At 51.6% G+C, this 141,643-nt stretch overlaps 3 protein-coding genes across 3 annotated transcripts; 1 reads left to right on the top strand and 2 right to left on the bottom strand.

Annotated features, from left to right (window-relative positions):
- Positions 1-1,061: 1,061 nt before the first annotated feature.
- On the top strand, positions 1,062-21,435 carry HPS4 (HPS4 biogenesis of lysosomal organelles complex 3 subunit 2). Its single transcript, XM_008142491.3, has 13 exons — positions 1,062-1,152; positions 3,021-3,111; positions 4,580-4,723; positions 7,642-7,749; positions 8,373-8,489; positions 9,583-9,677; positions 11,082-11,154; positions 12,594-12,630; positions 13,381-13,477; positions 14,059-14,977; positions 18,463-18,595; positions 19,080-19,188; positions 20,202-21,435. The coding sequence occupies exons 1-13, from the start codon at positions 1,118-1,120 to the stop codon at positions 20,371-20,373; spliced, it is 2,130 nt and encodes a 709-aa protein (XP_008140713.2). The 5' UTR covers positions 1,062-1,117; the 3' UTR covers positions 20,374-21,435.
- An 11,065-nt stretch (positions 21,436-32,500) lies between these two features.
- ASPHD2 (aspartate beta-hydroxylase domain containing 2) lies at positions 32,501-43,367 on the bottom strand. Its single transcript, XM_008142492.3, has 3 exons — positions 42,334-43,367; positions 37,069-37,182; positions 32,501-34,239 (listed from the first exon to the last, which is right to left on the bottom strand). Exons 1-3 carry the CDS (start codon positions 43,139-43,141, stop codon positions 34,130-34,132), a joined length of 1,032 nt encoding a protein of 343 aa, XP_008140714.1. The 5' UTR covers positions 43,142-43,367; the 3' UTR covers positions 32,501-34,129.
- Positions 43,368-67,941: 24,574 nt separating this feature from the next.
- Positions 67,942-127,562, bottom strand: SEZ6L (seizure related 6 homolog like). The gene is made up of 17 exons (XM_054712854.1): positions 127,496-127,562; positions 112,620-113,381; positions 111,724-111,857; positions 110,956-111,148; positions 108,843-109,028; positions 104,460-104,625; positions 101,358-101,524; positions 100,351-100,545; positions 97,687-97,825; positions 85,707-85,903; positions 81,107-81,301; positions 80,087-80,278; positions 74,518-74,712; positions 73,756-73,788; positions 71,869-71,980; positions 70,394-70,496; positions 67,942-68,223 (listed from the first exon to the last, which is right to left on the bottom strand). Exons 1-17 carry the CDS (start codon positions 127,560-127,562, stop codon positions 68,194-68,196), a joined length of 3,066 nt encoding a protein of 1,021 aa, XP_054568829.1. The 3' UTR covers positions 67,942-68,193.
- Positions 127,563-141,643: the final 14,081 nt, after the last annotated feature.

Raw genomic sequence — 141,643 nt, 5'->3', positions numbered from 1 at the left:
CGGTTGCTCCACCCACTCATGCATTCATTGGTTGCCTCTGGTATGTGCCCCTGACTGGAGATGGAATCCAAAACCTTGGTGTATCAGGGTGACGTTGTAACCAAATGAGCTACCTGGTTAGGGCCCGTGGAGGTGATTTTTCCTGCCCCGCTGACCCACTGAACAGAGATAAGGGTTAGAGTAAATGATGCCAGGGTCCCACCGTTCAGACCCTGCAATCCCCTGGGGGTCTGAGTTGTCTCCTCTTGTGGGAGGAGCTTGAAAGCCACTTGTTAATCTTTTGGAAAGTTGCCCAGCTCTGGACTTCCACATGTTCGGGTTACTTTTGAGCTGTCACGGGGACAATTCCTTAATTTGAGTCCCATTATTACTACAAGCAACTGCCTCATCTGTACACTCCCCTTGACACCAGAGCTTCTTCACCCTAGTTACTTAACTGTTTCTTCCATGAGACGACACGGTTCAAGAACTAAAGGATTTGAAGTCCTGCTACCCTCTCTCTCTTTTTTCTTTTTTTTGAAACTGTTTTCGACTTTCTAGAAAGCTCTTTTGAAGTCTACCATTTGCTTAACCACGCTGGGTCACATGCTCTTTTTGTGGGTTTCAGAGATAATCTATTCCTTGTGTTTATTTTAGGGCTAAGGCACTGATGTTTGAACAGGAAGCTTCAAAAAGTTTAAAAGAGTCTTCAGAATGGCTTTGAAGCACACAAGCTAGAAATCGCCCCAGAACAGCGCCTTCAGCAATGCATCTCCCCTGTTGCGCTTTCCTGGCGAGCTCTTTGGAGGGGTCATTCTGCAGAGAGCCAGGGAGCTGATGCTCACGGGGCCAGATTAGTGGCGCTGGCTTTTCTGGCAGAATTCTCTGGCTCTATTATAATTCTCTCCCAGGGTTCTCAGAGGCATCCATGGAACGGAAGGGCTTGCCAGGAGGGAAGTGGCACTTTCATGTTGAAGGAAAACAAAGCAAGTGACAGTTGTGGCTGAAAACACTTCAGACCTCCCACGTCTGGACTCACTGGATCGGGGACACGGAGGAAGAGTCACTGCTGGGGAGGAAGAAGCCATAACTGGAAAAGAAAATCCAAATAGAGAGAATGCGAGCGAGCTGAAAGTAAATGGCCACCTCAACAGAGAGGAAGTCAGCCTCCTGGTGAGTAGCAAGGCCTGCTGTGGTTTAAGTTCCTGCCAGGCTGCTGAACTGGTATGTTGGGTTAACTGAACATCCCCAGCCAGATTGTCTTGATTTTATTAAGAAGAAAAAAAAAAAGGCCATTTTCTTCAGAGCAGCTGAGTCCCACATGTGAGCCCTTTCTCACCAAAGCTGGTGTTGTAACTTTGCAAGCTTCTTGCAGTGTTCCGAGGAGGCGAGCGTTGCTGGTAGATTGCACAGAAGATAATCGTGGCCGATCATGCCTCTGGCTATGATGATAATGTGGGCGTTGGAGCCCTCACTTTTGAAAGATAAGAAATGGTTTCGCTGCAGGATTACCCCATGAGAAGGGGCTTGGCCAGTCTTCAGTTTGGCTGTTGCAGGGTATTGCACAATGTCTGCCTGCCGCTCCGGTCCTTTCGCATCCCCAAATGGGTTAAGCCTCTCTCGTCATTTGGCTCAGCAAACATGATGGAGGAGATGAAAGCGAAAGGCCTGGTTTAAATAGACTGAGCAGGGTTAGTGCCTGATAATATCCGTGCGGAAGTCAAACAGATGGAGCAGTTCAAAATGACACCCAGGGTCTCTTATGTGCACTTGGAAGAGGGGGGGTGCTTTTACCCCAAGAACATAAGCAAGGGTAGACTGGGGCCCAGCAGTGGGGTTTCTGAGTTGAGTCTGAAACACTTTGGGGGCTTTCTGATCTGGACCTGCCCTGACGCCAGTAGCACATCTGGAACTCAGGAAGGCGGGCGGGACTAGAAACTGAGTCAGTGCTTGTGATCAGAAAGATAAGGTGGGAGCCAGAGAGGGGGATAGGGAGAGGGTCCAGGGGGAAGAGCACAGGTGACAGAGCGTCACAGCTCCTCCTTCTTAGGCTCTAACCGATAGGTGTGCTCGCAGAGGTTTGGAAGTAAAACTCAGGCAAGCCTTTGTGGGGTTTGCCTTGGGATCTTAAAGAGGTTGTTATAATTATACTAGAGGCCTGGTGCACGAATTCGTGCATGGATGGGGTCCAGCCAGCCCACCCCGATCAGAGGGCTGACCAGGGGTGAGGCTAGCTCGGGGGGGAGGGGGCCACAGGTGGTTGGCTGGCTGGCCCCGCCCACTGGTCGAACTCCCGGTTGAACTCCTGGTCGAGGGGACAATTTGCATATTAGTCTTTTATTATATAGGATGGCAGAGCAGACTATAAGACTAGGGAGAACAGCGGGTTATGGAAATTGAGAAGAGGGATTCCTCTGGGCATCCGCAGTTTGATGAGGGATCGTGTCTGAGTTAATCCTCATCAGGTTTTGTAGGCAGAGAGGGGTCCGGTGCTTCTCTGTGACCTTTAATGGGCCCCAGTTTTCCCTGCATTGAAACATGCAGTTTATTTTCTCCCTTTTATCGCCGGGGCCCCAGCGCACACTTAGGCCCTCAGTGATATTTGTTAAACGAATTCTAGGAATCTGTGGATTCATTTAGAAGGGCTGTTTCGGGAGATCGTTGTGCCCGGCAGTTGTGCGGAGTGCTTCTGAGACGTTCTGCCTTTCTTGGCTGTCAGGACCTTGACAGGCAGTTTACCAAACCATGTGGTTACGTAGTTCAAGTTCCACGTCTCCAGTAAGAGGCGTCGCTGTGGGCACTCGTCTTTCCTGTCTTTCTCACAGATGGTCTGACTGCTGGGTAGAGGCATATTTTTAGTTCGACTCAACTGCACTGAAGACATGGTTTTATCTGTTTGTAGCCGCTGGGTTCTTCTTCCTCGGGGCCACCAGAGGCTTTGCAAACACCGAGTAATGAGCTCTCTCGGCTGGGAAATAGGGGGCCGTGCCTTCGGCTGATCCCGGATGAAAGGCAGCAGCTCTGCTCTGTTCTCTCGCCAGGTGGAATTATTTTTTCCTTTACGACGGTTCTAAGGTAAAGGAAGAAGGCGATCCAACAAGAGCTGGCATTTGTTACTTCTATCCTTCTCAGGTGAGCCACACAGCGTGCCACTGTGTCGTGGGCATCCACAGAACAGAACTTATGCCTCAACGTGGTGACTTTTCAGAAGTATAGGGTTTACATTGGGACAGTCTTCTGTGGATAACCCAGGCACTCGACGCTTCTACTCTCTGATACTTAGTCGTAGTAGTTTTGTTCCGGTCTTTAAACTCCCAGGCAGCTCAGTCTTCCATCTTACCTGGCTGGCTGTTACCATAATGATTCTCTCTGCCCCATTGCTCCCAATTTTTGATCAGCTTGTTAAAAAAAAACACACGACTTTTATTCAAACATACACAAAAGTATCATGAACCCTTACATGCCTGTCACCCGCTTTAACAGTTATCAACACTTTGCCAATTCTTATGACCCAACCTAAACTCTGCCCTTTTATTCTTGGGGTATTTTGCAGCAAATCCTAAACATTGTGTTATCTCATCAGTATCAAATAACCTCTCTAACCGAAAAGGACTTTTTTTATTTAAAATCACACCTAACAACAGTTACAATAATTAGTAACAATAATTCCTTAATACCATCGGATAGGGTCTATATTCAAATTTTGCCCGATTACTTAGATGGGGCCTAGACCTAGTTTCCTTCTCTCCTTCCTTCCCCCTTTCTCGCTTTTTCCTGATCAGGACCCAATCAAGGTTCGCTGTTCCATTTGGTTATTTTGTGTGTTGAGTCCCTTTTACCGTGTAGCAGTCCTCACCCACCCATCCCCCTTCCCGCTCTATGCATTGAGTTACAAAGAAACCAGGCCATTTGTGCAATAGAACGTGAGCATGTCCCCGCTCTGGGTTTGCTGATGACTCCCTCCTGGTGGTGTCATTTAATGTCCTCTATCCACTGGGTTTCCTTTAAACCGGGGGTAAGGCCTAGAGCCTTCGTGAGGTTCAAGTTCATTTCTTTTAGGCAAGAATTCTTCATAGGTGGTGTGTACATTTTCTGCTCATCACATAATGTTTGGCTGCCCCGAAGCTGAGTTAATGCTAAGATCCATTAGGAGGTCTGTAAGTTCACTCATGTGATTACCCTCTGACTTGGATAATTGGGATTAATCTCGGCTGCTCTGGCCACTCTGCAGGGGATTTGAATAGGGATGAAAGGCTCATGCTTCTATCCATGCCGAGGGTTAAATTATAGGGAACAATCCTAGGAAGAAAAATGCAGTTCTGTGGATCATCTGATGTGTTCCCTGTGGGTGTTCAGGCAGGGGTCCACAGACTTTGTCTGAAAACAGCTAAGTATTTTAGGCTTTGTAGGAAGCCACAGATGGTCCTCATCACATATTCTTTGTTGTTGTTTTGACAACCCTTAAAAAATTCTTAGTTCACAGGCCATATAAAAATAGGCCGCCAACTGGATCTGGCCTGCAGACTATGTCTGCTCTAAGGCATGACACGAGAGTCCAGCAATTTCAACTTCCTGTCTGGAATTTGCTGCTTTCCCATAGACCCTGCTTGACCAACAGGAGTTGCTCTGTGGCCAGATTGCTGGAGTGGTCCGCTGTATCTCTGACATCTCTGGCACTCCTCCCACTGTCATTCGTCTGCGGAAACTGAAGTTCGCCATCAAGGTGGATGGAGATTACCTTTGGGTGAGTTTAACAGGCAGAACCAGTGCCTCTACCATGAATCATTGTCTGGGTGATAAGTATCGTGACAATAAGGTTTAGAAAGTCTGTGTTGTTCGAGGGTCAACTGTATGAATCCTATATAATAAAACCCTAATATGCAAATCGACGGAATGGCAGAAAGACCAGAGGAACGACAGGTCGCTATGACGTGTACTGACCACCAAGGGGCAGACGCTCAATGCAGGAGCTGCCCCCAGCCCACAGGCCCCGACCAGCGGTGGCAGGAGGGGGCAGGGTTGGCGAGCAGGCGGCACCAGGCCAGCCAAGGGGGGTTCCAGCAGGGGCCCCCAATTGCCCCACAGGTCGCCCCACAGATCATCCCAATCACCTGCCAGGCCTAGGGACCCTACCCATGCACGAATTTGTGCACCGGGCCTCTAGTATTTACTATAAAACTCTTTCAACTGTTTGGTATGTCAGAAAAAATTCATAATGAAATGTTGGAAATAATACCAACAAAGATGAATATCCTTCCTTACATTTGAACACCCCTTCTGCTCAGGAATACTTTAAGTGTAGGCGTTGGAAAAGGGCACTTTAGAGTATACGGTACTACTATATGTAAAGAAATGGTTGTTCTTTTTAACGGTTCTTTGAAACCTGACATACATGCATCAATGCCTTAGAGTTTCCGGGTCATTTATGAAATAATACATATAACGTTCCTCTCTGCAGGCTCTGTCATGCTTACATTTGTAAGATTCATCTATGTTGCATGTACGGGCAGTGCCTTCCCTTTCATTGTTGAACCTCATTCCGTTGTCTGAAGACATCACAGTCTGCTTATTCATTCTCCTTTATTTAAAAAAAATTTTTTTTTTATTTGATTTTAGAGAAAGGGGAAGGGAGAAGAGAGAGAGGAGCATTGAGCCCACAACCCAGGCATGTGCCCTGACCTGAAATTGAACAGGCTACCTCTCGGTACATGGGACGATGCTCAACCAACTGAGCCACACTGGCCAGGGCTCATTCTCCTTTTTCCGAACACATGAACTGTGTCCAGTTTGGGGCATTTAAGAACAAAGCTCCTAAGAACATTCCTATATGAGTCTTTTTCATAGACGTAAGTTTTCATTTCTCATGAGTAAATATCTCCGTGTGGAATTGCTAGGTCTTGGGGTAGGTATATGTTAATTTTCTAAGAAACCACCAGCCCTTTCCCCAAAGTGATTGTAGCATTTTACATTCCCTCCAACAACATGTGAGAATTCCGGTTATTTTACATCCTCGTCAGCACCGATGCTGGCAGATGTTTAATTTTAGCCATTCTGCCGGATGTGCCGTGGTAACTCATTGTAGTTCCATTTGCATTTCCCTAATGACTAATGGTATTAAGGCTTTTTCACGGGCTTAAGGCCATTTGTACATCTTCCTTTGCGAAGTTTCTACCCAAAGCTTTTGTCCATTTTGTAAATTGTTTTTTTTCTTGAGTTGTAGGGGTTTTTTATATATATCCTGGATACAAGTTCTTTGTCAGATACCTATTTTAAAGATCTCTTCTCCCACTTTGCAGTACTCCTATTAGTTTTCCTAATGATGTCTTCTGATGAGCAGATGGTTTTCATTTCAATGAGGACGAATTTATCAATCTTATGGTTATTGCTTTCTGTATCCTGTCTAAAACCGTTGCCTACCTCATTGGAGAAGATGTTCGCAATTTGGGGGGAAGTTTATAGTGTTCGCTTTTAAATGTGAGTCTGCAGTCCGTCTCGGATCACTGTTTGTGTTTGGATGTGAAGTAGAGGTCAAGGGCCCTTTGGTTCCATACAGATACTCAGTGGTTCCAGCACCATTGTTGCAAAACTCCCCATTCCTATTGGATCCTTCCCTGTTCGGTTCCTCTGTCAAAGGTCAGGGACCACTTAAGCGAGGCTCTATTTCTGGGATGCCTGTCCTTCCATTGGTCTCTTTGAAGATCTCAGAGGGGTAGCACACCCTCTTAAAATCAGGTAGGGTAAGTCGTCCTACCTTTTTCTGTTGCAAGTTAGCTTTGGCCATTGCCGGTCCTTTGTGTTCCTGTAGAATCAGTTTGTCATTTTCTAAAGCAAAGCTGGTGGGGTTATGATCAGAATCGCATCCGATCTATAGCTCAGCTGGGGAAGCAGCAGGCTCTTAATCCGGGCCAGTTGGGTCACATCGGTGAAGATCTAACTCTTGGGTTCCATCAGGAAGAAAACAAAGGTCCTTGCCTCCGAGGAGCGTACGTTCAGAGGGAGTTTTTAAATTTTCCTTCCTGCCAGGGTTCGTTTGCTCCTTTGAGTGTCTGATGATTCCCTTAGGAAAGATTCCTCGAGGTAGAATTGCTGAGTCAAAGAACATGAACTTCTTTCAGGCTCTTGGAACATATGGCGAGATGCTTTCTAGCGGAGCCAGTGTTTATCTTCGTGGAATGACGCTGCACCCAGCATCCGGGAGCTCTGGGACGCGCGGGGATTTAGTCAGTTTCTGTTCTCAGAGCCCTTGGTCCAGCTCGGGAGAGGCGGGGCTCTTCGGGAAACAGTTTCAGCCCAGGGTTTGCCGCGAACCCGGATTAGACATTCAGTGTCCAAATAACAGGCCTAAGACTGCGCCGGGTCCGAAAAGAGGTCAGCATTGGCTCGGTGGTCAGGGCAAGCTTCATGGAGGTGCTGGCATCTATGACGGGCACTGAAGGGATGGGAGGGCCCTGGGCAAATGAACAGGAAGGAGGGCATTTCAGGTTGGGCGATGTGTCCATTGTTCTCTGCGGAGACCAGCTTGGCTGGAGTGGAGGGGGTGGGGCTGGGCAGTAGGTCAGTTTCAATGGGCTACGGAGTCTGGCTGTAGCGAGCCCTGGATGCAGGGATTCGGGGCCTGGACTCAATACAGGAAAATGCCTGTGTCCGTTTCCGTCGTTACAGGTGCTGGGCTGTGCAGTGGATCTCTCCGATATCAGCTGCCAGCAGTTTCTGCATCAGCTCATTGGATTTTTTAACTTTTACAATGGACCTGTTTCTCTGGCTTACAAGGTATTAAGGAGCCTTCACGTGGCATCTCTTGTGCAAAACCGGTATTGCCGGAACACAGCACTTACTCTAGGGCAGTGGTTCTCAACCTTCCTAATGCCGCGACCCTTTAATACAGTTCCTCACGTTGTGGTGACCCCCAGCCATAAAATTATTTTCGGTGCTACTTCATAACTGTAATTTTTCTATTGTTATGAATCGTAATGTAAATGTCTGATGTGCAGGATGTCTTAGGCGACCCTTGTGAAAGGGTCGTTCGACCCCCAAAGGGATCGCGACCCACAGGTTGAGAACCGCTGCTCTAGGGTCTGTTCCACTCTACACAAACACAGTGTCCAGCCACCAGGTCAGGGACTCGGGGAGCCCCTCTCAGATGACTCTGTTCCCCAGCGGCGCGGGTCACATTCATTCCAAGGGTTTACCTCCATCTCCTGCCCCCTGGGGTAGGTGGAAAGAGCAGGGCCCTGAGTCTGTGGTGGGGAGGTTGTCAAGGTAGGAAGTTCATAGGAAGTTCCCCTCCCTCTGCCCGTTTCCGTGTGAGGAGTAAGTTGGCGGTAGTTGGGATCCTTACCGAAGAGGTGTCTCTCAGCACCTCAGCTCCTGAGCTCAGGCTGTTTCTGTTTCAGAATTGTTCTCAGGAGGAACTGAGCGCCGACTGGGACACCTTCATTGAACAGATTCTGAAAAACACCAGCGATCTGCATAAGATCTTCACTTCCCTCTGGAACTTGGACCGGACTAAAGTAACTCTCCTCCCCCTCCTCCTGTCACGTATGGGAATCGAGCTGGACACCTTTGTCTTTTCCGCTTGAAATGAACTATACAGGGAGAGAGGTGATAGATGTGTCATTTCTCAGTCCAAGTGGTTAAGACCTGCACTAAATTCCAGGATGCTGCTCACCGGCTATGTGAGCCTGGACAAATCAAGGCGCCTCTCGGAACCTCACTCTTCTTATCCATAAAATGGGTCATAGTACCCGCCTCCCAGAACTGTTTTGATGATGAAACGAGACAATACCTAAATGACACAAAGTAAATACTCAGTAACGGTGTTACTGTTATTTTGCTAAAGTCCCAGCAATGTTGAACTAAGTCATCTGAAAGTCCCCTTCTCCCTTGATAATAATATATGGTGTAATTATTCTCACCATTAGAAGTGCCCAGTGCTAACTCTGTACAGACAAGGTCGCCATGCCTGGGAGGGAGTGGCTGAGAAGTGTTTCGCCTCTGAGCCACTCCGTTCGCCACTGGCATTCAGTGACACGTAGGCTGCCTGTGCAGCTGGCCTGGCCGCCTGCGCTGTCTGCAGCTCTATGGCCTTGATCTTGGTGAAGGTCACATCCTCATTATGCAGTGTTTTCAGGGACTTTCGGCAACTGACTCCTTACAAGGAAGGTGGAACTGAGGCGTATCCTGGGTGAAAGCCATGATGTTTTCACTTCATGTCATGGAAGAACGTTCTGGGCCCCTCAGACATCCAGTCAGCTGGTCCCGGGGGGCACGTGCTTCAGAGGGAGGGTGGGGGTGCGGCGGGTGGGCGTCACCTGGCACCATGACCTGCACTTGAACCTGCAGGCCTCCTGCCTGCTGCCTGCTGGTGTCAGCATGGATAGGCAGGGCCTCCTGGTCAGTCTGTGTCCCCTGGGAACCGCCACATGCCCTATTCACTGTGCCCTCCAGGAACTTGGCATTTGGTGGTGAAGGGATCTTACCAGGTGACACGGTCTCCTTTTTCCAGGCTTTGGGTTAGGACCTGCCCACATTCTACAACCCCCTTCCCTTCCCGGCCCTGACTGGAAGCTTGCTAACTCATGGGCATGCTTCTTGCCCTGCCAGGTGGAGCCCCTGCTCCTGCTGAAGGCGGCCCTCATCCTGCAGACCTGCCAGCGCTGCCCTCACGTGCTAGCCGGCTGCATCCTCTACAAAGGCCTGTGAGTACCGCCAGAGCCTCGCCCCGCCCCGTCCCCTGCTGCAGCCCCTGCGGCCAGATCATGCCACCCCAGGTCGTAGGCGGGAGCTCCGTCTCGGGCCAGCTCCCAGTGGGCTGGGCTGGCAAGTATCAGGTAGGTCAGACTTGACTGCGGCTACGTACCTGTCTTTGAGCAAAGCTGGGACAATGGACATTGTTGTGTCCAGAAAACAGTCAGGAATAGAAAAGCCAGGCATTTATTTATGTATTGAATTTATTGGGGTGACATTGGTTCCCAAAACCACACAGGTTTCAAGTGTACAACTCAATAACCCATCATGCGCCCATCGCCCCAAGCAAAGTCTCTTTCCGTCCCCTTTCCCCCCTTTGCCCACCTCCACCTACTCCCCACCCCCTCCCCCTCAGGCTATCACTACACTGTTGTCCGTGTCTAGGTGATATGTGTATGTTTTCTGGCTAATCCCTGCATCTTCTCTCATCCAGCCCCCCCTCCCCTCTGACAGCTGTCAGCCTGTTCCATGCATCCATGAGCAAAGGCAGTTTCAAGAGATCATATAATTCTCAGGACGGGGCATGCGTTTCTAGTTGTTAGTCTCTAGGTGGTGGTAGTGCAAAGCCCCCAAGGTCACCAGCAGCAGCATGTCAGTGAGGGGGCGGGGCCTGCGGCATCCTCAGGGAGGGGGCGGGGCCTGTGGCATCCTCAGGGAGGGGGCGGGGCCTGTGGCATCCTCCTGCGGCTGCAGCTCCGCTCTGCAAAGCGGTGGTAGTGCTTCTTCTCCTGGGACTCCTGCAGCCTCTTGGCTGGCCCGTCCCGTGCTTGGCTCCGAGATCTCTATACTCTCACGCACTCGGAGGGCCTCTTCATGAGCCTGAGTGCCTAAGAGCCCTCCACGCATCTTCCAGGGCCTCTCCTCGTGGAGGGCTGGGCACTGTGCCCAGAGCTTTCTGATGGCCGAGGGATGTGTGGCTGGAGTAACTCTCCACGCCTCCTGGGGGACTCGGGTCCTCTAGGCTGTGTTCCCAGCCATGAGATTTTCTCAGTCCATATTGGTCTACCTCATAGTAGCTGCACATTTATTAGTTACTTTAAATATTAATTTAACTGTTCTCTTTTTGATGGAAATTTAAATTGTTTACCCCCCTTTTTTTAAAAACGATTTTACCTTTTTTTCTCTGTGATGAAAATTCTTCTGCATATTTCTTGGTACAAGCCAGTCAAAGGGTTGGGACATTTAAAATTTTAATGGAAATCGCCAGAGTGCCCTCCACGAGGGCTTTACCAGCTGACACTTTCACCAGCTGTGTCCCCAAGATCCGGGCCAACGTGGGGTGTGAGGAATCTTTTCAGTTCAGAGTCCTGCAGTGTTTCTTCTCACGCTGTCCTTGTTCCTGTCTGACCTCCCAGGATCGTGAGCACCCAGCTCCCACCCTCCCTCACGGCCAAGGTCCTGCTTCATCGAGCTGCGCCTCGGGACCAGGTATGGTCAGCCACCGCCTGGCTGGGAGCTTCCGCACCAGGCAGCCCTGGCAGACTGGTCCGCCCCGGAGGGACAGGGGCGGCTGTGGGCGCGGTCACCTCCCTCCATCTTGCCAGGACCCCAGGCCTGTCGGTGTGGTTTCCTCGAGAGTGACTTCTCCAGAAAAGAGCTTGCTTTCCGCGTGGTGGGCTTGGAGAGTTGGTGTTTCTTCAATCCAAGTGCAACTATGAGAACTTGACTTCCCTCAACGCTGGACTTTGTGTCAAAGAGATGGATTTTTTTTTTTAATACATTTTTATTGAATTCAGAGAGGGAGAGATAGAAACATCAATGATGAGAGAGAATCACTGATCGGCTGCCTCCTGCATGCCCCCCACTAAGGATCGAGCTCGCAACCCGGGCATTTGCCCTGACCGGGAATTGAACCGTGACCTCCTGGTTCATAGGTTGACGCTCAACCACTGAGCAACACCGGCCAGGCAAGATGTTGGATTTTGATAGATGCTAAAGGATGACTTAGGAAATCAGAAACTCTTTTAAAATACTTCCATTGTATATTTATTTAATTGCTTTTATAATGAGAAAAACACTTGGATGCTCGTTGAGAATCAAATTGCCCACAGTTGCACTTGTGCGTTGGTGATCACTTCTTTCTTTTGTTTTACCTGATTCGTCTTAACATAGGAGGTCACAGGTTTAATGTATCGCAGGGCTGGCTCTTTGCACTTATTACATCAGTAGCCATTTAGAACGATGGCAGGGCTCCCGTCTGGCTCCTCCCCCTCCGTCGGTGGAGGTGTCATTAGAACAGTCTTTCTGGTGAACTATTTATCATGAGGGTCACAGGACCTCATGTTTTTGTTATCCTGGAATCTGTGTGAGGACTGGGCCAGGGCTATGGCAAAGGAGGCCGTATTCTAGAAGGGTTCTCTGAACGCACGAAAGAAAACACGAAGCCCCACTTTACCCCCAGAGGAGACACTGAGAAATCAGAACGCAAAGCCTGATGTGAGTGTGGGTGGAGGCGGATTCCACCTGCCCCCAGGGTGGTGAGCAGGCAGCTAGGGCAGCCTCCCTTCCATCCGCTCCGCTGCTGGCACGTGCTGGGGACAGGCGTCTGGGACAAACTTACTTTGTGAGCAGATGGCCTAGTCCCGTGGTCGGCAAACTGCGGCTCGCGAGCCACATGCGGCTCTTTGGCCCCTTGAGTGTGGCTCTTCCACAAAATACCACGGCCTGGGCGAGTCTATTTTGAAGAAGTGGCGTTAGAAGAAGTTTAAGTTTAAAAAATTTGGCTCAAAAGAAATTTCAATCGTTGTACTGTTGATATTGGGCTCTGTTGACTAATGAGTTTGCCGACCACTGGCCTAGTCAGTCCCGATGGTTAGCGAGGAGGAGAGTGGTACCCAGCGCCAACTTGTGTGTGTGTTTATTTTCAGAGAATACCTACAGGAGGGGATGCCCTGCAGGAGCGTGGTAAGTCGTGAGGCGCATTGAGGATGCAGTCCTTTATGCTGCCTGTCCCTATACAGTCCTGTGAACGTGTCCCAAACGGTATTTCATCTGCTCGGAAGATTAGGGAAATGGATGAAACAGAGCTTCAAGTACAAAGTTAGCCATGGAAATCCTAATTGCAAATAAGGCTCGTGATCTTAGGCGCACCTTCTTTAAAAATTAACTTATTGGGTGACATCGGTTAGTAACGTTAACCATTGGTTAGTAAGTTACAGCTCTGTAATAGGTTTTCTGTGTACTGCATTGTGTAGGCGCACCTTTTAGCTGCCCGCTTCCAATTCCTCCTTAACTCACTGTAGCGAGCCGGCTCAGACAGGTTCCGGGGGACCCTGACTGGGAGAGGGACACATGGCCAGTGCCCGGAGGACCTTGCAGGACTGGACGCGTGCCCAGGAGGGTGGTTTGTGTTGTTTTGAAGCATACGTTGGGGCACATTCCTATGGTCAGCGGAACTGCTTTTCCCGTGTGTGCCACTGAATTTTCCTCCACCCGTGCACCTCTCCACAGCTGGAGCAAAGGCGTCCCCGTGGGCTCTTCCTTGCCGACCCCAGAAATCGTGGCTGCAGTTTTGTGCTTCTGTCTGGGCTGAGGAGTGTGTCACAGCTCTGCTCTCTGACCCGGCATGTTGGGGTACATGTGTCACCCCAAGGACAGTCACTCCCCCTCTCCTCTGGTCCAGGGGGGCCTGTCCATGTTGCTTTGTGATTCCAGGAGCCGCCCTGCCCCCGCACGTCCACATCATGCCTGTTTTCGTGACGGAAGAGGAAGCCGCCAGCCTCCATGAGTTCCCAGGGGAGCCAGTGGCCAGGTAGGGGAGCCCCGGGTTTCTCCTTAAGCCACGCTTTAGGGGCCCCTTTCATGGGTTTATGCACGCAAGCCCCTGGGGCGTCCCATCCTTCCTTTACTCCGTCTTCTCCGTGCTCTGCCCTGGAAGGGGCTCCTGGGACGTCAGCAGAGAGATACGAGGCAGCCGGTATGGCGACAGGAGTGTGGGTTTCAAGACCCCGATCTGTTGCTTATCTGCTATGTGACCTTGGGCAAGTGCATTCACTACCTGAGCCTTAATTTTTACAAAATGGACCCAGTAAGACCTACTTCCTGGGCTCCTGGTGAAAGCTGAAGTATTAGTATAATGCGCGGTGCAGGGTGACTTATACTAGACCCCGAATGTGGCTGACTCCGCGGGGCCTGCTGTTTTCAGTCGATGATCCTGGCATCACTGGTGAAGCCCCGAGGGCCAGGCAGCGCCTCATTTTTACGCCTGTGGTTTGGCCTCAGGCTCTGTGGCCCCAGGCACCCCGGTCACCCCGGTCACCGATGCGGTGCGGTAGTCTCCCCGGGGAAGGGCCCTGTCTGTCGCTTTGTCCTCATATCTTCCCTGTTCGCCAGCCCTCCCGCGTCTCCAGCCGGACTCCAGGGGCGCTCTGCTCGGCACCCTCAGAGGGGTGGCCGCCCCTCTGCCCTGAAAGAAGACGGGCACGAGGAAGCCGTGGCCTGGCCGTGGGCAGCCACCCCTGAGCCCAGGCCCGCTGACGCCGCTTGGCCAAATGGCGGTGGGGAGCGTGGACACCTCTCCGACCGTGACCTGGAGAGCACCCAGCCCGCAGAACCGCAGGCCACTGCCGGGGACCAGAGTCCTGGCCTCCGCCGCTCCCGGGTGATGGGGCGGGAACCCGGTCGGCCCAGGGGGAACGAGGAGCTGGACTTGTCTGACATCCACATTCCAGAAGCTCGGGAAACGCAAACAGCCTCCGGTTCTCCTGCCTTCTCCAATGGGTGTGTCCCAGATGGCGGTGGTCCTTGTCCCAAGGAATCTGTCAGCACCCCGGAACCCAAGAAGGCCCTGCCTGGGGGCACAGCCATCGCCGGCCTCCTCTCTCCCTCCGCTCCCGACACGCTCACCCAGAATGGAGCCCTAGAGCAGCAAGAAGACCTCTCGGGGGACAGTAGCCATGCCCCCGTTCTTAGGGGAGACCCCCTCCCCAGAAGTACAAGCAGGCCATCGTCGTGGCCTCGCCCAGATTCAAGGCAGAGAGGAACTAAGCTTCCGGAGCGGGGAGAAGGCTCAGAGCCGTGTGTGGATGGGGTTCGGGAGAGCCGCTCAGCCCCCCGCCTGGGATGCCACTCGGGCTGTGCAGACCTTCCAGACCACAGCCCCCCCACAGACAGCGCTGACCCCAGGGCGACCCCAGCTCGCCAGGGAGAACTCGTGCGCATGAACCTCTACACTCACAGTGTCAAAGGCCTGGTGCTGTGCCTGCTGGCCGAGGAGCCCCTGCTGGGAGACGGCGCCGCCATCGAGGAGGTGGTGAGTGCTCCGCCCCGCCGCAGCCTCTAGGAACGCGGGCAGGGAGGTGCTGCGCGCCCTGGTGCAAAGGCCCTTGCTGATTGGGGCGGGGGGCGGGGGGGAGGATGGCGCACACCTGCCTCCCTGGGTTTGTGGGGGTGAGAGCAAGCCCAGGCACAGCTTGTTCTGCGTGTTCCTGCTTCTTCCAGTGTCTTGGACGCGGAAGACCAAGTTGGAGTCTTGATTCTGGCTGTGGGACCAGGCACACAGGCCTTTGCACCCCCGAGCCTCGCTGTTTTAGACAGTGTGGTCATGCGCACACGGCGTTGTTGTGCCATCGCCACCACTGTTGGCCTCACTTCTGAACCTCGGCAGCTGCATGGTCACTTCAGAAGCTCCCCTTCCCCGCTTAGCACCCACCCCCGCCCCTCACCCCTCACCACTGTACCAGTGAGCTGGAGGCTCCTTCCCAGAGGGCCTGGGACATCCGAAAGCCTAACTGGCTCCAGAAGCTCCTCCTAACTAACCCGTCCCAGCCCTGCCCCACTTCCAGCAGTACCTTCTCTGGGGCCTGCCCTGGAGATGCAGTTGCTATAGTAACAGCCTTACTGGAGTTGGCAGGGAAGTGGTAGCAATAGGAACAGGAGGTTGAAATTGCTGCAGGGTGAATGGTGTCCTGGGGCTTGCCTTGTTTTTGTTCTTAAATCTATATTATTCTAAGCCGGTCTCATTAGCATGCAGGGCTGTGACCCCCATAAAGGAGCAAGTCACCTTGCAGCTCAGAGGCAGAGGGAAGGCAGCTTCCGTGCTCAGAGCCCCAGGCGAGACCGCTCCTCTGCAGACCGGCCTGCTTCTCTCTCCCCTTTCCTCAGACTCTGTCACCAGTGGTGGCTCCTCTGCTTCCAACCCTCCTTCACGCGGCTCTCAGTGCCGCCGCCACCTCCTCTAACAGCACAGGGACCACGGACTATACACCTGCCAGGCTTTGGTTTTCATGGTCTTTCTGCTCAGTCTCGAGCTGTAGACAAATTATTTTGAAGGTCCAGTGTTTGGATGCAATAAGGTAGATATGATAGCTCTTACCTTCCCCCGCAAAAAAGAAAAGGAAAAACCAGTTCAGGCTGCACTTGAAGAAGGAAGTAAGATGTATCCTGTAGACTCAGTGTGTGCTAACCACTTGACATCTATCCTTTAGCCAGGCTGTGGGATGGTTCTGGGGCAGGCACTATAGCTCCCATTTTACCAGCAAGAAAACAGGCCTCGTTGAGATAAAGACCTAATGCAAGTAGCGGGCCCAGAATTCTTGTTTCTCCTCCCCCGCCCCAGCCACTCTGTCCCCTACTGACCTGACCTTGGAGTGGTCGGTGGGAAGGGGAGGAAAAGGGAGGTGCCCGCCCTCTGTGGCTCTGGACAGGTGGACACGCCCTTGGTGTGTCACAGCCCATCCATGTTGTTCGGACAACTGCCTCCAGGGCTTTCATGTAAAGTCAGGTGCAGTTAGGGGGCCTCGGGAAGAGAATGCAGCTTACTGAAGAAGACACGTCTCTTCTGAAGAGAGTAGGGTGTGATAACTGATGAGCTTGCTGGTGTGAGACTGGGGTGAAGGACCAGACCCGAAGGCTGCCTACCTCATCATTTTGGGAGAGGGCCTTTATTGCCTTTTTTCCCCAGACCCAATTTCCGCTCGCTGCTGTCTAGAAAAGCAAGGCCCTGCAGAAGGGTAAGCTGCAGCTCAGATGTGACAGCGAGCACACCCCACTCCTTGGTTCTGTCACTCACTGGCAAGGCAGCCTGGTGTCATTATGCCATCTTGTCTTTCAGTGGATCAACTGCCAATCTCTCTATGTTGGCCCAGGGTGGGCGGCTGGGAGGTGGGTGGGAGGGGATGAGCGGGGAGCAGCCAGGAGAGATGGGATCAGTTCAGAGGGAACAGACTAGACTCCCACCAGGGGGACTAGACTCCCACCAGGGGGCAGCATAGAGCTCCTGAGAGTTCCTGCTCAAAACCCAAAGGACTCTCACTGACCTTCACATACAGGGATCACACCAGTTCATGACTGCATGGGACACTGAGCTGTCTGTGTGCTGGGGGTGAGCTTGGGGGTTAGGGCAAGAGTGAGATATGGAGGTGCACCCCTCCCCGTGAAACCGGTGCTTCTGAGGGAATGGGTGTCAGGGCATCATGGGTTCTGCACCTGATGGCACTCTCCCATTGAGCCCCTTGCTTTGCGGTGAACTAAAAGTGGGAGGAGCCAGGAGTTAGGCCCAGCTCCGTGTCTCCAGGGCTGTGGTGAGGACTGCGTATGTGTAGCATGTATCAGGGGTGGGCAGACTTGTAATGCGAGGAACACACAGCATATTTTTTCCACTTTGCACAACTATTGAACTCTGCTGTGACGGTTCACAACCTTAGACACTATGTAAATAACTGTGTCCCAATAATACTTTATTTATAGACACGGAAGTTGGAAACTCAATAATTTTCATGTGTCACGATATTCATCTTTTGATTTTTCCTCCTAACCATGTACAAATATAAAAACCCAGCTATTCTTAGCTCTCGGGCTACACAAAAACAGAATGGGCAGGCCATGGTCTGTAGGCCCCGGCACATATGGAAGCACTGGGTTACTAGTAAATAATGTGCACATCATTGGATGATTTTCACTTTCTTGCCTCTATAAAAATGCCTTCTCTCAGGGTCGCGCCTTAGCATTTACAAGGGACGTTTTAAAATGTATTTTTATTGATTTCAGAGAGAGAGGGAGAGATAAAAACACCAATGATGAGAGAGAATCATGATGGGCTGCCTCCTGCACGCCCCACACTGGGGATTGAGCCCACAACCTGGGCATGTGCCCTGACGGGGAATCGAACCGTGACCTCTGGGTCATAGGTCGACGCTCAACCACTGAGCCACACCAGCCGGGCAGGGAGGGTTTTTAATACAGGTGCTGGGCCTTACCTCCTGACAGTCTTCTCAGCCGGGTGCCTCTGAACCAGCGCACAGAAAACCATTTGACCGACAAGTCCTGGCCCTTTCAGCGCGGTGAATGGCTGTACCGTTCTAGATGCCCCGGAGAGGGGAACTCCTTGCAGACAGTGGAGGCCTGGGGAGCCCAGGCCTGGCTGAGAGCCCGGAGGGTGGGGGGCCCGGTCAGCGGTGCTGGGCAAATGGGCAGCCTCCGTGGGAAAGTCGTAGCTGGAAGGAGAGGTGCGAAGGCCAACAACAGTGGCTATTTCTGGATGGTGGGGTTATGGGCTGTTTTTCTTTGCTTTTTCCTTCCTTTTAAAATTTATTTTTCTGCTCCCCTCGGTTTTATTTTTCTATACTTTTACAACAGCATTAAAATATAAGGGCAGAAGTTAGCCCTTCTCTAAAAACGGGTAAGAACGTTGGTCAGAGTCCTTTCTGCCGAGTCCAGTAGCCACGCAGGTGTTGTTTGGATGACCACTTGCTAGGCGTGGGGCCTGCGGGTTAACCGTGGCCGTGGGCTCCTCCGCAGTTCCACAGCAGCCTGGCGTCCCTGAACGGGCTGGAGGTCCACCTGAAGGAGACGCTGCCCAGACACGAGGCCACCTCCTCCAGCAGAACGTACACCTTCACGCACTACGACCGCGTTCAGAACGTGCTGACGGGTAAGGAGCCGCACTGTGCGCGGCGCTGTGGCTGGAGCACCTCCCGGAGGGGGTGGAGGTTAGAACTGGGCCCAGTGAACGGAGGATGCGGCCGCTCTGTCCAGAGCTGCCGGATGTGCAGTAGCTAGGCTGCTGTCACCTCACTGGCAGCCCCGCTCCCACTGCATTTAGAATTTGCTTGGTGAACACCTCCTTGCTCATTGGTCTTTTTTTGGCTGTCTCTCCAGTGTCTGAGAGAAGCACACACATGTTCACATACCAGTGATAAGATTCCGCCTAAAATTGTGATACCCACAAACCGGTGTGGCTTATGATCGGGGACAGTGCCTGCGCCGCTGCTCGGTGGCAGCTGTCAGGGCCCAGCTCCCTGCAGGCCTTTGTCCCTCCCCCTTGGCACCTGCACTCGTGTCCAAGGCGACAGGCCCAGGTTGGGGAGACCTGGGAAGGAGTCCGCCACTCACAGCTCTGTGTCCTCTTCTGGCAGCGAACCTGCCCCAGGTGGCCACACCCCAGGACCGCCGCTTCCTGCAGGCCGTCCGCCTGATGCACTCCGACTTCGCCCAGCTGCCCTCCCTGTACGAGATGACCCTCAGGTGAGCCTTCCCGTGTCACGGCACAGTCCTGCAAGAAGTCACCTTCCCGGGGGCCCGAGTGGAGGAACATTCCAGTTACTGCCTTTAGGGTCTTCTTTTATTCGCCCTGGTGGCTGCTGTTATCTACTCGCATGCTTTCCTGTGTCGTGTATTTTTGGGGTCCCATCCTGGGGCTCACACCTGTTTTAGACATTGGGGGACAACAGTGAGGACACCTGATGTCCTCACCCTCTCGGAGTTTTCATTCCCTGCTGGGGAGGAGGGTCTCCATCTCGTCATAAATGCTGCTGAGCGATGTATGGTCTTCTGACCTGTCACATCATCGTGCTCATTATAGTCCTCAGTCTTCTCCCAGGTGGAGGAAGTAAACATTTCCCCCTCACCCATCAGCAACCCAGAGATACCCTTTGTTGTTAGTTTGGTGTATATTACTCCAAGTTTTGTTGTGTGTTTTGTTTTTTTTATACGAAATACAGGTTAATATTTCTGTTAATTATTTTAAGTCTTCTAGAAAACAGGATCATACTAATGTACTGTTCACACGTTCCTTTTCCATTCCATCGCATGCCCTAAACACCTCCATGCCAGTCGACAGATATCTCTTCATCATTATTGTAATCTGAGTATGTAACCAAGTGAATTCTCCTTTCTCCCCACACGCTTCTCCGTGAAACCAGTAGCAGAACATAAGGCAAGTGGGAAGGCCCGAGGGGAGTGCCTGCTGTGTGACTAACGTCCCGTTAGTCCTTGGGACGATCTGGACACGTGCATTTTCCCTCACTTTACAGATGGGGACATTGAGCACAAGCAATAGCAGTGACTTGCCCAGAGCACATTCTTTTAAAGTGGCAGGCCAGGCTTCGAACCCCCGTCTCTCTGACTTGACTCTAAAGTACATGTTCTCTCCCCACATTTCCAGTTCGGGGGGCCTCTATGGCAGGCACAGACAGTCTGTGTGGTCTGAGATCTGCTCCGGCGGCGTCGGGCTGTTATCTTCTCTCTTCCTCTCCTAGAAATGCCTCCACGGCCGTGTACGCCTGCTGCAACCCCGTCCAGGAAACCTATTTCCAGCAGCTGGCGTCGGCCACGCGGAGCTCCGGCTTCCCCAGCGCCCAGGACACCGCCTTCAGCCTCCCGGGCAAAGCCAAGCAGAAGCTGCTGAAGCACGGGGTGAACTTACTGTGAACTGGGCCTCGGGGGGAAGGGCCTCACGGAGCTGACTATCCAGCGCGGTACCCACCAAGGAAGCCCTGCCTTTTTACACAGAAGCCCCCCGTTCACTTTCCTGGGAATGTTCCTTTTTAGGGAGCTGTGACGTGTGAGTGTTGGATACGCCTTTCCAGATTGGAGGGGACGGGGTAGTTCTTCGGGTCCGCAGACCTGGAGCGCGTGATAAAGACCTTGATTCAGTGGCAGTGCTGGGCCAGACAGGTGCTTCGGCTCCTTGTACCGAAGAGGTTCGGGGCCGGTTAGATCCGTCACTGGGCTGAGGCGCCTGACATCTGCCGCTGTTCCAGCCCAGCCTTAACATGGGCCACAAAATGCAGGTGGCATTCTTTCTAGAACGCAGTTGTCCCGAGTGTTTTCCAGCCCTGCCTGCAGGGGGCGATATGAGGCGTGAGCGCACGGAGAGGTGGCAGGTTTGTTAACAAGCTGCCTGGAACACCACTTCCCAGTGAGATTATCTTCCTGGGAGGGAGGGCTGGGACAGTGGGGGGAGGGGGGAGCACGGAGCTACCTTGTCTGAAGTATCCTGGAACTAGACTCAAAACTTAAGAGCCCGGCCCTGGCCAGTTTGGCTCAGCAGATAGAGCGTCAGCCCGTGGACTGAAGGGTCTCGAGTTCGAAATTCCAGGGTGCAGGCTCGATCCCAGGTTCCGTGTGGGAGGCAACCAATCAGTGTGTCTCAGACTGGGCTTTGCACCGCCTCCTCTTGAGTGAGTGTCCCCAAATGGGAGTTTCCAAAATGTTTGGGGCAAAAGCAGACCCGTGCTTCTCGGTGTGGCTGTGTGTGAGGGAACCACATTCATTTGTGTGTTTCGTGTCTGTTACATCATAGTCAGACATGCTATGATAATGCGGTGCAGATCATAGGATGAGGCTCTTTACCAAAGTCTCCTCTCAATGTTTACTGGAAGATTCCATTTGCAAGTTGCGATGTTAATAATTGCATCTGATGTTCATGGCATGGTGTCTTTTTCTTGAAACAAGTTTCCAAGGGCTAAAATAAAATAGCCCAAACTGCCATTGAGTTCTGATTAATTAACCAAGTTAAGGTGGGGGGTACGGTATTTTATGTGTGTGCATGTACGCCCATATTTTGCGTGGACACGTTTTTCCTTTTCGTGCCTGACCCAGGGTGGCCAGGGGAGGAAGGTGCACTTCAGAATGGTCTCTGCGTGGGCGACGGGCCCAGCCAGCTGCTCCGAGGAGCACCAGCTTCCGCAAGGCTCGCCCACAGCCCCCTGCCCCCACCCTCCTGCCACTGGCTGGCCCACAGGGCCATCTTCCCACGGGGAGGAGGATTGCCCCTCCGGCTACGATAAATACTTATTTTCCTACTTCTCTGCTAAGTTCTCCAAGAAAAAATTCAGCACAGGTCTCCACGCCAACCACGCAAGGAACCTTCAGGACTAACACATAACACATTGCTTTTCCTTTTCCTTGCGGGGCGTTTTGAAGCCGCCCAGCTTTTCCTCTTGCTCCAGAGCTGACGCCCCCAGAGTCGAGCTGGGTGGATTACAAGCTGTCGTGTGGTGAAACAGGGACAGTTTGGAGCCTGGACCCATTTTCATCCACCCACCGGGAGCTCAGCGAACCGTCTGATTCAGGGACCCTTCACACAAGATGTTTCACAAGAAAATCGCTGCCTGCCGCTGGGCCTTCCTGTGTGGCAGGCCATTGGCAGATCTTAATCTTATTTGTTTCGCATCCAGAAACCTCTCTTCCCATCTGATTTCCCAGGGCTGCCATTGAGTTAGAAATGCTTTTAATACAAAATGCTTTGGTTTCTGGGAGTCAGTGCTCAGGCAGCCAGGTGCTTCCCTTTGAGGTGAGTCTTCACGATCCAGTGAGCGCCCAGGGAAGGGCTCGGGGCCCTGAGCAGGAGACCCAGCCAGGCCCGTGGGCGGGAGGAGGGGGACAGGAGCCATCTGTGTGCTGGGAAAGAGGCACTTGAGTCTGAATGGACATCCTTCATCTCCAACCACTTCCGGTGGCCATAGCACCTGTGGGCTTTGGTGTCAGAGTCCTGGGTTCCAATCACAGCTCTGCGACGTATTGCCCTGGAAACTGACCCAAGTTACTTCGTTTCTCTCAACCCCAGGGTCATGTTCTTTCGAATGGAAAGGAAGACGCAGTGTATTTAAAAGCGTGGCATCCTGCGGGCCCTCTCTGCCAGTGAGTGCAGCGTGGGTGTCTGGAGGAGGCAGACGGCCTCCCAGGCGCCCTGTGCAGGGGGTCCCTCTGCAGGCGGTGGGGAGGCCTGCATGTATGTTTGAGTTCAAGACGGCCGAGTTTACTTGGCTGCCTGGTTTCTCACTGCCGCTGTCCTCCAGCCACCGCATGACCTTGGTCACATCAGCCGCCCACTCTGAGCCCGTTTCTCCTGTTCAGTGTGCACAACCGTCCCTCCTTACCCGTGTGGCTGTCCGTGTTCGTGTGGAAATACTGTATGTGGAGGAGTCTTCTAGAGTGCACGGTGCTCTCTGTACTCCAGGAGGAAGGCCCTCACCTTGAATCGGGGTGGCTAAGGCATCGCAAGTGTGGAAACACGGGGCAGGTGGGGGGTAACTAGAAATCAGGACCAACGTGTGTGCCTGGGAGGGAGGCAGAAAGTCAGTCAACCCTTGTGTGCTGCCTCCTGCCACCTAACGCTACAATCTGCCTGAGTATTCTCGCTGCCATCTGTCAGCAGCTCGGAAATATGTGGCCTTATTCTGTCCTGCTCCCTGTGCTCACATCTGCTTAGCAAGACTCCGCTGGGGAGGTAAACATTATGGGGGTGCTGCCGGCAGGCCGCGGTGGTCCTTAGGAACAGCATTTTGTACCCACCTTTGCTTCTCGTATTTACATTTTTAAAATATGTATGGAGCACGCCCACCCCACCCAGAATTTGACATATTATCTAAGCCTGAAAGTAGGCACTGGGCTCATTTTATAGATGAGGCTCACAGTGGATCAGGAGTTTTTGGTGGCAAGGGATAGAAGCCAGGACTCAAACTTGGCTTAAGAATAAAGGGAATGCCGAAACCGGTTTGGCTCAGTGGATAGAGCGTCAGCCTGCGGACTCAAGGGTCCCAGGTTCGATTCCGGTCAAGGGCATGTACCTTGGTTGCGGGCACATCCCCAGTAGGGGTTGTGCAAGAGGCAGCTGATCGATGTTTCTCTCTCATCGATGTTTGTAGCTCTCTATCCCTCTCTCTTCCTCTCTGTAAAAAATCAATAAAATATATTTAAAAAAAAAAAAAAAGAATAAAGGGGAATGCTCAAAGTCACTGACCATCAGAGAGATGCACATTAACACAACAATGAGGTATCCCCTCACACCTGTCAGAATGGCTACCATCAACAAGTCAACAACCAATAAGTGCTGGTGAGGAAGTGGAGAAAAGGGAACCCTCGTGCACTGCTGGTGGGAATGCAGACTAGGTGCAGCCACTGTGGAGAACGGTATGGAGTTTCCTCAAAAAATTAAATATGGAACTGTCATTTGACCCAGTGATCCCACTTCTAGGAATATATCCTAAGAAACCTAAACCACCAATCAGAAAGAATATATACACTCTACGTTCATAGCAGCGCAATTTACAATAGCTAAGATCTGGAAACAGCCCAAGTGCCCATCAGCAGACGAGTGGATAAAAAAGCTGTGGTGATAGATGTTCCCAAGATGGCGGCATAGGTTAAACACCTAACCTGCAGCCGGGCACAACAATTTCAAAAATACAACTAGAGGTCAGAACGGACATCGTCCAGAACCACAGGAAAGTTGGTGGACTGAAATGCCCACAGCTGGGGGGAAGGAGAAGGCCACGGGGACAGTCGGGGAAGCCGTAAAAGCCTGAGGTATGGAGAAACGGGCGGAGACACGAGCACACGCGCCTGCGGGGAGGATGGAACCGGAGAGGAGGGGGCGGCTGATGACCTGGCCGGAGTTCACTGGCAGGAAGGAGATAAAGGCTCCGGAGTGCGCTGAGCACCGGCTCCGATTGCACTGAACCCCATTCTGGGCGAAACCCTGGGAAACTCACTCACTTTCGCAACTCCGCCGCCCCCGCAGGCCGCCCGGCCCGGGACGCTGGGGACGCCGCCGCAGCGGCGGCGCCCGGAGCCCGGCGGCCTCCCAGCACCCGTCCCCGCCGCGCAGCCCCCGCGCGCCTGGTCCCGCGGGCCGCGCGCCCCGCACACCGGACGGAGGCCCGGGCGCCCTCTCCGTGCACTTCCCGGCGGCGCTAGACTTCAGTAGAGTTGACTGAATTCAAGGGATTAAAAAGTATAAATTGGGGGGACGCCGCGGCGGCGACGTCCGGAACACGGCGATGGCGGTGCCTGGAGCTCGGCGGCCGCCCAGCGCCCGTCCCAGCCGCGCAGCCCTCGCGCGCCTGGTTCCGCGGGACGCGCGCACCGCGCACCGGACGGAGGCCCGGGCGCCCTTTCCGTGCACCTCCCGGCGGCGCTAGACTTCAGTAGAGTTGACTGAATTCAAGGGATTAAAAAGTATAAATTGGGGGGACGCCGCGGCGGCGACGTCCGGAACACGGTGATGGCGGTGCCTGGAGCTCGGCGGCCGCCCAGCGCCCGTCCCAGCCGCGCAGCCCTCGCGCGCCTGGTTCCGCGGGACGCGCGCACCGCGCACCGGACGGAGGCCCGGGCGCCCTTTCCGTGCACCTCCCGGCGGCGCTAGACTTCAGTAGAGTTGACTGAAATGAAGGGATTAAGAAGTACAAATTGAGAAGTTTGAAAAAGATGGCGGCGGAGGTTAAAGGCTGTTCTGTTGCCTCGCACCCAGCGAAATCGGAGGGGATGAGGTGTGGAGGTGCGTGGGTCTGGCTGGTGGCGGGGGAAAGGGGCTTTTGTTCCAAACCTAAGGGAGATTAGCTCTCCATCACCCTGAAACCCATCTTCTGGCCAACCCCGGGAGACCCAGATGCCTGCGGGGAGAGGCGGGACTCTTGCAGAGGTGCGCCCAGCAATCAGTGTTTGCTGCGCTGGAGTGCGGAACGAGGGGACTTAGATACATGGAAGGCAGAAGGACCAGACTCACAGCCATCGAGGCTCGCCGCACCATGGCCTGTTGGCGCCCTGAGACCCCGCCCCGCCCTGGGACCCGCCCCGCATGTTTTGAAGACCTGCCCCGCAAGTCTTGCAGGCACACCTGCGCCCCAAGCAACGGCTTATGCATGTGGGTGGCCTGCCCTCTGGCAGCGGACCAGATGATCTGCTGTTCTAGTCGGACTGCTCCAGGGCCACTCAGACAGGAGGAAGAAACTACAGTTTTTGCTGTAATCCTTGCTGAGTGCCTAAGGCAGTAGCTGATCTACACCCCATTGGAGACCCAGAAACGAGGGCATCTAGTGGTCTGTGGGAGATGACACCAGATTTCAACCACGTGCATAAGGGACACATTCAACGGGAATATTCAGTGAGCGCCAAAGCTTTGCTGCACCAAGACCCGGCCCATAAACGTGTCTCCTGCACAGCAACTCTTCCTTTATAGACAAAGAGAGCCCCCCCAATGACACCAACAACAATCAAGACTTAACTATACAAAGGAGGACCAAGATGGAGGCATAGGGCGGAAGCCTGATTGTTGCCTACCACAACAACTTTGAGACTACGACAAGAGAGCAGAGCAGACACCATCCAAGACCACCATAGGGCTGGCTGAGTAGATGCTCTACAACTAGAATAAAAGAGGGGTATGTGGGATGATGCTGATGCCGGCGACCCAAAGACCACACTTTAAGAACTACAGCTCAGGCGACACAAAAGAACTATGGCTCAGGCGATACAACAGCGGCCTGGAACGTGCTCGGCGCAGTTCCCCCGGCGGTCTCCGGCTGAGGGGACGGCTCCACTGGCAGCCAAGCACGGACAGACGAGCCCCTATGAGACAGGGGTGGGAGACTCCGCGCTTGCTGACCTCTGAGTCCGTCAAGAATCTCAACGCCCCGGAAGCGGCCAGGTGCGCATGCTCGGCGACCGGCCACCGATGCAGACCCAAGGGCCGACGCAGCGACGCCAGACTGGCCCACCGCCATGCACCGGGTGCACCGGAGCTTCGCCGAGCCGCCGCCCGACGAGTTCTGCAGCAGCCATACTGGAGCTCTGGAAGGATGGCCAGGGGAATTGCTGAGGGGGGATTGACCGGCAGGAATTGGGATCGGGAAGACGGGGCCCCGCTGAGACCCGGGTGCGGGCGGGGTTGCGCGCCTCTGGACTCGGGTGTGGTCACACGCCTCTGGGTATAAGTGAGGCCTCACGTCCCTGGGTCTAGGTGAGGTCACATGCCCCTGGGTCCAGGTGAGGCCGGACTCCGGGTCCGGGTGAGGCCAAGTGCCCCTGGACCCGGATGACGCTGGATCCCGTGCCCGGGCGAGGCCAAGCGCCCCTGGGTCTGGGAGAGCCCACACACCCCTGGGTCCAGGCGAGACCATGTGTCCCTGGATCCGGGTGAGGCTGCGTGCACATAGGCCCGGGTGAGCCCAAGTGGCCCTGGGTCTGGGAGAGGCCAAGCGTCCCTGGGTCCGGGTGAGACCATGTGTCCCTGGATCCGGGTGATGCCTTGTGCACCTAGGCCCGGGTGAGCCCAAGTGGCCCTGGGTCTGGGAGAGGCCAAGCGTCCCTGGGTCTGGGTGAGACCATGTGTCCCTGGATCCGGATGAGGCCTCGTGCACCTAGGCCCGGGTGAGCCCAAGTGGCCCTGGGTCGGGGAGAGGCCAAGCGTCCCTGGGTCCGGGTGAGACCATGTGTCCCAGGATCTGGGTGAGGCCTCGTGCACCTAGGCCCGGGTGAGCCCAAGTGGCCCTGGGTCGGGGAGAGGCCAAGCGTCCCTGGGTCCGGGTGAGACCATGTGTCCCTGGATCTGGGTGAGGCCTCGTGCACCTAGGCCCGGGTGAGCCCAAGTGGCCCTGGGTCTGGGAGAGGCCAAGCATCCCTGGGTCCGGGTGAGACCATGTGTCCCAGGATCCGGGTGAGGCCTCGTGCACCTAGGCCCGGGTGAGCCCAAGTGGCCCTGGGTCTGGGAGAGGCCAAGCATCCCTGGGTCCGGGTGAGACCATGTGTCCCTGGATCCGGGTGAGGCATCGTGCACCTAGGCCCGGGTGAGCCCAAGTGGCCCTGGGTCGGGGAGAGGCCAAGCGTCCCTGGGTCCGGGTGAGACCATGTGTCCCTGGCTCCGGGTGAGGCCTCGTTCACCTAGGCCCGGGTGAGCCCAAGTGGCCCTGGGTCTGGGAGAGGCCAAGCATCCCTGGGTCCGGGTGAGACCATGTGTCCCAGGATCCGGGTGAGGCCTCGTGCACCTAGGCCCGGGTGAGCCCAAGTGGCCCTGGGTCTGGGAGAGGCCAAGCGTCCCTGGGTCCGGGTGAGATCATGCGTCCCTGGATCTGGGTGAGGCCTCGTGCACCTAGGCCCGGGTGAGCCCAAGTGGCCCTGGGTCTGGGAGTGGCCAAACGTTCCTGGGTCTGGGTGAGACCATGTGTCCCTGGATCCGGGTGAGGCCTCGTGCACCTAGGCCCGGGTGAGCCCAAGTGGCCCTGGGTCTGGGAGAGGCCAAGCGTCCCTGGGTCCGGGTGAGACCATGTGTCCCTGGATCCGGGTGAGGCCTCGCGCACCTAGGCCCGGGTGAGCCCAAGTGGCCCTGGGTCTGGGAGAGGCCAAGCGTCCCTGGGTCCGGGTGAGACCATGCGTCCCTGGATCTGGGTGAGGCCTCGTGCACCTAGGCCCGGGTGAGCCCAAGTGGCCCTGGGTCTGGGAGTGGCCAAACGTTCCTGGGTCTGGGTGAGACCATGTGTCCCTGGATCCGGGTGAGGCCTCGTGCACCTAGGCCCGGGTGAGCCCAAGTGGCCCTGGGTCTGGGAGAGGCCAAGCGTCCCTGGGTCCGGGTGAGACCATGTGTCCCTGGATCCGGGTGAGGCCTCGTGCCCCTAGGCCCGGGTGAGCCCAAGTGGCCCTGGGTCTGGGAGAGGCCAAACGTTCCTGGGTCTGGGTGAGACCATATGTCCCTGGATCCGGGTGAGGCCTCGTGCACCTAGGCCCGGGTGAGCCCAAGTGGCCCTGGGTCTGGGAGAGGCCAAGCGTCCCTGGGTCCGGGTGAGACCATGTGTCCCTGGATCCGGGTGAGGCCTCGTGCACCTAGGCCCGGGTGAGCCCAAGTGGCCCTGGGTCTGGGAGAGGCCAAGCGTTCCTGGGTCCGGGTGAGACCATGTGTCCCTGGATCCGGGTGAGGCCTCGTGCACCTAGGCCCGGGTGAGCCCAAGTGGCCCTGGGTCTGGGAGAGGCCAAGCGTCCCTGGGTCCGGGTGAGACCATGTGTCCCTGGATCCGGGTGAGGCCTCGTGCACCTAGGCCCGGGTGAGCCCAAGTGGCCCTGGGTCTGGGAGAGGCCAAGCGTCCCTGGGTCCGGGTGAGACCATGTGTCCCAGGATCCGGGTGAGGCCTCGTGCACCTAGGCCCGGGTGAGCCCAAGTGGCCCTGGGTCTGGGAGAGGCCAAGCGTCCCTGGGTCCGGGTGAGACCATGCGTCCCTGGATCCGGATGAGGCCTCGTGCACCTAGGCCCGGGTGAGCCCAAGTGGCCCTGGGTCTGGGAGAGGCCAAGCATCCCAGGGTCCGGGTGAGACCATGTGTCCCAGGATCCGGGTGAGGCCTCGTGCACCTAGGCCCGGGTGAGCCCAAGTGGCCCTGGGTCTGGGAGAGGCCAAGCGTCCCTGGGTCCGGGTGAGACCATGCGTCCCTGGATCCGGATGAGGCCTCGTGCACCTAGGCCCGGGTGAGCCCAAGTGGCCCTGGGTCTGGGAGTGGCCAAACGTTCCTGGGTCCGGGTGAGACCATGGGTCCCTGGATCCGAGTGAGGCCTCGTGAACCCAGGCCCGGGTGAGGCCACGTGCCCCTGGGTCTGGGTGAGGCCGTGCGCCCCTGGGTCCGGGTGAGACCAAGCGTCCCTGGATCCGGATGAGGCCTCGTGCACCTAGGCCCGGGTGAGCCCAAGTGGCCCTGGGTCTGGGAGAAGCCAAGCGTCCCTGGGTCCGGGAGAGACCATGTGTCCCTGGATCCAGGTGAGGCCTTGTGCAACTAAGCCCGGGTGAGGCCACGTGCCCCTGGGTCTGGGAGAGGCCAAGCGTCCTTGGGTACGGGTGAAGCCAGATCCTGGGTCCGGGTGAGGCCGTGCGCCCCTGGATCCATCCGGGTGAGGCTGGGTCCCAGGCCCGGGTGAGACCACGCGCCCCTTGGGTATGGGTGAGGCCACGTGCCCCTTAGTCCAGGTGACACCGTGCCCCTGGGATCGGCCGATACCAAACCAGAGGGAGTCAGACCTCCATTACCACCATTTGTCCACCATCCAGAGCTGAGGGGTCAGTGCTGACATGTACACATAAGGAACTACTGGACATCGAAATTGGGTCTCAAAAGAACTGTTGGTCCAGGGGGAAGCTCGCTACAGATTGATTCATTTGCCTGTCAGCATAAATATTATTGCTCGTCTCACATTCAGTTCTTATTAGTATATATCTAGTGACATTTGATCTCGTTCATCTAGAGGAAATGAGGAACAACATAGACTGAGGAACAAGAACAGAACCAGAAGCAAGGAGGCATCGATCGGACTATCGGCCCTCAGAGGGAGGATAGGGGAGGGGAGGGGGAGGGTGGGGGGAGGGGGAGAGTTCAACCAAAGGACCTGTATGCATGCATATAAGCCTATCCAACGGTTAAGTTCAACAGGGGATTGGGGCATGCGTGGGGAGAGGGGTGGGATGGGAATGGGGGGATGAGGACAAATATGTGACACCTTAATCAATAAAGAAATTTAAAAAAAAAAAAAAAAAAAAAAAAGCTGTGGTACATTTACACCATGGAATACTACGCAGCTGTAAAAAAGAAGGATCTCTTACCCTTTGAGACAGCATGGAGGAACCTGGAGAGTATTATACTAAGTGAAATAAGCCAGTCAGAGAAAGACAAGTATCACATGATCTCACTCATATGGAATCTAATGAAAATAAACTGATGAGCAAAATAGATCCAGAGACACAGAAACATAGAACAGACTGTGGAACCTCAGAGGGAAGGCGGAGGAGGGTGGATGGGAAGTGATCAACCAAAAAACTTGTATGCATGTATATAAGCATAACCCATGGACACAGACAATAGGGTGGTGAAGGCAGGGGCAGGGCGGGCTGGAAGGGGTCAATGGGGGGAAAGGGGAAAAGGAGGGACATATGTAATACTTCCAACAATAAGGATTTTAAAAAAGAAAAGAATGAAGGGGGAAGCTTATTGGCTCACATAACTGAAAAGTCCAGAGGTAGAGCTGGTTCCAGGAAAATTAGTTAGGCTCAGATGATCCCCACGGTTGGCGGGGGGTGGGGGTGGGTGTGGGGAGAAGGATCTCTTTTCCTCTGTGGCTTTCACTCTCAGATTTTCTTTGCACTAGATCCCCACGTCCACCACTGACAAGGTGCCTCTTTCTCAATGGTTCCAGCAAAAGGATTTGAATCATATGCCCAGCCCTGACCCAATCTGACTGCCCAGGGGTTTAAAAGGCTTCGATGGGTGCGGAGAGGGTCATGTGCCCAGCCCTGGCGCAATCTCTGAATAGCCACGAGTTTGGGAGGCTCTGATTGGTCAGTTCTGGATCCTAAACAAAGCCCTGCAACTGGGGCTGGGTCACCTCCCGGAACCCCAAGGACTGAGAATAGGGATGTTATGGTCTTGTGAGGGGCTCACCAGGGTGCTGCTGGAGAAGTGAGAAGTGTGTTTAAAACACTGACCGTCCGCTCGAGACCAGGGGGGGTGGCCTGCCCATCATCACAGAGGGGCCCGGCCCAGACTCTCATCTCAAGCTGGCTGGTTCCAAAGGCTTTTCTAGTTTTGCTCTTCAGGGCAGCAACCCTCAGTTCGTTACACATGAGAATCAAGGCAGGTAAAGGGTTAAAACAAACACCAGGACTGGACCGTACCCCTGAACCAAGAAACGAAATGCTTTGGGCATCGGTATTTCTCAAAATACTGACTGTATTGTGCAGCCAAGGTCAAGAACCAGTGGATCAGGCGTACCTCCCCCTCCCCCACTCTAAGCTGTAGGGTCCTCACTACAGGTGTGGTCACAGTCACCAAGGGGCTCAGAACCCAGAGAATCTAGAGGAGTTTGGGGGTGATGAGCAGGTTGCCTGGGAGACGTGGGATGTGACCTTGTGCAAATCGACCTTGTGCAGCCTGGCCTTGGAGCTGATGCAGGCTGCATCGGGGTGGAGGCAGGGCTTCTCACTTGAGCTGGGCGGACATGCTGGCCCCTTTGTCGCCCTGAGCATCCCAGGCTGAAGCACATAAATTACTTGCTGGCGATGCTCCCTGGAGGAGAGAGAAACACCGCGGTCTCCAGCGAGTGCTGCTCTTCCGTTTGCCAGGGCAGCCCGGCCAGGGCTGTGGGCTGGGAACGGGCTTGCGTGGGAAAACACCTGGCAGCCAGACTGCTCCTGGGGCTCCAGGCCACCAGGGCCATCTGTCCCTCTTCTAAGACAAAGGGGAAATTTTTCCAATTGTAGCTACTGAGGAAGCTGCTTCTACAGGTGTGGAAAGGAGCCACTGGCTGCCCTGGCCACCAACCCCCCGACCTCCCCACCCCCCCGGATCAGATGTGTTCATCCACCTCGGCCTCACCCATCCTGCCTCCTCACCTGTTTCTCTGCAACTGCCTGGAACCACGGCCATGGCAGGAAGGGAGCCAGCACCGTGGCTTTGCCTGCCAGGGACCATCCCTACAGAGGCGCGATCTGAGGCTCCCAGAGGCTCCGGGACTGGCCAGAGGTCACGTGGGAAGGAGCACCTGGCACTGAGTCCTGGCACCAGCTTTCCTTACGCCCGAGTCCTTGTTCTTTGCCAGGTGACACTGGCCATTCCTTAACCTTCCATAGGCCTGTTGTTTCTCCCGCCCCCACCCGTTATCTTAGAACATCCTGCTTCAGTCACTATACTGTCAGGGTCCCGCCTGCCGCTGGGACACCATCCAAAACCCAAGAGCCTCCAACTCAGATGTGTGCCCCGCTCAGGGCTCCTGCCCAACAGACGACGTCACCACTGCACTGTGGTTTTCAGCAAGACCCTTTATTGATCTCCTGTTCCCCATCACGTCACACGAGCACAGGCAGCCAGGTGCCTGCGCGGGCTGTTGGCTTTGTAAACGCAGAGCGGTCGGTGTATAGAAATCATGCACCTCAGTGATTCTTTAACAAACACAAGGAAAAAGACTGCAGGTGTCTGAAAGGGCTGCCCTTTCCTGCACTCTAATCACTGGAAAATACCTCGCAGACATTTTACTCAACCACGGACACGTCTTCTTGGCACACTTGCTAGGATCTGCCGAGTGCATTACTTCTCACAGAAGCTGCTGGCTTCCATGTGGATGGAAACACGGGACCTGCACATGTGACAGGCTTGTATTCGTACCGCGCCACAGCCTCACTGACCTGACGCTGCCATGAGCCATGATGCAAACCGGCATCGAGTATGGATGGAGGAGGCTGCCCTCCACACCTCAGCTAACAGGAGGATGTTTCTAGACTTAGCGCCCCCACCGGGCCGTGCCCTTCACAGGAGATGGGAGGGCCAGGCCAGCTCCGGGACCAGGGCCCTTTGGGTCTGTGGGTCTTCCGGGGATCCTCGCTCACACGTTCGCTTCGGCTGCCATCACTCGGCTCACACCTTCGCAGTAACAGGGCCACAGGGCTGACTCTCCCACTGTTCCTGAGCCCAGCGTTTGAACACTTATGTACAGACAGGGAAATGGAAAATCAGAGGCAACGAAACTCCAAACGAAACAGACACTTGGGTCACACCCAGGGTTCCAGTTCTGCCAGAGAACGGCTTCCCAGATGTCGCTGGACACGTGACGTCTTGGCCCGCCACGGCTCCAACGGGCCAACCAGGTGGTCTCAGATTCATCGTCAAACGGCTAAGACGGGGACTGTGCAGGCCCGGGTGGCAGTGGGGCTTCTGTAGGCAGTGAGGTAAGTGAAGTACACGTTCGGCGGCCGATCCGTGGGAGCCCCGCCCGAGGACACCAGCCTCAGCTCTGAAGGAGAGCCACGTCGCAGAAAAGCCTCTGGTCCCGCAGCCGCGTGCTCTCCGCCATCAGGCGGACAGGGTTTGCGGTGGGGTGAGCGGATGGTGACGTTTCCCCAGGCCGTGCCCCTGACCATGTCCACCCTGCCCATGCAGCTGGCCGGGGGCAGGGACTGCAGCCTCCCCCTGCCTGGCGGGTGGAGGGGTCCCCCTTGCAGCCGTGACAGCAGCAGAGGCCACGTTCTCCAGCGCTCTGGTTTGCAGTGTCTTCTGTTTTTTATGGTGACCGCAAGAAGCTTTACGTTGTTACATTCAGACAAAGAACCATCTGATCACTGAAAAGAACAAGTGGCAACGCGACACTGACAACAGGGGCACCAAGCCTCTGGCCGCAGAGCGCAGTACCGCGCCGTTAGGCGGAAACGAACCGCAGAAGCAAACGAACGGAAGGAAAAAGACCTCTAAGGAAATACAAGCTGAAATTTCCCACTGACAACGGAAGGAAAGAGGGACCCCACCCGGTATAAAAATCCCGAATGAGCGCTTTCTGTCGAGGCAGGTTTCTGAGCATGGAATCGTAACACGTGGGCGCTGGACCGTCCCCCAGGCTGTCCAGGCTGGCCCCAGGCCACTCGCGCCGACCTGGCCCAGGGAAGTGTTCTCATCGGCCTGGAGCAAAGATGAAATCCAGGGCCTGCCGTTCAGCCGCGGCGACATTCGGATGCCACAGATCCACCATGAAAACCACCCGCGGGCCATCCTCCGCCGCACCTGGGATGGGGGTGAGAGAGGAGAGGTTCGAACAGCCCGAAGCCAGGACCCACGGTTAGCTTTCCAGCACAGGTCGGAAGAGTTCCTGCTCTCTGATCAGGAATATGATCCTAGCTTCCTAGCAGAGTGCATAACAGGTGCAGGCAGAGGGAGAGGGGTATGTGAGAGCACAGGACATTTAGGGACTGAAGCTATTCCGTGTGATCCTGTCATGGTCCATACATGTCATTATATGTTTGTCAAAACCCACAGAATGTTCAACATAGAGTGAACCCTAGTGCAGACTATCGACTTAGTTAACAACAATGTGTCACTATGAGCTCATCAGTTGTAACAGATGCACCACGCTAATGCCAGATGCTAATAAAAGTGGAAATTGTGTATGGGGATGAGGGAGGGTGCTGTGTACTTTCTGCTCCATTTTTTCTGGGAACCTAAAACTTCTCTAAAAATAAAGTTCATTGTAAAAGGGCAGCAATACCTAGGTATTTTATTCCTTTGGTTGCTATTGCAAAAGGAATGGTATTTTCCATTTCTTTCTCTGAAGCTTTGTTGTTAGTATACAGGAAGGCAATGGATTTTTGCACATTGATTTTGTATCCTGCAACCTGACTGCATTTGTTTATTGTTTCTAGTAGTTTTCTGGTAGAGTCTTTAGGGTTTCCTATCTGCAAAAAGTGACAGTTTGACTTCTTCCCTCCCTATTTGAATGCCTCTTATTTCTTTCTCTTGCCTTATTGCTCTGGCTAGGACTTCCAGCACTATGTTGAATAAGAGTGGTGAGAGTGGACATCCTTGTCTTGTTTCTGATCTTAGGGAAAAAGCTTTTAATTTCTCACCACTAAGTGTTTATCATATATGGCCTTTATTATGTTGAGGTAGGAGTAAACTTAACAAAGAATGTGAAAGATCTATATACTAAAAGTTACAAAGCATTACTAAAAAAGATTGAAAAAGACACAACAAAATGGAAAAATATCCCATGTTCATGGATTGGAAGAATCAACATAGTTAAAATGGCCATAATACCCAAAGCAATATACAGATTTAATGCAATCCCCATGAAAATCCCAATGTCATTTTTTAAAGAAATAGAACGAGAAATCATCAGGTTTGTATGGAACCACTAAAGACCCAGAATAGCCAAAGCCATGCTGGAAAAAAAAGGAACATAGCCGGAGGTATCACGGTACCTGACTTCAAATTACACTACAGAGCTACAATAACCAAAACAACATGGTATTGGCAGAGAAACAGACACACAGGTCAATGGAACAGAATAGAGAGCCCAGCTATAAAACCACATGCATATGGACAGATAATTTTCAACCAAAGAGCCAGAAACACATTTGAGTAAAGGTAGTCTCTTCAATAAATGGTGCTGGGAAAACTGGAAAGCCACATGCAAATGAATGAAACTGGACTGCAGTTTGTCCCCATGTACATAAATTAATTCAAAATGGATCAAAGACCTACACATAAAACCCGAAACTATAAGTTACACAGAAGAAAATATAGGCACCAAACTTATGGACCTGGGCCGTACAGGACATTTTATGGACTTGACCCTAAGGGCAAGGGAGATAAAGGCAAAAAAAAAATGAATGGAACTATATCAAACTAAAAAGCTTCTGCACAACAAAAGAAACTGACAACAAAACAAACACAGCCAAACAGATGGGAGAAGATATTTGCAAACAGTTGCTCCGACAAAGGTTTAATTTCCAAAATATATAAAAAATTCATACAACTCAACACCAAACAAACAATCCAATAAAAAAGTGGGCAAAGGGCCTGAAAATAACCTCTCCCAGGATATATGAAAAGATGTTCAACTTTCCTGGAAACTAAGGAAATGCAAATCAAAACTACAATGAGACCACCTTACACCTGTCCAAGTGGCCATTATCAAAAAAGACAAGCAATAACAAGTGTTGGAAAGATTATGGAAAAAAGGGAACCCTCATTCACTGCTGGTGGGAATGTAGATGGTACAACCACTGTGGAAAGCAATTCTGGTGATTCCGCAAAAAATTAAGAATAGAGCTACCATATGACCCAGCAACCGCACTCCTGGGTATATACACAAAAAACTCAAAATCATGTCTTCACAAAGATTATGCGCCCCTATGTTCACTGCAACATTATTCACGGTGGCCAAGACATGGAAACAACCAAAGTGTCCTGGGATAGAGGACTGGATGAAGAAGATGTGGTCCATATACACAATGGAATGCTACTCAGCCATAAGAAAGCATGAAATAGCGCCATTTGCAACAACATGGATGGACCTTGAGAACATTATGCTAAATGAAATAAGTCAGACAGAAAAAGCTAAGAACCGTATGACTTCACTGTGGGATATAAAACTGAAATGTATGAACACATGCCCTAACCGGTTTGGCTCAGTGGATAGAGCGTCGGCCTGCAGACTCAAGGGTCCCAGGTTCGATTCCCATCAAGGGCATGTACCTTGGTTGCGGGCACATCCCTAGTAGGGGGTGTGCAGGAGGCAGCTGATAGATGTTTCTCTCTCATCGATGTTTCTAACTCTCTATCCCTCTCCCTTCCTCTCTGTAAAAAAAAGAATGAAACGTATGAACACAAACAGCAGAGTGGTGGCTGCCAGAAGGAAGGGGGTCCTAATATGAGGTGACAGGAGATTTGACTTTGGGTGGTGGGCACACGGTGCAATAGACAGATCTGGTAACATAAAAATTCACACATGAAGCCTATATGTTCATGCTGACCAATGTCACCGCAATCCATTTAATGAAGTAAATAAATAAAAAAAATAAAAGAGCGGCGATAGGGAAGACAGGCACTCACCTTCATGGAATGCGGTGTGTAGGAAAGAGTCGTCAAAGAGAAGGCAGCGGCCTTCTGCCCAACACTGGGGCTCGCCCCCCACCACCAGCTCACAGCCACTCGGAGTTTTCAGACCTTGGGGGCAGAAAGGAGAGCAGAGAGTGAAGGCAGGCGGGATCAGGCATGGCCGGAAGTCAGGGTGGCCGGAAGTCAGGTGCGACCGGAAGTCGTGGGGCCGGAAGTCAGGGGTGGCCGGAAGTTCGGGGGCGGGCAGCTCTCGACTTGCAAGCTTGATCCTCAACCCTCGGGGTCTCTATATGGGGAGGGGGGTAGTTCAATACGGCAAATGCGGGGTAAGAAGCATTTGTACCCTCTCCGTACTCCTTGGAAAAACTCATTCCTCCATTGGCTTCATCTGTTCCGGGTCCTGGGCTCCTCTGCGAAAGCCGGGAACCGAGGCTTGCCCTAGGACCACGGGAAACTGAGGGAGCAGGTTCAGAACCCTGCCTTGCAGTAATCATGTTTCCCACAGTCCCACCTCTAGGGCTGCTCTAGGTGAGATCAAAGACGCAAAGGCTCGCACGGTGCCCTCCTCTTTGGGTTCCAGCCCTCCTCTTTGGGTTCCAGCCCTTCAATCCATTTTGAGGCCGGAGGATGGCATATTGTTAATGGAGGGTTCCCTGGCTCCATTCTGGGAAACTCGAGGACACCCGCAAGAGAACGCCCGAGCTTCAGGAGGATGTGGAGCGACACCTTCTGCGGAGCCATATGCTTGAAGCGCCAGTGGCGAGGCCCACGTGTGGTGCCTAGCCCGGGAGAGGGTCTGCCGGAAGTGCTGCCGCGCATGCGCATTGACGTCCTGTCGCCAATCCAAAGGTCTGGGGGAACGGGGCCCTGGAGGAGGGGCTGGGACTGTGATGCTCTCATCGGTCCTCAGTGACTCACTGTGACAAGCACGCCCCTGGGCCAGTCGGCAATGTCCCTATGACAAACACGAGACAGCCTTTTCTCTCCCAGGCTGGGTATTTTAATGCACTGTCGGAGCCAAAAATGGATGGTTCCGGGAAGCATGAATGCAGTAAGAATTCTAACACAGGCCGCGCGGAGCCGTGGGCAGGACAGAGGCCCTGGGATCAGATCACTGACTGCCTCGTATCTGCTGTGGGACTTTGGGCAAGCACTCGCTCTCTCTGAGCCACAGCCTCCTTGTCTGTGAAGAGGGGACATTAGCATACTTACCTGCCAGTGCTACTCGACCACTGTCCTTGCTACTAATATCTGAAGACTGACTGTGCGCAGGCTTGTGTTAAAAAACACTTTACAGACCTCACTTCACCTACTTCCCAGACGGAGCAAGCGGATACAGAGAAGTTAAGGGACCTGCTGGAGGTCACTATTTAGTCCTGGCAGGAGCTGAGATTTGAATCCAAACTGTCTGGCTCCGAAGAACAGGCTCTTACAACACTGGCCAGCATGATGTAAATGCTGGCTATTACATTAGTAGCCGTGGTAGGTAAGTGGTTGTTGATTTTCCTGCAGTTAATGGTAAGTTTCAGCCATCAATAGCACCTTTCATTGAATCAGCTGAGACTCTGTTCTGACTCTGAAACTACGACCTCCCACTACTGTTAACAACTGCTGGGGGTCAGGGGGCCAGCCGCTGGCTCAAATGAAGAGAGCCCCGCAGGCCACGTCCCCTTCACGCATGAGCGCACTGGCTGGTGCAGGTGGAGAAGGCCTTTAGGACGGCGCTTCTCTGCGGGGACAGTCCACCCCAGGGTTTCAGAGAGAAGCTCCCCTTTCTCTGCGACACTGAATGGCTGATTGCCATGCGCCATGGCAAAACAGAAAAATGGTGTGTCTTGCTGGCTTGCCAGCCCCCTGCTTCCTCTCGCCTGCCTCTTCCCCCCACCCCCCACTCTGCTCCAGCCTCCAGCGGCCCCCATTCCTGCCTCTTGCTCACAAACCAGTTCAGTTGGCAGAAGTAATCAATACGCCCCCAAATGAGAACCCAGGTGGCTCCTGGGTTTGAGACAGGCCCCGCACATGGCCCGGGCCAGTCCCACATGCCCAGGCCTCTCTCTGCCTCAGGGTTTGCTGCCTTCCCCACCAACCACTGACGGAGTCAGGAGCAGGCGGAGAAAAGGCTCTGCCCACCAGGCCCTCTTCAGAAGGCTGGCGGCTGACTCTGAGGGTGGGCAAGGCAAGCTGATCTGCTGGCCCAGAAACCTGACAGCATACGCATGGAAGAAAATGGAGAGTCGAATTGTGCTTATTTAGTGAGAATTTGCTGAACATGCATTTTTATCTACCCTTTCCCGAGGGTTAGCCCTTTGGATGGGTGCCCGCCTCCCCGGTGACACCTGCCTGGTAATGGTCAGAGGCTGCTTCCTAGAGGTTTGTGGCAGTGCGGGCAGGATGTCCCCTCCCCCAACCCCCACCCTCCAACCCGGACCCCCGCACAATGCTGGGTGGTGGCCAGGCTGGAGCTGTCCCTGATTCTGCATGGAATCAAGGCTGAGTGACACCACCTCTGGAGGGAGCGCAGGACAGGGCTCAGCACATGACTGGGCACATGAGGAGCGGTGGCTGGAGGGGCAGTACCACCCGTCACAACGCAGATGGCAGGCAGAAAAGGAGAACAAGGCTCGGCACTCCAGAAACCACAAGTACCTCCACCGCCTGCAGCCAGGTAACTGGCAGAGGTGTGGCCACCAGACACCTGTCCCGCTGGCCCTGTTTCTGACCTCGTTCTCTGGCCTCCCTCTCTGTCAACACTCCAGGTCACGTGACTCAAACACACCCTTACGTCCTTCCTGGGTGGATACGAAGGTGGGCATGACCGTGGAAAGAAGGAGACGGTGAGCAGAGCCAACCACGGAGCTCGCCTGGCCTCGGGGACGAGCCACACTCCAATGGGACGCTTTCCAAGGTTCCTGCTGCCCTGGGGGCAGGACGTGGCCGCTTCATCTGGGGGCCAGTAACCAGCTGGCCAAGGAGGGAAGGACAGGTCATAAAGGGACCCGTGTGGGTGTGACTTACACACACACACACACACACACACACACACACACACTTAAACTGCATGGATGCACAACAGGCATTAATACACAGGAGGCAAATCTTTGGTTCTCGCCACCAGCCCTTCCTCCTCAGCACGCCGGCCCGGAGTTCCACCTCCCCTATCCTCAAACGCCCTTCCCTGCATCAGTTTGAAGTTTTTAGAAAACATAAAAGGAAGCCTTTTTAAAATAAAGGCTTGTTGTTCCCCATTGCCCACAGCCTTAACACCAAGCCTGACGGGGGAGCCGGAGGAGGCTCTGTGGTTTGCTCCCACCCGACCTGTCCAACCTCGGCCTCCAGCACTGGTCACCCCAGCAAGCCAGACACGGCTCCCCAACCCCCAAGGGAAGCCTCCTGCCCAACTGCACCCTTCAAGGCCAGACCGCCTGCCCTGAGCAGCCCACCTGCAGCCCTCTCGTCCTCTGACCTCAGAGAGCACCCTGGTGCCTCGCACAGGGATTTCACTGATCATGACCCGTCACGTGGATGACCAGCTCCGCTCTTAGGTTACTCATAGCCCCCTTCACCTGACCGCTCTCGATCTGCCAAGCACTTCACACTCACAGCACTGCCAGGCCTCCACCAGCCCTCAGGCGGGGAGCACTCCCTCCATTCGAGAGGGGAGCACCGCGGCTCCAAGGTCACTAAGCAGATAGGGCGGATCAATCAGCGTCCAGGCGCATTTGCTTCCGCAGTCTGCTCATTCCCCATTGTTCCCGAGGGCAGAGACCGTGTCTCATGGGTTCTTTATCACATGGTCCAGGTGTCAGATCCTCAGCGCTACCAGCATCTGCTTACCCAATGCTGTCACGTGCCAGGCACTGTGTGGAGCAGCCACAGGAGATAATACTTATGTAACCCTCTAATGATCCTGTGAGATAAATACTATCTCCCCATTTCACAGATGAGGAAACTGAGGCACAGAGAGACCCACGGAGCCAGGCCACCTCGACCCTGCTCTGCCTGTCCTCTTGAAATACTCAAGGTGTCAACTGCTCGAATCTCGTTCCTTTTGCTTTTCAAAGCAGCGAAGCCCTCTGTTGAAGCCACACTTTAGTCCGAATCCCCAGAGAGAGAACAGGAGAAGCACAGGGCTCTGGGTGAGTGAGTGGGGGGTGGAGGGCATGGGCGTGTGGGCCCCCCAGTGCAGCCCAAGGTTCCTCTGGGAGTAATTATGAACCCTGCTCTGGCCCGTGTTTCTCCTCCCTCCTTCCTGATGCCCAGGCAGCGCTGCAGACTCCCCAGAGCTGGGCCTGGCTCCCAGCACACTCCTCCAGTCTGGGATGCTAACCCGAGGTGCCATCGCCCCGGTAACCAAGCCATTATCATGACTCACCAGGAACGAACGAGGCATTCTGGGGGACTAACACCCCATTTACCAAGCTGTTTCCAAGCCTGCTTTTAGCGAGAACTCCCTCTCTCTCATGCTCTGCGTGAACAAATGCTTTATCGCACACAATCTCCTCCCGGATCCTCAGAGGAACCCTGTAAAAGATGACCTTCCAAATGAGGAAACTGAGGCTCAGAGAGGTGAAGTGACTTGCCCAAAGTAACACAGCCAGCTCGAGGTGGGGCCAGGGTGCAAACACAAGCAATCTGACTCCAACCCTGTTCTCAAAGCCACTGCTACACACGATGCGCGCCTTCCCCACGTCCCTAGAATCTGAGTAGCATCACCACGGAGCATCAGTGTATCTCAGTATCAGAAGGCACTCGCATCTTTCACAGCCTCCGCGTCATCATGGACCTCGGTGACCACTGGAACCGTCTCTGGCTCCGCAGCGCCACTGCCCATCAGCCACTAGCATATGCCGCTGTTTAAATTTTAATTCAGATTAAGTTAAAAACTGAGCCCCTCAGGGGCACTGATCACATCTCAAGCGCTCAGCGGTCACGTGGGGCCAGCGGCTACCGTACCAGACGGTGCGCACGGAGACCATGCCCATCAGCACAGAGAGCTCCCTCTGGACAGAGCTTCTGTCAATATCAGGTTCACACTGGTCACGAGTGTCTTTTTTTTTTTTTTTTACCCAAATTTGATGTCAAACTGTTTACAGGTGATTCATCAATTTGTGAGAGAAGCACAGCGAAAGATGGGAAAAGAGCACCCTTCTGGCTACTGAGCTTTCGGGGTGTCTGGATTGCCACCACCCCCCACGCCCCGGAGGTCAGGCCGACGCTACTGAGAAGGGTGCGCGCCGGGACCCCGGCCCCACCACCTACCTAAGTGGCACCGGATGCGGATGTTGGTGGGCCCGTAGTGCTCCGTGATCACAGTCCCGGGGCTCAGCACGGAGATGCACGCGTTCCCAAAAACATTGTTCCCGATACAGGTCCGAAGGCTGCCGAGCAGGCGGTACGTCCGTGGGCACTTCCTGCAGTTCCTGGGAACGCACACGCCCTGGTTGACCAAGTAGAAGGTGAGCCACTCGCCGCTGGGGGTGCTGTTCATCTTCCAGCCCTGCGGGAGGCTGCAGTTGGAGAAGCCCTTGGACAGCGCCTCGAACTCGCCCAGGATCGTCTGGAAGTTGCGCTCCAGCAGCTCCACGTCGTGCCTCTGGGCGTCCCGGGAGAAGTAGGGCGTGGTGGGGAGGTCGGGCAGGAAGAAGACCTCGGGCTTCTGGATGGAGGGCCGGCTGCTGAGGTAGCGGCCCTGCTCGCGGATGCCCTTGTGGATGCGGCCCATGCCCGACCACGAGTAGCGCTTGGCGTACTCCTGCAGGTTGTGGTAGAGCTTCTGGTTGAGGCCCTCGTTGTGGGTGCAGCGCACGCACTCGGGGGACTGGCAGTACACGTACCCGTTCTGCAGCCCGTTGGCGTCCGTGCCCTGCATGAGGGCGTTGACGGAGGCATAGGGCCAGGGCTGCTCCCGGCCCACGTGGTAGCAGTACCACGCGAACAGGACCAGCAGGCAGGCCACGGTGGCCACGGCGCTGGTGTCGCAGTCCCGCACCGACTGGATGCCCGTGGCGATGCAGTCCCGGAGGCCATCCAGCGACCAGCTCCAGGCCACCAGCCACTCGAGCGACATCTTGGGGGAGTTGTTGTCGAGGGCGTGCAGCAAGGTCAGACAGTCAGTCCTCTGGGGTCCCAAGGGCGCCCACACTTTGCAGGTTAGCGCGGGGCAGCGGGGGCTGGGGGAGGCATGGCTGCCCCTGTTCCTCCGATCCTGCCAAGGGTGGCATTGACAGGCGAGGCCGCCTGTGCCCACCACCCCACTCCAGGCAAAAGGGACTGGGCAGAGTGGCAGGAGCTGCTTTCTGTCACGTTAGCGAGTGGTGTTGGTCACTATGAAACGATTTTTTTTTTAAGTCCAAACCTGGATGGGAAAAAAAAAAAAACAGCATAAATTTTTACACTGGGAAAAGTCCTCACGTGAAATGTGAAGTCCCAGATCATTTCATAAGGTCACTGTTGGTAGGGGACACACTTCTCAGTCTTGTGTGGTCTCTCCCCACTTCACCACCACCCCCATTTCCAAAAAGACCAGCGGTTTTTCATCTGCATCGAGTATGACTATTACAGTAGTCCCATGCATTTTACAGCATCCCTAGGAGGTACTAGAGTTCCCATTTCACAGATGAGGATACTGAGGCTCAGAGATCCTGTAACTCCCCGAAGTTCCTGCAGCCACAGCGGGGACACAAATCCCATATGACTTCCAAGTGGCAGCTACCCATTCTGCTATACTTTCACAGTAGCTATTTAATAAATGCTTAACCCCCTTCACTCTCTGTCCCTTTAAAGAGATGTGGGCTCACAAAGCACTTTAAAAACGGCGAAGGCACTTTAAGACGGCCTGTTTTCCATTTCACTGTTTTCCTAGCCCTCCATCGTCCTTCTTTAATCTCTCCTGCCCTTCCGACATGGGTTTAGCTTCAATCCAACTGGAAAAGGAAGTGGGCTCCCTGGGGTCCCAGCCATGGCAGACACTGGGCATTTCAACTACTCACTTGGGAGACTCCTTCCTGGCCTGACCCGTGAGGCTATGAAAGTGACACGATGAGAAAGAATGGAAGTAAAAGCCCTTTCAGGTCTCTGACTGTCTCCAAAAACACAGATACTCTCCCCTGTGTTTTACTGATGGCCAGGGTCACTGTCCTTATAACCTAAAGGTTATGATCAGGGCACAGCAGTCACGTTGCCCGTGTCTATAAAGCCCCCACCATGTTTCCCAGCCGAAACCCGCCATCCACCTGCTTTTTCTAACCTGATGAGAACAGCCAGGTCTACGCGCTACTGCATCCCCTCATCTTGAGCGGCAAAATAATTCAGACAATTCGTTCTGTGCTCTGCCCTCCCCCTCCTCTCTCAGGAAGGTGAGAAAGTAATGAAAACAGTGGGAGAGCTGGGCCCTCCCCTGTCAGGACCAAATGTGGCCTGAAAGTCCTTGCGATGGAGCAGAGATTAAGAACCCAACCTGGAGATGGACTAAGTATCCTCCCAACCCCGGGCAGGTCACTGCCCCTCTCTAAGTCTCAGTTTCCTCATCTGTAAGACGGGGGAGTGCTCTTCTCGCTGAATGAGGATGAATGACGGATGTCAAGCACTTTCCGATCATGTCATGGTAAGCATTCAGTATGTGCGCTGCTGACTGCTATGACATGTGGCATCCACCTTGCTTAGCCAGCAAAACCAAAGGTGGGGCCTCAGGGAGAGATGACTCAGGACAGAAAATCCCAGCAGCTAGCTGAAACCGGTTTGGCTCAGTGGATAGAGCGTCGGCCTGCGGACTCAAGGGTCCCAGGTTCGATTCCGGTCAAGGGCATGTCCCTTGGTTGCGGGCACGTCCCCAGTAGGGAGTGTGTAGGAGGCAGCTGATCGATGTTTCTAACACTCTGTCCCTCTCCCTTCCTCTCGGTAAAAAGTCAATAAAATATATTAAAAAAAAAAAATTCCAGCAGCTACAGGTAGATTCTGGACACCCTTGTGGCCACACATCTCAAGTGATTTTTTTTTTTTTTTTTTGGTCCCCAGACATGCAAAGCCAAAAACGAAAGGGAAACCTTAGGTGATCATTAACTGCCTCTTTGCATCTTCCCAGCTTAGGGAAGGAACAAGGAACCACTCGACTACTGTGTTCAGTAAATCCAAAACACACGTGCTGAATAGTCACGCATGGTTTTTGTTTCTAGGAAAAATACAAGAGTTGGGGAGTTTAGATGCTAAATTTTTTTTCCCCCTCACGTGTTCTTGATTTCATCCCATACTTGGGAGAAGAGGGCAAGGCTGGGCCCCACTGGATGGAAAGAGACCCCTCTGTGCCCTTGGTTCTCTCCCAGTCCTACCACGACCGGCAGCTGTTTCCTCTGGAGATGGGAAAGAAAATTTGAATGAAAGGTGTTCTGTTTGCAAGCCATCTCGCAACAGAACCCCAGGATTCCTGAACGTCAGTGTGAAACCATCACCTGCATAGCAACAAGCAACTTGGACTACAAGGGATTTCCCCCATCGCTGAGCTCAGCGCCCAACTGGAGCTTGTAAACACCCTCTCTCAGGAGGAGAGGTTTCCTGAAATGTTCTCAGAGTGAGAAGCTGATAATTTGACAAACACCTGTTAAGTGTTAGTTCCCTTCAGCCCTGCTAAGCACTAGAGTTTAAGTCAATCAAAACGAAGATCTGGAGGGCAGGGTAGAGGATGAAGGAATCGCTACACTGAACCCCCCTCCAGCTCACCCCCTCCTCGGGGAAGCGCCATTCTGTACAAGGACAGAATGTACAGATCGCTCCCTAGACTGAGCTATAGACAAAAGGCAGCAAAAGATCCTGATCCCCTGAGCTCCAGGCTTGGACCCTGTTCACAAGATCATAAACAGCACTTGAGCCGAAGTTAGGACTTTTCAGACCTGTCCGTTACTTTTAACCAAAACATGCAGCCGGGCCCCTGGGCCCAGAGGTGGGTTAACAAGCCCACGGCTGAACTTTGACACTAAAGGTAGCTCTTACATTTGCAGGGTGATTGGCAGTTGATTAAATACCGGTTCAAACATTTGACCCTACCCACATCTCCCTTGGATTCCCCCTCCCCCACCCCCAGCTCCTGTCTCAGTGACCACAGCAACTTCCGGCTTCCTTCACACATCTGTTCCTTTTCACCTTTCATTTCTCTCCTCATTAGGGATGGGGACACCTCACTGCAGTTCTGCACTTTAATAATATGCAACTCCAGATCTTAAAGGTCAGTCTGCTTGGGGGAATCAAGTCCAAATTCATGGCCAATTGGTGAGCAAGTCCAATCCAGTGTAACTTCTGATACAATGAACACCTTCCCAGCGGGGCAGACCTATAGCTCTGACCTGGTTAATCCAGTTCACATTACCAGTCCAGGGGCTGCCCGAGGCTAAAAGGCTTCTGGTCCTTTTTAGGGTGAGGCCAGGTCACCCCAGAAGCTCCCCAGGGAGCAGGCAGCTCGGGGCAAGGTGAGCAATGCACGCCGCCCCTCCACCCGGGAGCCAGGTGCTGCTCTGGGGCCAGCCCTCCCCAGTGGGGACCCGGAGACCCCTCCTCCTCACTTTCTGGGCCAGCTTTTTCAGCATCCACTCTCTCTGGAGACTGAGGGGGAAAGGGGAGGGCAGAGGTTGGGTTAATCCAGATGGTGACCACCAGGAGGTCAGGGGAGGAGGGGGATGGGCAGGAAAAGTAGGCAATCAGCTAATGAGTAGGGAATGAAGCTTATGTTGATCACTCGGGGGCAGGGGACAGGGTTACCACGGGAAATATGGGAAGTGGGTGAAGCTCAGGGTTGGGGGGAGGGGAGAGCAAGCAAGGAAAGGGATCCAGGAGGGTCACCGGGGAGGAGGCGATGAGGGGGTGGAGGGGGTATCACACGAAGTAGGAGACCGCGATGGGACAGGGGGCAGGAGGAGGGTGATGCCCTCCCAGGGCCGCGAACACAGACGCGGCGGCGGCGCTCAGCACGTAGCGAGCGCCGGGAAGCTCGGGCCCCTCGCCGGGCCGGGATGTGGGGCGCCCGCCGGCGTCTCAGAGCATCCTCAGCGGCCGCGTCTCCTGGCGTGGGGACCGCGGGCCTGCAGCCGCCCGGCCCCCACCTCCTCCCCGGTAGCGGGGTCGGCCCAGCCGCGCCGCCCTCCCGCCCCGCAGCCCCCAAGAGACCCGCTTACCTGCGCCGGGAGCGCCGGCGGCAGGGGCGACCGCTGGGGCCGGGGCCGGGGCCACTCAGCCGCCCGAGGGCGCGGACGCGCGGACATCCCCTGCCCGCGCCGCGGAGCCACTGCCCGGCCGCTGCCCGGCCCACGCCGCGGGACCCGAGCGGGAGAGGAGCTGGAGCCCCGCCGGTGCCGACGCCGCGCTCCGCGGGGCCGGAAGGACTACAACTCCCACAATGCCCCGCGCACCGGGGCGGGGCCGGCGGGGCGGTTGCGGGCTGGGACCGGGACCCCAGCGCGGATCCTCGCCGGTAGTGCGCGCAGTGACCCGAGGACCGAGTCGCGCCGCCCGCTCAGGTGGCTCTTTCGGGAGCGGCCGGGACCCTGTGCAGCCAGACGCACCGCCCGCCCGGCCGGAACTCAGCGGCTCGTTCAGGGCGGCGCGCCTTCATTCATTCGGTCCTCTCTCTCCTCCGCCCCTCTGCTCCCCCCTCCTCCCTCTTTTCCTCTCCTCCGCCCCTCTCTCAGGCTCTCCGAGTCTCTTTCTCCTCCACTTCCTTTCCTTCTCTTTCACTTTCTCGCCCTCCTCTTTCCTCTCACTTCCTCCCGCCCTAACATCCTTCTTCCTTTACCGATTGATTCAACCTGCACTTAGAAGGCCTCTCGGGCACTTGGGATGAAACCGCACATCAGGGTCCTTAGTCTCACGGAAAACTCATTCGTCCAATACAAATAGTAGTGACCGGGCATCCTCCTTGCGCCTGGCCCGTGCCCTGTGGTGAGCCGTTCCGACCAGGCCCCAGCGGGCAGGGAATCGCAGTGCAACCAGGAGGCGTCGATGCCCAAGTAATCATAGGTATACTAGGTGTGCCGGTTAATAATGCGGATTTTTTTTCAATAGATGGAGTTACACATATGTCGATATAGATGCGGTTTGATATGTATGCTATTTTGTTGTGTTGCTCCTTTCAGATGACCACTTGTTCCGATCGATGGCACACGCACTGTCTGAGCAGCACTTCAGAACGTACGAAGTGGAAAACTGGGTCTCTGAATGGTCTGCCTCAAAACAAGAAAAGTTCTATTGGGACGGTGTCCACAAATTACCTGAAAGATGGGGGAAATGTGTAGCTAGCGACGGACATTACTTTGAATAAAACACTTTTGATGTTTCTCTTGAAATTATCCTGTTTTCTTTGATTACAAAATCTGCATTTTTTAACCGGTATCCGGTTTTTTAACCGATTAACAGCTACTTATAACCAGTTAAAAATGCGGATACCGGTTAAAAATGCGGATTAGCTATTAACCAGTTAAAAATTCCCTAAGTATCAACATATGTGTAACTCCATCTATTGAAAAAAGTCCGCATTATTAACGGGTACACCTGGTACACCTGCGATCACAAGCCAGGCAGAGTGGGAGAAAGAGAAAGCACTGGACAGGAGAGTGAAGGGGGGGAAGGGGGGGCTCATGAGGGCGTGGAGGCCACAGGGAGGCCTCTCTGAGGTCATGATGTTTGAGCTAATGCCTATGAGGGAAAAAATAAGCTAACAGTGACCGAGGGACGCGTTAAGGGCTCCAGCAGTGCTATGCGTTGCCAGGTTCTGGGAGCTCGGAGTGGGACAGCTGGCCCACTACTCATCTGTTCCCATCCCACAATCCACTGGTTGTTTTCCCAGAACGCACCCACTCCCTGTCCCAGAACCCACCACTACCCTGTCCAGAATCCACCTGGTCCTTGATCTAAGACCCTCCTCTACCAAGTCCTGGAATCCACCTCACCTCATCACAGAACCCACTTTTACCAAGACCCAGAACCCACCTCTACGGTATCCCAGAACCCACTTCTCTCCCCGTCCCAGAACCTACCTCTGTCATGTCCCAGCAACTACCTGGTCCCCGCTCCAGAACTTACTGCGGCTCAGAATCCACATCTACTGTGATCCAGAGTCTACCCATCCCACGACTTCATCCCTTTTCTCAACCCACAGCCGGAAGGACTCTGTTTCCCTCTTTTATTCTGCTGAAATAAACCCAAATGCCTACAGTACATCAGGAAATCGTAACATGCATCCAGGTTTGCTCAAAATGTGGGCGATCAACAGGCATTGGATTTAGAAACATTTAAACAAACTGTCTCCAGGTCAGCCTCAGGGGTTGAGCCTGGGTAGAGTGGGGAAGGTGGCAGGCATTCTTTGACCGGTGGATTGATATTGCTCTGTACTTGTTAAGAGTATTCATTTGTTCAATGGTAACATCACCATCCACACATTTTGCTAACCTTGCTTGTCATTTCTGCCTCTGGGAGCCCCTGGGAAGTGAGGTCCCCCAGAAAAGGGAATCCGGGCATTCCGGAGGGGGCTTTGGGGTGAGAGCTCCAGATAAATTATCGCCGCACTAATGGAGGATCTGAGATAAGGGCCAAATGCATCTGAACTGTCTGCCTGCAGCTCAGCTGCCACCCGCGTCCTCCCCCTCTCGCTGTCTTCCCGAGGGCAGCCGCTGCCGACCCACGCTGAGGCTGCACGAGCTATCATCATGCCATCCCAGAGGCTCATGGGGCCCCAGTCTCCTCCTCCTCCGGATGGAGTCACAGGGAGTCCGGGGAGAAAGCCTGCGTTGCTCAATCAGGGTCACAGCAAGTCAGTAGGCAAATGTGAAGACCCTTGAGGAAATGCTTGATTGGTGCATGAAAGAACCTATAGAGTGATTTGGTCGTATTGGTTATAACAACAACAAATGTGGCTCTAGCCGGTTTGGCTCAGTGGATAGAGCGTCGGCCTGCGGACTCAAGGGTCCCAGGTTCGATTCCGGTCAAGGGCATGTACCTTGGTTGCAGGCACATACCCAGTGGGGTGTGTGCAGGAAGCAGCTGATCCATGTTTCTCTCTCATTGATGTTTCTAACTCTCCCTCCCTCTCCCTTCCTCTCTGTAAAAAAATCAATAAAATATATTTAAAAACAACAACAAATGTGTATACCCTGAGAACCACCAATGTCACTACCCTAAATCTACCCTAGAGAAATTCTGGGGTGAAGGTATTGTTATGTTTTCATGTTATATAATACTGGGCAGCTCACCCACAATTAAAAAAGAGGACCTAGATGTATATATAAAAATATGGACAAAGCTCCCAACCAAATAATAGAACAAAAAAGCAGAATTATTCTTGCAGTATTATTTCATCTATGTGACACACACAACACAATCTGTAACTCTGTAGCTTCTGTGGCTATATACATATCTGTCTATAAAAGCAGGAGGAAAGCACTGGAAGAATACACTGGTATGTTCTCCTTTTTAAAACTTAAACTATTACAATGTTTGCAAATGCAAGGCATATCCCTCAGGATACACACCCTCCTGCACTGTAACTTCAGGAGAGATTAAGAAGGAACGAGAGCCCTAGCTGGTTTGGCTCAGTGGATAGAGCACTGGCCTGCGGACTGAAGGGTCCCAGGTTCGATTCCAGTCAAGGGCACATGCTCTGGTTGTGGGCTCGACCCCCAGTAGGGGGCGTGCAGGAGGCAGCCGATCAATTATTCTCTCTCATCATTGACGTTTCTATCTCTCTCTCCCTTCCTCTCTGAAATCAATAAAAATATATATATTTTAAAAAAGAAGGAGTGAGAATTGGGCACAGCGGGTAAGAGGATCTTGAGCATATTCTATAATGTTTTCACTTGATTAAATATTTTCAAAAGGGTTTAAATGCTCCTGGAACACAACCCAAAAAAGGACAGATGAGTTACTAGATCACCTCTCTCCCCCATCCTTTAACCACTGGTTCCCTTTCCTGGAGACAATCCTTATAACCAATTGCTTATGCATCTGCCCAGGAAAATGCTATGCATTTGCACACACATGGAAATATTTTAACTTTCAGGAAGGAAATATATGAGTATGTTCCTAGTGGTATTAAAAATGGATTTAAAAATACAATTTAAAATGACATTAAAATTATTTTTCAAGAATGAAGAGTTGTTTAACTCCAGAAACTCTCTTGATAGAACGCATCGCATGAACAAGTTAAAGGACAAGAGCTGCACAGTCATCTCAGTAGATGCAGAGAAAAGCATTGGACACAACCTAACATCCACCCACAATTAAAAACTCCCAGCAAAGAAGGACTAGAAAGGAACAATGTCCATCTGATAAGGAATACCTGTTTCAAGGGTGCCCCAGCTTCGAGGTTCGACAAGAGAAAGGGGCAGAAAGGGGCAAGCAGGTGCTGAGGGATTCTCATTTGCTTCCCTCTGAGCAGCTTGCCCTTCATCAGCTTGATCTATCGGCCTTTTGTAATGTGGGCGGCCAAAAGATCCTAAGAATGAAATAAAAGACTGTAAACCAAATAAGTGTCGGGAAGTTTTTCTCCAGGAAAGATCAGGGTAAGCCCGAAATTCTAGGGCACAAGCTTGCATACCTCTCCAGATGCCTCCGTCACGTTGGATGCCACGCTTTGGTTGGTTGGCACGGACGGATGTGTCATTCCATCTACCCGGCGAGCAGAGTGCCACACTCTCATGGTCTCCAGGCTGAATGTGTTCCAAGAACCGATCTAAATCACCTGGAGCTGATCCGGTAAAGTGCTGCTAACATCTCTTCAGCGTTGGAACAGATGGCGAACTTCCTGCTTACCATGCAAATGGGCGGAGCCAGACGGGAGCCTGCGGCTTGGGAAGCCCAGGGGCGGATTTGCTTCTCCCATTGGAGTAAGTGAATGAATTAGCCTGGCCTCCCTGAGCCATCACCTGTTTCTGCCACTGCCTTCCCCAGGGCCACCCCCCACCCCACCCCCTGGATCTGGCTCTTTCATTACCTTCATCTCTAGAAGCTCTGGAATCGCTTAGGGCAGGCATGGGAGCTGGGTGTGAGAACCTCCAAGTCTCTCTGATGGGAAAACAGACGTGAGAGCCATGGCCAGGCTCCTAAGATCTTTACAGGGAATCTGCCCTCTACCAAACCTGGGATGGAATTCCACCCCTAAGGGAACGAGGTCGCCTTTTGACAACCTGCTTCGTTTCTCACCTCCGACAGCCCTGCTTGGTGGTGACGGCCCATGACGAGGATAGCTTGCCATTTTTGCGCCTGTTTGGGGTTGGTGTTAAGATGATTTAATAACCAGTGCACTGTGGCCTGGACCATCGGAATGGATGTGGACTACAAAAAACAGGCGTGGCCATATCCATGCCTGCTGGCCCACAGCAGCCCAGACCAAGGGGGATAGAAATCTGAGCTTCAGGAGATCTGCCCCTGGCTGCCTCTGAGCCCAGGAGCAGACAGATCCTAAAGCGCCCAGCTGCATGGAGGCGCTGCCTCGCCCCACCCCCCACCCCCCGCCCCGTGCTCTCTCTACACTCCCTGCAGAGGGAATTGTACTGCTTGTCAACCGCTTCTCAACTCCGAGAAGTCAGCTGGGAGGACTGTTCTTCACTTCAGCGCATCATCGGTGAACATGTACGATGTACCCACTGGCAGTGATGGAACGTTGGCAGCCTCTGTGTTAGATCCAGACAACCCAGACATGCTCAGTGTGGCCTGCGCAGGGCTTTTATTTATTTTTATTTTTTAAAAATATATTTTTATTAATTTTTTTTTTACAGAGAGGAAGGGAGAGGGACAGAGAGCTACAAACATCGATGAGAGAGAAACATCAACCAGCTGCCCCCTGCACACCTCCCACTGGGGATGTGCCCGCAACCAAGGTACATGCCCCCGACCAGAACCGAACCTGGGACCCCTCAGTCCGCAGGCCGCCGCTCTATCCACTGAGCCAAACCGGTCAGGGCCCTGGGCAGGGCTTTTCAAAATCGCCAACACGTAAAAATGAGGAGACAGCACATAATCATCCGGATTTGCCGCTTCTCTTGAAAAAAATGGCAAAAACAGGCCTCAATGGGTCAGATTTCTGCAAAGCAGCCAATTGGCTGGTAGGGGGTTTGTTCCAGTCTCCGCCCACTTCCCATCGCTCCCCAACCCCAGGGGTTGTCACTTGCCACAGTCACTGACTTCATGCTGTGTGCCTCTGTGTGTGTGTGTGTGTGTGTGTGCTTATAGTAAGGAAACGGTTCTCTGCTTCCAGGTTTCCTCCAAAAGCGGGAACAAAAGCCAGGCCGGAGGGCTGAATGAGTTTTATTGGCCTTGGCCACTCGCCTTGTTTATGTTACCTGACATGTTCCCTGCAGGCACTTGACTTTGCAGCTCCCGGAACAGGATGGTGCCAGAAAATTAAAAAAAAAAAAATTAAAAAAAACACGGATGCCTGCCTGGGAGAGTTTGCAGGAGGAAGCTGGAAAGTGACAACCTCAGAGAACCCCCTCTCCTCGCCCCCACGGGCCCTGGTAGGAAGCAGCGGCTGGGAAGGAGGAACAAGCTTGGCGTGTTGAAGACGCGGCAAGAAGCCCGTGGGGCTGGGGCTGGGGCTGGGGCTGGGGCTGGGGCTGAGCAGAGAGAGGGAGCGTGAGGGCGATGAGTCCGGGGAGCTGGCTCAGGTCTTTTCAGCCGTGGGAAGGAGCTGGGGTTTTATTTTAGTCTAAGTGGCCTCACGTGGGTCACCCTAGACACCTGCAAAGGCTCCTGGAGGAGGCTGTGGGTAGGTCACGGGGTGGTTAGGGGGGCAGACACAGCAGGGGGAAGAGAGGCAGGTAAGGCCGGCTCTCGGCTCTCACCTCAATGCTTACTATCACTCAGGTGCCCGGAAGTGGCACACTCCCATTGGGTCATTGAGGAGGGGGTAATGAAGGGGTTGAGCAGTTTAAAGATGCCTCTAGGATGGTGCAGTACCCGGGGGGTGGGGTGGGGAAGAGAGAGAGAGAGAGAGAGAGAAACTCTCCTCTTCCTGCAAAGGACAGATAGCTGGTGGGACCCCGCAGAGAGAAAGCTGGGAGGAACGACCTCACGTTCACCCCACCTTCTGTCTTCTGCTGGGTTTCCCTTCCCCCTGGGCCATCTCCAACTGGACATCAAAGTGGAGGGAGGCCCTAGCTGGTCTGGCTCAGTGGATAGAACATCAGCCTGTGGACTGAAGGAACCTGGGTTTGATTCCGGTCAAGGGTACATGCCCGGGTTGTGGGCTCGATCCCCAGGAGCGCGTGTGCAGGAGGCAGCTCATCAGTGATTCTCTCTCATCATTGATGTTTCTATCTCTCTCTCCCTCTCCCTTCCTCTCTGAATCAATAAAAACATAGTAAGAAAAAAAAAAAAGTGGAGGGAGCCCATGGATGGAGACCACGTGCGTCACCCTCCGCAGGGAAGGACCAGGGAAGAGAAGGCCAGAGAGTAGACCTGGAGGGCCAAAGGGAAGACAGGGGCCTGGTTCACCTCCAGGAACTGGGAAAAGACAGTCACACCCCTGTTTGGACTGGGGGCCACGCCCAGGTACAGCGTCCACGGACAACAGATACCACCAGACTCCAGCTCCAGTGCAGAGTAACCTCCTGCTTTCAGGAAGCCGGGACCAAGGCAAGGAAAGCCTCCAGGATGCGGTTTGGAAGAGAAGCTCTTCAGATGCGGACTCAGAACTGCCAACACGGAGCAAGGGGCACCTGTGATTGGTCAAAAGTCCCCCGAGAGATGTCCCTGATCTGCTATTACTGGAATTTGCAACTCCTGGGTAAAGCTTGGTGGGGGAGGGAGGGAAGGGGGGCATGACTCATAGAGCTGATGTCCAATCCACTGGCCCCACAGCTCACCATCCTGCCCCCCCAGTCTCCTCCCTCTTTCTGCAGCTGCAACCGGAGAGGCCCGGACCCTGGCGCCAGCATTTGCCTGGCTGGCCATCTGCCTGCTCACACCGCGGGTCACCAGGGTTTCCTGGATCCCAGGGAGAAAGAAGAAGCGTGCTGGCAGAGAGCAGACAGTCTAGGTCTCCTGGTCACAGTAGGTCGCATCCCTGGGGGCAGGGGAGAAGGTGAGCACCAGCCGGCCGCAGCGGGAAGTCACCTGGATCACTGTCAGAAGCTCCGGCTCAGAGAATGGATTTAGGGCAGCTCCACGGAGCTGAGTCTTTTTTGCATTTCTCAGTAATTACTTTGGTTTGTATGCATCTGGGAGTTTGCAGCAGCCTGAGCCAGATGCATGCGTGTGTGTGTGTGTGTGTGTGTGTGTGTGTGTGTTTCCCTTTCGCTGTCTTTTGGTCCAATTTGCCCCTTGCTTATACCTGTCTCGGGGTCGAATCTGGGGGGCTGCATTTACCAGCTGCTCAGGTGGTGCGGACAGAATGTTTTGGGGACCACACGGAGAACACTGGGCTTTGCTTATAGAAACTGACAGATCCCCCAACCATTCTCCCTTCTGTCATAGGCCTCCCCTCCTCACTCACCTCAGCATCACTCTCTGGTATCCAAGCATTCGGTGTAACAGCTCTTCACGCCTTTATCTACGTCGCCTGGGTGCAGCCCACCGGGAAGACCTCGATGAAAAGGAAAGCGAGGACTTTTTCCAAACGGGCCATCCCCAGAAGATGCCCCTGGCCTCCCCCGCCACCCCCGCCACCGTGTCCCCCTTCCTTGCCCACCATGAAGATGTGAAATGTCTGCCTGTAGCCTTTTACTGCTTAGAACGGAACCATCTCTGGTCTCTTACGTGGAAACGGCTGTGTTGGAATTATCCACGGTGGAGAGGAACCTCGGGGGAGAGGGCCGACCTTCCCCAGTGGCCAGCTGTCCAGGAGGATGCTCTTAACTCACCGGCCAATGAACAGCCACCGCTGGGCACGGACGAAGGGCCCGAGATGCAGAAATGATGACAAGCGCAATAATAATAATAACAGCTCATTGGAAACGCAGCCTCCAGGTTTCTTTCCAGAAAACGGATGGCTTGGGGTAAGGAAGGAGGAATTTTCCTGCTGTCACATAACTTACACTGCTCCTGCCCCGCTCTTCGGCCTTCCTGCCCCACACACATTCTCTGCCCCTGAAGGAATCTATTCATTCAGGCCCCAGAGGCCTGTGCCCACAGAACGAATGTTTAAAAATATATTTTATTGATTCTTTTACAGCGAGGAAGGGAGAGGGAGAGAGAGTTAGAAACATCGATGAGAGAGAAACATCCATCAGCTGCCTCCTGCACACTCCCCACTGGGGATGTGCCCGCAACCAAGGTACATGCCCTGGACCGGAATCGAACCTGGGACCGTTCAGTCCGCAGGCCGACGCTCTATCCACTGAGCCAAACTGGTCAGGGCCAGAACGAATGTTTAGATGGACTTGGCAAGGAGAGCGAAGAGGGACCTGACCCTTTCGCCTCCCTCCGTGGACCCACCTTCGTGGAAGCAGGAGTTGGCAGGACACGTGGCAGTGGCCCTCGGAATCTGTGGAAACGTTACCTTCCTCCTGGGCCCGCCGCTGGGATAGAAACAACGGTGGGAGAATGAAAGTGAGGACCCGCGACAGCCCAAACCAAACTCACAGGCCAGAACAGGATGTCACTGGCAAGGTCTCCTGTTATTAAGAGAGAATTTTTTTAAAGAAATTCCGGTGTGTCTAATTACTTTTGGAACCTACTTTAAACATGTAAATGGAATACTTTCTGCAGGAGCTTAAAAAAGAAAATGTCATCTCGTTATGCCAACCTGACAGCCGCTGAGGGAAGCCATTGTCTGTCGCGTGGTGTTAACGCCTTCCAGAGGGGATTGAAACACCAGATCCAGAAGCTCCGGGGCCAGGAGCTCTCTTTTCGCTCTGAGAGTAGGAGGCAGGTGGGCGTGCGAGAGGCTTTGGGTTCACGCAGCGAGCGGCAAAGGCGTCACGGAGCTGCCCTGTCCTGTCAAGCTTTACTCCTGGAGACAGGCTTGTCAGCCGTAACAAGGTCACTGTGAAAGTCAGGAGCCCTGGTCAGTGGGTCTGCTTCACCCGTGAGCTCCCTTGAGCTGCTTCTTTTTAAAAAATATATATATTTCTTTATTGATTTCGGAGAGGAAGGGAGAAGGAGAGATAGAAACATCAATGATGAGAGAGAATCATTGATCGGCTGCCTCCTGCACGCCCCCCTACTGGGGACCAAGCCCGAAACCCAGGCATGTGCCCTTGACCAGAATCGAACCTGGGACCCTTACAGTCCACAGGCTGACGCTCTATCCACTGAGCCAAGCCGGCTAGGACTCGTTGTTGTTAATCCTCACCTGAGGATATTTTTCCCATTAATTTTTCGAGGGAATGGAAGGGAGGGAGAGAGGGAGGGGGGGAGAGGGTGGGGAGAGAGAGAGACACAGAGAGAAACATCAATGTGAGAGAGACACATGGATTGGCTGCCTCCCTCTTGAGCCCCCACCTGGGCTAGGGATAGAGCCTGCAACCCAGATGTGTGCCCCTGACTGGGAATCGAACCCTTCACACCCTTTGGTGTGAGGACCGATGTTCTAACCACTGAGAACCATCAGCCAGGGAGGATGATGATGATGATGATGATTCTTCTTCTTCTTCTTCTTCTTCTTCTTCTTCTTCTTCTTCTACCTTAAGGATTTTTAAAATTGATTTTTAGAGAGAGAGAGAAAGGGGTAGGGAGAGAGAGAGAGGAACATCGATGTGAGAGCCAAACATCCAGAGATGGAGTCTGCAACCCAGGCATGTGCCCTGACCGGGAGCAGAACCTGCGGCAACCTTCCAGTGCGTGGAACAACACCCAACCAACTGAGCCACACCGGCCAGGGCTCCCTTGAGCTCCTTCTTAAAAGGACAGAATCTCAGCAGGATGTTGGGGTCCAGAAATGGTGGCAGGCCATTCTTATCACCAGTCTTTGTCCTCTTTGCAGCGTGGGGCTATTGTTTCTCTTCCAAAGCAGGTCTTAGAAACATATGTTGTGGGGAGACTCCGGGACCTCTTGAAACTTCCAGCAGCTCTCTCCGTGTAAGTGCCTTTCTGTTTCCATGGAAACCAGCAGTGTTTTGAAGCGGTGGTGACAGGTTCTGCACACACCAGCTACCACGGGGAGTGCACGCCAGTCAGTCTATCGGGTACCGTCAGTGGCAAATCTCCGTGTTCTGCGGCTCTCTCTGACACGGCCAAGTTGACCTTCTGAAGAAAGAGGAGCAGAATGACGGGGATGAAGTCACTTCCCCGCAGCGTTCCCGGTCTGTAGACTCCTTTTCTCTCCGTCGCCAAGGTTTCAACTCCTTTTCAGCACTCCCAGTGCTAAGCCAGCAGCCGGGCAGATGCGGCGACTGCCGCCCGTCAGACACGTGCGATCGCGGCGCTGGGGAGGCGAGAAGGCCCCGTCATGGGTGCCTTGCCTGCTGGCTGGCGGTCCCTTCCGTTCCCTTCCGTGAGGAATGAACTCCCAGGAGGCCCAGCGTGTCGTTAGGAAGTGTCAGGTTGGGCGAGTTGCTTTCAGAACGCATAACGTTTTCCAGATGTGAGTGTGAGCTGGGGATGAGGGGAGGACATGCATTTTTCCACCAACTCTGAGACTCTGCTGGGTTTGGGGAGACAGACTGGTTACGGGTGGCCCTGGGTGCCGCCCTGGTTAGACAAAGCAGCCAAGACGGGATCCTCAGGGAGAGCCGGTGGGCACCTTGTTCCTGGCACAAATGAGAAGGGAGAAGCAGTTCCATTGGTTGGGCTCTGGATGGGGAAAGCCATCTGGCCCCAAAGAAAGGCCTCTCCTGTCGGCTCACCTTAGAATCTGCAGGAGGGGCCGCACAGCCTCCGGGTCCTTCCATTCCTCTGCGCCTGGGTCCCCGGCCCAGGGCTTCCTTCGGAGCCCCATCTGGTGGCACAGGTGGCAGACCAGCCCGGCAGGGAACGAACGCCGCTGAGAGCAGCCTTTACCCAGTGACTGATGGGAGCTGGGAGACAATTATCTCTGTGTTCTCGACACTTCAAATGGGGAGAATAAAATGCATCTACACCGGTTCCCAGGGCTCCCCAGTGGGGTAGAGCCCCATTACGCAAATGCCTAACTCGCTTCCTGCGTTTTTATCGACCGTCTCTCTTTCCCAGCCTTTTTCCCTGCATACCTGTGGCTAGTTCCTAGGAGAGCTTTTTATACATTTACTTTTATTTTCCCACCGATTTTTTTTTTATCAAGGTGAAATTCACATAATGTAGAATTAGCCATTTTACATTTTTAAAACATATATTTTATTTTTTTATTTTTAAAATATATGTTTATTGATTTCAGAGAGGAAGGGAGAGGGAGAGAGAGATAGAAACATCCACAATGAGAGAGAATCATGGATTGGCTGCCTCTCGCAAGTCCCCCACTGGGGATCGAGCCCACAACCCGGGCATGTGCCCTTGGCCGGAATCAAACCTGGGACCTTTCAGTTCCCAGGCCGATGCTCTATCCACTGAGCCAAACCGGCCAGGGCTTAAAATATATTTTAAATGGATTTTTAGAGAGAGAGGAAATGAGAGGGAAAGACCGAGCCCAGTACCTGGGAGTGTGTCCTGATGGGGAATGGAGCCGGCAACCTACATCACGTACAGGTTTTCGTTTGCGCCCCATGTTTTTATTTCATTTGGGTAAAGTGGCTGCATTATTTGATAGTTCCATGTTTAACTTTTTTTAAAACTATATTTTTATTGATTTGAGAGAGGAAGGGAGAGGGAGAGAGAGAGAAACTTCAATGATGAGAGAGAATCATGGATCGGCTGCCTCCTGCACGCCCCCTACTAGGGATTGAGCCGGCAACCCGGGACCCTCCAGTCCGCAGGCTGATGCTCTATCCACGGGGCCAAACCGTAGGGCTCAATGTTGAACTTTTTGAAGAATCGCCCAACTGTTCCCATAGCAGTTATACAAGCGTCCCCATCTCCCCACATCCTTGCCAACACTCACTCTCTCTGTTTTTAAAATGATGTCCATCCTGTGGGTGCAAAGCAGTTCCTCGTTAAATACCTTTTCATGTGCTTATTCCCACCAATGCAAACACGCCGAAACGGTGAACAAAATAAAAACAAAAGCAAAAAAGCAAACACCCGTGTAGCCTCTGAAGCATAGTAACCTTCATCTGGTGTCAAAACTGCTGTTTGCAATTTTAACTTTGGCCTCTATAAACATGCATGCTTGCTTAAATAATAGGGAAAATAAGACTGCTCCCGTTTTAGAGAGGCCATAAACCATACCCCAGACAGAGTTGTCAGGGCTGGCGCCAGGCTAGGCCTTGAGATATGGTCTCACGGCCCCTTCCCAGCCCACAGGGCTTCTTTCTCAGAAGGTCCGGAAGTCTCATTCCAAATTTGGGAGACAAAGGACTGGGAGAAGTCTAAAAAGGGCAGACTTCCTTCATGTGGGGGCCCAGAATTTGAGAAGCAATATTCCTCTGGGCCCGCTAGCGTAATAAAAGACTCCAAATTAATTCGGCTTCATAAGGCGTTAAGCTCGCTGATTTACAATACAACACCTCCGTGGCGAGTCAATACTTTGGGTTTGTCTGAATAATTCCTTTAACAGGGTCTCCTATCTTAAGGACTTTCTGTAGGCCAGAAGTTCTGTCTCGAAGCCTGAATAGGTTCAGGGGAAAAGTTCCAACTTAGCAGTTACTAGGACATCATTGTTACCCCTACACATTCTCACCCAAACTCCCAATGACTCTGGGTAGAGGAGGCAGCCGTTCCTGTCCGCCCAGAATCCCCAGCCTCTCCTGGTAGCAGCATTTTTAAGGCCAGAGAGAGGCACGTGACCTATGTTGGGCCAATGAGAGCCAGTGCCCGAGCTCCCATGGTCCATGGACTAGACTTACTGTGCTTGTATGTTCACCGAAGGAAGTGCTGCCAAGTGGTTATGGAGGGGCATCCTTTGTCAGATCCACCACGACTTCAAAACTGTTCAAATGTGAGAAGAAAAGAGTCTTAGATCGCTGGCCATCTCGCCCTGCCCGGGCAGGAGTCTGTCTGGAGAGCTGAGCGTGTTTCCTGGGAGAGTTGTTTAAACTCTCCACACCCTTTTGCCCCCTCTTTGCTGCCCCAGAGATGTGCACTGGGAGGCTGCTGGCTGGGGCTCTGGATGCTCCAGAAACAGACCCAACCTTCCCCAAGACTTGCTGAAAATGCCTCATCCTCACGTACCCATCTCCCTTAGCAACCAGGGGTCTGCCCGTGACGGGCAGCAACAGAGGCAGCTGCACGGCTCCCAAAGTGAGTCTGTGAAGGGTAAGAAATTTCCTTTATGACGATGGTGGTGGTCAGGCCTTGGGAGGGAGGTCGCAGGAACCACCATCCCTCAACCACCTCCAGGCACTGGGCTCAGGAATCAGACTGCTGGAAGGGCGACCACTTAGCTGTGTGACATTGGACGAGTGACCCAGCCTCTCTGAGCCTCAACTTCCTTATCTATACGGGTTTGTCATTTATAGGATTGCTGGGGGGATTAAATGAGACCCTCTCTACGGAGCTTATCGCTGGGAATGCTAAGCGCTCGTTAGCTGTCTCCCTGCCCAAGATTATCCAGCCCTTATGTGTCCGGCCTGTCTTGATCCCAAGCATGTCTGGCTCTGCTGTATGTTCTTAACACCTCCCCGGGGTCTCTTCACAGCTCATTCTGCTCCTCCTCTCTCGTCGCTCTTTTAAACCTCACGGCTCAATGGTGACAAAAGAGGGATTTGTGGCCAAGGCTCAGCGGGATTGGGAGGCAGCGGCCGGGCAGTCTGCTGTACAGTGGAGACTCCAGAAAACCAACCATCACCAGCTCAACTCCCCTCCCTGTTCACAGTGCGTGGCGGGAGGGGAAACAGCCCAGGACTGGGTGTGGGGCAGTTCCCCCCGGGGCCTCCAGGAGTCTCCACACCCTGGGGCTGAGCATCATTCAAAAACACAAAGCAGTAAGGAGGAGGCTCTTGTTCCCTGAGGTCCTACTATGCTCTCTTTGTTGGAACCTCAAAGGTCAAAGGTCTTTTTAAACAGAGAGGGACCCAGGTAAAATCGAGCCAGAGCACGTGCGTGGCAGGTTTTAAGGCAGCCCACAGCGTGAGCAGCCCGACCGTCAGGTCCCTGGGAGAGGGAGCTAGAGGGGGAGTGGTGGAGTGGGGTGGGATGCAGAGAGAAGGAGAGAAAAACAGAGAAAAGGAAACAGACACCATGATTCAGGGAGAAAGACCATAAGAAAAGAGACAGAAACACACAGAGGAAGGTAGGGAAAGAGACAAAGAGACAAAGGCCAGGAGAGACGCGTGGACGAGACGGGGCCACCTGCTACCCTGCCTACCTCAGGGAAGGCCTGCGTGGTGGCCTTGCAAACGGAGACCTAAGGTAACCACAGAGGAGGGCCTGAAGGTCAAACCTTTAGCTAAAGAGCAGTTTGTAGTGGGTAGTCGTGTCCTAGCCAGTATCCTCCCTGACAAAGCTTTCCTGAGCCTAATGTCTTCCGGCATCTGAGATAACGTACCTGTGGGTGTCAGGGTAACTGGTGACCTCCCTCTTCCGGACCCCTCAGAGCGCAGCCCTGGCGCCCTGGCGGACCACAGACCCCGTTACGGTCAGCGTGGTCACTGCTGACTGCTGTCCTGTACCCACCCGCGTCAAGGAAGCACGTGTCTATCATTTCGCTTTTCGTCCAATCCCAGAGGTCGGCCCCCTTGGCTTCCTCCCGCCTCCCTAATCTGTCGCCAATGGATTCCACGTGACCCACCTGTGGCTCCTCCTTTGATTGTAATGCGTAAAACAAGGCGGAAAAACGGCCCTCTCCGCAATGGTCGACAGTTTGGCTCAAGTAAACTCACAAAAATTCTTTACAGATTTGAATGTGGTGTTTCCCCGCCCCCCCCCCCCCCCCCCCGCGCCCCGTTAACAAAAGACAGAAAAAGGAAAGGAAAACTGAGAAAGAAAGAAAAAAGCAGAATTGAAACAGAGAAACAAAAGGATGACCAGGAGAGAGAGAGGGGCAGAGGCTTGTGCTCGATCCACAGAGCCTGCAGGCACTGCACTATTTGTTGACACAAAGAGAAAGAAAAGGAAGATCTTAGAGAACGGGGCGGTGTGCAAAGGAGAGCTGGGAAACTGGAAGAGACAGGAAGCAGGGAGAGAAGGGGAAAAGCTGACTGCGAGAGAGAGAGAGAGAGAGAGAGAGAGAGAGAGAGAGAGAGAGAGAGAGAGAGGAGGGAGGGAGCTCATTAGCCAGGATGCGCTTGGCCTGCCCCTTCACCATTTCTCTCCTCCTGCAGCCCCCACCCCCCAGGCTGAGGGTCCAGTTAGCCAGGATTCCCCGCCTGGGGAAGCCCCGAGCCCCAGTCTGTTCCGCTTTCCTCCCCACCAGGCCCCGTCCCAAAGTAGGCCCTCTCCCGGGCTCCGATGCTCCTTCCCACGGCGTGACTTTGGGAGGACCCTGTGAGACGCCCACAGCTAGAACCGGGCACTTGATTTGTGGGGCAACAGGAAAATACGAGGCCCCTGGCTCACAAGTGAAGACTCTCAGGACAATGACAGCAGAGCCTGAAGCCAAGTGTGTGGCTGTGCAGAGCCCAGGCACCTACCACCCTAAGATCCTGCGGACCGAGAGGGAGAGGCAGGGCCCGGGGCCCCTGGGACGCCCCTACCCTCTGGTAACACACCAGGCCGGGGTCCCTTTCACGGGCAAGAGGGAAGGACACGAGCTAACTCCTCAAATAGGGTTCTGCTGTGTCAGAAACCACCCATTTCCTCAGATGACTCCGTTCAATGAAGATGACCCTGCGAGGAAGCCAAGTGTGACTGCTTCTCAGGATCAGGAAGGCCTCGCCATAGACCAGGCCGAGGCTGCCCTCTGGTGGCTGAAAGGGACCCCGCACCCTCCTGGCACTGACCGTACAGCACATCCCGGGCTGCTCTGTTGGTTGAAGTTCATTCCTCCTGCAAACGTTTGCGTGCCCACGAGGTGCCAGGCAGCTACATTGCAAACAGCGGTAATAACAGCATGGCGATTTCTTGCCGAAACCGGTTTGGCTCGGTGGATGGAGCGTCGGCCTGCGGACTGAAGGGTCCCAGGTTCAATTCCGGTCAAGGGCATGTACCTTGGTTGCGGGCACATCCCCAGTAGGGGGTGTGCAGGAGGCAGCTGATCGATGTTTCTCTCTCATCGATGTTTCTAATTCTCTCTCCCTCTCCCTTCCTCTCTGTAAAAAATCAATAAAATATATTTTAAAAAAAGAATGGCGATTTCTTAGTTTAGTGCAAACGCATATTGAAAATGTAAGGAAATAATTAGGAAATCTAAAACTATTCCAAAATAAAAAAGTGTGTCTAAAATGTGAAAAAAAAGTATTCAGCCAGTTATGATTATTGTTATTGTTGTTGTTACTGTGTTACCTTGACAGGGAGAAGGAAGGGGAGAGGGAGGGGGATGAGAAGGGAGAAGGAAGAGGAGGAGGTGGTAGGGGAGGAGGAGGAGGAGGAGGAGGAGGAGGAGGAGGAGGAGAAGGAAGAGGAGGAGGTGGCAGGGGAGGAGGAGGAGGAGGAAAAGGAGGAGGAGGGAGAGGAGAAAGAAGCGATGGTTGTCTTTCTCTGCCATGTGAGGACACCGTCTGCGAGCCAGGAAGAGAGCTCTCGTCAGGAGCCCAACCAGTGTCACCTTGACCTTGGACTTCCCAGCGTCCAGAGCTGTGAGAAAGAACCGTCTGCTGTGGAAGCCGCCCAGGCTACGGTGTCCCGTTAGGGCGGCCTGAGCAGCCCGGACTGGGGGCGGGGGGGACGGGGGGGACGTGGTATGCCCGGTGACGGCAGTGGTCCTGTCTGGTCCACACAGTGCCCGGATGTCCCCGCACGGTTCCCAAGGTGGCAGGCCTGCCTTGGCATTCCAAGTTTCAGCGGGTGTCCCCCCAACCTCCTCCCCAGAAAAATCACCTCCCCACAGGTTTGGCTCTTTTTCATGTTTTATTAGCATCAATATATACAAAGTGGAAAATGGTGTCCTTTCATTATTCAGCTTAGAAAGTTGGTTTTGCTCTTTGTTCTGTTTGGGGATAAAATGGAAATGAAAACATCCCAGGAGAAAGCCTACCTTTGGGGGTGCTGACAACTCCGATGACCCACCGTGACCACGCAAGGGCACAGGAAAGTCATACTCTTTGGACTCACCCCAAAGAAAGGTCATTTTTGCCCGAGGCTCACGCTCAGCCTAAACCGACCCATATGTTTGCCAAGTCCCTTCCGCTCACACAACCGCCCTGATTGCGCAGCCACTTGGCGCTCTGCACGGCCGTCTGGCGGTTTCCAGAGCTACCAGCCTGGGGTCCCGTAGGCTCTCCAAGGAGCTGACTTCAAACGATCCGATTTAAAGCATGTCTGTGGAGCTCAGTAAGGATGGCCATCAGAGAGCGACCAGAATATTCACGTTGGCTCAAGAATTCTACGCCCCCATCTCCTCCCCAAATAGTGGCAGGAGGGGCTCCGAGCTGAAGAGGGGGGAGTGTGCGCGCTGTACGGGACAGGGCGCCCGCGGACACATCCCGCTTACAGGAAGGAGCACGGGAGACACGGCCGTCACGTGCATTCTCAGAAGCGCGAAATCCCTGTAAACGTTATTTCCCCGCCGTTTTACAAACAAAGAGTGGCTTTGGGGGAGGTCCCGGCGGCTCTCGAGTTTCTCAAGATTGCATCCTGTTCGGAAATATTGAATCCCAATGGGTTTTCATATTGATCTTGTAAAAACAGACACGCGTGGACTGAAATGAGATGCCTGCCTGGCACATTTTGGCACTAGGAGGACGATTTCTTTACCTTTACATGTTACAAATACACAGTCAGGACAAAAAACAGACGCCAACCTGTCTTGGCAATCACACTGTATACAGCGCCCAGCAGTCCACCTTCAGGCTAAAACGAACGTTTAAAATGTGGTCACGGGTGCTGAGCTGCTAAGACAGAACTAGGACACTGGTGTCCTGGAAACAAAAAACCGACACCTCGTCTATCCCTCCAACAACCAATACGAATCCCTGGGCCATGGCGTGGCCAGTTCTGGGGGTCAAGGTTAGAATGAAGACTTTACACGTTGTCAGTCTTTACGGAAGGCGAGTGTTTCGTTTCCACGGAACCACAGCTGGTTCTACAGTGAAGAATCATTCCTAGAGTTCTTGCCAGATGCCCCCGGGTTAGGGTTAGAGTCATCATCGAACGAGAAATAAAAGCAAGGATTGGGTTCTTTCTGCCTCTTGAGAAAAGGTTATGTTACTGGCATTGTTGGTCTTTCTCCAAACACGGCATCGCTAAGGGTGCCAGCGCTTCGTCCTCTGGTTCTCCCAGACGGGGTGGGCTCTGGCGCCGGAGAGCGGCCTCTGACGGTCTCTTGCTGAGCGCCACGCGTGCATGCCGTAGGAGCTCGGTCCTTCCTGGCAGGAGGAAATGTTCCAGCCTCAGACCTCCGAGCCCGAGCGAGGTTCACGCTCCTTGCTGGAGGGTATTGCCTGTGTACAAAGCCCACGACCCTATTCTGCCTCAGAGGCTTCCAAAGCAAGCCACCAAAACACGGACGCCCGGACTCTCCCAAAGGCAGGGCAGCCAGAAGTATCTCCTCTTGTTTGAAAACCAGCCGATTTAAAACCATTCTAGAGAGCGTGCGTGAGAGCCTAAGAGCACCCCAAAAACACTGAACGCGTGTGCCATCGGCTGTCACTAGGGAGGGGACTGACAGCCCCATATTCCTTCCCAGCATCCTCACCCCGCCCCCCCTTCTTTATACCTGTATTTAGGAAAGACTCTTCCTGGATAGTTATTCGCTCACCAGTCCCACTGGGCTGGGATGCAATGACCCTGGTAAAATACAAGGATGCTCATGTGACGAGTGAGGTGCTTTATGAATTCCTTTCTGGCCTGCAACGCCTCCATTCTTCTCTTTGGGGTTCAAACTGTAGGATGCGGATTCCTTAGCGGTTTTCACCCCCTGGTTCTGTTTCTTTGCATTCACCCCCCTCTTCAACATCTGGGCCAAGGTTGGGACAATAGAAAAACAGTTTCTTCTCATAGAAACCTCCCTTCCCCCGAAATACTTGATTGCAAATATATTATGAAATCCCACCTTTAAGAGAAACGGGGCACTGGAGGCTCCCCATCTTGAGGGCTCAGGCATTCCAGCACCCCAGGAGAAGAGCAGAGCGCACCCCGACCTCAGGACGTGGCCCCTCCTCTCCAACCCACACCCTTACAGCTCTGTGGGCGAGGGGGCCCTGCCTCCCAAGGCTGCGGATCTCTGATCACAGCTGGAGGGCGGCCTCGCTGAACAGGGTGATCGACTGTGATGCCTGTAGCCTGAATGACCTGCTCCTTCATTGCTGACGGAGTGTCAAAGCAACACCTTTTATTAACTCGGTTCCCACGGCCATGTTCTCCCTTGCCCAATTCTTCATGGGAACTCTCAAGTCTCTCCTCCTCTCTGAAACAGTTTTCCTTGTCATTTATCACTCTTCTAGAAAGAAAACATTTTCTTATTGTGCCAGCATCCAGGGAGTCCAGGGCAGTAAAAGAGAATGTTTATGCAACACCTTTGCTGCCTTCAGAAGGGGCACGGGAGGGAGGGGGTGTGGCCTGACCACTTAGAAGCTGGGGAATCTGGAAGCGGGAAACACACAGGATTTGTTTGGGAGCGGACCTACTGAAGTATCCACGGGAAATTCCAACCCAAGTCAATCCTACAAAGAATACCCTCCCCGACCTAACCTGGGGACTGCGATTTGCACTAGACACACCACGGGCACGGATCCCAAAGACGCATGCAATTCGACGCAGCCGTAGAATGGCATCGCTGACGGGAGAAACGACCTGGCTCTGCTGTTTCCCCCTCTACTGCTGTGTTGGCCGTTTCGCAGATCCCCCGCCGGCCTTCGGAAGCGATTGAGGCTGGGACACGAATCTGACCGCACCGGCAATACATCCAACCACACCTATTTCCGTTTTAAATATAATAAATACAGTGAAGAAAACAGTACGTCCTCCATAAGGAGTCCAAAGAAAAGACAGCCGACACTCTGGGGTGTTTTGATCAAATGCCACATGATCTCTGGATGAATTTCTCGAGGAGGTTGTAGTTGAGTTCATAGCTGTGAGTTCCCTTCTCAAGTGTAGCTCTCTCTAGATGGAAACTTCATACTCTCTGGTTTCCTGCAAGAGAGAGAAGCGTAGATCTAATGACGCTTGTGTGGCAGAGTGACATGTTGATGGTTCTAGCTCTTCATCCCTCCCGTGTCCACAACGTTGGCCAGGCGACATTGCCGTGCCTTCTGCTCTGATCCTGACTTGCTTTGGCCAAGGGGTTCTAAGGAGATGGGTCACGAGAGGGGCCTGAAATGTGCTTGTGTGTTTCTGCGTGTGCCCTGCCCCTCTGCCATCACCATGAGCAGAGCATGCCTTGGCAGCCATTAGTCCCAGCCGAGAGGCATGGAGAGCAGAGCTCAGTCCCCCAGCCAGTGACTAGCCAATCCCAGATGTGTGAGTGAGCACAGGCGAACCAGGGCTACCACCTCGCGGAAACTAGCTGGAAACGCTGCCTCGCAGACTGATGAGCAATGAACGTGTTGCTTTGAGTGGTTGAGTTCTGGGATTGCTTGTTACGCAGCGTGATGATAGTGTTAGATAACTGATATACTATTCTAATAAGTATTAACAAGGTCTGGTTTCTAAAGTACTGGTTTTTCATCAGCTTGATCTTTTTAAGGTTTGGGAAACAAGCTACATGGAATGCAAAATAACACACGACCTCTTCTGACCAGGTCATATCTGAAATGACTGCAATATGTGGGTAGCAGCTAGTTCAATTTCTCTGATATTCATGGAGTGTGTGTGTAATGTTTTCCAGGCGCCCCGGGCACAGGAGTGGGGAGATATAAGGAGCCAGGGGCTGTGCCCTGGAAGAGGTCACTGTCACATGCTTTAATGGAAGTCTATGGTTTCTGCTGAGTCAACACAGATATACAATCATGCCTGTGCTTCATGGTATATGGAGTGTGGTGGGCAGACAACCACCTGCAAGGAGCTAAATGCTGCTGACAACCCTGTGAGCTCGGAGGGGGTTCCTTCCCCAGTCAAGCCTCAGATGAGACCGCAGCCCTGACTGACACCTTGTGAGCCCTGAAGCAGAGACCCAGCTGAGCTGTGCCTGGACTCCTGGCCTACGGAATCTATGAGACAATACGTGTGTGTTATTTTAGACTCTAAAGTTTTCAGTAAGATTGCTACACATCAATCAATAACTAACACAGGAGGTCAGAAGAAGAGGTGGGTGAGGGACCGTCAGTAAGGACAAGGAACAAGTCGAGTTTATGCTGCCCAAATACTGGGAGGTGGTTGTACATCATTACACAGTGAATTTGAAGGGTTGTGGTTTTGCAAAGTCATGACCAATCTTCTGGTTCCTCCCCTGTGTCTTGGGCCTTTGCATGGGTTCCCCCTTCTCCCTGGCATCTTCTATACCCACCATCTAAGTTCTACTCACCTTACATGCCTTAGCCTTACATCACTGCATCAACGATGCCTTCCCCATCACTTCCAAGTGTCCCCCATCTTATACGCTTGTAGCACCCTGTCTAATTGCCTTCATGGTCCTTAAAAATGACCTGTTGCAATCAAGACATTCATCGGCGTATTTGATCGTGTGAGGCTGAAGGGAGGCGGGATAGGGTGAGGAGTAATGGCACCGGGTAGAGTTTGCATCCTGGCTCCAGACTGTGCCTTCCGGTGGGCAAATCACATTTACCTTTTTCTGAACCTCATTATCCTCATCCATCCACAATGCAAACTGCAGAATCCATCACAAGTAGTTGCAAGGACTCACGGGGATCATGCATTTCAGGTGCCCAGCCCATGACACATATTATTGTTGTTACTGATAGCTGTCAACCTTTGTAAGGCTATATGTACATTAATGGCTGGATCATGTACATTGGCTCATGATTATGCCCCTAATACCCAACACCAGGCCGGCCACTCAAATGTGTAGGGTGTTGCACACTGCCATTCATTAAAGTGTGGAGCTCGGTAAGGTGTGTGCCCATCTCAGCCGTCTCTCCATGGGTATTCGGTGCAGCCCCTTCTTTCTGTGGTCCTTCTGCCAAGAGCGAGCAGTGTTACAGGTGTGTCCTCGGCTTGCACCGAGAGCTGGGTGCTCTCAGCAGTTAGCTCCATCAGGGCCATAGGGGATGAGAGAGGAGCCTGGCCATACCTCTCTGCCAGGGGCATCGTGAGCAAAAGCAAACGAAACCTTCCGTTTTTGATGTCAGGGGATTCGGAGCAGACAAAGAGGGAGGCGCCCGGGAGAGAGGGGAGACCTACTCACCCCCGTCTCATAAATGGGGTTGTCAAACTCGGTTTCCACGGTGATCTGGCTGTAGGGGTGAGAGTACATCAGGGGCAGGCGGAGGTTGGAGTAGTAACGACATCTGGAGAAGGGACAATGAAAAAGAGAGAAGTTACTCCTCCCGGACTGGGAGACGCCTTCCTATACCTAAGGGCAGCAATGTGCAGCCTTTTTCATCGCGTGGCACACACAGACTGATTATTAAAATTCTGTAACACACCAACAAAAAATATAAAAAATAGGTATAATTTTGATTGATTTATGAAAAGAAAAAGTAATTGCCTATCTTTTTTGTTCCAAAGTGACTTAAAAAAAAAATCAGGTACCTATACTTTAGAATATAAGGATTTCTGATACCAAGAATTAACCAATCAGACACAACCTTATTATGCCACGTGACCGGTAAGATGCAACTCTATTATAAGACCTATATGTTTATGGTTCAAGCAGGGCATTCACAATGGAAGGCTATGGTTGTGTTGGCTGTTGTCACTTGTAATTTGACAATCTAAGGCACACGCATTGAAAATCGCTGCCTGAGGGGAACAGTGAGTGAGACTTTCTGAGTACCGGCACCTCCACAAAGGACAAGGCGGATGTGTGGAAACAGCCTCTTGTGGGTGAGAATCCGAGTGGGGTGAAAGCTGAGATCATAATTGCCCTCCACTTCTAACCCAGGCAGCGATAACTGAAGCCTCAGCACCTCCCCGGACTGCAGAGGGCGTGGAGCTTAATTTGTTTTCACCTGAAAAGTGACTGAAGTCCCTCTTTAAGGCAAAGAGCAACAATAACAACCATGATGCCCTGACCGGTTTGGCTCAGTGGATAGAGCGTTGGCCTGCAGACTTAAGGGTCCCAGGTTCGATTCCCGTCAAGGGCATGTACCTTGGTTGCAGGCACATCCCCAGTAGGGGGCGGTGCAGGAGGCAGCTGATCGATGTTTCTCTCTCATCGATGTTTCTAACTCTCTATCCCTCTCCCTTCCTCTCTGTAAAAACCAATAAAATATATTTAAAAAAAAAAAACAAAACAATAACAACCATGAGCATTTATTGAGCACCTACGAATACTGTGCTGCGTCAGACCACCTAGTTAAAGGTGGTTCCTCCTCTGTTGCCACTCGTTCCGTCATTGTGTTTACGCAGTGTGTTATTGTTTGTGTATTTCCCCTCTCTTCCTACTAGACAGTGAGCTCCAGGAGGGCAGGAAAAACCCATTATGAGGCAAATACCTGCCTCAGGGCCTTTGCACATGCTGTTTCTCTTAGCCCAGGTTTGCAGAGCTTATCTTAGCATTGCTTTCAAGTCCTTACTCCAATGTCATTTCACACAAATGCCACTGTCCCCAAACTAGAGGTGGAGATGCTGAGGCTCAGAGAGGTGAAATGCCCAGCCCCTCGGGACACGAGTGGATGAGGGGATGGCAGCCCCCCAACTCGCTCCGGAGCTCCCTACCTGGTGATGTAAATGTAGGCTCCCCCCAGCAGTAAGGAGATGATGAGGACCGGGATGAAGATAGCCAGCGCCATAGTTCCTCCTTCCAGTGATGTCTCCGCTGCCGCTTCTGCTACTGAACACACAGCCAGTGAGGCCTTCGGGCCGCATACGCTCAGCCCACCCCGGGTCCCTGGCTCCCAGTCCCGCACCCACCCTCCCAGTCCCGCACCCACCCTCCCAGTCCCGCACCCACCCAAAGAACCGATGTCAGTGAGCCTTAGCCTCTGGAGAACCATCTCCAAGGGGGAAAGAGGCGGAGCCTAGAGAAGTTCGTGCTGGTTCTTTGCAACCGAGTCCAGACCCACCCTTGGGTAAGGTGGTCATGGGGCACCCGAGAATTACAGTCCTTGAACCCTGGTCATACCATGCCCATTTCTCTTTGGTGGGGGGTACAGTTGAAAGCTGGTTAAAATCCAATTCAAGGGAAGACTTGGAGAAATCCCCAATGCGCAAACCAGGAAGGCAGATTCGCCGGCATTCCGTGGAGTGGAGGGAGCTTGTTGTACCCAGACTGGCGGGTCCCTCCCAGGGCTGCCTTATCAGCCCCTCCAGGAGAGGGCGCTGGGCAGCTGGGGCTGGCCTCAGTACTACACACCCGTGGTACCCCAACTGTGAAGACCCAGTTTTGATTCTCAGCGGCCGTGGCTGCACATTCTCTCGGCCTCCAGGTTCCCTCTGCTATTCTCCATGCCATGCCCAACAGAGCTCAGCTGCACATCAATCTAGAATTCATTACCCGCCACTCTACGGAGTGTGCAAAAGTGACCCTAACGCCCACAATAAACGCACGAGCACAGAACAGTACATCAGCGCTGTCATTCCTCCGCCACCCACACATCTGAGACATTCCCATGGTTCGCTGGTTGGCAAAGGCAGAGACGGGATGGCCCGAAAGACACCGCTGCCACCAATGTCCTCTTTCCCCAGGGGAGTGACTAGTAATGCGCTGTTCTATTAGAGCCCCTGCCCTGCCCGCTCGGATTAAAACATCATCTGTTACTAGGAAGAGTGACTAATGCCATTCGATTCCCACAGCCCCAGATTCTGAGGGAACCGCTATGGTCAGGAAGTTAAATGGCTCCAAAAATAATAGTGGAAGCGGTTCCACTGGTCACAGCTTTAAAAACCAACAATCAAAAAAAAATAATAATAAAATAAAAAAAATAAAAATAAAAACCAACAACCATCCGGTGCCATGGTCCAGGCAAGCGGGTTGGGAACGCCGAATGGCGGGGACACAGAATGCAGAGTGGTTCTTTAGGAGCGGGGCTGCGAGGGAAGGAGCCACCAAATGAAACAGAAGTAAACTCTGGTTAGCTTTCAGCATCTGTTGCGCATTAATACATCTTACTTGGAGATTCCTCATAAAAGGAGGACAGGGAACAAGAGGGTACAGGGACAGATGCGCTGGGGAAGAGGAAGACCCAGGGAAAAACAGACCTCAGACCACCCCCCTGGGGCCGCTTCCCTCCTGAAACCAAGAGGATGCTCAGGGTAGGCGGCCAGGCATCATGGGATTCAGTTTCTCCAAAGGTACCACATGGATGAAAAGTTTTTCAAGCGGCGGATGCCTTTGTCAGGCAGAGGGACTCTCAGATTTCCTACTCTCAGGAGCACAACTGGCGTCCAAGCCCTTCCAGGTCACCGTGAGGACGGTAAGATGTCAATTCAATGACTTTTTCTTTGCAGTATCACTTGTTTTGAAATCACCTCCAGCAGGCGAAGGAAGATGTTTTGTTACTGTCTGTGTTTTTGTGAGCACCTGGACCAGGATGGTTTAGGACCTGCCCTTGTGTTTTTTTGCTATGAGTTCGATTTATTGGATGTTTTCATTCCGGGACTCACCTTCTAACGCGTGTTCAAAGCTGTCTTGATTAACTGAAAGAGAAAGAGAAAGCATTGGTCAACGTCAAGTGGATTCGTCGTGCATGTTATGGGGCCAAAAAGAATCGGAGCTGCCCTAGCTGGTTTGGCTCAGTGGATAGAGCGTCAGCCTGCGGACTGAAGGGTCCCAGGTTCGATTCCAGCCAAGGGCACATGCCTGGGTTGCGGGCTTGATCCCCAGTAGGGTGTGCAAGAGGCAGCCAATCAATGATTTTCTCACATCATTGATGTTTCTATCTCTCTCTCCCTTTCCCTTCCTCTCTGAAATCAATAAAATATATATTAAAAAAAAAGAATTGGAGCAAAAGCCCATGCCACACTCTCCTGAAGTTAGTATTATGTTTTATTTATCGGGGGCTACTGAGTTTGGTGAAAATTCCTGGATGCTTTCCCTTCCCCCTCCCTTCTACTCTAAGAAAAAAAAAATCTATATCTATATCTATATCTATATCTATATATCTATATCTATATCTATATCTATGGGAAGAATATCCTTGGGTGAGGATTAACACCACCACGATGCTAAGCAAGGAGAAGGCACCGTGCCATAGTTCCATTGAGAGTGATTATTTCCTCTCTCGGCGGTGCAGGAAATAATGGTGGTGTCTTAGATTTAATGAAAGGCAGCAGCCCAGCTTTCTGGAGAAGATTCAGAACCCCTGCCAGCCGGTCCTGCCATCTCCGGCTTCCTCCGTCCCGTGCGTGTCAAGTAGGTTTCCTTACCTTTGCAAACAGGCAGCGGCCCATTCCAGTGGGATGGCTGTCCCAGGATGCATCGGATGGTCACTTCGCCCATGAGCTCGAAGCCCTCGTAGCACATGAAGGTGAGGGACTCTCCTGGCAGGTAGAGGCGCTTGTACAGGATTTGGTACCCGTTTTCTGGTAAGCCTGGGTTGTCGCATGCCAGGGACTCTTCCGCTGAAACGCAAGCCAAAAGGAGCCCAGGTGAGAGGATGCGAATCTTTGGGGACTCCTACTCAGAGCCTGCCTGATCTGGCTTTGGCTGGTCTCTGCAACGTTCTCCCCTTTACATCCCCACCTTGCACTGAACTGGTTCCCATTCCTCAAACTCACCTTTTTGTCTCCTGCCTCTGGGCATGGGTTACACATGGGCACAGTAGACTGTACTGGGCTGTGGAATATGGGTTAAAATCTTGGCTCTGCTACTTACTAATTAGCTGTGTGAACTCCAGCAAGGGCCACGGACAGATTCTGAGCCTCAGTTTCCTCATCAGTAAAATGGGACTAATAGTAGTACCTATCTCATAGGGACTTGGAAGATGAAATAAGATTATGGTGTAAAATCCTGTTGGCATGTCCTAGATGCTCTATAAATGATGGATGGTGACGTTAAATGATAAAACATTCCTTCTGCTTCTCCACTCACACCTTCACTGCCCACCCAGGCTGGATCAGTCTTGTCTTCCCATTCTCATTCCTCATTTCTCCACCTCCAGGAAGTCTTCCCGGTTGCCTCCTACCCCTAATTCAGTCACTAGTCTTTCCAGTTCTTCTTCCACCCCAGCAGTATTTATTTAATTGTTGTATATCAGTTTCCCTCACTGTTAAGGCTTGCTTGAAGCTCAGGGCCTGGTATCCAGAAGGAGCATCATAAATGACCCCTACCTATATAGTAGGAGCATCATAAATAACCTCTGTGGGTATTGACTTCTCAGAGCCTCAATGTCCTCATCTGTAAAATGGGCCATGTCAGAGGGTTGCTAGGAGGATTAAATGAGCACACGCATGTAGGTAAGCAGCACAGAGTGAGCACCCAATCAACACTGGTTATTGGTGTGGCCTTTACAATTTCTATTGTCTTTTCATACCAAGTGTACTATCGTTTACTTAGTACTTCTTATTTCTGTTGATTTGCTTTTCCATTGAAATTGTGCAATACAATTTAGCCTCACCCCTATTTCTATAATCACATATTTCAAATGTCAGTTTCCATCTTCTTAACAAAATAAAACACCAGAGAGTTAATCTGGGCACCGTCTCAAGCCACGTTGGTATCACCAGGGGTGTACTTAACACTCCTTGGGAAATGCAGCCCAACGCACTACACTTTATAGTTCATAATGCCCCGAGTCCAGAATTCACTCATTTGCAGGGAGGGTCCAGCAGACACTCTGCCCCTCAGGCCAGGTTTGTGCCAGAAGATGGGTAAAGAGTGGAGAACTAGGAAAGTGTGGTTTCCATTTGCCCAGAAGTCAGTCTAGTGGGTGAGAGAGAAGGCTGGTCAGGTGACTGCAACCCAGTGCAGCAACAGCTGTGACGGGAAGCACAGAGGACAAACCTTGCCTGACCCGGTCGTGGCTGGGGAGGTCAGGGGTTTCCAGAGGAATCCTGGAAACCAGTGCTCTACTGGGAGAGGGAGGGCTCAGGCTGCGGGTGGGGGATGGGAGGTGGGATGAAATGCCCATCTGATTCCTGGCTGCTTCCCTCCCCTCTGGGTGGAGGGGAAGTGAGGGTCCTTATACTGCAAATGCGTGTATTACCTGCAATGTAGCAAAGTGGCCATCAGGTGGCCATGGTAACGCAGAACAATTTCCCCACAACCTTTCCCTTCATAAATAACAGATCAGTGAGGAGCACAGATATTTATTGAGCACCTCTGACTAGTACAATGATAAACAAGGTAGACATGGCCCCTGCCTTCATGCTACTTAACATTCAGGTATTCCACAAATATTTTCTGGATGCCAACCCCGTGCCAGGGACTGCCCTGGCCCTGGGGAGATAGTCAATGACAGAGGATAAACTCTTAGACCTCGATGTAAAGGAGGATGTTGCCAGCGGGTTTAGGGAGATGAGGGGAGGTGTCCTCACCTGCTCTGACCTGGCCGCACTACAACCCCCTAGATTCAGTGCCGGGGCTCCACCCCTAAGGCATCTTGGGGACAGCGCATCAATGGGAGCTTTTACTAGGGTCACAGTCTGGCCACATGGGCTCTGCCAGGGCCTCCTGGGAAGTCCCTAAGTGTTTCTCCAGAGAGCCACCCATAAAACCCTCACTGAATTTGTCACATCATCACTCTAGGTAGCGTGGTTTATGTCTTCTGGATGGGAGCCTGAGGAGTCATTTACCACGCCACCGTCAATAAAGGCCACATTAGTATCACTAACAATAACGACGACGGTAACAGTAACAAATACTATTGAGCCCGAAGGATGCGAGAATTAATGGCTACAATCCCAGCAAGTGAGTTATGTGCTTGCTTCTCTGAATATCTGAACAGATCATTGCCATAGGCTACAGCAAGTGCTGTGATAGCTGAACTGTAGGTGCCATGGGAACTCAGAGGAGAGAAACATGACCTAGCCTAGGCAGTCAGGGAGGTCTTCCTGGAGGAGGTGATGCTTATCCATTGCTATTTTCTTCATGGATTTGTTTTCCTCCGCTCATCTCCAATAGACCCCAGGCTTCATGAGAGCAGGGATCGTGTCTGTTTACCCACTGCTGTATTTTCAGGGCCCACCCACCACCATGGTTCCCAAACTGTGCACCAAGGTGCCCTGGGGTGCCACCACGAACTCACAGAGGTGCTGTGAGATTTTGTAAAATCTTGAGGAGACACAGTGACATCTCTCAGACCCTCAGGAACTACAAGCTCCAGGAAGGTCCCAGTTTCAGCATGAGACAGAGCTATGTTCCCTCATCTTTGCAAAGCTGGCTGTTGTGTGGTTGCTGTGCTAAGGAGCAAGAACTGTGACAAATCCACATGGAACAGGAAATGAACGTGGCAGAGTCCAGCCCGATGCTGAGGTCTGAGAAGTTCGGTGGAGCCCCACAGGCACATGTATCCCTGGAGTAGCAACTGCAGTTATTTAAGAATGAAATAAAAATATAATCTTTTCTTTCAACTTATGTGTGTTACCTCCTCAAAAAAAAACTAGTAAGTTAACCAGATATAGCTAATTATATGGGAACCACATGGTCACTTCCTAGGCTTCAGGGCGGATGGTGAGTCTCCTGACACCCACGTGGCCCGTGAACTCACTAGCACGGGTATCACGGAGGCTGTCTCCACTGAGCCCTGCAGCTCCGACGCTGAGGTTTCGGGGAAAGGCGCCCCCCGAAACGAGGGAGACACGCTTCTCGGGAAGCCAGCAGCCGCGGCGGCCCCGAGGGCCTTTGGAGACTGTCCTCATTAGCGGAGTGCCGTTTCTTTCTTTATAAAAAGCGTATCACCTCCCAGTGTCTTACAATAAGCTTTTATTTTTAGCTTTCCGTGTCTGGGTCTCTGCAGCTTAAATCCCTCACCCTTCCAAGTCACCCGGAGGAAAAGGGAAGGGAGCTTGCTTCCCGGGCTGCTGTAAGGCAGTGCCACACGCGGGAGGGCTTAGGACAGCAGCAGCGTGTGGTCCCACAGCTCTGGGGCTGGCGGTCTGAGGTCAAGGTCCGTCGGGCCAGCTCCCTCTGAGACCTGCAGGGGAGCATCCTTCCTGGCCTCGTCCCGGCTCCCGGTGTACCTGGTGGTGCCTGGCGTTCCCTGACTTGCAGGGTAGCACTCGGGTCTCTGCCTGTCATCACGTGGTGTCCTCCCTTCGCCCGTGTCTCCATCCGTGTCCAAATCTCCCTCTTCTAACAAGGACACCTGTTCCTGGATGGGCCCCATCCTCACCCACTGTGACCTCCCCGAAACTGGGTGACACCTGCAGACTCTCTTTTCAACGAAGGTCGCAGGTACAGGTACTGGGGCTAGGACATCAACACCTGTTTTTGGGGAACCCAATCTAACACACAACAGAACCAACCAGGTGAACTTGGCCCAAAGGATGTGGCTGTGGTGAAGGGATTAGGGCTAGAATTCCCCTCGGACGTCCCTGCCACCCACGGGGAATTAACGGTGGAGGTGAGGCTGGTGGAAAGGGCACTGAGCTTGGAGACCAGGGTCCTAAATGTGAATCCTACCTCTGCCCTCGAGCAAGTGTATGACCTTAATCATATTTGCCTTTGAGTTGCATTTTTTTACACACACACACACACACACATTTATACACACACATATATACATATGTGTATATATGTGTTATATGTACATAAACATATTCACAAATACTTTGATATATAATCCATTTAGCAATGTATTTTACACCTTCAATAAATGATAACTACTGTTAATCTGTTCTCCCCCTGAGCTCTAGTTTCCCTAATATATATGCACACACATGTAGATACATATATACATACTACACACATACGTTCACACATACATACACGGTGTTTAGTGAAATGTCCCATACAATCCATGAACAACAACCATTGCGATTCTCTGAGAAACAGGGCGGTTGCGTCTTATCTCTATGTTAGTTACCCCTCAGCGGTGTTTTACCTCCCAGGCTCCCTTCAGCTCCGAAACCCTAGAACCCAGACTGAAGAGGGAGGTGGGAACAGAGGGCCGTGTGGTCTAAGATTCCTGGTTCCATGTGAAAAAGAACAATAGAGTCTCCCTTTTCTAGGCAGAAGCGTTGAGTTTTGGTGATGCTCAAGCCAGCTGTTCCTTTAAGGCAGCTGTTTATGACACTGATGGGCAGTGTTACTGCTGCCAACAGTCTCTCACCACCAGGTACGGGGTGCGGCGTGGCTCCTCTCTACGGCCACCTGCTTCCTTTGGGCAATGACTCTGACCCCTGGCTGCACATCGGCATCCCCGGGAGCTAAAGAAACCCTCAGGGCTCCGGCTGCACGCCGGGCCCGTGGCATCGCAGTCTCCAGTGAGCGTGAACACCTCCCAGGGGACTCCCAGGCGCGGTCAAGGCCGAGCCTCCTGGACCACCGCTCTCCACCTCCCCTGCCTGGTGAGAATCGTGACCCTCCAGTTTCAGAGTGACCTGGGAAGCCTTTTTTTGAGTTTTTACGGTCAAGAAACCCAAAAAGGTGGTTTTTGTTGTTAAACCAAACATTCGTTTCAATGAGACCAAATAGAACTTAAATCCACCCATTTAGTCCCTGCGGACTGTCGGGGTTAACTGGCTGTGTGGCCTGGGGCAATGAGTTCACCTCTCGGGACCTTCTGAAAATGGAGCCAGTGATGCCATGCTCACCAGGCAACTGGGGGAGGCAGAGAGGGGCCTTTGGCAAAGGACTTAGCGCAGCGCCTGGTGCATTTACCGTGAAGGTCGCAGCACCCCGGCTTTCAGTGCACGCTAGTCCTGGGATCGTCATAATAAAAAGCACTCCCAACGGCGGGTGCCTTCCCTGAGCGGCCCAGTCAGCATTCCTCCTTAGTTCCTGACTAAGAGGCAGCCACGTGGAGTTTTCGTTAAGTCAATAAGCAGGACTCACAGACACAGTGGGGCAGGCGGGACGTCCAGATGGGGGTGCCGGTCTCACGGCTGTAGCAGGTCAGAAGCGAGCTCCCCTCCAGCACGAAGCCGGGCTCGCACGTGTACTGGATGGTGGTGCCCACCAGCAGCACGGGGTCCGAAATCAAGCGGGTCGAGTGGTCCACTTCTCCGGGGTCGGTGCAGTACATAACTACGCGAGACGAAACCAGACCAGGTGCGCGTTAGGGCTCTCGGTCACCATGATGAATGACAGAAGGATCTAGAAAGGTTCCTAACTTAGCTGTTTTCCCGCTTGGAAGATAATGCACCTCGGGTGCACCAAAGGTGGCTGGAGACTAGGCCGGGATGAAAGAGATTTGGATGTCAAACCACTTTCAGGAATTTGCCCAAAGATATGTTTGCTTTGCATCAGGGCCCAAAGACCTATGTACGATACACAGCCTCGTACACCTCCGAACGTAGCTCCTCCCTCTGCTATCAGGAACATTTCCCTTTCTACCCCTTTTCAAGACACCAGATCCAGCTGCCACCAGACATGGCTGGCCCCACGCCTGAGGGGACAGGCAGGAGGAACCAGGAGACTGGGGCAGATGCTGTGTGGATGAGGTCAGCCACCCACTCTAGGGGTTTGAACTGGGACTCCATGGTCCAGCTTAATTTGTTTTGCTTGGCTACTACTGGAATTTTAAAGACCTGAATTTGAATGATGTTTTCACACAGGCTACATACATTCCCCTTTGCCACAGTCCATACCACTCCCTATTGTCTGACATGAGTCTATTTCACTCATTTACTTTACCTGCCAGGCTTCTGAGGGCACCTGAGAGTGAGATCCCTCCCTAGGCCTACAGAATGACATCTGTGAGCAGCACCAATGAGGTGGTGGAGTAGAAGGGAGGCCAGATTCCACATTAAATAACTCCACTGCATCATGAAAAAACAAAACAACAAAACAAAACAAAGAAGCCAGCGAGGATTCACCACCCGCTGACCTAGGAGAAAACAGGACCATGCTTACTTTTCTCACAAAACGGGGGATCACTGCTCCAGCTGAGGTCCCACTGGCAGGTGAGGGTGTCGCTCCCCACGATGTCGTAGCCGGGGTCACACTGGTAGGTGATTCTGGCTCCCCTCACGAGCTCCGTATGCGAAGTGGTTTTCCAGCCGTTCTGGATCTCGGGCAGATCGGAGCAGGAGTCATTCCTTGACACCTCTTTAAAAACAAAGACGTCATCCTCACCTGGGGAGGTGGCCTTCTGCTTTAGGAATGTCAGAGGAAAAACATGTCCCAAACCCCTAAAAACAGTAAGAACACTTAACCGTGTGATTTTACAATGACCTTTTCCTGTGGGTCCCTGAACTTATGCAACCATTCTCTTGGTTTGATAAAGTTACTTTAGTACCAGACAGAATCCTAACTCTGCTACTTACTAGCAGTGTGACTGGGCATGATCACTTCTCCTTGTGTCTCATGGCAACAATTGCACTGACTTGCCAGCCACAGCAGAGAGCCACTTTGGAAGAGGAGCCACCAGCCACAGTCGAGCCTTCAAATGATCACAGCCCTGGCTGACATCTTGATTACAGCCTCATGACAGACTCTGAGCCCAAACCACCCAACATTAGCTCCTGAATTCATGACCCACACAAACTGTGACAAAATAAATATTTATTGCTAATTTTGGGAGGTAATTTGTTACACGGCAATAGGTAGCTAATACACTCAGCCTCATCCTAAGAATGTCTGTAAATCCATGGGTTTGATGGATTAGGTGGTAAATACTTTTGTAATACAGGCAAAGATCAATACTTACCTATCAAAGTAAAAATAATTGTCGGTGCATTCTTCAAATCACACTGCATATCATGGGTGCATATTATCAAAGGCTAGATGCAGCTTATTATCACAGGTATTTCCTCTGGCATAATTTTGTTCTTCTTCAGCAAACTCTCATTACTAAGGTAGTCATCCAAAGTCCATTGTTACTCTTCTTGCTTCCAAGTGCCCACCGCCCAGATTGCGAGAAAGAGCTAATTACGCTGTATAATTAATTTGCAGTTCTTATGTGCTTCTGGGGAGAGCAAAGCACTTGCACTGTCTGCGGGAAAGTCATGCGGAGAAACAAGCGATGGGTTTTCCTGGGGTTTCATCGTGGTTTTATGTGGGGAAGGGAGAGCTCCCGGCTGTCTGCAAGGAGGAGGGGGAGGGAGAGGGCATCGAGGACTGCTTGGTGGGGAACAGGAGGCTCTATTTTTAGGTCTTTGAAGAATCAGCCAAGCCCTGGATTTAGGACACAGCTGCAAATGCTGGAATTCTGGTTGAAAGGGGTGAGATGGGGCAAGTACTGGATGCGTGGTCTGCCTTGTGCCAAATGCTTTGCCGGGAAAGGTTTGCTCGTCTGACTTTTTTGATGTGAGCCAACATGGCTGCACATCCCTGTGGGAACCCGGTCTCCTTTGTGGCATTCATCACATTTGCGACTCCTCAGCTGTGGCCATCATGTAGCAGAGCCTTGACTTAGATCGTGGCCCCATTGTTGACACATTCAGTGGCCTTGGGTAGGTCACGTAGCCTTCCTCTTCTTCAGTTCCTAGACTCCACTCCCAGAGACCCTGCAGATTCAGGACTCTGCATATTCACCAAACATCCCAGGTGGAGGTTCTAGAATGATCTGTCCCTATGGGCCCCTCACTCTGCTAAGAATGAGAAAACTGGCCTAGGAGTGGGAGGGCTTCCCTTCTCATCCTCTTTATGTCTTTTAGAAGCTGTGTGACGCCTGTCACGTCAATAAACATCTCTGAGCTTCACTGTCCTCAATCCTCGAGTGGCAACACAAAACACGACCCTGTCTGTCCCTAAGGGCAAGGTGAATGCCAATCAACGTGTCGGGTATGACAGGAACACTGAGATGACTTATATGGAATCATTCATTTGTTTGACTAAGATTTCTGTGAGCACCTCCCATATGCCAGGCACCAGGAAAACAGGCATCTGAAGTCATGTTTCTAGTTTTTATGGTCAAGGTCAGCACCATCGTCTAACCTTTGGGCAAAATAAATACCCAAATGCACTGAATATATGCCACCATTTACCATCTTATACTCATGACAGACATCACTAATCAATCACAGCAATCTCTTTCATTGGATCCAGCGGAAACCTTCCAGTCCTCAACACAGCACTCCAGGGAGCCACTCACTGTTTTCTGATTGGAGTGGAGTTACAATATAGAGCTTATTTATTATCCTAGGATTAGTGACCAACATCTCTTTGAAAAACACTGCTTACTCATCTCTGCTTTTTTATTTATTCCCTTCCCTCCCATGCACTTGGCCAAAGACACTAGCAAAGCACAAGAAGCAATGATGAGAATGGGTATTTGCTTCTGTGTGTGCAAAGGAGGTCAGAACCATGTAAGCCCAGAGTATTCCTGTGTAAGGTTCTGGCAGCTGCCACAGTAGGTAAGCCTTGACCAGCTCCCAGAGCTGGGGGCTAGGCCTTGCGATCAGTCTAGGAGCTTCAGAATTCTCTACAAGTTCACAGAAACCCCTGACACTTCGTCTGATTCCTCTACTAAATGGGAATTGCATTTGTGTCTGGTTAAATCTAGACCTATGAAAGCAAATACCGTATTTTCCGGCGTATAAGACGACTTTTTAACCCAGGAAAATCTTCTCAAAAGTTGGGGGTCGTCTTATACGCTGGGTGTCATCTTATAGGACGGGTATATCCCAAACTCTATATTTTAACTAGAAAAGTTGGGGGTCGTCTTATACGCCCAGTTGTCTTATACGCCGAAAATACGGTACCTAGCCCATGCCGTGGCAGACATCACTAATTAACCGTGCCATTCTTTCCCACCGACGTCCGGCATGACCTCCTCAGAATTCTTTTCAACATGGTCTTCAGCACTGGTGGTCCCCAGCAACTGATGGGCATCAGAACGGAATACAGAGGCTCACTTGCCTTCCCTGTAAAATTAACTGGGTGTTTCTTTGACAAAAATAAGAGCCAAGGGGACGCTTCTCCCTTTTCTGTGTGTCACCCACATTCTCCAGGCTGTGTGCCCCCGGGGAAGTGGTCTCTGGAGCTCCGCCCTTGCTTCTCCACAGCATCAGGGCACGGTCCCGACACTGCCTTATGAACAGACCCCCTCTTGCATGTTCACGTGAAGACCAGGCATTTGAGGATGGAATAAAATAATATGGAGAAGAGTGCTTGCCAACTTCAAATTGCCACACAAATCTAAGTTTCAGCTTCGGTTACCAAGAGCGCCTCCTCCTCAAGATGCTGCCAGTGGAGCCTGGGCCAGACGCTCCGGGCACCCTTGGGGAGCCTGGATAGAGTCAGCTTCCTGCTGCCGAGCTGGATGCAGACCTGGAAGACTGACTCAGGCACCAGAGGAGAGAGAAGAGCGAAACTATGACCTCATCTTCTGGCGGGAAGGGGGAGCAGTCTAAGGATAGAGTGAAGCCAAGTCTCCGGACACTCTCCCTCCAAAGGCAGCTGACTGGGGAGGGCACCTCGCCTGGAAGCCAGCAGGAGCCGTCCCCTATGCCCAGGGCACCCCCCAGGGAACAGTGGGACAAGCATGCACAGCAGCAGGAATAACACGACATAACACATTTAGCAGCACAACCCAGGGTAAATAGGCCCCTGAGAAACATAAGATCAACATTTGTGTTTGCCGCTCTGACGGCTGCCAATAGAGCAGGCAGGGATGAGAAGTGTCCACCAGCTGGAAGTAAGAACAGGCGCTCATTGCCCCGGCCGGTGTGGCTCGGTTGGTTGAGCGCAGTCCCGAGCACCAATAGGTCGCCTAAGGACTCTTCTGCCAGTGGAGACAGCCCTTTCTCCCCCCTCCCATGCTTTAGGACCAACAGATGCAGGTGATGTCTGTCTTATTCCTCAGCGTGGCTTCCAAACCATTGATCTCCCCCCATCGTTTACAAAAATTGCTAAGTCCAAGTGAATTTCAGACTTGACCATCCAATACCTCTCATGTTTTGTCCACCCACACCCTCCCCTCCTCACTCCCCAGCTGTAAAGCCCCTTATTCACTACTGGCTCCACCCCGCACCCCTGCTCAGCCTCTTAACACTGGAGGGTCCCAAGCTCCATCCTGGACCCTGTCCTCTTCTCTATCTAGACTGTGTGTGATCTGATCCCGTCCCCTGGTTTTAAACAACGCCTGTCTATACTTCACTGACTCCTACGTTCTTCCTCCGACCTTGAAATCTCCCATCAACTCCAGGTTATCTAACACCCCACACGAAGCCTCCTCAAGTTATGAGGCTTTAATCTACCAAGTCCTGATATCGACCGACCAACCGACCGTGTGAAGTAGGCATCACATTTCCATTTCACAGACAACAAAAAGGAGGCCCAGAGAGGTGAAGTGACTTGCCCCAGGTCACAAAGCCATTGGTAACAGTGCTGAGACTCAAACCCCGGTCCTTCTGATTCAGGTCTTAAAAACTACACATACTCACTGTGCCTATATATGAAAAGCCCCACGAAACACAAAATCCCCCTGAAAAAGATACAGCTACAGGACATCACCTTAACCGGTATTCTAAATACAAGGGGAAAAAAGTTGACCAGAGGAGTCACCTACCCACATAGTTCATGATAAATCCCTGGCCCTTCCCGAAGATGAGGCCGGCGGGGTCGGAGTGGAACTGGATGGTCAGGTCTGGCGTGGACGAGTACAGCTTCTGGGGGCCACTGCTCCCCAGGTACTGCCCCAGGATGTGGGGCATGACCTCGTCACCGTCGTAGATGGTCAGGATGTCGCTGTTGCTCAGGTTCAGGCTGAGGGGCAGAGAGAAGGGGGCGTGGCGAAGCAAAGTTAGGGGCGTTCAACAAGCTTTTGATTTATTTTTTTCAGGCAACACACACTTTCTTTTTTTTTTAATTTAAATTCACTCTTTTATTTTTTTTAAAATATATTTTATTGATGTTTTACAGAGAGGAAGGGAAAGAGAGAGTTAGAAACATCGATCAGCTGTCTCTTGCACACCCCCTACTGGGGATGTGCCCGCAACCAAGGTACATGCCCTTGACAGGAATCGAACCTGGGACCTTTCAGTCCGCAGGCTGACGCTCTATCCACTGAACCAAACCGGTTTCGGCAACACACACTTTCTTGAGACGTACGAGGTGTCAGGTGCCGGGCTAGGAACTGGGGCTGAGGTGGGCATGGACTCCCAATGTGATCAGGACATGCCGATCCTCCTACAAGCCTGACCCAGGGGTTGGTGGGTGGACTGAGCTTTTGAAGACTCCTTCATGAAACCGTCTTCCCTGCATGGTGCTCCCTGCAGAGTCCAATGCGGCATCGTAAGCAGAACTGTCTTCCATGCCCCCAATATCAACAGCCGTTTCTCGGGTGAAACCAAGTGTTGGGCCCTGGGCTACGTGCTGGGGGAGTGGCCTGGGCCTCTCACTCTTCGTTGATGCAGAACAAGCTGCGTGCTTGTTAGTTACCATGTGTGTTTTCGTGTCAGATGAAACGATCCCTCCATTTACCATGTGGACAACTCCTCAAAATCAACCTGGTCATCCGTTATGCTTAGAGGGTGGGGCAGAGGGTGGGGTGCTCGAGCCTGCGATCACTATTCATCGCATCCAAGGACGACATGTTTTCAAGGACTCAAACTCAAGAAAGCACCTTGACACTATCTGGACTGCAATGGACAGATAATGCTCTAGAATAGCTGTCACCAACCGGTGGTCCGCAGACTACTGGTGGTCCATGAGATCCGAAAGGTAGGCGACTGCTGATCTAGAAAGCACTTCAACATGCCACGGAAATGTGTGCCATGTTAGGCATCCTGGCTAAAACTGATCTCTGATAGAGGGAATGCCAGCTTGCATCAATCATGGATAGATTATTAACACAAGCCTCTCTCCTTTCTTTCTCCTTATTCCCCCCAACCCCTCTCTCTTCCCTTTCTCTCTTACGCCTTTCTCCTGCCCTGGTGTCCCTCTCCCTAATATTTTTTGAGCACCTACTATGTGCCAGGCACTGTGCTCTGCTCAGAAGACACAAGGAGTCACAGAGCAGTGATATGTTTAGACTAGCAAGCCAGGGATTGTGGTAGGAGTTATGATCAAGGTGAGTGCAAGTTGAGGGCTTTAACTCAGACTGGGAGCATCATGGAGGCCTCCCTGGAAGAGGTGATCCTTGCTTCTGATCCATAAGAAAGAGTGAGGCAGACAAGCAGAGACATGGGGAGAAAGCAAAGCCCCAGGCAGCAGGGAAAAGGGAGAGAGGTCATGGCTCCTGAAGGAATTTGCCTGGTGGTCAGCACGTGTGGGTGTGGGTACAGACATGGGAACCTGGAGAGACTGCGGGAGTCAGCCCATGAAGGGCTTCGAGAGCCAAGTGTAGGCGTTAGGATGTCATCGTGCCGGGAATGGGAGACGGTGAAGGGTTTTATCAGGCGTCTCCTGCCTGAGCTATCCACCGCCAGAGGAGAGGGGTGGTCCAGGAAAGGGCCCCGAGTGAAGTTTCTGCAACTCATGCAGACTGACCCCAGCCCTCCCTCTGACGGCTTCACCCAACTTGGGCGGTGCTTGCTGCAGCCGGTCTCGGAGAGGGGAGAAGGGGTGGGAACCATCCATCTGGTACTTCAGTTAGTAAGACCAAAACAGAAACGTGAGGCACGCAGCTGAAGATTTACCTCTGGAGGGCAGGGCTGTATTTTATTCACCGCCACATCTTCCACGGCACCTCCCACAATTCCTCAGGTAGAGCCTTGCCAGGGGTGGCGCAGGGAGACTAGACTCACTGCCCTGTAACCTCTACCAGCTTCCCCGGCTCCACCCGAAAACATCCTCTCCCCGCAAAAGCTCGTGTGGAGCTTAGCACCCGGAGCTCCAGAGCCCCGGGCCACGCCTGCAGGGAGCACGTCTACCCTCCTCAGCACCGCGTCCCGGTTCTCAGGGAGGTGCTGAGGGTGTGCTGGATGAATCAGCTCCAGCCCAGGATGGATGTCCAGGTTCCAGCCTCAGCTCCAGGTTGGATTGTGGCTCTGACTCCATCTCTGCTGGGGACCTTGCCCCCAAACAGACTCTTACCTGTCAGCCTTGGGGGGTGGGACCCCTCTCCTCCTGGCTGCTTTCAACTCTTGCTCCCGGGGGTTCATTCAAAAGCTGTAAGTGAGTGGAGCTGCCCCAAAGGATTTCTGCCCGCCCACCTCCTGGGCCCCTCTTGCCTACATACAATCTCCATTCTTCTCAGTGAAAGTCACCGGAATCAAGCCTGATGCCATGCCGCCTCGACATGCCTGATAAGCCATTCCAACGCCAACCCTAGCCGTGAGCAGCGGGGCTCTGGCTTCCTCTCTCTCCTCACCCTGACTCTGCTCTACGCACACTCTGTGGTCGGAGCATTAGCCGCTGTTTGTGGGTCCACTTCTGACACCCTCTTTTACCTCCTCCCTGTTCCAGGGCAGTGAAAGCACGGGTCCCATCGGATATCTGAAGAAAGATCTCCCGAGACCCCCATTTAGCTTTTGAATAACAAGGATGCTGCCTCCTGAGTACCAAGCACTCAAACCACAACAATGCCACAAACAAAGACTTACGATCCTCCCATTTTACAGATAACAAAACTGAGGCTCAACTGGGAGAAACCACTTGCCCAAGGTCACACACAAATAAGACTTAGGGTTCAAACCTAGGTCTGTCAGATGCCAAAGCCTGAGATAGGAACCATTATTTTATAGGATGTTTCATGAAAGCCACGGATACATCTCCAATGAATTGTGCCGGGTTCAGTCTTGTATCAGAAAATGTGAATAAAAATTACAACTAAAACCTGCAAGATGGAAACCCCATCTGACCGCCCCCTCACCCCCATCCTGACACGTCCTTTGCTCTCATGACATCATTGCTAACGTTTATTTGATTAAACCTGTGATTTCCAACACTCTCTCTCCCACTACGGCAATATTTCTTCTCTCTACAGACTCCCTGTTCTACAAAGATTTTTGTCCCCGACACGTTATGTATCTCCTGGTAACAATTAAATTTGTTTTGTTTTGTTGCCATTATTGATCCTGTATAACAGAGGATGTAATAAAATCAGTGCTAAACTGGTTATTTAGTCTGGCTGGCTTTATTTCGGTAGATATGAGATTTCTCTAATGGTTTTTGAAATATTTAAAGAGTCTGGGAAGAACACATAAGCAACCAGTTCTAGTGGTTGCCTCGAGGGAGGGGACCAGGAGAGGGGGGGTGTTTGCTGGGGAAAAGTGGGAAGCAATTTTCACAGCAGACCCTTTTGTACCTTTGGGGTTTTGAATCATGTGCGTGTATTACTTCTTCAAAAACAGATAAAAACAGCCTGAGGGACCCTCATTATTTTTTTCCACTAGGGTCTAGACAGCCAGAGAGGTGAGGATAGAATGCAAATTTGAATGACAGATTAGCAAGCTTTTTTCTGGTGGAGAAATTCTTGTTTTGGCCAATAGAGGGCAGTGTAGCCTAAGCTTGGTATGGGGTGGGGTTGGGGGGGGGGCGGAAGGCGTGGAAGCGGTAGGTGGGCTTTGTAACTGTGGAGCTGGAGTTAATATTCCACAGAAGGCGTAAGAAGAAATGATGACCAAGCCACCTTGCTTTCCTTTTTTTCTTTCTAAACCAACGCCTGACCTTTGCCTAGAAATCTTGCCGTTAAAGGCTTTCCCCGGTGATCTTCACAAGATGATGTTAGCTACACACACATATTTGACAATGTCTGATGGCTATGTACTTATTTGAATGTGAATTAGAAAAAATATATAAATATACAGTTTGCACAGCCAACTTCTAATTTCACGGACATTATTTTGCTTAGAGTAAGCAGAGTGAAAAAGGCAAGCCAATTTAGAAGCAGTTTAAGGGGGGAAGAAAAGGAGTGGCTGGTAATAGAAAGTGGACTGTGGAGACAGCAAAAATTAGCTCACAGAATAAAGTGCGGCTGCTCAGCTTTTCAGGACGGCCGGGAGGCCCACAGTCAGCCCGCCCCCTGCCATTTCTGCTGTCTCAACATCTTTGTACCCCAGACCCTTTGTATCCCCCGTAGACCTGCCTTAGCGTATGCTGCCCCCTCTACCTGGAATGCCTCTCCTCACCTCTCTGCTTGACATTTTACTAATTCCTTAAGGTCCTGCTATGCGCCCCACCCACTCGACATTTACAGCGACATAACCAGCCATGGGCTCCATAGGCTTCCTACAGGCTGGGAGCTGTTCTAAGCACCTCACAGGCACTATTTCCTTTTACCATCAGACAGACACCGTGAATACTGCTGTTGCCACCCATTTCGCAGATAAGCAAACGGAGGCACCCAGAGGTAAAGAACCATTCTGAAGCTCACAGAGCCGGTCAACCAGAGAGCCAGAATCCAAACCTCTGAAGTAGAAGGCAGAACCTCAGCATAGACCACGGGACTCCACCTGCCCGGGTCCGCATGTCCCTGAAACCCAGTACGGGGCGCGGCACAGGTGAAGTAAATTACACGAATGAATTATGGTGAATTTATCTCCATTTCCCAGATGAGCAAACTGAGGCACGGAGGGGTTATGAAACGACTTTCCTAAGAAAATAGCATCTTGCAAGTAAGGCAGGATCCCCACAGGACAGCAGAGACGGTGATGAAATAGACCATAGGATTTAAATAAGGGGAACAAGAGAACCGAAGTCCATAGATGCAGTTGGAGGTACGATCAAACTTTGATAAAACACATGTTTTTCTGGAAGGCCAGAAAACAAGTCCTGTTTAGAGTTTCTTGGTGTCCATTTCTGATCGGGTCCCTCCAACCACATAGCAAGGTGGTCAGAGAAAAGGTTAGGGATCCCATTTGACAGAGGGGTCAACTGAGCCCAGCCAGGCCCCGATCCCAAGGCCTCCGCTCCTTCTTGATGCCGCACCGCCAGCACCAAATGCTGCTCAGCACGGGGGATTGCTGAGGGCCCTTCGGCCCAGTGCTAATTTGGTTTCCCTTTAATTTGATAAAATGGCAGACACCACAAGAAAGCATGTCTACTCCAGGGAGGGCACGAAAAACCAATCTTGTTGGCTCCCTAAAAGGACACTGGAAAGCATAAAAAACGAGCAGTTTTCTTATTTGCTTCTGTCTTCCTCCCCTTGTCCTCGTCTTCCTCTCTCCCTCCCTCTCTCCCCCAATATTCACCAAGTATTTGTCTGGGCCGACTCGGAGCCCAGTCCCCGTCCGGTGGTTCTCAGTCCTGGCTGCACCTGAGCGTCGCTGGGGAGATTTAGATGATGCCCAGGCTGCACCCCAGACTAATGAGGCCCTCAGCCTCTCCGGGGGTGGGGTCCTGGCGCCTGCGTTCTTAAAGATCCAGGAGGCAGCCAGGACTGAAAGCGGCTGCTCTGAGGTTTCCGTGGCGATGAGACACAGTCTCTGTTTTCTAGTCTTTTTTCTTTCTTGTTTTTCCTTTCTCCCCCTTTTCTCCCCTTTTCAATCAATTCTCCTCTTCGGCCCAAAAGGAAAGAGAAGAAGAAAGAGCCCCCGCCTCCCTGCGCTGGGCATGCTTTCCTCTGGGGCCACCACACAGGCTGAGCGGCTTCCCATTTCCACATCCCTGGACTGAGAAGTCTCAGAACAGGGCAGGTAAAGCTTCGTCAGGGCCAATGACATGATACCCCTCACCCAGCACTGGACCTGGGGAACCCCACAGCTCTGGGCTGCTTCGCCTACTAAAATCGGTCCCTAATCACCCTGGTGTTTTTGCTCCGTCTCAAGAAACAGTGCTAAAAGAATGGGCTCTGGATAAACATCCTAGATGTCCTGGTTTGTAGTTGGGTGACCTTGAAAAAGCAGCTGAACATCTCTGAGCCTCAGTATCCTCACCTATAAAATGGGGAAAATATCATCGAGAGCGGTAAGTAACATAACCAGTGCCAGGAATTCAATTAAAAGGGCATCTTTCATCTTAAAAATATCGATAATGAACTACACGGTCTGCTAGGAGGTGAATGGATTTGGCAACAAAATCTGGTGTTGGGGGACCTCAGTGAGAGGTACCCCACCTGCCACTTCTCTGCTCTGTGATGATGGACAGGTCCCTTGCTCAGTCTGGGCTTCAGTGTTCAGATGAAAATTTCAGAATCCATGAATTGTAAAAAAAAAAAAATTCCTTAACAACGGCCATGGCCCAGACACCATGGGAGGAATTCATCGTCACCACCACCCCAGCTGCCAAAGAAACGATCGGGCGCGTGCCCCGTGTCAGGCCCTTGCCCAGTCTTCGTCCACTCAGACTCTAAGAGGGGGGTCCATTATTACCCTCCCTTGGAAGAGAGGAAAGCGAGGCTCAGAAAAGTGAAATAACTTGTCCGAGGTCACGGAGCCAAGCAGAAGAGCTGGGATCGGAAACCAAGGCTTCCTCCCACAAGCAAAGGCCTTTTCCTCTTTCTGAGAAAATTCAGGATCTCTCCAGCGTGTCCTCCCACACGATGGAAGCAGCACAGAGAGAAAGAAGTATTTTCCGAGCCTTCCAAATGCCAGGGACCACGCGTTAGGTGCGATCCTGTCTCCTTCGCTTCCTAGCTGGGGGATCGTAGGCAATTACTTCACCGCTCTGAGCCTCGGTTTCCTCACGGGTGCAATGGGGATACCGATGGGCGCGCGTAGGGTCATTATACACAGTCATGCCATTTGGAGCTTTGGATGGGAGCCGGGAGACCCGAGTTCTGGCCTCCGCTCTTCTTTGGCTGTGATAGTTTGAGTGCAAAAATGGTTTTTCGAAGCTCTGCCCCTCACTGTGTCCACAGCCTCTGCAGCAAGGCTTTGACGCATCTGCCATCAAGAAATGGAGTCTGTTTCTCCACCCCTTGAATCGGGCTGGCCCTGGCTCTGTGACTTGCTACAGGATGATGCAGACATGATGCTTCTAGTCTACCCTCAGGAGGCCGCCAATGATTCACTGTCTTGGAACTGTGGCCAGTCACCATGGGAAGAAGCTTGAGCTAGCTGTTGGAGGATGAGCGACATGTGCGGCAGAGATGAGCCATCTCCATCTGGGCCTGCCTAGACGGTCCAACAACCATCTCACCCCAAATACACGAGCAAGGTCAACTACAATCCACACAGCTGCCTACCCAACCTGTAGCTGCCCACAGGCACGAGTGAACCAGCTGAGACCAGAAAAATCACCCCACTGAGCTGTAGACTCGTGAGCAATGCGACACAGTTGGTGTTCCATGCTGCTGAGATTGGATTAATTTGTTACGCAGCAATAGCTGACTGACAGAGTGGTCTGGGGGCAGTCTCTTCCCATCTCTGGGCCTCAGGTTCTTCACCCACAACATGATGGAAGTTGGGCTCTATGAACGTTACTGTTCCTTCTCGGATTCCTTAGACCTTCGGCTCTGGGGAAATCCCTTCTCCCTCTGCTGATAGACTGGAAGACTTTTGCTTCTACGATGGCTGTTTCACCCATGACTTCTGCTGGTGTCTGAACATCTGTGCTTCTGGGGCCAGCGCTGCCCTTGACTCCTGACTCTCCCTTCTTGCCTGGCTCCCAAGCTGAATTCTTGCAGCTTGAAGCAGCGATATCACTGAAGGGTTGATCAATCATATGGTTATTGAGCTTTGCTATCAGATCCTTTTCTTTCCTGGTTAAAGAACTGTGCTGGGGCCCCTAAACGGAGATATTGAGGGCTGGGCTTTGCAGTAGAGCCAGGGAAGGGACGATGGAGCTTGGTGGAAACTTTTTTCTTTCAGAGATAGACATATATTTGCAATAGGTGCCTGGGAAATGGGGGGGGTGTCGCTTCTCTGAGCCTCAGTTTCTTCTTCTGTAAGATGGGGCTAGGGCTTTCTCCTTTGTTGAGCACCTCACTACCATTTACTGTGTGGTTAGAACACTGGTGTTGGCCCCAGAGACCTGAGTTCAAGTCTTGTCTTGGCCTCTTCCTAGCTGTGTGACCTTGGCAAGACTTCACCTCTCTAAGCCTCAATATCCTTATTTATAAAAAGGGGCTAGTCACAGCAATATCACATAGGTTTCTTTATAAGAGTTAAATGAGTTGCTATAGTAACTGGCAAATAGTAAATGCTCAATGAACGTCAGACATTGATTTTGACGATATTACGATGGTCAACATCATCGCTGAAATAATGCACGCCAAGTGTTTAGCGTAAAACCTGGCGTATAATGGGGGTGAAACTAGAGTTAGCTGAGGGTATTTGTCTATTTTATGTTAGAACCCTTACTAAGACCTTTGCTTAGTTGATTAACTTCCACACTCACCATCTCTCTTGTAAAAATTTAGCAGATATTTACTGAGCACTTGCTAGGTGCCTGGCTCTGGGGATAAAGTGAGGCAGGTAGCACCCTCCCCGCCCCCAGCCCCGAGGCCACAGAGTTAGTGAGCAGCAGAGTTGGGATTTGGCAGCTCTTTTGGACTCTGGAAGCGGTGGCAGCTCCCCTGCCACATGGCATTTTCAAGGCTTCGGCCTCTGTGCTCAGCTCTTGCAGCCACGCTCAGTGGTCCATTTGGTCCTAACTATGACTTGCTGTGTGATGCTGGGTAAGTTACCTCCACTCTCTGCACCCCCCCACCCCCCAGGGCTTCCATTCTTTGATGTCTTCACCAATAATTCCTTAGTTGTTTTATTTGCCATTCTAGGCTTTATTTTGAGATAGATAGATATTTAACATATCCTTAGGGATTTAAAAAGTTCACGCTCAGTTGTGTATTAGCGTTAAGTGGCAGATCCCTGATGGAGCTGGGAGGTTCATGGAGGGTTAGGGACTAGGTATTTGGGGTGCGGAGGAGGTTTAGCCTGGGGGCTCCTGACTCATTTTAAGATTGTGCACCTCTTCCCACCTCCAAACCAACAATGCAAAGCAGATGATCCTAATTACTGCTGCATTCTGGGCACCCTTTGGGCACCTAACAGTCATTGTTTGCACTTGCTTGAATCCTTTGCTCTCCTGGGCCCCTCCCAGAAAACCCTGACCCCATTGCAGCTTGACTAACACTCAAGAGCCTGCTTGGATGTCACCCTCTTTGTGACATTTCTACAACCTGCCAAGGTAAATCTAGCGTCCTGCTATGGCCCCATCCCCACCCCGCCATCCACAGCTTCTCACCTTGCCTGTTTATAGCCCTACGTCTCTTCCTGAACTTGAGCGATGTCTGGGAGCCCCTTGCTTCATCACAGACAGATAGCTGGTCCCCCCAAAGGCTGTTTAAGTCAATGAAAGTGGAGGCTTCGGTGAGTGCAAACCCTGGCTCTGTCCTTTCCTGGCGGTGTGACCTGAAGAAGCCACTTAACCTCTATGTGCTATCAGTTCCAAATCCACAACATAATGATGATAATATTTGCCTTACAAGGATTGGTAACCATAATCTCCATTTATGAAGCTCCCACTATGCGCCAGACCCCATGCAATGTGCTCTGCATACCTTATCTCCAATTTGGGTGATCACCGCTCTATAATGATCTCTACTCACATTAGCTTTAAATTATGTAATTGTTATCTCTACATAATAATGTGCACATTCATGATTGCTCATGGATATAAACTACCCAGCACATAGTAGGTCCCATATAAATAGTGATTCATTAGAACCATTATCTTAAATGCCCATAGCATCAACAGACCTGCCCAATAGATGAGGGAGGAAAAAAGTCCCCACCTGCCAGGCACACGTGGCTGTGCCCTCATGACTCAGCAAACACTGCCCAGCGCCTGCTGTGGGCCACCTACCCACCTCAGTCTGCCATGCAAACACTTCCTTCCGGCCACTGGGATAAATAACAATGGCAAACACTCAGGCAGGGCTGAGGGGCCTTGAGGACAAAATTATTTTTACTATCAAACTCCAATCGGTTTACTAAAACTGTCAGCGGAAACCAAACGAGATAAATTAAACCCAGCAGCTCTCGGGCCTCACGTAACCCTCGCTGGTGAGATGCTATTTTCTCTCCCTCTGGGGGAGGAAAGGGGTGCCAAGTCCAGATGCCACTCTGCCAAGTGTGTGCCAGAGTTTGCCAGAGAAAGCCCTGGGCTGTTGACAGGAGGACTGGGCTCCCCTCTGCAAAGTTTTAATCCTATTAACTTCCTAACACTTTTCCTCTGCTACCCAATTAGGGCGAATCCAGACTCCCCAGTGCGCCCTTCATGGCCCTGCCTGATTCCACTGCTACCTCCTGTATCACTGAGCTCCGGATACACAGGGCTTCCTCCCAGACCCCAGAGACCCAGCCTGCAGGGTTTGAATCCTAGCCCCGCCAGTTCCCAGCCAGGTGGATCATAGTCTTCCATCTCTCTGAGCCTCAGTTTACTCATCTGTAAAATGGAGCTCATCACGGAACCCACTGCATGTGCTTGTTGTGAGGCGCCCAGGATGTGAAGGCCTGGGATGCACTATGTGTTCAGCACATGTTTGATATCATGGACACAGGAGAAGAGCATGGTGCTTTCCTGCTTCTGGATCTTAGCACATGCTATTCCTTTGGGTTGGAACACTGTTCCTGTCCATCTGTGCCCTTCTTCTGTCTTTCAGGTCTCGGCATAGATGAGGGTTTCTCTAGTTTGGCACGATGGGCATTTTGGGCTGGCTAATTCTTTGTGGTGAGGCTGTCTGGTGCAGTGTAGGATGTTCAGCAGCATCCCTGCACTCTTCTCACTAGATCCCGGTAGCTCTCCTGCCCATCATCAATTGTGACAACCAGAAATGCCTCCAGATACTGTCAAGTGCTCCCTGGGGAAAAAAATCACCCTTGGCTGAGAACCCCTGACTCCGATGCTACTTTCTCAGGAAAGCTTTTTCTCCTCGTCCCTACCAGGCTTGTGTGCAAACACTGGCCATGGAGCATTGGTGGGGGGCGTTTTAATTGGAACATCTAAGAGGTACCATCAATGAGTACAGGAAACAGCCACACAGCCAGGAAGTCCATTCACTATAGTATTTCTCCATTGAGAAAACATTTACTGAGCATCTAGTATGTGTCATGCTCTGTCTTAGACCCTAGAACAGAGTTAAGTCAGACCAGGCTCTGACTGCAAGGACCTTCTGGTGTAGTTGAGAGAGACAGACAGGAAATAAACTACTGCAACACAGAGAGTCTGTGTTATAGAATCCTTCTCCTCCTGGTAATCCTAGACATTCACAATATATATTTGAAAATGCTATGTTTGCTCTGGCCACAGGGCCTTTGCACATTCTGTTCCTTGTGGGTGCACCACTCTAACTCATCCCTTAGTTCTGAGCTTTAGCATCAAATCCCCAAGGAAGGCCTTCCTGATCTTCCTCTTTATATCACATCTCTGTTACGAAATCTCATAGCACCACACAGCTATACTTACATCAGTGATCAGAGTTACAGTACATAATTATTGGTTTATTTCCTCATTTAATGCCTGCTTCTTTAGTAGACCGAATTTCCTGAGCATAGGGGCTTTCTCTCTGTGGGTATGCGGTTGTTTCCTTCACCACTGGGACCCCAGTTCTTTGCACAGCCCCTGACAATATTTAATGTTGGTTGAAAGAATAAAGCAGGACCAATTTCTTCCCAAGTCTGAATGAGCTGGGGTGGGGTGGGGGCCCACCAGTAAACACTCACAATTGGATATCTAAGAAGATCCGTTTCTCCTCCCCAACGTGGATCTTCCAGATACAATCTTCACCTTCCGCATACGGCTCTGGCCAGTTCGGGGACAGCACTACCCCAGCCACAGCAGACAGCTCCCCACCACACATGGCTGTAAACGACACAGACAGACACACTTTATTTAGGAGGAAGCCACTATGGCATAGCGGTTAAGAGCGTGGGCTATTGCCTCACTAGTGTGGCTCAGTGGTTGAACATCAACCTATGAACCAGGAGGTCACGGTTTGATTCCCGGTCAGGGCACATGACCAGGTTGTGGGCTTGATCCCTAGTAGGGGGTGTGCAGGAGGAACCGATCAATGCTTCTCTCTCATTATTAATGTTTCTATGTCTCTCTCCCTTCCTCTCTGAAATCAACAAAAAAAAATGTATATATATAATATATATATATGTATACACACACATATACATACACACATATACATATATATATATATTTAAAAAGAGTGTGAAGTCATACAGCCATGGCTCGCCATGTTCAGTGAAGAGGTGCCTTCACCTCAAAAGTCCACACATGTCTGTGGGATGATTAAATTAGGGCTGGCCAGCTGCCTCCTCTAACGGGTTTGGTGAAGACAAGTCTATAGTTCTTTCAGGACCAAGGACAGAGCTCACAGTGCTGAAGGAAGCCTCAACAGCCAGGTTCTTTCTTGTCTCAGAGTCAGTCGTGGCTAAGACATGGTGCATTCAGGTCAGGTGGACCTGGATTTGAGCCTTGCTTCTGACATCCACACACTCTGTGACAAGGCAGGTCACTTCTTGGAGCCTCAATTTCCTTTCTCTGTGAAGCTGGGGTAACACCACTGCTGACGTCACTGGGTTATTCTGGAGCGTAACTGAACTCATGGGTGTCAAACACAGCACAGTGCCTGGCACAAGGTTAAGTGCTCAGTAATACATCATTAACCAGCTGTGAAAGACCCCGACTCTGAACTGGAGGCAGAGATCCGTCGACCATACTTGGCGCCTGGCCCTTTAAATTCCACTCTGTGTTTACCGCGTTGGAAAGTTCTCAATGTGGCAGAGGCCAAAGCACCAATAAATTCCGCTCTGTTAAACCAGCACATTTAATACAGAGATCAATCCCTCACCATGCGGGGCTGTTATGCCACGCCAACCACCATCCAGGTGGCGGCTGCCAGGAGCGAGGGTTCTCTTCATTACTCCCAGGCTCCGCAGGGATCCAGGCTCGGGTGGCTCAGCCGCCCTGATTCTGGGAAAGGGGGAGGGCAGAGCACTGGGGGCCTGGGTGGAGGAGGTCCTACAAGCCAGCGCTGTCCAGAGGGGCTCAGAGCACAGGTCTCTGAGAACAGGGAGACCTTAGGTCCATCCCCGCCCTGCCAGTTACCCTCCTCGTGTCCTTAGGCATGTCACTGGGAAGCCTCAGCTTTCTCCTCTATAAACGGGGCCCCAGGAAGGGGTGCAGCGAGGATTAAATCAGGTAATCGCATACAGCCCTTGGCAGAGTGCCTCGAACACAGTTTTTGCACTGCTATTAACAACTGTCTTTATCACCATTACTAATAATTGGGCTCGGACTGCTGGGTTGGGGGGCGGTTGTGCACTGCACAGGAATACCTGACAGAGGGGGCGCTTAGGAGCTGAAATCTATGTGGAGGTCTTGTCACTCAGCTGCACACTGTGGGGTCTGTGCCTGGACAAAGAGGCACCTCTTAAAACTGATCAGTTTTCATGATAAATATTGTATATTCAGTATCATTACAGTTATGTATAATAATAAAAGCATAATATGCTAATTAGACCGGATGTCCTTCCGGACGAAGCTGGGGCTGCGAGGGAAGCCCGGGTCCCGGGTGCCAGAGGGAAGCCAGTGCGGGCAGCCGGGGGAAGGAAGGCCTACTCTTGCACGAATTTCGTGCATTGGGCCTCTAGTGTTTTTATAAAACAAGTCACCTCTGCATAGCAGGTAGGCTGGCAGGAAGGACACAGCATTGGGAGCGATTTTACGTAATGGGTAATGGGACTGGGCATGGCCTTTTGTCCTCCCATATTTTCCCAATTACCTTTACTGCTAATCGGTTACGTTGATGATGTTAGTCTTGAAACATTTACATTGCACTGTGCGACTTTGAACGTCTCTTCTAGGTCTAAGTTTCAAGGATTACAGGAACCCAAAGCCATTCACTGAGAAATGGTTTAATGGCGATGGTGATTGTGCAATAACTTTGATTTTTTTTTTAATTAAAAAAAGCAAGTGTATCGATTTTGCCTTGGCCAGGTAGCTCAGTTCGTTAGAGCATTGTCCCGATAAGCCAAGGTTTCAGGTTCCATCCCGTCAGGGCACATACAAGAATCAACCAATAAATGCATCTATTGGCAGATTCAACAACGAATCAAGGTCTCTCTCTCTCCTTTCCTTACTCTAACAGCAATCAATAAATAAAATTTTAAAAAAATAGTTGATTTTGTAATTTTTTCAAGCACAAGCAGCAAACCTCACTCGAAGGACAGGAGTCCTGGAAAGGGTTCTACTTCTAAAATTGGTAAGTAAAGTGGTGACAGGCCTTTAACCATTCACCTTGGTTTTTTCATCAGGGGGAGGGGGTGAGGGTGGAGGTCCCCGGGAGCCCCAGGAGGAGGGCGGTGGCCACTCACCTCTGCACAGGGGCTCCGTGTCATTCCAGTATGGGTCCCGCACGTTGACGCACTCAATGATGGCCGGGCCCTGCTCCAGGGAGTGGCCGGGGTCGCAGGTGAACTCCACTATGGTGCCGATGTTGTAGGTCAGGTCGGATGTGGTGAAGTTCCCATTCTGAATGTAGGGCTCGTAGCAGTGGCCTTTCTCAAAGGCTGGGGAGGGGTTGCAAAGGGGGCAGCAGCTCAGATGAGTCCCAGACGGCTCCCAGGCTGCCTCTCAGAAGATGGTCCCTTCCTGACGTTCGGGGACGCACCAAAGAAATCGGGCACCTGTGATCTGGGTCCACTGGCCATTCATTTGGCTTCTCGGGGTGTCATTGTTTTTCATATTTAAAACAGAACTAAGACTCTCTGCCCTCCCAACCCTGCAGCATTTTTGTGTTTCAATTCCTTTTACTGTCCCATATGGATTCTTCCCATGTCCCATAATAAAGAGCCCTGATTTCTGCCACACGAAACAGTAAGTCTGTCCTAGAGAAAGACCAACTTTTCTTAGGGAAGATAGGACAGAAAGTTCCCCAAGGGCATCCTTTCTTAAAGGGCCAGGGCTGAGCAGGAGAGGCCCTGGCTAACGATTCTTGGCGGAAGGGGTGGCTGGACCCTGAGAGGTCTCACTGAGTAGAGCGAGCTTAGGGATCCGGACTCAAGCTGGACAAAGGCTCATCTCCATCTTCTTCTAACTCAAGTTCCCTAACCTCAGTGTATTCACCTAAAAGATGACAACATCTCTCACATTACAGTGTGGCAAACATCACATGCACATGGACATACGACACTGGGCACACAGGAAGTGCTCAGTAAGTGGTAGGTGTTGTTAATAAAGCTAAGTCGGCTTTTGGAAACCCAGGGGTCAGTCTTTGGACAGCCAGGTTTCTACCTCCCAGGAGCCAGCCCCAGCCCCACCATGCTTCCCCGGATTCCGCACCACCTCCCCAGGAGAGGGGGAGGCCCCCGTGGTCCCTCACCCTCGAACCGGATGTTGAAGGATGAGGCTGCCCGCGCCTGGTCAGACGTGAACTCGATTCGGATGCTGTTGCCCTCGCTCAGCAGGCCCTCGAAGGGGACGCTCTCGGTTTGGAGGGAGTCATAGAGAAGCGCGGACTTGTTGGTCAGCCCGCTGTAGACCATCATCCTGCCGGTGGGAAAGGAGAGGAGGGCCACTGAGAGGTCTTCTCGGGGCGCCGACACAGCAGCCGGAGGGGTGTGCATGGAGCCCCTCTCATTCCCAGATTTAAATCCCAACTTGGCCCCTTACTTGCCCGGGCAAGCTGCCTTACGTTACGGAAGCTGTTTCGTGTTGGGTAGAAAGCTTGTCCTAGACTCATGGATTGATTCTGAGGTTATAGGGAAAGCAATGTGTATGATGGAATAAACCAAGCTAATTAACTGATACTGATTAATTTAAACCCAAGAGTGAGGAGGGACCCCCCTCACAGTCTTCTGATCCCTGCCGACTCTGTTGTATCCTGGGGGCCATGCCCCAGGAATCCTCTTTCAAAGAAATAAAGACAAAGGAGGTCACTCTGGAGGAAAACCTTAAGGTCTCAGAATCTCGGTAGCCTCTTAATCTTCCCCAAATAGCAATTTTCTAGTTACGTTATTTTTTTTTTTGTGTCTTTAGTTACGTTCTTTTGAATGTCTGAAATAGCGATACATTTGATCTCAAAACCATATATAGTCTGTAGTCAAATGGGTTTGGAAAATGCTGGGTTAAATAAAAATTAAACATTTTTGCCCTAACTGGTTTGGCTCAGTGGATAGAGCGTCAGCCTGCGGACTGAAGGGTCCCAGGTTTGATTCTGGTCAAGGGCATGTACCTTGGTTGCAGGCACATCCCCAGTAGGGGGTGTGCAGAAGGCAGCTGATTGATGTTTCTCTCTCATCAATGTTTCTAACTCTCTCTCCCTCTCCCTTCCTCTCTGTAAATAAATCAATAAAATATATTTTTTAAAAATTAAACATTTTCTTCCTGCAGGACTTGTCAGTGCCTTTGCTGGCTAATGTACAATAGTACCTTCCAAGACAAGGATAGGGTATATGGTGTCTCCCAAACATGTCTGACCAGAGAACCCACCTTTCATGCTGCATATAATGGAAATGGAGTTTAGAAAGACTTCATTTTTAAAAACTATGAGTCCTAGAAAGACGTCATTTTTTTGGGGGGTGAGGGAGAGAAGGGTTATCTTTAAACCTTTCTTCATGTACATCCTCTACTCAAAAACCTTCCATGGTTCTCTTGAAGCAGTCGGGCATTCAAAGCCCTTCAACATATGACCCCAATTTACATTCTCCGCTTTTCCCAAGGCTTAGATCAGGTCCCATTTCCTATCTAGCTCTAAGCTCTTGCAACTTAAATAATGTGTTATAATAGCTTTCCGCCCCCCTCAAGCAAGTATATGGAATGAGTAAAATTTAATTGTTCTTTTCTTCTTAGCACAACAAGTGTTGCATTGTGTGTGCGTGTTGGCTTTTAAACCCGCTGGACCACTACAAACTTCCCTCCCTAGGGACACACTGAGAACTGGTTTTCCCTGGTGGTTACCAGCTCCTACCTCTGCAGACCTTCGCAGGGCCCCACAGAAACCACCAGTGACACCACGGTGCCACCGTGGCAGCTCACTGACTGTGATTTCAGTAACTTTCAGAAAATACTTATCTGATGGACTTTTCTTCTTCCTGCACGCATTCTGATGGTCTAATAAAATGCATAAAAATATGCACCACTCAGAAGAGGCAGACCCAGGGTCTCAGTTTTAGAACGTGTCCTTTACCCAGAGTACCAGGTTTGGCTTCTCAGTCTCCAGAAGGGAAAGATTGGGAATCTGTTCTCTAAAGAGTCCCCCAGACGTGTAAAGAGTCATTCAGATGCTACCAAGATGCCCCATTCCTGCACCTTGCAGTTACAGCTGGGATTTACTGGTATGGCATTGTTCAGGATAAAGCTGGACTACTTGGCGGGAAGTGGACTCAAGATCGGTAAGTCACTCAGTTGTCTGGTGTTTTCTATAAGAATCCCTTCTCACCCAATGAGGTTAATGGTCTTGGTTTGAAACGTCAAAGAAGCCCAGACACTACAATTCTAAGGTCAAAGCCTGATCCATCCACCAGTAAATGCCGTCAGCACCCTTCCCATATCCCTTCAGCACGCAGGGCTCACTGATTTTCTGCTGGCTTTTTACCCAAAGTCTCAGAGTCAGCCAGTGCAGCTAGCTCCAAGGGTGGAAGGCAATGCTGGGGAGTGTGTGTGCCGGGAGCATCCTTCATCCAGTGATGGACGGGGGTGGTGGTTAAGTAGCCCAGCTCCCTGCCCCTCCAGAAAGACCGCTCTGATGGATGCTCAACACATTTTCCCAGGATCCCCAGTGGACTGAGCCCCACGTGCCCACACAGCCACCTGCTTATGAGTGGATCCTGTGCCGACTCCCTTTCCTCCCTCGCTCACCTTCTCATGCCTCTACCAGTATTTTCTAGGATCAGCTCCCAAATAAACGACTTCTCCTCACATCCTTGTCGCATCTCTGTTTCCAAGGGAACCAAACCCAAGACAGCAAGCCTAAGCAGCTAAGGTCCTAGTTTTCAAGAACATTCCAGAATATTCTAGGATAAGGTCACAGAATGCTACAGTTTTAAGATTCTGGATTCTATGTAGATTGCTTAGAGTTTACAGACATGCTCTCTGGTGATTCTCCCTAGTTCTTTCACATGCGTAAGTCGAGTTTTTCCATGTCAGCTTCTTACTCTACCAGGAACCTATGACCTCTAATTTCCCTGTTCTCCATGAAGCCTAGTATGTGACTGGGTACAGAGTAGGAGCTGAATGAACACTCTCTCCTTGTTCAACTGCAAAAAGGGATTTTCAGGAGAAAGAACGAGGAGGCAGGATAACCTGGGGGGTGAGGGAGGGGGTCCTAGATTTCCTTTTGCCTCTTTCCTTGTCCTGCTGTGCTTTCCTTGTGCTACACAGGGCGAGTCCCATCCCTCGGCAGCCCTAGCTTCCTCACCTGGGAAAGGAGGAGATCAAAGCTGCCGATCTCGTAAGCTATGTGCGGGGACCCTCGGAGGTTTACCTGTCCTTCTCATGCAGCAACAGCCTCTCAAAGTGAAGGTGCAGCTTCTGGCCCTCGGGAGCTTCGATCGTCCACACACAGAACTGACTCCCGTTGGCATTGCCAGGGTAACTTGGAGAGAGGACATGGCCGATGGTGGCGTTGTGCACAGTCCCTCCACATGGGGCTGGGGGCAGAAAGCGAGAGAGAGAAGAGGGAGGAGAGAGAGGGAGAGAAAGTCAGTGTTCCATCCTCCCCTGACCTCCAGCCCTACCCTTTCTTGGGAGAAACAGAAATAGGGTGGGAAGAGAGACCATGGAGAAGCCCTGGCCTGCTGGGTGGGGTTTATCCTGTTTGATAGGAGATGTCATTCCATGATTTGAAGCATCATCATGTGTGTCTCATGCTAGGGAAAGACTGTGATTTAAGGATGCTTCTATGGTGCTGGTTGTGTCCTGGTTCTTCATTACAGAAGGGCCATCAAGAAAGACATAAATAATCAGTTTACAACAGATAAAATATGCTTTTAGTACTCAGTAAGCCCTAAAACATTCAGCCCCACCAATAACAAAAGAAATGTCATTCTAAACGATATTCTATTTTCATCCACCAAATTGGTCAAGGTAAAAAGTAGCAATAAGCCGGAGATGAGGAAGGTGAGGGGAAATGGTTACCCTCATTCAGGACTGGTCAGGATGCAAATTGCATGACCTTTCAGGAGAGCAATTTGGTGAAAAATCTAGAAAGTATTTCCAAACGCTTTGACCTAGTAATTGAGGTTTTGGAAATCGATTCTAAGAAAAGATTTAGAGGTTTTCACAGAAATGTATGAATGAGGATGTCCACGGCTAGATTTCTTTCCTAAGAGCCAAAACATGAGAACCAACATGAATGTCTACTCACAGGTGCTCGGTAAATAAATACATTCCATTCGTACAGTTTTAAAAACTGTGCTCTCAAAGAATAGTTGAGAATATAGGAAAATGCTTATTATGTTTTAAGTAAAAAAAAAAAAAAAGCTAGAAAATGGTCTGCCATAACTATTTCAATGAGCTATACGCAAGGGTTGATTGAGACCATGAATATAAAAGTGACTTGCTCCTATATTCTATACTTTTGTATTTCTTGAAAAAACAAACAAACTTTTTTAGCCCTGGCCGGTGTGACTCAGTTTGGTTGGGCATTGTCCCATGCACCGAAAGATCACACGTTCGATTCCCAGTCAGTGCACATGCCCAGGTTGTGGGGTTCAATCCCTGGTTGGGGTACATGTGGGAGTTGACCGATCGATCTTTCTCTTTCACATCAATGTTTCTCTCTCCCTCACTCTCTCTAAAATAAATAAAAAAGCATGTCCTTGGGTGAGGATTAAAATATACACTTTTTTTTTAGCAGAACCATATAATACTTTTGTAATAAAAATCTGATAAATGTTAAAAAATGACTTACAAACTGAGAAGAGTTGTACAAGTGTAAAGAGGTAGGCCTATTCTTAGTCTTGAGAGACTTGGTTCTCATTAAACGGTTTTGGGGTGACTAATAAGAACTTGCAATAGGAGATTCGGCGGTGACTTCAGCAATGACATTGCCCAGAAGCCCTGCTCTCCTTTTAGCACCATGGACAGAGCACCGCATCCCTGTCTCTCTCAGCTGCCTTCCTGCCCTAAATTGGAGGTTCAAGCCTGGCCGGTGTCGGGTACCTGCTGTGGATCTGGGACAGGTTACGGAAGCTCTCTGAACCTTGAGTTCACTGTAAAATGGTGATAATAATTCCTCCCTCCTTCAGTAGTGGTGGTGAGGAACGAATGAAATGAATGATGTAATCCCTGGCACAGAGGTGCTCAAAACACAGCCAGCATCATCGTCCCATGGCGCAGGCTAAGGAGATGGAGGACACTGTCCATGCTGGGGGTGCAGGCCATCTGTCCTCTCCGGGGTGCCCCTCATTTGCTGCCTCTCTGTTCCCCTTTCTTGCCTTATTAAGCCAACTGATAGCTCTGTTTGGTTTCAATTTGCCAGCCCTGGCTCTCCATCCATCTTTCTTAGCACAAATTGAGGCTTAATTCCTCCTTGATTTCACACATAGATAAAAATTAATGCGAGGGAGGCCAGAGACCAACTGCCCTATGGTTTTTTTTTTCTTTGTTAAAAAGAAAAGAAGAAAAATTCTGAAGGGCCTTGGGGGAACAAGACCGCAACAATTAAATCTCAGGATTTATTATCAGCGCTCATTTGCTTTTTGGATTCTGCTGATCATGAATGCCTGAAGAGCAGGATTTATGTTTATTGCTCCAAGTATTCTCTTTGTACATGGCTCAGGGCCTGGCACATAGTAGGCACTCAGTTAATATAGCAGCCTATACTCTCCTGGTCACCTTTAGGACTTTGGAACCTAATAGGTCTTGATAGATGAGGTTTTGTCCACTGGTGCAGGGACAGTGTGGTATAGCCCAGTGCTTCTCAGTCTACAATGTGCACATAAGTGACACAGGGGCATGGTAAGGTGTAGATGTTGATGCAGTTGATTCTGTGTGAAACCCAGGATTGTGCATTTTGAGTCATCTTGCTGGTCTGCAGACCGCATTTTGTGTGGTGAAGGTGTAGAAAGGGAAAGAGCTCAGCAGAGAAGGGTTCTGGATTCATTTCAATGGCTGTGTGGTGGCTTTGGCCAAGTGCCTTCACCTCCATGAGCCTCAGTTTCCTTATCTGTATAATGGGGATAATGGTTCTATCATGTAGGATTGCTGTGAGGATTTATTGCAGCCCTGGCATGGTGCTCAGTACATACTGACTGGGCTCAAAATATGGCAGCAGCATGAACACAAGTGCAAGGAACAAAAGAATAAATAGATACATTAGGCTTCATCAGATTAAAAATGGTTGTTTTTTTTTTTTATCAAAGGACATTATCAAGACAATGAAAAGATTTGAAAAGACATTTGCAAATCATATATCTAATAAAGGTCTAGTAGCCAGAATATATAAAGAGCTCTTTCAACTCAACAACAAGACAAACAACCAAATAAAAAATGGGCAAAAGACTTGAATAGACATTTCTCCTAGAAGATGTACAAATGGCCAGCAAGCACATGTAAAGATGCTCAGTATTATTAGCCATCAGGGAAATGCAAATCAAAACCACAATGAGATATCCCTTCACACCCACTAGGATGGATGATAATAAAAAGAAAACACGGGAAATAGCCAGTGTTAGCGAGAATGTGGAGAAATTGGTACTCTCGAACATGGCTGGCTGGTGGGAATGTAACATGGTGCAGCCACTGTGGAAAATAGTTTGATGGTTCCTTCAAAAGTTATACATAGAATTACCATAGGACCCAGCAATCCCACTACTGGGTATATACCCGAGAGAAATGAGAACATATGTACCCCCAAAAACTTGTGCACAAATGTTCATAGCAGCACTATTCATAGTAGCCCAAAGTGGAAATAACTGTCTACCAATGAATGAACAGATATAACGTGGTCTATCTGTACAATGGACTATGATCCAGCCATAAAAAGGCATAAAGTTCTGACACATGCCACAACATGGATGAACCTTGGAAACAATATGCTAAGTGAAAGAAGCAAGTCACAAAAGATCACATATTATATGATTCCATTTATATGAAACTAGTAGCCCTGAGCACGAATCTGTGTGCCAGTAGCTCTCTGCAGGGCCTGGCCGCTCCGTGCCCGCTGCCCAGAGGCTCTCCGTGGCCTAGAGGCCCATCCATGGCTGGGAGCGGAACACTTGCCTCGTCACTGGGGCGATGACGCAAGCATTCCGCACCCCAGCCTGGACAGAGGCCCATTCACGGCCGGGTGTGGAATGCTTGCCTCGTCGCCGTGGTGACGAAGCAAGCATTCCGCCAGGCCACTCATGCTGCCCGCTCTCAGTGGCCACCCCCCGGGACTGGGGGACTGCAGTGGGGCTGAGAGGACTGGGTGCCACCATCTTGTGGCTATGGGCGCCGCCATCTTTGTGATGGAGTGACAGTTAATTTGCATATTACCCTTTTATTAGATAGGATGTCCAGAATAGGCAAATTCATAGAAACACAAAGCATATTGGTGGTGGCCAGGATTGAGGGGGAGGAAAGAAATGGGGTGACTGCTAACAGGGACAGAGTTTCTTTTTGGGGGTGATAAAGATGTTATGGAGCTACACAGTGGTGATGGTGGCACAATACTGTGAATGTATGAAATGTCAGTAATGGTCAAGTTCACGTGACATGTACCATCACATAATGAAACTGTGAGTGGCAGCAGTCATCTGCATTTGGAGCGGTCTCTCCCCCTGGGGTGAGAGCCTTTTCCTGAGGTCTTAATGCCCTGGGCATTGGTCTCGCCCCCCTTAAGTGAGCCACCCATGTTGGTCCAGCTGAGGCTGGCGGGTACCTGAGCAGATGGGCTCGTGGCTGCTCCAGTGGGGCTTGGAGGCGTTGATGCACGTCAGCGTCTTGGCGCCCTGCAGCTCGTAGCCCAGGTGGCAGTGGAAGTGGGCCACCCCGCCTGAGTGCAGGTCCATCACGGTGACGTCCCCGTAGTCTGGCCGGCGGGGGAAGCTGCAGCTCAGCATGAAGGCTAGGAAGAAATGCAGAGGCAGATAGTCACCCCTCGGAGGGCAGAGATAAAAGACGGGACCCACACCCTGGGAGCCAGTGTGTGCTGGGGAGGGAAGAAGGGGTCCCTGCTGGCTCTGGAGAGCTGCAGGGGGGCATTTTTGTGTCTCTTGTTGGCCATATGGCGCCAAGACAAACCAGGTGAGCACCCTTTCTAGGTTCAATGATCCCCTAATCCTGACTAACCAGAGATAGCAAGTTTGGGGTGAAAAATGAATCCCCAAACCTCATTTGAGCCCCTCTCCACATGGACCTAGAATGGCCTTCTCCTTGCGCATAGAAGGGCCAGTATTGTCCAAGGAGGGGTAGTCCCTCCTGCACGAACATCTCAGGCACGTGTTAAAAATGCAGGCTCTTGGACCAGAAAGAATGAGACTAGCCAGCTGTTCAGGAAATGCCAGAGGATGTGACAACTTGAAAACAACTGTCCTGGGAGGTAAGGGGTTGGGCTTGGGAAGGAGACCAAGTTGAGTTCACATTCTTACTCCATCCCTTAGAAGATGTGTGACCCTGAGGAAGTGAGACAGGGCCTGGGCTTCACTCTTCTCGTCCTCCCAGACGGGTGGACAATGGTGGCCCCTCCCCAGCGGTTACATGGGAAACGCAGGGGAAGAGCCTCCCTAGCCCAACGTCGGGGCACGGGCAGCACTCCCTACACGGGGGGGTGGGGGTGGGGGGCTGGTAGGAGGGTGCACGCGTGGCCCTGTTGAGCTTCTCCATCTCAGCTCTGCTCCAGACTAGGCAGAGCATCTCTTCCCCTGGGCTGAGAGCCTTCCCCTGGGGTCTGACCTCTCCTACAGCACAGGGTACCTGTGTTCCCCGCACTCATTAGGGGGATCCACTCAAGTTCATGGCCCAACAAGCTATTTTTTCCCATTGTTTAATGAGCAAAGACCATGATATTGAAAAGCTGTGATGAAACAGACACTCCCACGTATCGTCATCCACCTGTTTCAGAAAAGTTAAAAATGAATTTTTTCCCCCCAGATGTTTGGTCAATTTGATGTGAACGTGGGTGGTTCCCAATATCTAAATGGGTGGCTCAGGACTCCGCTTTCCCTTCAGATATTCGGCAAGTGAGCAGGGGGAGTTCCTGGTGAAGGGAAATAACCTGAGGTCGTGGGAACCAGCCAGGAAGTGGGACAATGGGATGACGAGGGAGAGAGAGAAGGGAGAGAGATGGGAAGGTGGGAATGAAGAGATGGAGAGGAAAGAAAAAGTAAAGGAAGCAAGAAAAGACGGGAGTAAAGAGAAGGAAGGTGAAAGGAAGGATGAGGAGAGAGAAATGGACAGAAAGCAAAAGAAAAACTTAGAAAAAGACAAAATGGAAAGAAAGAGACATTGCAGAAGCAAAGAGACGGGCCCTTCATGGGAAGTCCACGGACTCTCGTGTGTCAAGTGCAGGAGCCATGAACTTGCATGGGAAACCGGCTTTCTGATTTTCATGAACCTTTAACTGAACTGCGGTACTTCCTTCCATCAGGAGGGAAGGCAACACGGTCACAGAATCAGTGACTTGGTCATCAAGAGAAATCTCAGATATTTTCACATCATAATGGATAGCTTGACATATTTCTTATGCTCCTCACTCAGTACTTGGAAATTCCAGCAATTATCAGAACTGCCAGGAGGTTTTTTATTACTTAATGTGTTAAAGAAGTACATAGATTATGACACCAGAGATTAAAATAATATTTTGACAACTGTAATTCAATATGACTGGTTTCCTTTTTCATTGATATCGTCTTTTAATGCTCTTAAAAATATTATTTTGAAAAGGGGTCCATAGGTTTTTACCAAACTGTAAATGTGGGTGGTCCCCCTAGGGGAGAAAAAGTTTGAGAATCTTTGCCTCCAGGGGGAAACTGAGGCAGACGGCGACATCCTACCCTGGTAGTGCAGCTGGAAGGCACCCAGGCCATCGTCCTGGAAGGTGCGGAAGTAGACGGAGATGGTGTTGGTGGGGCTTCGGATCACCTGCCCCTCCACGAGGAGTGTCTGGTTGGCCAGGACGGTCAGCGTGGGGCCATCCACCCCGCGGATGGAGAGCAGCTCTCCCTCAGACAGGTTGACACTCTTCACCTGGGGACAGTCAGGGGTAGACACAGAGAAACTGAGTCATGTTTGAGGCAGGGCCCCCGGAGGCTGCGAGGCTGCCAACCCAGCACCCCACAACCAGCCCCTAGTCAATGGGACAGAGGGAAGCCAAGCTGAAGGGCAGTCCTTTGCCCAAAGTGATGCAGCTTTAACTAGTAAAGCTGAGACCCCAAACCCAGATGCTGGAGCACTATGGCACCCTGATTTTCCATCAGAGTTTGTGGGCAAAGGTTTACGAATCAAATGAACTAGGTGTGGCTTCCGAGAGAGAGAGAGAGAGAGAGAGAGAGAGAGAGAGAGAGAGAGAGAGAGAGAGAAGCAGGATATCAGAAGACTTCTTCTGGGTATAATGCCTCCAATTTGTCAACAGGCCCCCTTCCCTTCATGTGTGCTAAGCTCTCCCAGCTGTGCACCGAGTTATGAACTCCTATTCATCCTCCAAAGCCTGGCTCAAATTGCCCTGGTTTGACAGCCAGGATGATAACAGTAAGCCTAACAGACAATCCCTCCGAGACTTCCTGTGGGAAGAGGCAGCCACTCAGGGGGCCTCTCTGGGTTACCTGGAGCTCCACCCCATAGCCGGTGTAGACTGTCACGTTGTACGTGCACTCAAGGAAGTTGTTGAGGGGCAGTGGTGGGTAGTCGCTGGAGTCGATGTACCCTTCAGGGTCTGAGAGGCTCACACTGCAGAGAGCTGGAGGAAAGCACTGGAATCAGGACGCGGACCAGAGCTCAGAGGGGACGTCTCAGAAGAGCTTCGGGTGGAATAGGGCCTCAGGGGAAACCTGGGTTCTCCTGTCTCCACCGCTCCCACTCCTGTCAGTTCTCATTCAGCTCCAGAATCAATATGATAATCACTTACTACATGTGACTAGGCACCATTCTGACCAGTGGAGAGGGGTGACCCCATTTTTGTCCCCATGTTAAAGGTAAGTAAACCAAAGACCAGAGAGGGACAGCACCTGGGACAAGCTCACACAGCAATCAGGGTTCAAACCCAGAGATCATACTATTGAACGAGTGACCACATTGCATCTGTCCAAATCCACGTATGATGGACAGCTGGTATCTCTGTTTGAAGATGGAAAAGAAGATAGAAAAAGAAAGACTGGGACACGGAAGTGCATTTTATCAAGTCTAGAGAAGTACATGTAATGGTAAAAGCAAAGGCACGTTGGAAAGGCGACGGCCTTCTGGGCAGGCTGTTCCAAGATGGAAAGGTTTGGAATCCCGCTCTTCAGCTGTGTGGCCTTGGGCAGGTTGCTTGATGTCTCAGGGTCTCAGTTGTCCCACCTTTAAAATGGGGATATTGAGTCTGAGCCACAGGATCAAGCTCATAGCTAGTGTTGGATAGATGGTAATGGATGATGGGCCCTGGACCTCCCTGCCCACCCATGCCCTGCCCACTGTGGGGGCCTCAGTGATGCTGCAGGAGGTGGAGCTGGGGGCCGCATACCTGGGGCCTGCTCCGTGGTGATGACCGTGGTGGTGATAATGGTGGACGTCGTGGTCTCCTGGCTCTCCTCTGAGGCTGACCCGGTCAGCTCATTCTCACCTTTGTCCATCAAGGTCATGGGACTGGCGTCCTCAAGAGGAGCCTCCTGGGCCTCATCGGGCACCATGGGCTCCCCAGGGTCCGGCCTCTGGGGGAGCGTGTGGGCCACGTAGGGCTGCGAGGTGAAGGGAGAGATCTGCAGGGGCGCAGGTGTCGTGGGCACCGCACCCCGTCTCCAGTCCAGCCAGAGGGGCTCCTCTGACGACGGCCGCCGAAATGTCTCCTCACCCTCGGAGGCCACAGGGTCGGGGTCCCCGGGTGGGCCAGGCTTCTCCGTGGCGGAGGAGGGGAGACCCAGGCCCGGGGATGCCGGCTGGGACCCCGCCCTCGGGAGGCCTGCGGCGGAGGTGGCCTTGGGTCGCAGCTGCTTCCTGGACGAGTTGGCCTGCTTGAGCGAAGACAGCTTCTTCCTGGGGAGGGAGGCGAGCTTGGTGCCAGGCTCCTCCGGAAGCAGCGTGGACAGGGCCACGGGGTCTGGACGCACGGAGGGGGTGGTCCCGTCCAGCTCTGGATCCTGACGCTCCTCCCCGGACTGCGCTGGGCTGGGGGGGGCGGGTGTCACCTTCTCTTCCAGGCTGTCTCTGCTCAGACTGCCACCCCCCAGTGCTCCGGAGGGTAGGAGGTAAGTACTCGAAGGGCCGGCATCTCCCTCCAGGGGCGCATCTTGGGAAGAGGAGAAGACACCAGTTAGCTCGGGGCTGGGGGGTTAGCTCCTCCACCTTCTCTCAGCCTCAGGTGGCCCTTCTACGGTGGCTCCCAGAGCTGGTCAGGACGCAGGCACGACCCATTGACAGATATGGGGGCTGCCCCTGTCCCTCCCTCTCCCCCTTCTTTCCTGCTTCTCTCCTTTCCTTCTTTGTTTTTCCTCCCCTTCCTCCTTTCGCTGACCATGGGGATTAGGGTGGACCGTGCCAGGCCCGAGCTAAGCATTAGGGCCATGGAAGCCCAGGGCATGACCGTTTCACAGCCTAGCTGCACATGTCCCGGGAGAGGCCACAGGAAAGGAGAGATAATCACATTCGATGTGATACATGCTTAGAAAAAGAAAAGCTTTGCATGTTACCAGGACAGAGAGGACAGGCCCTTAACCCAGTGTGCAGAGCAGGGCCTCCATGCACAGCCGGGCAGGCTGCTCGCTGCACAGGGACATGCCACTCAGAGGACGGGAGGCGCTGTAGCCAGTCACACCCTCTTCTTCAAGCTCCGTGCCTGGCTCAGGGCTCTATTGCCCTGGGACCGAGGGAGCAAGCTTTTTCTTCTTCTTCTTTTAATTAAATAATATACAAGTGACCTTGTGGGAGACACAGATATTTGAGGATACAGAATCGTGAGGCAGGTTCAGAAGAGAGGGATGTGAGGAGACTGGAGGCCTGGCTGAGGTCAGCAGGAACGAAGGGGACAGGGGCAGAGGCGGAAGCTAATTCCAAAGGAAGTGGTGAGGTCGGGAGGTCGGGGCCAGGCCCTGGTGGCCGCGCGTACGCTGCTGATTCCTTCTGATTTATTTTTGTCTTGAAAGTAAAAGCACCTAGCCGAAACCGGTTTGGCTCAGTGGATAGAGCGTCGGCCTGTGGACTGAAAGGTCCCAGGTTCGATTCCGGTCAAGGGCATATACCTTGGTTGCGGGCACATCCCGGTAGGGGGTGTGCAGGAGGCAGCTGGTCGATGTTTCTCTCTCATCGATGTTTCTAGCTCTCTATCCCTCTCCCTTCCTCTCTGTAAAAAATCAATAAAATATATTTTAAAAAATAAAAATAAATAAAAAAAGAAAGTAAAAGCACCTAGTCATCTTAAATACGGGCTGGCCCCGGCGGCTGAAATCAGCTTTGTGGACTTGAGACCCACTCTGCCAACTGCATGCTGACAAATGGCTTTACGCTCTGAGCCTCAGTGTCTTCAGCTGTGAAATGGGGCTTTTATTCCCTATTCCCCAGGGTTGTCCTCGTTCAATACGTCAATGCACGTAAAACATACATATGTACATAGTACATCTGGGTGCCTCACCCACAGTGAGAGCCCAGTACGTGCCAGCTGCTGCCACTGTTCTTACTCTCATCATTGGATCACGACCCGGAGCGGGAAGCTGGAGTGGTCAGACGTGCCTGATGACTGCCTCGAGATAGCGAGGAATTATATTCTGGGGACAAGGGTGCTCTGACCGATAGCTGTCCTTGTCGATTTGCTGTGGAGAGACTCTCACTCAGCCACCGTCTCTGGCCCTTCGGCACTGTCATTTAAATTTATTTCCGCAGCCGTCCGGAAGACTCGTTTACTTTCACGGAGTCAGCGGCAGCGGCTTAATCTATACAGACTGCAACAGTTTGCAACGGCACCAACAAATGTTCCTGTTGTGTGACATCGATTATCAGCGAGTGTGTACCGCAGGCTGACGGCGGCGCCAGGGCGGGAGCGCGCACGGGGAGGAGAGGATGAGTGACTGACCGGAGCGCGGAGCAGGGGCAGTCAGGGGCCAGGCAGGTCTCCTGGTCCAAGGTGGGAAGCGCTGAGGTCTCCGGGTTGAAGGGGGGTTCACATCCCATCCTGCCTGGGACGATAAGCCGCCAGGGCCCGGGCAAGTCCATGAAGCCTCCTTTATGTAACGGAGATATTCCACCGGCCCCAGAGGATTAGGGCAGACGTGGGCCTGCCCCGAAGCTGTGGCTTTTATGCTCCCCGTCACTTTTACCAAATGACTGATGCCGACTGTGGAACCCTCGCTCCCGGGACCCGATGCAGAGAGCTTGGGTGCAACCAGGGGCTGAGGGATCCGGGCAGTGTTCCTGTTCTGGCCTCTTCTTCCTGCGTATCTTTGTGTAGGTCTCTTCTCTCCGTCTTCTCTCCATCTTCTCTCCCTGTGTCAAACGGGCTGCCTGAGCTAGATAAAGGCTGAGGGCCCTTCCAGCTCCGACACTGTCCATTTCTACACGGATCCGGGAATTGACAATTATTTTTAGTCTTTGGTTCATCTTGTTTTAAAAAGGGCAAAGGGACAGCCTGGATTGACATTGACTCATGAATTTTGGTTGGGTCCTGTGGCTACATTCGTTTCAGCTAGTCCCTCCCCAATATGTCCCCTGACCACAGAGGGGCAGGTGAGAGAGAGGAAGAGGAAGAAGGAGAGGGGGAGGAAGGGAGGAAGAGATTAGGGAAACAGGTTGCATCAGAGAAGGTGATAAAAGGATGGTAAGTGACATAAAGCACGGCAGTGTGCCTGGGCCACAATCGTACTATTTATAACATTTGATGTTGGGTGACTTTATCGAATGCCGACTGTGTGCCAGGCACGTGCTAAATGCTTTGTTCCCTCATTTAATTCTTCATTCCTCGTTTTAAACTTCATTTAGTTCTTTCTCAGCCTTGTTAGGTAGAAATTATTATTCCTCTTTTACGGATGGGCAAACGGAGGCTTCCGGATGTTAATGTTCTCAGGGCACAGGGCAAAGCTGGGTTTCCAACCTCAGTTTTCCTGATGCCAAGGACCATGCTACCAGCTCTCCTAAGAATGATGGGGTACTGTGGTCGCTGACAGCCTCCTCCAACTCAGCTTGAAGCAGCCTTTTCCGCCCTCTCTCCCCTCAACGCCTCTCTCTCTAACCCTCCTTCTGTTTGCATCTCTGCTGGGTGACCCATCTATGTTGTGTCTGAAACCTTCCAGATGATACTCCCCACCCCACCCTGCCCCCAGTGTCCCCAGCTCAGAGCTCACACATGCTGGAGTCTCTCTGGCCGGCTCCAACCTGAGGGCCACGCTCAGGACAGATGGGTGTGTCTCCGTGGTCCACAGCGCCTGCAGCCTGCGAGGCCTGAAGGCTTTGCTCTCAGCTGGGATGCGGGCCAGAGGAGGGCTGGGCAAAACCAAGTCAAAATTGGATTCTAGGGCCTCAGAGACCCAGCAAGTTAATAACATGCTGGAATAGGCTGTTTTTTCCTGGGGCCTCAATGACCACTGAGTTAAGTGAACTCCTCTTTCTCAGAGCCCTGAACATTTCCAGTCACCAGTCACATCTGGCAGATCCCTTATCATGGGCGCCTAGTGCCCCGCCCAAAGGCTGTCAATCAATCAATGAGGGAAAGCCTTGGGTCCCCACTCTCTGCTGATGGACACGCTGCAGGAGAGCGTCAACGCTCTAGGATGGGGTCCCTGCACTCAAGGAGACAGACACCACCCAATGGTAACCGAGTGCGGATATCAAACCGCAGAGATGGAGCGTTAATTAAATCGATACTGACGCTGTTCTCCTCCCTCCAGACATGGAAGGCGACTGAGCGCATGTTCTGCCATCCAAGTCGGGGAGGAAGCACCTCTCCCTCTTTTTCTCTGACTTGGATGGGGAGATGGGACAATAGACTGGGACATTTGCATCCCATTAAAGCAAAGCAAAGCACCAGTTCTGAAACGCTGAAGCTGAAGGTCTGCGTCTTACATCCTGGGCAGCTGTGGAACGGCCGGGACCGGCGCGGATCCCAAGCCTGTGTCACCCAGCAGGCGCACAGTGACGGGACGCAGTGCGGGGGAAACAGAAGCTGAGGGATGCTTCTGCCATAAAGCTCAGTGAGACGAGCAAGATGTAAAAGTCTATGGCGTGGAGAAACACATCGCAAGGCGGAGAGCTGTCCTGCCTTGGAACAGCACCAGCAGGATGGTCCTGGCTGCCTGTGGGGGTGGGGCTGCTGGGGATGTATTTTCTTCCTTCTCCTTTTTGGTATTTTTCCAAAACCTGTATAATAAATATTTAATTCTTTCTTAAGTGAAAAAGAAACGCATGGAAAGAGCAGGGGTTCAAGCCTGCCTTTAGCATCTAGTGATGGAGAGGCTGAGGGGAGGCGGATGGACACATCTGTAATCACAGAAGTAGCTCATCCACTCTGCGTCATCCAGTCACTTTGGAGCTCCATTTCCTGGTTGGTGGGGAGAATGATCAATTCCTCTCTCATTAGACTGTTCCCTCATCGTGAGCACCTTTAGGAGGCAGGACTGGCGGGGCATCAGCTGATGTTATTTTTGGTAAAGGGTTCTACAAAAATGTTAATTACATTCTCATTCTCATGATTAATGCCCGATTCAGGGGTGGTTTCTTGTACCTTCACTCTCCACCATAAGGACTTGCCCAGCCTGCTCCGGTGGGTTTGGTTGGCCCCAACACAGACAAAACCAAAATTAAACATCATATTTTATAGCTCCAAAGGCTCCTAGAGGTCGTGGTTGCAACCCATGCAGAGGAGGGACATGAGGTCCAGAGAGGGAAAACGGGCTGCTCAGCACCTTAGCAGCAAAACAAGGCTATTTCAGACTTGAAAAACCACCCCAGAGCACACTGAACAAAACCCGAACCCAAAGCAGGAACACCTGGCCCACCCTGAAGAATGCTGGCGAGTGCTAGACTCCTGCATCTAGGCTGGGTAATTCTTTGCTGGAAGGAGGGGAATATGTTGGGCAGCATCCCTGGCCTCCATCCACTAGATGGCGGTAGCACTCCTGGTTGTGACAACCCAAATTGATTCTAGCCAGTGCCAAAGGTCCCTTGGTAGGCTGGGGGCGAGGGGGATCCACAAGTGCATCCCCAGATGTGATCTCATTCCAACCCCCAAACAATTCTAAGGTGGGCGCTTTATTCTCCCCACTTTATAGATGAGAGAAAAAAAATATCAAGGCTCACAGAGAGGAAGTGACTTGTCCAAAATCATACGGCCAATGGGGCAAACACGTTCTGACCTTGTTTCCTGGGATCTTTCCTCTTTCCTACACTCTCAAATTATTATTTTTTCTCATAGACTAGTTTATCTGAAAAAAATGCAAGAATACCTGAAACATATCAAATCAGTATAGGCACTGCCCGCCCCTTCCCTGTCCATCACGCCTGCCTTCTAAAGAGAGTCAAGAGTAAGTAGGATCTTGCTGAGTCTCCACATAATAAAGTATTTTTACCTGAAAATGTGGGATAGCACATAGGAGCGTGGGGCTGGGGTCAGAATGGCTTGCGTCCTGCATTCAGCCTGCGGCTGGCTGCCCACGAGACCTAGGCGGCCACCTCCCTTCTCTGGGCCTCACCCTTCTCCTCAGCACGGTAGGCTGTCCGGCCTTCCCTCCCAGGGCTGCCAAGAGTAAGATGAAATCTGGAGGGAAGGCACGGCGCTCACACAGCAGCAGCCTGTCAGCATTCATGAGCACTGTGGTAGCTTCCTGTCTCTCTGAGGAGTCACAGAGTTCCTGCGTTGTCTATATCGCTCTGTCACTTCCTGAGAAATGCACCTTGAAATATCTCAGTCACTCAAAAAGAGTTCAAGACGAAGGCAACCAATACCCCCGTGTTTGCACCTGCAGCTTAAGAACGAGGATGCCACCAGCACAGCGGAAGCCCCCGTTTGCTCTCCCTGACCGTATGCTTCATCTCCTCCACCCTGGGGGAGCGGGGATGACTGTCCTGAATGTGACCTTCAGCCTTCTCATCGACTGTGTGCATTATTATTATTTTACGATTACCCTTATTTATTGTCTGCATTGATTTATTTACATGTCAATGTCTCTGAACAATAGATGAGATTGTGTGGCGTGCTTTAAAATAGATAAACAGTTTTCCCATATGGCTCCTCCTGAAACCTGCTCTTTCCTTCTCTTTCCTTTTCTCTTCTCTTTCAACACTTTGTGAGATTCATCCATGTTGATCAGTATAGTTTTGACCCATTCCTTTTTCACTGCTGTAGAGTATTCCACGCATTAGTATCCCGCCACCCATTTTTTACTTCTAGTCCGTCACAAATATCTTTCTGTGTCAGCACAGAAAGGTGAATCTTGGTCAACTTGATGCCGGATAAGCATGCTTCCTTTCATGACCCCATGGCTGGAGAGGGAAGCTACCCCCTGACTTGTTCTAATTACCAACGTCATTTCATCCTGGTACCAGCAGAGTGTAAAGCCCTCCCATCCCCGTCAATCACATGGTTTGCTTTGTTTGATGTCTTCGCCGTGGTCACCTGAATGGAGGGGAGACTTGGGTTCGAGGTACGCATCACCCAAAACAGCACACCAAACTGCACATGTGGGCTCACAGCCCAGCCGGCCCCTCCAGAGTCCGCTTCAGAACCCCAGGGGGTCCCCGGGGACTTGCAGCAGGTGTCAGGCAGAAGGAACGTGCAGTGTTTGGGCTACAAGAGGAATTGTCCGATAATTGTCCTCTGTGAGCTGGCTTCTCCCCCACTAATGGGCCTCCTTTCGAATTCATGTTGGGTTCAGAAAGCCTCGAACATTCTTTGATGTCCAGTTACCTCCCATCAGAGCAGCGGTCTGGCGGGCATCCATCTCCCCCATGAATGAGCGCTGATAGCTGCTGGCACAGGGGTGGGATCCTGCCTTTGTGTCTTTAACAATCTGATTAACTGTGGTCCCACCAGTGCCAACTGATTAGCATTTAAACGCTCCTCTCCTTCCCACCTCCGTCCCTGCCTCCCTCGGCGCGCCCCCACTCCATTCACGTGCGACTGGGTGATTTCTTGTTCGGCAGCGAGGGGGAGAGGAACACAGTGTGATTTATTTGTGTCCGTGAAAATCAGTGAGTCACTGAGGGAGGCCTGGGAGGCAGACACACAGACAGCTCAGAGGGGAAACCCGCGGTGGGAAATCTAGACTCAGTTACCTCTCCGCTCACACAGGCAAACACAATAGGTGGGAATGAATCCAGACGGTTCGAGAGGGAGTTGAAAACGCACCCCAAGTTTGCAATGTCTCGTCACCCGTTTGCTCAGCTTCCCAGACAAGAATAAAGAGCAACTCGGCATCCCAGGATTGCTCACGAGGGGCTCAGAGCTGGAGAAAAGCCCGGCCGCCAGGAGGCCCGACCTCAGCACTGGTTGCATCATCAAACCACCGTGTGACCTTGACCGAGTCCATCTCTCAAAGCCTTGGCTTCCGGCTGCCTCGGGTTAGGACGGCGATCTCTGCCTGACCAATCTTAAAGAAACAGAAACTGGGGCGGTCGTGGGAGTCGTGCGCCTGACTGAGTTTTAAGATGTTCACAGCAGTTTTACAACCTAACCTCCGGGCTTAATGCGTTTCATGGCGGAGACGAGGGCAGGCCTCTCTTCACACATAACAGGCGACAGTGGCCTTACTTGCTAGGGACAGATAAGACCTTCCCGCGGCTTTACTGGCGACGCTGAAATGCTGTTTTCTTCTTTTCCTGAAAAGTAGCTGATGCGATCTTCATCCTAATGATGAGGAAGGGTTGGTAGGATTTGAACCAGGGCCGTCTGGCCCTAAACCCATGCCTGCATTTGTTCTGTGTCTCCTCCAGCTGGCCCCCGAGCCCAGGCCCGGCTGCTTCCAGAGTGAGTGCCAAGTGCTTCCTACTACAAACACATTAGCACCGGATCTGCTCCAGCTACGGGGTCCCGAGGGACAGGGAGAACACTAACCGTGCCCCAGGGTGGCGGAGAACCAGGCACTCCTCCCGAGCGAGGACTGCCCTGCAGAGAAAAGCGGAAGGACAATCGACAGAGGCAGAATCCAAGGCACCTCGGAGGAGGGGGAGCTGGCCTACATCACCATTTTACAGATGGGCAAACTGAGGCCTGTGGTTCGAAGGAAAGGGCTCTGGATTAGGATAGTCAGGATGCCTCGTGAACTCACTCTGAGGCCTTTGTAAGCCCACTGACATCACGGGGCTCCATTCTATCCTCTGTATAATGGAATGATCTCTTCAAATAACCCCTTAAGAGGAGTGACTATATGTAACTGTGCAGTCTAGGAAGAACTCAGCGGGTCTGGATTGCCCACACCCTGCACATTCCTTGGTTCCTGGGAAGGACCCTCTGAAACCTAGAAATACCCTGTCCTACCAGGTATCGTGTCTGTTTCCCTGGAGACAGTGGGTGTGAACCATGTGACTTACGGTGGGCACGTTGTGCGTGGTATAAGTTTGACCTCTAGATGGGGGTGCGGGGGGGTGGAGACTAAGATCAGCCACATGGGACCAACCCCCAGGAAGCTCCCTAGACACCAGGGACCAGGGAGCCTTCCTGGGTGACAGCGCTCTGTGGGTGCTGCACAGCGCCTCGTGTCGGAAGTCCACTGTCCGCACAACTTCCCCGGCAGCGAGGCCCGGTCTCTGCCTGACTCCGCTCTATGCGCCTCTTCCCTTTGCTGATGTTAGTCTGTGTCCTTTCCCTGTCACAAACCAGAACTCTGCGTGTGATGGCTTTTCTGAGTCCTGTGAGTCTTTCTAGCCCATTATTGAACCTGAGGGTTGGCTTGGGCACCAGTGGAGCCCCATAATCAGCCAAAAAAAATGGGACTACAGGACTGACTCAGGAGTGGGAGTCTGAGAGCTGGAAACCTGCGTTTTCCCTTACCCAAGACACCGATGACGATGAGGATGAGGATGAGGATGATGATGATGATGATGATGATGATGAAGTGCCTACTATATGCCAGGTCCTGTTGTACATATGTTTACATGGGTCATTTCCTTTACTCCTCTCAACACCCCTGGGAGGTAGATAATATTATCACCCCATTTTACAGAGGAGGAAACTGAGACCCAAAGAAGTTTGGTCACTTGCCCAAAACAACGCAGCTTGTAGCTGGCGGGGTTGGGATTTGAAGATAATTTGTAAAGCGCTGGGCAGGATGGTCTCTCATCTCCCTTCTTGACCTGATGCCATCTGGGATTTTAAAGGACAGTTTCTCTTTTGGGTCCTGAGCTGAGAATTCTGGGGCTTAGAGGAGGAAATAGTTGCCGCTTATCCTCACCTCTCCCCTGCTCTCTCAGCTGCCTTCATCCACACCTGCCATCTTCTAGGTCAGGGGTCGGCAAACTCATTAGTCAACAGAGCCAAATATCAACAATACAACGATTGAAATTTCTTTTGAGAGCCAAATTTTTTAAACTTAAACTTCTTCTAACGCCACTTCTTCAAAATAGACTCGCCCAGGCTGTGGTATTTTGTGGAAGAGCCACACTCAAGGGGCCAAAGAGCCGCAGGTGGCTCGCGAGCCACAGTTTGCCGACCACGGTGCTAGGTCAACTTCAAGGCAGGGTCTCGGGCCAGAAATTGGAGAAGCCATTTCATTCTATTCTACCCTATCCCATTCCACCCATCCCATCCCATCCCATCCCGACCCATCCCATCCCATCCCATCCCATCCCATCCCATCCCATCCCATCCTGACCCACCCTGTCCTAACGCTTCTCATCTTGTAACCATCCACTGAGCTGGGGAGGTACAGGCTGCACAACGGATCGTCTCTACTCTCTGCTTCTACAGGTCAAGGTTCTCCCAAGCAGAGGAGCTCAGTGTATGCTGGGGAGCAGGCTCCTGCCAAGTAACCGTCTCCTGCCAAGCCCCAGGCTCCTCCTCTCTCTGACTCCTGGGCCTCGCTGCCTTCCTCTTGGAGCCCAGCCAGCCTCTGCCCAGAGCCTAACGAGCTCTCACGGCCAACAAGAACAGCGCCTCGGTGTGTGTGGGCCGGGGCCGAGGAGGTGCACAGAGCCTCCCTTCACTCCCAGGCCTGCCCGCTGGGCAGGTGGCGGGTGTGGGGCTCGGGGGAAGCACTTAAGGGTCCTCAGAGTGGCCACTGTCAGCCCGCTGACCCGCAGAGACGACACAGAGAGCCTCAGTGTCCTGGTGCCCACCTGGCCCCCTTCACGGGCACTGTGCCCATACACACTGGCACCGGGCCCTCTCCCTGGGCTGGAGGAAGGATGTCCTTTTATTTACTCAGCAGCCAACTCTGCCAAGGCCAGCTCAGCTCACGTGGGGCCCGTGACACAGAGGAAGAGAAAGACTGATGGAGAGACGAAGAAGGAAAGACAACAGTCCCCTTTTCTTATGAACAAAGACTGTCGCTCCATTCTTGATGCTACTAATAAGTTTATGCAATGATAATGACGATGACCCCTTCTGAACCTTGCGATGTGCTGTTTTATATGCGCCATCTCATTTAATCCTTAGAACTACTCTGTGATGTAAGGACGGCTCATGTTCCCATTTTGCAGATGGGGAAACCGAGACTCAGAGAGGGAAATTCACTCCCCGAAGAGCACACTGGGAGAAAGCGGTGCAGCTGGGCTTCATAAGCGAGGACCGTCTGACATATGGGCCCCTTACAGCTTCTGGCCCTGCTCCATTTCAGGTGCTGTTTAAAGCCTTCTAAATACATTATCTTATTTAATTCTGATAATAGCGATTCGCTCATTCATCCATACCTTTGTTCAATCATTCAACAACCTCCCTGACAACTCCCTGGGCATCAGGCACTGCGCTCAGCAATGCGGAAGGAGGTATAAAGGCGTTGGAAATGGTCTCTGCCCTCGGGGTGGTGGTGAAAGGGAGGTGAGCTACCTCTAGATCCCCTGCTCCCCCCCCCCCCGCCCCCCGCAAGGCACCCACACTATCTGAGGCTGTGGGACCAGGAGCAATGGGTGTCCCGAAGTTTGTCCCTTGCCTCTGCGCGGATTGTCCGCCTTTTCCACTTGGTATTAAGATAACCAGATGGAGCCTGGCCGAGCAATAAGGGCAAAGGGTGGAGAACTCAGGTCTCTTGTGTCCGACGCCCATAGCGATGATGGTCATGCAGACCGTAATTAGAGTTTCCTGATCCCAAACATACTCCTTCATGCTTTTCATAGACGTTGATTGAAGTGTAACACGCATAGAAAAGTCCACTCAACGAACTTCCTCAAGCTGGACACACCTGTGGAACTAGCAACGAGATCCAGAAGCAAAAACTGCCAGCAAATACGGAATTTTCCAGCCCCACTCCCCTCGACAACCCCTATTTTGCCTTCTATGGTTGAAGATTAGTTTTGGCTGCTTATGAATTCGTTGGATAATTATGCAGCATTTCCTTTTGCATCTGGCCTCTTTCACTCACTGTGGTTGTGAAATGTATCCACGTTGCTGCGTGCAGTGGTAATCCATTCCTTTGTCATGGCTGCGTGGTATTCCATTCCATGCCTGCACCACAGGTTATCCATTCTACTGCTGATGGGCGTTGGAGCCGCTTCCAGATGTGACTATTATGACGAGTGTAACTGTGAATATTGTACTACATGTTTCTGGGTACACATGTATGCTCATTACCATTTGGAATATTTCCAAACAGAGTACTGGTTGCACAATATGGCATGCTCATCTTTAGTAGATGCTGCCAAAAATCGAGTACGTATCTTCCAGTTTTGATAAAAAGTCTTTCCAGTTTTTTTCCTACCGTGCAGTAACTAGCAGACTGACCGAAACCTAATAACAATTGCTTTTCCAAGAAATTTATTTTAGAGAGGGAGAAGGAGGGGGGGGGTGGGGAGAGAACTGGGCTCAACACTTCACCATGCATCATCTTCTTTAATCCTTCTTTGTCGAGTCCAATGTTGGTGTCCATTTTTTAGATAAGGAAACTGAGGTTCAGAAAAATAACATCATTATCCCACAGCTTCTGGAAGCAGGCCTAGCACTGTCCCGGGGTCTGTGCAACTCCAGGGCAGTGTCCTGAACTGCTTCTCGTGTTCTTGGTGCTCTGACGCCCGCCCCACTGCTCCTCCTCCTGGGGTCTCCTCCTTATCCGATGGCTTCTTTTCCCTCTTCTCCTGGCCCTCCCCCTTGGTCACATGGCAATGACCACTCACTGGCCACAGCTGGGGTGACACTGGTGGGCGAGGGAATACGGTATTGATCTTCCCAGGGAGATGCCAAGCGGCAGGGAGGTTACCGCGGGGCTCTGGCGGGGAGCAAACAGCGTGTGTAAGGAGCTTCTGTGACAGGCAAGATAACATGCTTTATTAGCCTCAAGACAAGACAATGTTTTGCCATAATTTTTGATCAGAGACTGGGTGATGTTAGCATCAGAATATGTTTGGGAGGCGGTCACGCTGTTTAAGTAGCAAATGGGGAAAAAAAAAAGTCAATGGAGGGTCAGAGATTGTGGTTAACCCGTTTTCCAAAGGGACACAGAAAATGCAGTGCCTGCTCAGACCTGCCAGCGACGAGGCCAGGGCTCCAACGCTGACGCTGGGACAGTACCGGACACCTCCCCACGTGCCAGACTTAATCATCCCTTTACTAGTAAGTTCCTGGTCCTCTGCCAGAAAGCCTTGGGTACTGCCTTCCTCCAGACCATGTTTTTCAAAAGAGCCATTGCAGCAGAATCTTCTAGGCTGATTTTTCAAATGTAGATTTCTAGGCCTCATCTCAGACCCATCAATTAGAATGTTGGGGGGCGGGGGGGTGGACCAAGGAATCTGCACTTTTACCAAGTACTGCAGGTGAACTGCATGCCCACTGATGCTTGAGAACCATGGCCTTTGAGACTACTGGGCACAGAGAAAAGCATATCCCATAATATCCCTAAACCATGTAAAGTTGCATTGAACTGCATGATAGTTAATCATATGATATTTTGAGCACTTTTTTATGTACACTGCACAATCACATCCATTGCCTAATTTGAGCCTAGAACAAATAAGCTTGCGGAAGAGAAATTATCCTTCCCATTGTACAGATGAGCAAACTGAGGTGCAGAGAGACCTCACAGCCAGCAAGCAAAGCAGCCATCATGGATTCCCTAACCTCTGGTGAAACATGTCTTTCTCTGTAGGATTTTCCCTAGGCCAGTGGTTCTTAGCCAGGGTGTGTGTGTGGGGGTAGAGGCGATAGGGGGGTAGAGGGGATAAGAAAGTGGGGGAGGTGATTATGCCCCCAGGGGACACTTAGACCTGTCTGGAGACTTTTTTGTTGTCATCACTGGAGTGGGGTGTGTTACTGGTATCCAGTGGGCGGAGGCCAGGGATGCTGCTCACTATTCTACAATGCACAGGACAGCCCTGGCTATGCATGCTACTCCAGGCCCCCAGATTCTCCCCCAAGTGCACTGGGATGCTTCCGGAGACTTAGCACAGGGCTTGTGTGATCAGAGTAAGGCTCTGCATCCCTCCAGCTGCTGAAGGGAGAGTGGACTGGAATATGCACGAAATAAATGCTGGGAGGCCAGCTCAGGAAGCTAATTGAATAGCTGCATGACCTTGGCCATCCCATCCCTCCTCTCGGAGCCTCAGTTTCCTCTTAGGTGGGACAGGGGTGGAGGGATGAGGCTAAGCGAGACTCCGCCTACTGCCTGAACACTGTTCTAGGATCTAATTCTGTCTAATTTTCTGTTATGCTGGGTGACCTCCTTTGGAACGGGAGACAAGATCTGAGAGGCCAGCCCTTGTGAAAGGCAGAGTGGTTGTGCGATTTGGCTGGTCCATGTTCCCGCTGCATCAGCCAGATTTGCTCCACGCTCAAAAGGAACTCCCAAAGCAGATAATGCTTTGGAAGGAAATTGGATTGGAATTTAATTGATGGCCTGGGCAATATGCCACTGCCATTAAACTACCCTGAAAAGCCAGCCCATTGTTCTACACAGAAGCAACATGGCTTTGTTTGGATAATGCCATGTGCGTGAGTTCAGTTTCTTCCCCACGGAGACCACTGCGAGTAGCAGCCTCTCTTTGGTGCCAGTGAGCCAGATGCGGGCCAGCCCCCTGACCACCTTCACCCACATCCTGGCTGGGAGGGTCCTGAATTCAGCAGATCCTCCAAATCTCACTCCTGTCTCTACCCTCTCCAGTCCCCTTCCCTTCCTTCCTAGTGATCCCCTTCTGATCCACCCCCTGCCTTAAAACCCCTCCATAAATCACCATCATCTATGCCAGCAACCCCAAGTTCAGTGTTCTTCTGGGAGGTATTCAGAAGTGTGCCACTAAAGTAAGCTTAGAGATGCTTTCCTCTCTTGGGCGAATTACTCTGCCCACCTTCCTGGTACAGGTTCTGACAAGTCTTGCTGCGAAAAGAAAATGTATCCAGGTTGATGTAAACCATGCTTCTCACATCATTTGCACATGAATTCCCCTCCCACACTCATTATTTATATCTTGTATAATAGGCTTCCACAGAATTCCAGTCTAGGAAACACTGACCCACACACGTAAGTACAGAATTGTTAGTCGAGCATTCATAGCTCTCCATGGAAAGGTTCCTGAATACATTGCCAGCCTCGTGTTCTATCTTTCAGCACTCACCCTACAGCCATTTCAAACTCCTTGACATTTTTCCAAATCCCGTGTTTTGGAAGGGCAGGCCGTAACATACAGTGGTTACAACCAAGCCTTGAGTTACTGAATCCACTGAACCGTATTTCTGCCATTTCCTTAGAGTGAACCTCCCTAACCTCAGTCTCCTTACCTGTGAAATGGGTCTAAGAGCTCAACCTCAGATGGTAGTTGTGAGGATTAAATGAGCAGATGTATGTAAAGGGCCTAGAACACAGTGGACACTCAATGTGTTAGCTCTTAATGTAACTATATTGCTGTGACTTTGTACACACAATTCCCTGTATTGGAAATACCCTCTCTCTTCTTGGCCATCTGGTGAACCTCTGCTCATCCTAAAGGCCTTGGCCTTAACACTATCTCTCTGTAGAGCCTTCTTCACATTCCTTTGGAAGACATAAGCACTCCTTCCCCCATCTTCTTTCCCTTCCCCCTCCCCCCTCCCTCCCTCCCTCCCTTCTTTTACTCATTTAATTTAATTTAATTGAGCCCCTGCTCCGTGTCTGCCTCTCTTCTAAGCATTGGGGACAGAGTGGAAACGGGACTGACTTGGTCTCTGACCTCTTGGAGCTGAAAGTCTAGAAGGAAAGACAGATGTGAAATAAGCAATGACACAGGAATGAACTGCAACCAGGATGAGCTATGGGAACACTTCCTGGCCCTGCTTTCTATTCTGGCCCTTAGAATGCTGCATTTTCATGGCTTGTTTTCAGACACCTCTTCCCCCAGACAGGACTCCTTCAGGGAGCCGGAGAGCCAGTGCTCTGTGCACAGACCCACCTGAAATGTTTACTGAATAAGGGAATGGCCTGGGAGCAGCAGAGGTTGGGGATGACCCTCGTCCCTCTGTCCCCTTTGATCAAACACTGCCAGCTGCTGGGACATCTACACTCGGAATGAACCCAAACCCAGTCCCTGAAGGAGAAGAAAGAATGACCTGGTTTATTCTATTTGAAGAACTCAGAGTTCCCAGTGCCCTGGGTGCCTCTCAGAGCTCCATTTTTATTTCTTAAAGAAAAATAATAAACCAGGTTAGCGCTAAAGAAGATGAATAGGAACGGAGGCAGGCTCACTGGCGGTCTGCGGCTCTCCGAGGTGCTATCCTTGTCAGTTCCAACGAGAGGGGGAGAGAAGAGACACGATTCTTCAAATAGCTCTTCGCTTTTTGGGGAATATGTAATCGTCTCAATTAAAACACAGACCAGAATATTTAATGGCACGGAAATTGATTTTGATGCTATTTAAATAATTTCCCCCAGAGAAAACGGGTATTGCTTGGCCTAATTTGGTGGAAGCAATCATTTCCTTCCCAGCTCACAACTTGCGTGCAGGGGCAGTTCTGAATTCGTGTCAGGCTTAGCGGAGTTTTCCAGGCGACGGGGGAAGGGGGAGGAGCCTAAGCCAAAGCCACTCAAGTCAACTAAAGAGGTGCATGGGGTGCAAATTTAAGAAAACTTGTCCTAAAGGCAACATCACCTTCAGTGCCTCCCAGGGCATTTCCGTAGGGAGGACTTGTGTCCCTGAGCACTGTCCATGATGCCATTAAGGGTGGGGCTAAGTGGAGGAGGGGTTAGTGATGCATGATCCCTCTGCCCTAAAAGCACACCCAGTGCAATAAGAAGGCACCACGTCCTGGAGGGTAGCCACATGTCAGGTCTAAGTTGCTCTTCTTGGGAGAGGATGCCAGCAAGGAAATGAACTTGCATTTGCTAGGCACTCACAGTTGTCCCATGAAAATTCCACATCGGAAATTATTATTTCCACAAAGGAAAATCCATGTGTGGAAAGCTAGGGTTAGCAACCTACAGTCCAGGAGCCAGTCTGGCCCACCATCTGTTATTGTAAATAAAGTTTTATTAGAACTCAATGCATTTTTTCTCTTACATATTGTCTACAGCTACTGACTCAGCAGAGTTGAGTCATTGTCTCAGAGAGAGAATGGCCAGCAAAAGCTGAACTGTTTACTATCTGGCCTTTTACAGAAAAAGTTTGTCCACTTCTGGTTTGAAGGATGAATAAATGATGTTACCATTTCAGTAGTGAAAAGTAGAGAAAGGTGAATGAAGTATTGGCAATTGCATGTGGTTCAATCTAATGCCCCATTTGGGGGTTAAACTCCAGAGATTGTACAGCTTGTTTCATTCCCTTTCCTCATTTGTGTCTAAAGTAAACACAACTAAAGCGCAGAGAGGTTAAGTGACTTGTCCGAGGTCACACAGCTGGAAAGGGGTAAGATCCGGACACAAATTCAAGAGCCCAACTTCAAGATAACTGCTATTCCTGCTGCTGGTGGCTCCTCCCAGCGAGTCCTGACAACATCTGTGCTCTGTTGTCAACCTCTGTGCCCTCGCAGTCACCAAAGATGAACATCCTCCCCTGTAGTGCTTGCCTGAGCAAATAAATGCAGCCCCCGAGTCTGACAAGAATCCAGCATGGAAATGACCCCGAGTTTATTCTTTGTGTTACTAGCAGTACACTTTGAGATTGGAATCCTCGACCTGAGAGATGGCCTAAGGTCCTCTTAGCTGTCCCTGCTGAAGGGTTTAGGGTTATCGCACAAACAATGTGGGGGCTTCAACAGGGGGCAGGGGTGACATTACTAAATTTGCAAAGATCACTCTACTTCTGGAGGGAGCTTAGGAAGGGCACAAGGGTAAAAGCAAAAAGGAAGATGAGGCTTCGCTAGCAGTGGAGACTGAAAGGCAAATATTATTTAGGACAGATTGGCTTAGAGCCGAGAGGTCTTGGCAGTGGATTGGATATGGAGAGGGGAAGGGTTGAAAGAGGAGGAGGTGTCAGGATGACGCCCAGGTTTCTGCTTGAACAACAGGTGGAGTGGAGACTTCCCTAAGAAGGGAAGTTCTGAGCAAGGACTGGTTTGGGGAGGAGGATCCGACTGGTCATTTACCATGTAGGCCACTCAGGAAGGGGAAGCTGGTTATCTCCGGTGGTTGTTGGGAAGAATAAGTGAGATAGTGTTTGTGCAGAGCTAAGCAAACAGTCTGTGTTTAAGTGCACGGTTAAGACGGTGAAAGGATATCAATGCAGGATGCAGCAGGATGGAGAGAAGGTGCTTCTGGAGTCAGGGAGACTGGGTTCAAATCCAGGGTCTGCCACTTACTCATCAAGTGACCTTGGGTGCCTTCTTGCACTGACCTGGGTCTTGGTTCATCATCTGGTGACTCGGAGACACGGATGTGCAGGCACGGTGCTAAGTGATTGACATGCCCGTTTCCCATAACCTTGATCTGTGCCCTGGCAGGACCATGAGGCTCAGGGAGGAGAATGTACCTGCTCTAGGTTACACCTAAGCAGTGGAGTGGGACTGGGAATCCGGGTCCGAGGACTCTGCAGTGACTATGGTATCAAGTCTAATGCCCACCTCCTGGGTAGCTGTGAGGATGAGACCAAGAGACGGGCTAATAGGGTGTCTGGCACCCAGTAGACCCTGGGCAGCAGGGAAGTATTGCTTGGTTTCGAGTCCTTCCCATAGGAGTTTAGGGGGATCAGGGCTGGGTGCTCCTGGAAGAGACTTTAGGTCTGAGACTGAATGGTAGTTACTCTAGTGGGAGAACACTGGAAAGAAGAGAAGACAGGTGTAAAAGCTCTAAAATATGAGACTGACTAGTCATTTTCTGGACTGTAAAGGAACCAAAGTTCTCTGTTTTATGCTCAAACCATGCCCTCAAAACCATTCCCTCATTGCTTTTATTGCTTTTGGATTCTAGTGACCTCATGCTGGTCTCTCTCGGGAGACTGAGCTTTCTCATGGCAAATAATTTGGGCTTCACATCTTGGGCGTTCAGCAGCCTCCTATGGAACTGTGCACGCCTTGGTCCTTCTTGCCTCCATCTCACCCTTTCTCACGCAGCGTTCAGGCTGTTTGCTTAAACATCACCTCGCCGATTTCTAGGCTAGGTCAGTCCCCATTTCGTGCTCCCTGAGCTCCCTGAGCTTCTAATTACTTCTTCAACCCTTGTCCTCCCCCGCAGGAGGGAAGCTTGAGTGCAGGGATAATATCTGTTTTTACAAATCTAGTACCAACAGCTCTGAGACAGGCACGTCCGAGAGGCTAACTGAATACCTGAATAAACGAATGAATGACTGAGTGTGTACAGTGCCTCCTGGTTCCTTGGCCATGTCTACATTATATATTTCCGTCCTCCTCCTCCACCCTCACTCCCGAAATTTAGCTGAATCTCATATCTACCACACGCGTTCCTCCTCTCCCCGATGGATGGTGGATTCCTTTTTTTTTTTTTCATGTCCCTCATTCTATCCTTGGTGACCAGGTTACTATTCCTGGAGTTTCTCTTTCATCCTTAGTACAATCCAGCTCCCTCCCCTGGAGAAAATCCAAATGGTTTCGCTAGGTTTTCAAGACCCGCCCAGGCTGGTCCAAACAAAGCTCCCCGATTTTATCCCCCTCTGACTCCGGACCATTTAGGCTTGCTCTCCCCCACCCTGGGACACCCTGGAACTCCCCTGGCTCCCTCTGCTCTTTCTCCTTGATCAATTCCACCTCTTCCTCAAAGCCACCCCCCACCATCCCAGTTCCAATGGACTCCTCGGAAATACCTGTATCCATTTAGTCTGAGCCACTCTTTTTTTGGTCATTTTAACCCGTTTTATCTGTGTCTACCCCACCACCCCAACTATATTCTCTGAAAGAAGGCGCCTTACTTGAATCAACTTTGTATGCTTACAGCAGCTAGTGCTGTATGCTTTGTAGGCACATGCTACTGTCAGTGTAAGAAACGTCCAAACCTGCAGAGAATTTTTATGAGTTTATCTGAGCCAAACCCATGACATAGGCCAGGAAGCATGGCCTCAAATGCTTCAGAGGATAATAGTTTTGCAGCTTCTTTTATACATTTGAAATTAAGGAGGGAATGTAGGGGAAATTAAATGGAGGAAGCAACTCAGGGATGTGATTACAGGACAGTTAACAAGATCATATGCTCTCTTGAGGGTGGTTACGGATTACTTGAAAGGTGTGTTAACCTAGATGCACAGAAACAATGGACAGGGCTTGCTTAAGGCAAAGATAAACCATTCACTAAAAAGTCATATGCCTGAGGCATGACTACCCACCATGACCTGTCCAGTTAGGAATTTATAGCCAGATCACCCTGTGAGGTTACCTTCCATAGGACCCCGACCCCCCCCCCTTTTTTTTATCCACACTACTTAGCCCCTATGGATAACATCCATTTCATCTGTAACTATTTGTTTAATGTCTGCCTTCCCCATCAGATTATGTTTCATGGGGGCAGGGACCTGAATCATCTCCATACCCCTGGCTTCCTGATTCCTTGCAGAATAAGTGCTCAATAAGTGTGTTGTTGTTGTTGTTTTTGGATGAATATACCAAATACATGCCTCCAACTGATGTTTATCATTGTACTGTGTATATATATTTTTAAATATATTTTATTGGTTTTTACAGAGAGAAAGGGAGAGGGATAGAGAGTCAGAAACATCGATGAGAAACATCGATCAGCTGCCTCCTGCACACCTCCTACTAGGGATGTGCCCGCAACCAAGGTACATGCCCTTGACCGAGGTACATGCCCTCGAACCTGGGACCCTTCAGTTCGAGCCAAACCGGCTAGGGCGCACTGTGTATATTTAAATCACCATTTAGATCTCAAAGGATGATAAATCACGATATGGGGGAGGGGATGAGTTTCCCACAGAAGTTCCTGGGGGGGAGGGGGCATTTTGTAACTGTTGGAAACATAATCAAACATTCATAAAATTACATGCCTAATTGTCCATGCATAAATCATGGCTCATTGTTTTTTTCTTCAATAGCATAGAAATCGCAAATTTTTCATCAAGAAGTTAAGAGAAACTATGAGCACAAGGAGAGATATGACAGACATGATCAGCATTCCAGGATTAGAAGGTTACCTTGTGTATGCACCCTATAGAATACTGATATTTCAGGACAATGGACAGCAGCTCACGTGGGCACCTTCTCTAAACGCAGGAGCTATTCCTGTAGTGGATATTGTGCCCTTAAGAGCTCCTCTATCTGAGTTAAGACAGTTCTATGTACCTCTCTAACTCCAGTCTTCCCTCCTGACTCTGATATATATATTTTGCCATGCTCTCTTCTGCTGTTCCATTCTTTGTAGTCAGTTTCTGCTTTCCCCTTGCCCTTATATATCTATGCTTTTGGTCTTTCTTAGTACATCTTTCTTAGTTAGAACAGAGTAGTCTTACTGCTATGATCCCATGGGTTCCCTCACCTTTACCTGTACCTCAGACTACCCTTCAAGGCAAAACTCTATTTTGACCATCATTACTGTAGACATAGGAGATTTGCCCCAATTCTTTCCAAGATTGTCAAGAATAGAGGGAGATACCAACAATTACTATCCTGCACCTCTTGGTGCCAGCCCATTTCATCCTCACAACCAAAGCTCTTTTCTTTCTCTCGGGACAAAAATATAATTTTCTTCTCACTTCAGCTATTGTGGTAGTCCTATCTCAAGCCAGGAATTGGGAAGTCTTTCATTTCTGCTTCCTCCATATTCAATCAATCACAAAGTCTATGATTGTTCATTTTCTCAACTTCGCTAATCCCTCCACCCCTGCCTGGCTGCACCCACTGGCCCAAGTTCCATCATCTTTTGCCTGGATAATTATCGCAGCCTCCTCACTAGTTGCTCTCATTCTTGTTTCTCCCTCCAAAAATTCTCCTTTCATGGCAGTTTTTCTAAAATTCAAATATGCCATAATACTCCTCTGCTTAAAATCCTTCAGACTTTACCCTTAGGTGGTTTGACTCCTTTACACGTGTATAAGGCCCTTCAATTCTGCATTTACAGCCCTCACTCCCCCCGAGTCCTACACCAGATCCTTTATAATTCAATAACCCAACTGTACAGAATTATATATAAACTTCTAGATAAGTGTAATATAAGCAAAGTGGTTAGTTCTATCATTCCAACAGCCAGACTGCCTGGGTTTAATAGCTGTATGTCATGTCCTTCCACCCAAGTTTCCTCATTTAAAATAGAAAAAAAAAATAGTGTCTACTTCAGAAGGTAGTTGTAGTGTAAATGAGATAATTAGTACAAAGGTCTTAACACAGTCCCTTTCTTACTCTCATTAAGCATGCTGCATTATCTGTGCTGTTTCATGCTGGTGCTTTCCCTGCTCCCTTCTTCACCTGGTTAATTGCTAACTCCTCCTCTTCAACCCTCAATTCAGGAAGCACCTCTTCCAGGAAGCCTTTTTGGGTTCTTGGGCTGGGTTAACAACTCCCTGATCCCTGCTCACTTCTCACACTGACACACACCATGTGAGTTAGGGGTTGTATCTTTTCCTTCTCCATCCTCGGTGCCTGGCATAGGTGGCACCAGTCGCATGAATGGATACGTAAGAAAATCTCCTATAAGCCTGTGTATACAGCCATCCTTCAGTATCCATGGGGCATTAGTTCCAGAATCCCCCTCGGATACCAGAATCTGCAGATGCTTAAGTCCCTTATATAAAATGGTATAGCATTTGCATGTAACCTACACACATCCTCCCATCTACTTTAAATCATCTCTAGATTACTTAAAGCACCTAACACTATGTAAATAGTTGTTGTATTGTTTAGGGATAATGACAAGAAAAATGTCTGTACATGTTCAGGACTGATGCACCACCGCAGACCTGACCCACAGTTGGTTGAACCCGTGGATGCAGGACCCGTGGGTAAAGAGGGCTGAATGCATTGGAAAAGTCGAGCTAAACCTTCTCTCCTGGTCCCCCTCCCACGCTCTCCACCTCGACCTGGGCAGAGTGAATGCTTACAAAAGACTTTTTAGCTTGACTGAATTGGGAATGACAGGCTCATTCCCGGATTCCTCGAGTGGCCATCTTGATGGGGAGCGAGGGTGGCTGGCTGGCAGGTGCACGCCGATAAAGCGGGCCGGAGTTGGTATAAGCCATTTATTCTCCTGAAAGAACTAAAGCTAATCTTTCACAGGCAGTCTGGTTGGATTCTTGTTTCTAATACAGATGTTATCAAGGTCTTAGATGTGATAAACTCCCCGGGGTTTTTTATAAGACTCTGAGTGCTGCCTGGAGGTTAAATGCCTGTTCTTCTCTGAGTCCCAGCCACTCCCCCCAGATCAGCAAGCTGCAGGCAGTCACTGCAGGGGAAAAGCCAGATTGTCCTTGCAGGCGGGAGGAACCCAGACCGGGACCCTCTGCACTGCCTGGTCCCTCTCCCCGTGGCTGCCCCTCCTTCGTCTTCAGATGTCAGCATAAACATCACCTCCCCTGAAGGGTCTTCTCCAGCCACCATAAATTAAGAAGTCCTTAATTTAGGCCTGGCAAGTGTGGCTCTGTTGGTTGCACTGAGACCAGTTCCTGGTCAGCACACATGGCTGACATGCCCAACTGAAGTGGGGGGTTGCAGGCTCCATCCCCAGTCGGGGGCGTGCAGGAGGCAGCCCATTGATGTTTCTATCGATGTTTCTCTCTCCCTTCCTCTAAAACTCAATAAAAAACATATTAAAAAAAAGAGCCCTTTGGCCATTTTCGCCTTGGGGAAAATGCTTTAGTGGAGGAAACCTACTTTTCATTCATGTGGGGCTCGCCTCCCCCCTCAGTTGGCCTCTCACACACTCCGTTCATTCATTTGTTAGTTTATCTCCTTGTCCCTGTACACCTTTGTTATTCTTTTATCCACACCTCCCTTTCACCCCTTAACACCCCACCGCTTATCTGCTTCTCACTCGTCACCTAGTCTGTTATTCATTTCCCCCTTTTCCACCTTCTTGCTCACTCTCCTCATTTTTATCTTTGCTCATTTATTTCCCTATCTTGCTTTGCACACAGGAAGGGCGGGAGAAGCATTACGGAGATGATAGGCCTTTGCGTGGAACTCTCTCCCTCCGCTCCCCTCCTCTTTCCCATCCCCTCCCAATCCTCCGTGGGGCTTCAGTTTCCCCACCACTTCCTTGATCTCAAACCCACCTCATGTGCTCTTACAGCCCCACAAATCTCCCAGGTGTAACTTTACGGTGATTTTAAATCACAGGATTACTGTTCATTTGACCCCAGGAGGGCAGGGGCTGTCTATTTTGCTTCCATTGGAGTCCAGCGTCTAGCACGGTGCCTGACGCTGTGTTGAATGAACACTGGGAGCTTGGACACCTGCCAAAGGTCACTCTTCCCTGTCTGCCTCTGGCAAGATCCTGGTGATTGACAGACATGGAAGGGACAGCCCGGGGCTCTTTCCCAGTGATTGGGAGCCTAGATGGATTGCAAGATCATTTAGAAAGACAGAGACAAGCCTAGTCCCCACCATCGTGGCAAAAGTTATTCTCGGTGGCCAGCATTCATTTCTCAAGTTGACCCCGGTTTACAAAACCCACAGAAAGTCCTTCTCCTCCATGTACAAGGAGATGGAAGGTACGGGCTGGCCATCTTCTTTGTTAGGGGCACCTCTCAGACTTTGAAATCCCCAGCCTTCTGATATTTATACATCGGAAGAGATTGTGGGTCTCTCTCCAGGCCTCTCGGGGATGGCGGGGGAGCTGCTGGGGATTGGCACAGACTTCCTGAAGCATTCACCAGGCTCCTGGGAAGAGCAGAGGGCAAGCCTGCAAATGCAGATGCTGGGCCTTAGGTACTAAGGCCTTATGCCGCCTTTATATCCCTAGGCTAGAGGCAACTGGGCAGTGGGAAAGGACTCTGAGCTAAGCCTAGAGCTCCTTATGCTCTCAGCAAAGGGTCCTTCGGAGCTGGTCTGCACGGGCTGGCTCCACAGGTGGCCTCCTAGCCGAGGCAGGTGAACTGCACAAAAGCTTTCCCACCAGCAATGAGCTGGGAGGATCAGGGAGCAGAATTCTGAGCCCAGAAAACAGGCCTCACATTCATGCCCGGAGACACCCACCCGGAACAAGGCCGCATAGGATGCTCGCTGACTTGGCAGCTGTCCACTTTCAGCTCGCGGGAGCTGTATTCCTGACCTCCCGCAATATGACCCTGACACTGACCTCCCTTCGCAAGTCCCCCCAGACAGGACAGATGCTCACTTCTTCCCACCTCAACGCAAGTGGGGAGTGGAGGTTAATAGGGATGCCACTGACATTGAAGTGTTGGCCATGAGCTCAGCACTCTCTTAGGTGCTTCATGATGTGAGTTATTTTTATTGGGCGTATCTCCCTCCTTCCCCCCCTCCTTCTCCCCTCTCTCCCCGCCCCAATGCTAGCTACAGGTAACGAGCATCTTTATGCACACAAGTTTTGCTACCATGGAATCCATTTCCGGGCACATATTCCCTGGGATGGAATTCTTCGGTCAGAGGGCATGAAGACTTTTACAAGCCCTCGCTGAACAGAATTGCCATATTGCTTTCCTAAGGGGTCTTTCCAATTACAAGACATCCGAGCTTACCAATGTTACAGTAACCTTGCTGGCACCCGCTGTGATTGGTTTAAACGTTTTAAGCTGATTTAGTCAATGTAATGTGGTCCCTCAAGGGCACTCTCAGATGCACTGACTTGACCTCTATGAAGGATGACTATTTTCCGTGAACTTCCCACTGGTGGTTCATGTTGGTGAACTCTTTAATTATGTGCTCTATCTATTTGTGTTTTCTGGTCCAGATTTTTAAAATGATAACTTTGAATGAATTATAAGTCTGTTTATTGAATCTTTTTTTTCATTATTGCCCATCTCAGCAACCTGTCCAAATAATTTTTTTTTCATGAAAATGTGATCCTGCTGATCTGTCTGTGTGTGTACTAGCTGTATGTATGCTTTATACATACACAGGAATCCAAGAACCAATGTTTGATCCCTTGGGGCAATACTGACCTTCTTGAGAATGTAGGCAATTAACTAAATTCCTCTAAATCGTTCCACTAAGTGATAATGAGCACATGATCATGCACTAAATAATAATTCAACTAAATACAGCAAGCATTTTCTGGGCATCTATTATGTATGAGCGCTGAGCTAGTCCCTGTGGATTCAAACATGAAGTCAAGGTCTCTGATACCTTTTCTTCTGCCATTTTTATTTTATTTTTTTAAAAATACATTTTTATTGATTTCAGAGAGGAAGGGAGAGGGAGAGAGAGATGGAAACATCAATGATGAGAGATTCACTGATCTCTGCACGCCCCCTACTGGGGATGGAGCCTGCAACCCTGTCATGTGCGCTGACAGGTAATGGAACTGGTGGCCTCTTGGTTCCTGGGTGGACGCTCAACCACTGAGCCACACCTGGCTGCTCTTCTGCCATTTTAAATGCCAGCAGATGAGGTGGTTGAGAAAGGGCGTTATAAGTGGGAGAGGAGGGGCAGCCTGAAGTGAGGTCTGGGCACAGTGCAAACCCACAGACAGACGACAGTAGCAGCAGCAACCACAAAGCAGGTGGAGGTTTGTGAGCAGATGTGTTCCCTACGAGGGCAGAAGGTGGAGCCTCGGGCTACGATAAGGCCAGGTAGCCTGTGGTTTACTTGCCACGAATGACAGCCGAGCAAGCCCTGGGGTGAGGCTTTCCACTCCACAAACCCCTCTGAGCGGGCCCTGAGGCGACAGCCCCTCTGCAGGGGACACCTACTCTGTTCAGGCACTTGGCTGCCGTGGCGAGAATCTACCCGATAGGCCTGAGATAAGCCAGCAATGGCCATACCCCCGTTTTACAGAGGAGAAAACCGAGCCCTGAAGAGGCAAAGCGTGTGGATGTAAAATTAGAGGAGCAGGGATGGGACTGGAATGCAGAGCCGACTCCAAGCCTCCCCTACCCCAGCCCCGGACTCCCAACTCAGGATGCCTGCCTCTCCGCAGTCACCACAGGCCTGGGGGAGCGCTGGGGACGCAGCGCTGAGTAAGGAAGGCGCAGGCTTCACAAGGTTCAGGTCCACCGGCTGGGCAGCCGCACAGCAGCTTCTGCCGCTGGGCTGTGTGCGCCAAGCTTGCAGGAGGGTCTACCCCGTGGGGTTCTTGGCCTCCAAACCAGATTCCCTTTTCACTTGCTCACCAACACCGAGTAAAACGGAGTGGGCGTTTTAGGCACCGTCAACCAAACCTTCAGTTTTCAACTCTGAGAGCCCCACCCAGTGCCAATCATCCCATCTCCTTCTAGAAGCAGGAGGCAAGTTGCTTGCCCAGGGAGGGCCTGAGACACATGAGGTAAGTAAGAGTCAGAATCCTATGTCTGGCACCTGGATCAAGTGCTCACTGGGCTGTGAAACCTTGGGTGAGTTACTTTACCTCTCTGTGCCTCACCTTCTCAACCAGGAAAAAGAGGTAACTGCAACCATCTAAACACCGACCGTGGCTTCCACTTACTTCTACTTAAGGCTTTGAGGTACGAATGTCACCATTCCCATTTCATGGATGAGGACACTGTAGCTTAGGGAGGTAGCACAGTGATGTTGAGCCCAGGGGCCTTCTAAGTATTTGGGGGACAATGTCCCACTGATGCCACCTCTGCCTCCTCTAATCCCATGTGACCACATCTTAACCAGTTCCCAAATAAGGCCACATTGTGGGGTCCTGGGTAGACGTGAACTTTTTTTGGAGAGGGCGGTGGGGACTTACTAACCCAGGAGAGAGGAGTGCCTGGAAGTGGCAGAGGTCAGAGGTGAACCCCGAGTCTGTGCTCTTAGCCACTCCACTGATCACATAACTGAGACCGCTCAAACCAACTTCACGAGGTTTGCGTGGTCGACGTCCCCCTCTGTCTGATGGAAAAACTGACCCCAAGCGGGTCATGAGGAGCCGCTTTGGGAAATGGGTTGGAAGCTCCCAAGTGCTGCGCTAATGAAGGGGGTTATTAATACCCTAATTGAGAGCAGCAGCCACAACAAACGCTAATCGTCGCTACCCATTACAGATTCAATTCTGTGCAAGAAACATTTCCAGGCAGTGGTGCTAAGTACTCAACAAATATTATCTCATTTAATTCAATTAATGACAACCACCCAGGAGACATCGTGTGGGATTCATCGACTCTGCTGGGAGGAGGAGCGCTAGTAGGTTTGAAACGTGGATGCTCTCGCCTGGTAGAAATAATCTCTTTTTCTTTGGGTGTTGGTGAGTAAAAAGGAAGACAGAAAAACTGGGGCCAGAGGAAAAGATGAGGCTTTTCCGCTGAGAGAGTGATATGGGAGGGTCTGCCTCTACCTTCTCTGGATGAATGGCTGGAGTCCCTCCTCCTCCCTCCCCCCTCCCTTCTCTCCTTTCTTCCTCTCAGCAAATGTTGAGTGTCCACTCTGTGCCCAAGAGTTGGGTTAGGGGTGGGAATACAGCCCTGAACTAAACTGGCCTACGAGGGCGCTTTTCTGCAGGAGCAGGGGTTGCACATTATAAGGGTATGAGCTCAGGAGTCTCAATAATGCAGGGTCATCTAGGGTGGAGATGGACATGCAGTGCAGACCTGGTGGGAACTCAGGGATCGGAGATCTGGGTCAATGATTAAGACGAAGACAAATGAGTATTTGAGGATTAACTTGCTAAAGCAGCCTCAGCACCCTCGAGCAACCCCGGCTTGATGTATGGATAATACAGAGTTTGATTTGGACTCTATTCATGTAACTCTGTCTAAGGGAAGATAGAAGGGCATTGCACTGTCTGCGTTGGTATGATAATCTCATAGTCTCATATGTACGGGACTCGGCCTTTGTACCAGGGCTTATAATAATGGTACTAATGGTAGCAATAACATGGCAACAGCGGCAACACCAAGAATAACAATAATCGTCATCATCAGGTTCAAGAACCTGCGGTGCCCAGGAAATGGGCCAACGTCCCCATATGGCGCATGAAGAGAGGGAGAACGAAAAGAAAGTAAGTGACTTCCTCAAGGTCACATGCCAGTCAGTGG

This window comes from Eptesicus fuscus, chromosome 23 (genome assembly GCF_027574615.1).
Source record: "Eptesicus fuscus isolate TK198812 chromosome 23, DD_ASM_mEF_20220401, whole genome shotgun sequence".
Taxonomy (NCBI): Eukaryota; Metazoa; Chordata; class Mammalia; order Chiroptera; family Vespertilionidae; genus Eptesicus; species Eptesicus fuscus.
This window is presented reverse-complemented; position numbering and strand designations above follow the sequence as displayed.

Coding starts and splice junctions, on each gene's coding strand:
- HPS4 (XM_008142491.3), top strand. CDS start 1,118: ATGGCCACCTCAACAGAGAGGAAGTCAGCCTCCTG. Junction 3,112..4,579: donor GTTACTTCTATCCTTCTCAG/GTGAGCCACACA, acceptor GCTTTCCCATAG/ACCCTGCTTGACCAACAGGA. Junction 8,490..9,582: donor GGAACTTGGACCGGACTAAA/GTAACTCTCCTC, acceptor TTGCCCTGCCAG/GTGGAGCCCCTGCTCCTGCT.
- ASPHD2 (XM_008142492.3), bottom strand. CDS start 43,141: ATGTCGCTCGAGTGGCTGGTGGCCTGGAGCTGGTCGCTGGATGGCCTC. Junction 37,183..42,333: donor CCGCATCCGGTGCCACTTAG/GTAGGTGGTGGG, acceptor TCTGCCCCCAAG/GTCTGAAAACTCCGAGTGGC. Junction 34,240..37,068: donor ACACACCGCATTCCATGAAG/GTGAGTGCCTGT, acceptor CCCCCATCCCAG/GTGCGGCGGAGGATGGCCCG.
- SEZ6L (XM_054712854.1), bottom strand. CDS start 127,562: ATGGTTTACATCAACCTGGATACATTTTCTTTTCGCAGCAAGACTTGT. Junction 111,858..112,619: donor CACCACGGAGCAGGCCCCAG/GTATGCGGCCCC, acceptor GCTTTCCTCCAG/CTCTCTGCAGTGTGAGCCTC. Junction 97,826..100,350: donor CACGGAGCCCCTGTGCAGAG/GTGAGTGGCCAC, acceptor TGTCGTTTACAG/CCATGTGTGGTGGGGAGCTG.